Source organism: Emys orbicularis, chromosome 2 (assembly GCF_028017835.1).
Source record: "Emys orbicularis isolate rEmyOrb1 chromosome 2, rEmyOrb1.hap1, whole genome shotgun sequence".
Taxonomy (NCBI): Eukaryota; Metazoa; Chordata; order Testudines; family Emydidae; genus Emys; species Emys orbicularis.
In genome coordinates, this window is record NC_088684.1 from 227,572,416 (window position 1) to 227,694,427 (window position 122,012).

The window sequence follows — 122,012 nt, forward strand, 5'->3', positions numbered from 1 at the left end:
CTCTTTGGTTTTTTGGTAGCCTTGTCTCAGCTCCTTGATTTTCACGCGGCACTGCGTTGCATCCCGGCTGTATCCTCTCTCTGCCATGGCTTTAGAGATCTTCTCGTAGATCTTTGCATTCCGTCTTTTGGAGCGCAGCTCTGAAAGCACGGACTCATCGCCCCACACAGCGATGAGATCCAAGACTTCCCGATCAGTCCATGCTGGGGCCCTCCTTCTATTAGATTGCACGGCCATCTCTGCTGGAGAGCTCTGCATCGTTGCCAGTGCTGCTGAGCTCGCCACGCTGTCCAAACAGGGAATGAGATTCAAACTGCCCAGACAGGAAAAGGAATTCAAATTTTCCCGGGGCTTTTCCTGTGTGGCTGATCAGAGCATCCGAGCTCGGACTGCTGTCCAGAGCGTCAACAGAGTGGTGCACTGTGGGATAGCTCCCGGAGCTATTAGCGTCGATTTCCATCCACACCTAGCCTAATTCGATATGGCCATTTCGAATTTAGCGCTACTCCTCTCGTTGGGGAGGAGTACAGAAGTCGAATTTAAGAGAGCTCTATGTCGAACTAAATAGCTTCGTGGTGTGGACGGGTGTAGGGTTAATTCGATGTAACGGCGCTAAATTCGACATAAAAGCCTAGTGTAGACCAGGCCTTACTTAATTGGCCTCTTAGAGTTGGTAAGACAACTCCCACCTGTTCATGCTCTCTGTATGTGTGTATATATATCTCCTCAATATATGTTTCACTCTATATGCATCCGAAGAAGTGGGTTGTAGCCCACGAAAGCTTATGCTCTAATAAATTTGTTAGTCTCTAAGGTGCCACAAGTACTCCTGTTCTTTTTGCGGATACAGACTAACACGGCTGCTACTCTGAAACCTGCTTTCCCAAAGTGAGACCTAAACCAATACGGTTCTGAAAACCTATATATTTAAACGGAAGATAAACACTGTAGGCTTTTTAAACCAGTCAAGAGCACGGATATAATTTTCTTAAGTGGTTTTAAAGCTGATTTTTTAAAACCTATCAAACAGGCAAACACTCTAGGGTTTTCCACAAGGGCCCCCCTCCCTGGCTGCTACTTCCACTTTCATTTCTGGAGGATGGGAGAAGCTAAAACATGAAACTTTAAAAACATGCATTGACTTTTTCAAAATATGTACACATGGCACCCAGTTATGTATGCCTAGTTTGGGGCTTTGCTCAGCTTAGGCTGCCCAAATCAGTGTTCAGCCACCAAAACACCCACTAGGTTCCTAAGTAGATGCTAATTAGAGCATCCAATTTGAAGATAGGCACCCTAATTTAGGCATCTAAAGCCTGGTCTACACTAGAAAATTAGGTCTGTTTAATTACAGCGGTCAGAGATATGACAAATCCATACCTCAAAACAGTGCTGTTAAGCCAACCCAGGTCCCATGTAGTGAGCACTAGGTCGACAGAAGGATTTCTTCCATCAACCTAGCTTCTGCCTCTTGGGCAGGTGGATTACCTACGCCAACAGGAGACTCCCTCTCATCGGCATAGGTAGAATCTACACTGAAATGCTACACTGGCACAGCTGTGCTGCTGTAGTATTTTAAGTATAGACAAACGCTTAGTTTCAAAATTATGTTCTGACTATTAGCACTTCAACCTATCAGTGCCACTGCAGAGAACCACCATTCTCTTCACGTGCTCGACTGATTTAAATTCTGGGAATACTTTTAGTCACTGGAAAATGGATTTGTTTGATTAATTTGTGCATATGTGTGTGTGTTCTCCTGTGAACTATTCAAGTGTTGAGTTTAATTGAGCTACAGCTGGTGCTAACTGCATATGCAGAGAGTAGGGATTTACTGACTGATTGACTGTCTCTACCTTTTAACCTGGATGAAGATGTGTGAAGTAAGAGGTGACATTTGCTGATGATACAAAACCATGGGGAGGGCAGAATGAAGGAGGAGGGTAATAAATTGAATAGATTTAAAAGCATGAGAAATCAGGTGGCTTACGTAGAATGAAGAAAGCTAGGCACACTAGTTAGATTGTATTAAATCAAAGATTTTATCCATAAATCTCCAATTCAAGTTGAACAGAGTGAAAGAAACAGAACAAACAAGCATTAATATTCCAATGACAATGCAAGCCTTCTTTGGAGAGCAGAATAAATGAAAGCCTCTCACTTTTAAGGCCCTCCAGCTGACAAGAACTTAGTTCCATTGTCACCATACCCAGTCACAGCTGTTCAAGTGACAGCAGACAGGGAGGGGTGGGAGCAAATGGGAATGGGAAATGTTTATAAAAAAGAAAAGGGTTAAAAAACAGAGTACAGAAGGAAGCAGGAAAATGGTTTTGATCTTTCAAAAAAATTGGAAAGGATTAAAAAGTGTTCCGTTGGATCCCTTTCCTCCGGCTTATCCTCATGCCCCCGCCCTATCTGAAGAGGTTGTCAATACTGGCATGGAGCAGTGGTCTGCTGCCCAGACACAGGGTCAAATTCTTCTCCCCTTACTCATGCTGAGCAGTTATTGCCCGAGTGACCATTCAGGAAATAAAGCATTGCTTAACATGAGCAAGGAGGACAGGATCAAGCCCACAATGTGGCAGGCCCTATGCAGGGGAGAAAGAGCAAAAGGAAGTAGAAGGCTCTTCAATTTAGCAGACAAAGAAATAACAAAGTCCAGTGGCTGGAAGCTGAAGCAAGAGAAATCCATACTAGAAATAAGGTGTCCATTTTTAACAGTGAGAATAGTTAACCATTGGAATCATTACCTATAAATATGGAGGATTCTCCATCACTGGTTGTCTTTAAATGAAGATTGGATACCTTTTTAAGAGAGATGCTCAAACAGAAGTTACACTGCATCAAGTTTAGTTACTTGGTGAAAACTCAGTGGCCTTCGTTATGCAAGAGGTCAGATTATTAGATGATTACAATGGTCCCTTTTGGCCTTAAAATACATGAATCTATAAAGCAGCGAGTTTCCGTGGTCCTGCTCGCTTCCTTATGGGAAGCACAGGACCAGTGGCAGTCAGGCCCTAAATGAGGAGTGCTCAAAGTCTACTAAAAACCATGCACACATGCACACGCGCACACACACACACACACACTCTAAAGTGGAAGGCATCTACTCATGCCCACTCACTTCTGCTCCAGGGCCTCCCCTTCTGGCCTTTCCCCCTGGCTTGGAGAAAGGCTAGGTAAGAGACCAGAGATTAAAAGTTATCAGGGAATATACATACTCAATGGGCGTATCCTACCATACACCAAGAATGGAGGATCAAGGTGGTAGTGGGAGATAAAATTTCTCTCACCCCTTCATCACAGTGAATACAGTATGTAGGATAAACAACCAAAGGCAGCAATAGGACTGTGGCTGCTCCACCTCCAGCTGCTTGCCCCCTAACAAGCAAGAAAGGTGCCATAATTTTCCCTCAGCCAGGTATAGATCAATCCAAACAAACCTTCTGTGCATCCAAGAATGCCCCATTTCAGGGCCTCATTTATTAACAGAAATTAACGCAAACATAAGCAAGACCTTACTCGGGTAACTCCCAGGTCATCTGCAGTCCAGGATAAGTAAAACTAGCTTTATAGAATTACCTCTGGCTTTTTTCTTCAGAACTCTGGTTCCCTTCCCCTGGATCTTCTCTCAGAATAGTTTTCTTCTCCCAAAAACAGTCACAGCTCCCTTCCCTTGAGGGTACTCCTGCTCCCTTCACTTGAGGAACAGTGTCTGTGTTTCTCCCTCAATTCCTTCCCTTGGTCTACTCCTGTTTGCTCCCAGGGTACTCTCTCCCTCTCAAGTTGCCTTCTTCTCACAAGCCTCTTCATCTCACAGGCACCTTCCTTCTGACAGCACTCTCTGTGACTGAGCCTCAGCAGCCTTTGAATAGGGTGCTGGTGCTCCTCTACTAATTGACCATTACCAGCCACCTGGCACAACCAGTTACTCCTAGGTTAGCCTTCAGAAAGCTGTTATAAGTTTGGCTCTCCTTAAAGGGCCAATTGACCTCTGACAATGCCCTAGTAGTGGTATTAATTTTTTAAAGGAAATGAACAAGTATTTAGAGAGAGAAACATATTTGTCAGGGCACAATTCATAGAATAGAATCATAGACTATTAGGTTGGAGGAGACCTCAAGAGGTCATCTAGTCCAATCCCCTGCTCAAAGCAGGACCAACACCAACTAAATCATCCCAGCCAGGGCTTTGTCAAGCCGGGCTTTAAAAACCTCTAAGGATGGAGATTCCACCACCTCCCTAGGTAACCCATTCCAGTGCTTCACCACCCTCCTAGTGAAATAGTGTTTCCTAATATCCAACCTCGACCTCCCCCACTGCAACTTGAGACCATTGCTTCTTGTTCTGTCATCTGCTACCACTGAGAACAGCCTAGCCTCTTTGGAATCCCCCCTCACACTTCTCTTCTGCCGATGAAATAACCCCAGTTCCCTCAGCCTCTCTTCATAAGTACTGTGCCCCAGCCCCCTAATCATTTTTGTTGCCCTCCGCTGGACTCTCTCCAATTTGTCCACATCCCTTCTGTAGTGGGGGGACCAAAACTGGACACAATACTCCAGGTGTGGCCTCACCAGTGCCGAATAGAGGGGAATAATCACTTCTCGATCTGCTGGCAATGCTCCTACTAATACAGCCCAATATGCTGTTGGCCTTCTTGGCAATAAGGGCACACTGCTGACTCATATCCAACTTCTTGTCCACTGCAATCCCCAGGTCCTTTTCTGCAGAACTGCTGCTTAGTCAGTCAGTCCCCAGCCTGTAGCGGTTCATGGGATTCTTCCTTCCTAAGTGCAGAACTCTGCACTTGTCCTTGTTGAATCTCATCAGATTTCTTTTGGCCCAATCCTCCAATTTGTCTAGGTCACTCTGGACCCTAGCCCTACCTATCCCAATTGCTAACTCCAGAAGGGTACAGAGGGGTTGTCAGTAGGATGCTCTGTGTTCCTAAACTGGAAGTAAACAGAGGGACTTTCTTGATTTTGTGCAGAATATTTAGAGAAGTGGATGCAGAAGGATGGTAAAAAACCTCCATAAACAAGGCATTTCAGCAATAGATTTCCACATGCAAAACAAATGTTTTTTTAAAAATCACATACAATATGTTTTAGTAACAACTGAATTTTAAAAATCAGGACTTAATTCAATTTTACTGCCGGAAAAAATGTGACATGTAAAATTTGCTCTATACAATTTTGCACCCAAGTTGCTGAAATCTCAGCTCTCTCAGCTAGCAGAAGATAACCTTTGCCCTCAACGGACAAGGCTTTTACTTCTACAGTGGTAGAGTAATTAAAACCAGGGCTATAAAAACTCTGATTCCCCAAAGGATTTGCTAAAATCCCCTAATTCCTTGTATTTTTTCCCCTATGTACTATTTATAAACTCTCCTTTGAGGCCTTTTAAGCAAGCATCTCTTAAAGTGCATTCGATTTGTAGAGTAATCTAGCTCCACCAAGTGACAATTTCTTGCGGTTGCCATTCTGTAAGTGAACTTGAAATAACATGAACGTGTACTGCAAGCTAAACCAGTCCAATAAAATTATTTTCTTTGTTGTGCAGGCTCTGAGTCAAACAGTTCATGCCAGTAAAATGGCTTCTTTTCATTCTGATTATATCGCCATGAAACACTAAACAGTTGGAATGAAACTCTTATTTTCCCAACCATTACTGGTTAATGCTAAACATTTGTTTCACAAACGTGTTCAAAGAATTAGCAGCAATTTACAGTAATATCTATTGAACTAATATACAGGGGAGACAGATTAATTGACTGAGTTCTGCTGGCTTCCAGATGCAAAAGCTAGATTGTAGGCCCACAGCTATGGAAGGCATGACTGTGGGCACAGAGATACAAACCACCTACAGTCTCTACCTACAGGGGCATGAAAGACCAGGCAGTGGGAAGGCTCAAAGCAAAGTGGAGATGCTTGCTGACAGACTGTCCCCAGCATGGGTAACATAATATCTACCTATCGTATTCTGCATAACATTTGTGAAAGCAAGGGTAAGGAGTTTAAAATGCCAAGGAGCGAGGAGGCTGCGGGCCTTGCAGCACAACCAAACAGGGAAGCTGTACCACTAGAATCTATGACTGTTGTGAACGCTTCCTGGGCCAGGCCTGTGAACCAATTCAGAGACTCTTTAGCCCGGATCTGCAAAGGTATTTAGGATTTCAGTGGGAATTAGGCACCTAAATACTTTTGAGGATCTGGGCCTTTATGCTCATACTTTACAGATACAGAGGGGCATGTGGGGATGGATCTTGCTGAAGCCTAAAACTAGCACAATCAAATGTTAGCATTTGATGTTCTTGAATAGAATTGTTTTCCTAGTTGGTTGTGGGGTTTACGTCATATAATTTTATTTTTATCCTAATATCTTTTATCTTATTATAATATTCTTTTGATCATCATTTGCATTTATAGCATTTTGGATGAGGACAGTTATGGAATTGTTAAGCAGCGTTGTCTTACTTTAATTTAGAGTACTTTTCATGAGCAATAAGCAGAGATAGAAATGCTGCTAATCAACTTTGTTTACCAACGAATATGCAGGTCAGCTGCAATATCTAGGGCAACCCCCCTCCTCTCACACAATATGGATTCTGGACTATGCAGAGATAAAATTAATGTCCTAGGGATTCCAGTTTTCTCTGTCACACTCACTGGAAGGGGTGGAGTGCCCTGGGAATGCATGGGAGGGAGAACATGAGTATGGGCAGTTCCGTAAGAGCTGCTGCTGTCCTGTATCATGGCATTATACTGAGGAACATACTGAGGCCCGTAACTAGGATAATAGTGCAAGTCACCTTTGGCCCTGTATGTACTCCCTCATATGTTCATAGTAGAATGCTTTCTCTTGCAGCTGCATTTCTGTTTGGCTTCTTTGTCCTCTTATCTAAATCTGTCTTGTTTCTGAAAAAAAAGAAGAAAAAGATTATGTTTTTCCTCCTTTAACTTAAAATTTTTGTCCCCATGGAGACAAAAAACAGATTTTCTCTTGTTTTCTGGTTTCTCCTGCTGCATTTAGTCCAGAACTCTGCTCTCTGTGTTCCCAGCTATCTGCTCACTCTCAGTTATGGCCATATGGCAGAAATGGTCTCTATACTGGGAAATAAGGAGAAGAGTTATTTATGGCAGATAACCCTTGGAATGCAATAAAAGTGACAACAGTTCACTTTCATATTCTAAAACCTTATAAAAAGGCACTCTGTCCTAGGATTAAAAATCCAAATTCTCCCCAATTTTAAACAAACTATTGGGGGGGGCCAGATGAGTTAATGGAAGAAGGAGAGCAATGTGCATGGAGGGACAAGGAGGGGCAGGTAGAGTACAAAGCAACTATACAAGGATTACTTGTTGGATGCTAACAGATACCATGAAAGAATCAGGACTGAAGGGTCCGTCAACGGACAGGAATAGCTCATTCAAGCAAGTTGGAGCAAAGCTGATAAATCTGCATTCACATTATTCTAATGATGGACAACGGAAAATGTACTTCAGGACTCGGGCGGCAAAGTAAATTTCTGTGGGGACACGAAGAAATTAAACATTAAACCAGTAATGTGATTGCCACACTAGAGCACTAAAGATTCTTTAAGGTTACTCAGAGATTATGGCTTGAGTCTAGTAACCGCCCATGACTCAGCCACAGCTGTGCACAAGTTACTTTGTATTTCCACACTCATTTGGAACAATAGCCAGTGGAGGGGTCATAGGGAGAGGAAATCATGAAAGGGGCTGCCAGATCTGGAGGTGTCCAGCGGAGCTAAACTAGAAGGGAAAGGGTCAGGCAGCTGCTGCTTATTAGCACCGCATCAGAACTGGAAGGCAGGTGAACTTCTGTTCTCATGTGTGTCTGCATCTGCCCTTTTCTAAAACACTAATAACAGCAACCAAGAAGGGTAGGACAGTGGCAGTGGGCAGAGCTGGCATGAGGAAAGGAACAGAAACTTGATTCTAAGTATTATGCTCATCTAATAAATAAAGGAAGAGAAACAATGCTGGGTAACCTTTGGAATGAGTACAATCAAAACCAACTGTGTCTCAAATTTTGACTACTGAATATTCAGAATTAACAGCCCACAAACTCTCCAAACGCCAAGAATTATTCATATAAATTATTTGGCAGGCAATTTCAAATAAATACATTTGAGAAAATCACAAGCTGCTTATGGACAGTTCACAAACAGAAAAAGAGTCAATCTTTGCTCAATAAATTAATAATAAATTGCTCAGCTCTACTAGAAATCCCTCTGTCCTGCAGAAACTACCATCTACATATAACACCTCTCTGCCCGACTGTTTCTCCTCACTGTACTGCACTTATTTGTGCCTTTAGAATACAAACTTCTTGGAGCAGGAGCTCATGTTCTTTGGTGAATCTATTTTGCACATTCTAAAGCACAATTTGCTGCTATGCTGCTGTGTAAATAATATATCTAATAAGCCAAGTCCAGAGAGACACTTCAGGCTTCTCCCCCAGCTGGCCAATGGGTGCCAGAGAATTCCAGGTGGAGGAACTACCTATTGTCACTTGGCGGTGTCCAGGGCCGGCTCCAGGCACCAGCCGAGCAAGCTGGTGCTTGGGGCGGCAGCTTGTAGGAGGCGGCATTCTGCCCAATCCTAGGGCGGCACGGCCGCTTTTTTTTTTTTTTGGTGGTGTTCCGCTCCGGCCGCCCTGTAGGGGGTGGAGGACGGGAGCGCCCTGCAGCAAGCCCAGCAGGGCAGCCCGCGTCCTTCCCTCCCAGCCGACCGGAGCAGTGCAGAGCCCCCCCTTCTCTCTCTCTCCCCCTCACTCCCTTCCCCTCCCCCCGCTAGCTGGGGCACATCTGCAGCGCAGGGGGTCCCCCTGCACCCTAGCAGGTTTTGTTTGTTTGGTTTTTCTGCTTTGCCATTCTGGCCGCCCCGGTTTTTTTTTTTTTTTGCTTGGGGCAGCCAAAAAGCCAGAGCCAGCCCTGGCGGTGTCTCCCTTCCTTGCTACTGGGACTGCATCAAGTTCCCATACCTGTTGGTGTGTGTGTATGTCATATATTTCACTAACGTCAAAATAAGATATTTCAGAATATTTTGTTTCACAAAAATCTCCAACATTTCTTCTTTACGTTCCGGTTCAGGACAAAACAAAATTTCAAAATCTTGGAATTTCCCATGGGACAGAAATTCCATTTTCCTACCAGCTCTATTCTGATACTCGTCCTTAATCTGACATTTTTGATCTCTAGCACATACTGCATTGTGTCTACAATATCTTCATATCATAATGTCATTTTATTCAATGTTTATATCTTATAATCCGAATCATGACTTTTGTGATAAACCTTTGATTAGGAATGAGGAAGAGTATTTCGAAGCGACAGCTAGAAAGGTTGATGACTTTGCAGGGGAAAATGAGTTGGTACAACTTGGACAATACAATATGGTTGGAAGCTAAGATAACAGAATGATAAAAGGTAGAATTTTTTTTAAAGATTATGAAAAGAGACTATAGAGAGAGACAAGTACAAAGATAACATGGGGATGGCAGAATTCTGCCACTGTTGAGTTTTTCTGTCAATCAAAAATATTGTTATGTTTGAACTTGACACCAGCTACAGTTCAGTTACGGCTTTCATTATCTCTTTACCAGCTGCCACACTGCTTAGAACTTTCAGTATTGATGGATTTGCTTCAAATGTTCAAATATAAATCATAATGTCGGCAGTGGGTTACACTAAAAATATCTCCAACATCCCACTTGGAACATGGAAATGACATCTTGGCCTTATAGTTTTCATTCGTGCTCCCTCTCATTTGAGAATGCTTTCAAACCTTTATTTACAACTCAAGAAGTTAGGCCCCTAATATGAGTTCAGGTATATTGTCAAGTAGAAAGCTCTCAATGAGGGCTCCATTACATGAGTGGGAGCACACTTGGACTATTAGTGGATTTCAGCCTCTGCTCTCAGACTGACAATACTCACAAACATATATTGTACACTTGGAAGAGGTTTGAATGGACTTCTGTTGGGTGGTGGTTGCTTCTCTTTTTTTCCTTTGTACATCCTTAATTATAAATAAGGCTAAGATTTAGTCACAGAAGTCACGGAATCAGTAACTTCCAGCAAAAAACGGTTACTCACCTTTCTGTAACTGTTGTTCTTCGAGCTGTGTTGCTCATATCTATTCCAGTTAGGTGTGTGCACACGCTGCGTGCACGGATGTTGGAAACTTTTTCCCTAGCAGCTACCCGTCGGGCCGGCTGGGGAGCCCCCTGGAGTGGCACAGATATAGCGCTCTATATAAGACCCCGCCGGCCTGACCCCCCTTCAGTTCCTTCTTGCCAGCTACTCCAACAGAGGGGAAGGTGGGGGGGAATGGAATAGATATGAGCAACACATCTCGAAGAACAACAGTTACAGAAAGGTGAGTAACTGTTTTTTCTTCTTCGAGTGCTTGCTCATATCAATTCCCAAGTCTTACCTCGGAGGTGAGGTTGGAGTCAAGGAACCGCAGACTGAAGAATTGCTCTGCCAAAGGCCGCATCATCACGAGAGTGCTAGACGATGGCGTAGTGGGACATGAAGGTGTGCACCGAGGCCCACGTGGCAGCCCTGCAGATTTCCTGGAGGGAAACGTTTGCTAGAAAGGCTACTGACAATGCAGGTGGCTTCGTTGGAGGATGGATTTTTTTCAATATATGCCGCACGACCGGGTGTGCAAACACCGAGCACCTGGCCGCTCCTAGGTAGAACGCAGAAATGGCTGCGAGGTGAACCTTAAGGGATCCAGAAGCTAGGTGCTGGTCCTTCAAGAACATCAGGTAGTCCAGGATGCACGGGATTGAAGCCTGGAGCGGGGGCATCTGCCGCTGAGTGCACCAGCTGGAAAATCTTTTCTATTTAGCTTCGTAAGTAAGTCTAGTTGAAGGCTTGAGACTTTCCAGGAGCACCCGCCTTACCAAGTCCGAACAGGCACGCTCAGCCTGGTTCAACCACGGATCCTCCAGGCCGTGAGATGGAGCAACTGAAGGTCCGGGTGTAGGAGACAACCGTGGTTCTGCGAGATGAGGTTGGGGCTGAGAGGTAGGCGTAGGGGAGCTTGAATTGACAGGTCCAGCAGGATAGGATACCAACACTGGCGTGGCTAGGCAGGGGCCACCAGTGATGTCTGCCTTGTCCCAGTGGATCTTGAGGCGCACCTTGTGGACCAGCGGAAATGGCGGGAAGGCGTAAAGCAGTTGGTCCGACCACGTGATCAGCCCGGGCTGTGGAAGGAGCAGAAGGTTGGGCACTTCCTGTTGGTCCGCGAAGCGAACAAGTCGATTCGGGGAAACCCCGAGATGTGGAAAACAGAGTGAATGATGTCCGGGCGAATCGACCATTCGTGCGTGAGAAAACGCCTGCTTAAGCTATCCGCCAGTACGTTCTGGACACCCAGCAGGTATGAGGCTTGAAGGGTGATGGAGTGGGCTAAACAGAATTCCCACAGAAGAAGGACTTCTTGGCAGAGCGGCGATGACCTCTGCCTTGTTTGTTCAGATAGAACATGGCCGTGGTGTTGTCTGTTAGGACTGCTACACAACGGTCTTGTAAGCGGGGAAGGAACGCTTGGCACGCAAGGCGAATTGCCCTGAGCTCCTTGATATTGATGTGCAGGGACAGCTCATTTTTGTGCCATAAACCCTGCGTTGTCAGGCTCCTGAGGTGCACCCCCATCCCAGGGCAGATGCGTTTGTAACCAGGGTCAGGGTGGGTTGAGGGGGATGGAATGGGACCCCGGCACCCACCATACGGGGATCCAGCCACCAACGTAGGGAGTCGAGTGTGCATATTGGGACCATGAACACCATATCTAGACTGTCGCGGCCTGGTTGATATACCGACGCTAGCCACGTCTGGAGAGGCCTGAGTCTTAGTCTGCACATAGGTGCAGGATGCCATGTGACCCAGCAGCCTGAGATACTGCCTCGCTGTGGTGGTGGGAAACCTGCAAAGGTTGGTGATTATGTTTGCTAGAGCCAGGCGCCGGGCCTCCAGGAGGAAAGCCCGTGCTTGGTTTGCGTCCAGGACTGCCCCAATGAACTCTATTGTCTGGGTAGGGGAGAGGACAGATTTGCTGACGTTCAACATGATGCCCAAGTGACTAAACGTGTCCATGACCAGTTGTACTTGAGACCGGACTTGTTGGTGAGATCGGCCCCGTATAAGCCAGTCGTTGAGGTACGGGAAGACGTGCACGTGGTGTCGGTGAAGAAAAGCTGCCACAACCACCATGCACTTGGTGAAGACGTGAGGGGCTGTGCACAAGCCGAATGGGAGGGCTGTGAACTGAGAGTGCATCTTATTCACCACGAAACGGAGAAAACGTCTGTGGGGCGGGGTAATTGAAATGTGAAAGTAAGCGTCTTTCATATCGAGGGCGGCATACCAGTCTCCCAGATCCAGTGAGGGAATAACTGTGGCCAAGGAGACCATGCGGAACTTCAGGTTGATGATGTGCTTGTTGAGCTCCCTGAGGTCCAAGATGGGCCTTAGGCCTCCTTTTGCCTTGGGGACAAGAAAGTAGTGGGTGTAGAAGCCCTTGCCCCTGAGCTCTCGAGGCACTTCCTCCACTGCCCCTAGGGCAAGGAGGGATTGTACCTCCTGGATGAGGAGTTGCTCGTGAGAAGGGTCCCTGAAGAGGGACGGGGAAGGGGGGTGGGAGGGCGGGGTGAAACGGAAATGGATAGAATATCCCGCCTCTACCGTGCGGAGGACCCAATGGTCTGATGTAATAAGGGGCCAGGCATGGTAGAAACGGATAGGCGGTTCAGAAAGGGATAATTGTCCGGGATGTGAGCTGGTAGTCTGTCCTCGAGCGTACCTTCAAAATGGACACTTAGGGCCCGGAGGTGGCTTGGATTGCCCTTGACCCTGCCCAGGGGGGCGTGATGGTCTATGTCAAGGGTACCTGCTTCTCCGACGGGAGAAGTCCTGCCTGGGTCTTTGTTGTTGGGTGATCTGGGGCTTAAAGGGCTTCCTTTGAGTAACCGGGGTATGCATGCCCAAGGATTTAATAGTATTTCTTGTATCCTTCAGGGTATGCAGGTGGGAATCTGTTTGGTCTGCAAACAGGCCCTGGACATCAAAGGGGAGATCTTGTATGGTGTGTTGCACCTCAGGCGGAAGACCCGATGACTGGAGCCAGGCGTTTCAATGCATGGCGATGCCGGATGCCAGAGTGTGTGCAGCTGCATCTGCAGCATCGAGGGAACCCTGAAGGGAGGTTCGAGCTACCAACTTGCCCTCCTCGGCAATGGCCCCCAGTTCCGTATGAGCCTCCGCTGGAAGAAAGTCTTGGAACTTAAGGACCGCAGACCACAAGTTGAAATTGTATCTACTGAGGATCACAAGCTGGTTTGCAATCCGTAGCGAAAGGCCATCAGTAGAATAAACTTTTCTTCCGAAAAGGTCCAGCCGCTTGGCATCCTTTGATTTGGGGGTGTTCTCTTTTGCGTTCACCGCGTCTACCACAAGCGAACATGGGGCGGGGTGGGTAAAAAGGTATCTACTAAGATAAGAGAAAGCTAGGGATTAGTGGAACACTTGATAAACAAGAGACCACTGTTCCAATAACCGTCATGGGCGGTAAGAAGGAACTAAAGGGGGGTCAGGCCGGCAGGGTCTTATATAGAGCGCAATATTGGTGCCACTCCAGGGGGCTCACCAGCTGGTCCGACGGGTAGCTGCTAGGGAAAAAGTTTCCGACATCCGTGCATGCAGCGCGCGCACACACCTAACTGGAATTGATATGAGCAATCACTCGAAGAAGAACCTCCGTGACTTCAGCTTCCAGGGTCCCCTGCTATCCACAGGGGCAGGGAGTTGCGGGGTACCCTCGCCACCCCTGGCGGCCCCCAGAGCTTCAAGCTTTCAGTAAGGCATTTGATACGGTTCCACATGGGGAATTATTAACTAAATTGGAAAAGATGGGGATCAATATGAAAATTTAAAGATGGATAAGGAACTGGTTAAAGGGGAGACTACAACGGGTCATACTGAAAGGTGAACTATCAGGCTGAAGGGAGGTTACTAGTGGAGTTCCTCAGGGATCGGTTTTGGGACCAATCTTATTTAATCTTTTTATTACTGACCTTGGCACAAAAAGTGGGAGTGTGCTAATAAAGTTTGCGGATGACACAAAGCTGGGAGGTATTGCCAATACAGAGAAGGACCGGGATATCATACAGGAAGATCTGGATGACCTTGTAAACTGGAGTAATAGTAATAGGATGACATTTAATAGTGAAAAGTGCAAGGTCATGAATTTAGGGATTAATAACAAGAATAATGCATCAGTTGGAAGTAAAAGAGGAGGAGAAGGACCTTGGAGTATTGGTTGATCACAGGATGACTATGAGCCGCCAATGTGATGTGGCCGTGAAAAAAGCTAATGCGGTCTTGGGATGCATCAGGCAAGGTATTTCCAGTAGAGATAAGGAGGTGTTAGTACCGTTATACAAAGCACTGGTGAGACCTCATCTGGAATACTGTGTGCAGTTCTGGTCTCCCAAATTTAAGAAGGATGAATTCAAACTGGAACAGGTACAGAGAAGGGCTACTAGGATGATCCAAGGAATGGAAAACCAGTCTTATGAAAGGAGACTCAAAGAGCTTGGCTTGTTTAGCCTAACCAAAAGAAGGCTGAAGGGAGATATGATTGCTCTCTAGAAATATATCAGAGGGATACCAGGGAGGGAGAGGAATGATTTAAGCTCAGTACCAATGTGGACACAAGAACAAATGGATATAAACTGGGCACCAGGAAGTTTAGACTTGAAATTAGATGAAGGTTTCTAACCATCAGAGGAGTGAAGTTCTGGGATAGCCTTCCAAGGGGAGCAGTGGGGGCAAAAGACATATCTGGCTTCAAGACTAAGGTTGATAAGTTTATGGAGGGGATGGTATGATGGGATAGTCTAATTTGGGCAATTAATTGAGCTTTGACTATTAGCGGTAAATATGCTCAATGGTCTGTGATGGGATGTTAGATGGGGTGGGATCTGAGTTACTACAGATAATTCTTTCCTGGGTGTCTGCCTCATGAGTCTTGCCCACATGCTCAGGGTTTAGCTGATCGCCATATTAGAGGTCGGGAAGGAATTTTCCTCCAGGGCAGATTGGCAGAGGCCCTGGGGTTTTTTCGCCTTCCTCTGCAGCCTGGGGCACGGGTCACTGCTGGAGGATTCTCTGCATCTTCAAGTCTTTAAACCATGATTTGAGTACTTCAATAGCTCAGACATAGGCTAGGGGTTTGATACAGAAGTATGTGGGTGAGATTCTGTGGCCTGCGTTGTGCAGGTGGTCAGTCTAGACGATCATAATGGTCCCTTCTGACCTTAAAGTCTATGATTCTATGATTCTATGTGGCGGGATACCCCACAGCTCCCAGAGGCCGTGGGCTGTGGGGGCCCCTGGCGCTGCCGGTGGCAGGGGAACCCCGCAGCTCCTGGCCACTGTGGGTGATGGATAACCCCCAGGGCTTCCAGCTGCCATGGGCAGCAGGGGAACCCCACAGCTCCTGGCCCCCACCAGCAGTTGGGGGGACCCCTGGAGCTGCAGGCAGCAGGGGTACCCCGCAGCTCCCAACTGCTGCAGGTAGCTCTTAGCCCCTGCGCAGTTGCCCCACTTCACTTGAGTCACGGCTTCAGTGAATTTTTCTTTTTTGCCCATGACCTACCCGTGACTTTTACTAAAAATATCTGTGACAAAATCTTAGCCTTAATTATAAATTATTCTTTATGCCTGCTCTCTACTTTTCTCCTTGTTGAATGGAAGTCATTAAAAAGTGTTTGCAATGAACCCCTATTGTGAACAAAGAAAGTGTCAGTCCCTGTCAATTTCTTCTGACTTTGAATAGTGACTGTTGAGATCAGCTATTTGAATGTCAATCTGCTGTGCTCCAGACTGTCTGGTGCTGAGTACAGCAATACAGCCACACCATGAAAGAAAACTGCCATTCCTCACTACATTAAAATCTGATTGATCCAAACATTCTGGGCTAGCAGTGAATTTGAATAGCCTAGCCTTTTTTTTCTCACCTGATATGTATATGCACAATAGATGGCTATTATTAATTCTTATTCTTTTTCCTTCTTTATTTATTACAGGCCTTGAAGCCCTGACTGAGACTGGGGCCCCACATAATAACAGACAATGTAGCCTGTGATACAGTACATATGTATGACGTATCCATATTTGGAGAGTAAAATAAAATTAAAGAATTCAGTTCTGGCTCTTGGCTTCATCTGTGTAAATCTGGAGTAATTCCAGTGATGCCAAAATGTATGTACAGGAGATACATGAGAGCAGAAAACTGTTGGGACGTGTTTTTCTGATCCAAGATTTCCTTGCATGTATTATGTTCAATATTCTGCTCACAGATCCTAATGACAGATCTTGACTATGATATTCTGCTCTCTGTACAAAAGAGCTTGTTTTTATCAAGTAGAATATCATAGTCAAGATCTTCCATGCAGATCTGAGAATAGCCTTTTGCCCTTAGGTACCATTATTCTACTAGATTCTTTGGGCTATTTGTTAATCAGAAAAAAATGGGAGAGAATTAGAGCATAGCCAGGTACCTAAGAGCCAACAACATTGGTATTTTTGTAATCAAATATACTGTGCAATAGTTATTACAGAAACTAATATTAATAACACCTCAGTTATTCCCTTGCTGCAAGCTGTCTTAGAAACTGAGAACAGTGGGAATTTGTTTCAAAAGTGTAGGGTTTTTGCTTCTGGCTTCATGCTTAACTGCTGGGGTCTAGTCAACTAACAGATGGTTTCATGAAGTTTAAGATATATACTCAATAGAAAAATTAACAAGATTAAGGTGAAGCACTGATATACATTTTATTGATTTATGGTTCCCCCTTCACTTATTTTATCTGTACAATATCGAGATTACAGAGTAACAGTTGAATTATTTTAGTGCCATTGGATTAAGACAGTCTTCTGGGATTCTAAATCTTGTGTGTGATTAAACTAAATGATTTTTGTAGTAGATTAGTCCTATATATGTTAAAGTGTTAATAACAAATTGTACCGGTGGTAAAAGGGATAGCAGTATTTGACCCATATGATCACTGCATGTTTTCTTATCTGGAATTTTTCCCGTATGTATCTGGATACTTATTAATCCTTTATCTACTTATTCATAATAAATTAACAAATAATTGAAAATATATCAGAGATTATATATACACATACGAAAAAAATATTGACACAAATACTGTAGCTCTGATGATTTATTGCATATTAATTAGGGCTGTCAAGCGATTAAAATAATTAATCGCAATTAATCATGCTATTAAACAATAACAGAATACCATTTATTTAAATATTTTTGGATGTTTTCTACATTTTCAAATATATTGATTTCAGTTACAACACAGAATACAAAGTGTACAGTGCTCACTTTATTGATTACAAATATTTGCACTGTAAAAAACAAAATATTGTTCAGTTCACCTAATACAAGTACTGTAGTGTAATCTCTTTATCATGAAAGTGAAATCTATATATATACTAATATATATGAAAATGTAGAAAATCATCCAAAATATTTAATACATTTCAATTGGAATTCTATTATTTAACAGTGTGATTAAAACTGTAATTAATTGTGATTAATTTTTTAATCGCAATTAATTTTTTAGTTAATCTCTTGAGTTAACTGTGATTAATCAACAGCCCTAATATTAATTACATTTGAATGAGACATATGTTGTCTTATGTGTCACTTAACTCATGTCTGTTTTAATCTTACTGTATATTTGTTATTTTAGCTGTAAATATAACAAAGAGGTTTTTTTTAAAGTAAATAAATATCAAAAGCCCACTGGAAGGCAGCTACAAAACCCTTGGAAAACCATAAAAAATGCACTACCAACAATTTATTCCAATTCACAGGTTGTTTGAGTTATTATTGTAATTAAGGGGCCAGTCTGGCAAAGCCCCACATTATATGAGAGAAATAGTATATATGGGAATACAGATATACCCAGTCCGTATCCCCAGCAGAAGTATGTGGGCAAACTGCTCTGCCATGATGAGCTCACCACCTTGACTCCAGTCCAAATCTCCAACTTTAACCAACTCCAGCAGAGGTCTCTTAAATTCTGGGTGACCATGTGGTGCTGGGCTCCCCGGGGATATTTCTCCCAATGGAAAATTTATTGCAAGGCCTCCTCTGTGATATCAAAGTAGTTGAGCATAGCAGCTTTCACTTGGGCATGGTCTTGAGCAGACGCTACATCCAGCCCTCAGTATACAGCCTGTGTTGGCCCTGTCAGGTAAGAAGTCAACAGGATGGCCCAATGGTCAGGTGCCATCGCCACTCAGTCAAACATTACCAGGAAAGTCTCTGGGTCATCCTCAGGGCCCATCTTTTGAGTTTCACTGGCACAGGCTGGACCACCAGGCCAGGTCTACAGTCCCTGGAAAGGAAACCCTGGGGAGACCCTGAGACCATCAGAGCCTTTACTGTTGTTCCTGTTGTTGTGCCCTAAATCCCAGACTAGCAGTTGCTGCTGGACAGCTGTTTTCCTCGTGAGTTGCTGCTGCTGGGCTGCCTATTGCTGCTGGTGGTCATGCCCTACTGAAAAACAACACTTATGAGATCAGAAGGAAAATTTTAAAATTCCATCTGACTTCTCAAATTTAATCACATCATAGAGTCATAGACTTTAAGGTCAGAAGGGACCATTATGATCGTCTAGTCTGACCTCCTGCACAACGCAGGCCACAGAATCTCACCACCCACTCCTGTAATAAACCCCTATGTCTAAGCTATTGGAGTCCTCAAATCATGGTTTAAAGACTTCAAGGTGCAGAGAATCCTCCAGCAAGTGACCTGTGCCCCACGCTGCAGAGGAAGGCGAAAAACCCCAAGGGCCACTGCCAATCTGCCCTGGAGGAAAATTCCTTCCCGACCCCAAATATGGCGATCAGCTAAACCCTGAGCATGTGGGCAAGACTCACCAGCCAGACACACAGGAAAGAATTCTCTGTAGTAACTCAGATCCCACCCGATCTAACATCCCATCAAAGGCCATTGGGCATGTTTATCGCTAATAGTCAAAGATCAATTAATTGCCAAAATTAGGCTATCCCATCATACTGTAAGCAGAGTCAGGATGAGCTCTACCCTGACATCTGGTGGTGAATTACGGCGAGTGTGAAAAAGAACTCCAGGGGCTGATCTTGTTTGCATAGGCACACCCACCCGCCTAGCCTGGGACAACAACAACTGAAAGTGGTTACTTTGGCTGGTGTGGGATCCCCAGTTTCTCTGTTATTGGGGCAGGAAGAATAAAGTTTTGTTACCCTGATTCTGTGAATCAAGGCCAGTGGAACTGTTGTATGACAGAAGGACTCACCATTACCTAAGTAGCACTTGCTTGACAAGGGGCATGGGTTACAAAAACCTAGTGAATGGAGAGAGGTTGGGGGTAGGTATTTGTACCTGGTGGTATGGGCCCCTTTTGTGAGCCTGAAACACCAATTACACCTCCTTCTCCTCTCTCCACTGTTGAATGTCAGCGCTAACTTTGATTCCATTAGGAGTTTAGTTACAGGCTGCTGAGCTGAATTCACTTCGGGCCAATAGTGCACCAGCACTGGGGCTCCCCTACTACTAGCTGAAATCACTAAGAGCTGAAATCACAAAAGAGCTAAAGTTACTAAGAGCTGAGATCACTGAGGCTGTGTTAACTAGTGGGGGAGCCTGAAGCTATATTGCTAAGCGGCTGGCGGAGCAGTTTGCGGGGATGGCTGGAGGAGCAGCTAGCAGAGCGGAGCCTCGCAGGGACGGTTGGAGTGGAGCCGAGCGGCTCACAGGTCGGTGAGCGGAGCGGCTGGAGGAGCAGCTAGCAGAGCGGAGCCTTGCGGGGACAGTTGGAGCGGCCCAAGGGACGGTTGGAGTGGAGCGGAGCCGAGTAACTCACAGGTCGGTGAGCAGAGCGGAGCAGCTGGCAGAGCAGTTCGTGGGACGGCAGGAGCGGCTCATGGTGAAGGCTGCGGCGGAACCCCACGGAGAGGCGGCCGGTCGGCCTCGGATCACGTAAGGTGCCCCTTAACACCCTGCACGCCCCCCCCCCTTTGAACTCTGGGGCTGCACTGACCAGGGACAGAGACTCTGGGGGGTTGTTGGACTTTTGGGACTTTGGTGATTCTTGGGTTGTTGGTTTCAAGAACCAACGGGAAAGGACACGGCCCAATTTGCTGGGGTGGGTCTTCGCTCATGGTTTGGTCTATGAACTCTAGTTGTGGTGTTTTCCCAATTTAATGCTGTCATTTACCTCATGTTATTAAACATTTTCTGCTACACCAAGGCTCTGTGCTTGCGAGAGGGGAAGTATTGCCTCTTCGAGGCGCCCAGGGGTGTGTGTAAGATTTTCCCAGGTCACTGGGTGGGGGCTCGAGCTGGTTTTGTGTCACGCTGTTGGGAGGGGACCCCTATGTACTGCACCCGGCCTTTGCTGCTATCAACTTGGCCTGGCAGAAGGGTTACAATACCATCCCCTCCATAAACTTATCAACCTTAGTCTTGAAGCCAGATATGTCTTTTGCCCCCACTGCTCCCCTTGGAAGGCTATCCCAGAACTTCACTCCTCTGATGGTTAGAAACCTTTGTCTAATTTCAAGTCTAAACTTCCTTGTGCCCAGTTTATATCCATTTGTTCTTGTGTCCACATTGGTACTGAGCTTAAATCATTCCTCTCCCTCCCTGGTATTTATTCTTCTAATATATTTATAGAGAGCAATCATATCTTCCCTCAGCCTTCTTTTGGTTAGGCTAAACAGGCCAAGCTCTTTGAGTCTCCTTTCATAAGACAGGTTTTCCATTCCTTGGATCATCCTAGTAGCCCTTCTCTGTACCTGTTCCAGTTTGAATTCCTCCTCCTTAAACGTGGGAGACCAGAACTGCACACCGTATTCCAGATGTCTCACCAGTGCCTTGTATAACGGTACTAACACCTCCTTATCTCTACTGGAAATACCTCACCTCATGCATCCCAATACCGCATTAGCTTTTTTCACAGCCATATCACATTGACGGCTCATAGTCATCCTGTGATCAACCAATACTCCAAGGTCCTTCTCCTCCTCTGTTACTTCCAATTGATGCGTTATTCTTGTTATTAATCCCTAAATGCATGACCTTGCACTTTTCACTATTAAATGTCATCCTATTACTATTACTCCAGTTTACAAGGTCATCCAGATCTTCCTGTATAATATCCCGGTCCTTCTCTGTATTGGCAATACCTTCCAGCTTTGTGTCATCCACAAACTTTATTAGCACACTCCCACTTTTTGTGCCAAGGTCAGTAATAAAAAGATTTAAAAAGATTGGTCCCAAAACCGATCCCTGAGGAACTCCACTAGTAACCTCCCTCCAGCCTGACAGGTCACCTTTCAGTATGACCTGTTGTAGTCTCCCTTTAACCAGTTCCTTATCCACCTTTCATTTTTCATATTGATCCCCCTCTTTTCCAATTTAACTAATAATTCCCCATGTGGAACCGTATCAAATGCCTTAGTGAAATCGAGGTAAATTAGATCCACTGTTTCCTTTGTCTAAAAAATCTGTTACCTTCTCAAAGAAGGAGATCAGGTTGGTTTGGCACGATCTACCTTTTGTAAAACCATGTTGTATTTTGTCCCAATTACCATTGACCTCAATGTCCTTATCTACTTTCTCCTTCAAAAATTTTTCTAAGACCTTGATTAATACAGATGTCAAACTAACAGGCCTGTAGTTACCCGGATCACTTTTTTTCCCCCTTTCTTAAAAATAGGAACTGTGTTAGCAATTCTCCAGTCATACGGTACAACCCCTGAGTTTACAGATTCATTAAAAATTCTTGCTAATGGGCTTGCAATTTCGTATGCCAGTTCCTTTAATATTCTTGGATGAAGATTATCTTGGCCCCGCGATTTAGTCCCATTAAGCTGTTTGAGTTTGGCTTCTACCTCGGATGTGGTAATATCTACCTCCATATCCTCATTCCCATTTGTCAGCCCGCCATTATCCCTAAGCTCCTCATTAAAGACTAAGGCAAAGTATTTGTTTAGATATTGGGCCATGCCTAGAGTATCCTTAACCTCCACTCCATCCTCAGTGTTTGGCAGTCCCACTTCTTGTTTCTTTGTTTTCTTCTTATTTATATGGCTATAGAACCTTTTACTGTTGGTTTTAATTCCCTTTGCAAGGTCCAACTCTACATGGCTTTTTGCCTTTCTCACTTTATCCCTACACGTTCTGACCTCAATAAGGTAGCTTTCCTTGCTGATCCCTCCCATCTTCCACTCCTTGTAGACTTTCTCCTTTTTTCTTAATCACCTCTGTGAGATGCTTGCTCATCGAGCTTGGTCTACAACTCCTGCCTATGAATTTTTTCCCCTTTCTTGGGACGCAGGCTTCTGATAGTTTCTGCAACTATGACTTGAAGTAATTCCAGGCCTCCTCCGCCTTTAGATCCACAAGTTCTTCAGTTCAATCCACTTCCCATCTTTAGAAAGGAAAAATAATAAATGTGTTGACTAATAAGTACTTTACTTGGACTGGGCTTAGAATTTGTCTTGGTAATAGCACTATACTAAGCTTAAATTGGAATTCCACTGAGAAGTATTTAGAACGTTTACAGGCTCATGGTTACGGATACTGGTATTATCTTTTCTCGTCTTTTTTCTTTTCATTTATGTAATGGTTTTAGTTGTCTCTGGTATTGATTTTTAAGTTAGTGAGAAATGAAACTATTAATATAATTGTGCTGTATGATACACTGTGAGCTATCACGCCTCTTTAAAATCTAATAAAAAGACTTTAAAAAATGCAAACAACCAGAAAATGTGCTCTGAGAAAGACTTGATATTGCAAAAACTCTCCTCATTATTTTCCAAAAACCTATTAGAAGAGAATATCTAACTGGTCATAGAGGTATCACTTTTTAAACTCCAAGGTGAACCTCATTACATTTTTTTAAAAGGCTATTATTTTAGGAATCGTTTAGGCATAATCCAACTCTCATTAAAGTCAGTCTTTCTATGTTTTTTAACAGAAGTGGGATCAAGCCCAGGTAAGGGTGTACATCTATTAGTGCCCTTCCAACTCTGATCATTTCAACAACTGTTTTGTCATGTTAGTGCATATAGTAGCAAAAAACTAATCCAGGTCACTCCAGACACATAAGATAGCATCAGTCTCCATAGAGAAAAATATAAAATTGCTTACAGCAAAGAGAATTATTTGAGCTAGAAAGATTCACTGCTTAAGGATCAAATGTTATAAATAGCACAAAATAATATAGCAGATGTAGCCTACAACAATCTAATCATGTAGTAACAAAAAGATATACATGTCTCAAGATGATGAGTGATAAAGAAATGTGCACAACTTAGTCATCGTTAAAAGGAATAAAAGATTATCAGAACATAGAATTTAGATGTTTAAAAACAAAGGGAGATCTAGAATAATTCCCCAAACTCTTTACAGTTATGTCAGAAATGATTTGGTGGATATCATCAAAAGCAGAGCAAGTAGAAAGAGACAAGAAATTATTATGCCTTTGCAGTATTCTCTGAAAAAACAGTAAGTCACTGATAGTGAAGCAGTTGGTTAGGAATGAGAAAAGACTTCCTTTTCAATTGAAGGTTTCAGAGTAGCAGCCGTGTTAGTCTGTATCTGCAAAAAGAACAGGAGTACTTGTGGCATTTGTTAGTCTCTAAAGTGCCACAAGTACTCCTGTTCTTTTTTCAATTGAAGCACAACTTCAATGCCAGACTGTTTTTCTATGCCAAACTAGTAATAGACAGAACTCAGGGATACAAGAACCCCCTGTGACGGGTCCCTCCCAGGGTGCCACCTGGAACTGAGGTACAGCTGAGCCCTCTGTCTCACCAATCTGGGTTCCCTCTTGCACTGTGATGTTGTGACAAGCTGCAAATCCCTCCAAGCAAGCACCCACCACACCAACATCCAGAGGCAGAGACCACACCCAGCTGTGTTCATGAATGCTCTGGCCAGCCACTCGTGAACCCACAATAGAGAAGCTACAGCCAAAATACTCCCAGCTCCCCAGCCTAACACCCCAGAGCTGTACCATCCTGTCCTGGTCAAAACCCGACCAGTATGAATTTATTACCCAGTCTGCCACTTCTACAAAGGAAAGTGAACGTGCACCAACTCTGGTTCAGGAGCTGAGATTTATCTCCTTTGTACTTCCAACAACACACAGTGTTTTAGGTAAAATGTAAAATAGATTTATTAACAACAGAAAGATAGCTTTTAAGTGATTATAAGTGGTGGCAAACAAATCAAAGTACATTGCCTAGTAAATAAACAAAACTGCAAACTAAGCCTAAGATACTAGAAAGACTGGATATGAATTAGCAATTTCTCACCCTGGCTGATGATACAAGCAGTCCACCAAGTTTCCATACATAGGCTAGAAATCAGTTTAGCCTGGGACCAGCACTCCCCGCACACCCCTGCCCACCCAGTTAAGTCTTTTTCCTCCGGTACTTTCAGGTGTGTTGTTGTAGAGAGAGTGAGGTGTAGTCATGATGTCATTTCTCCCTTTTATATCTTCTTCCAACTTGCTGGAAAGCTCTTTTGCTGTGATCTGGGTCAAACAGCATTGTTTGGTGCTATCTCTGAGAGGTTTCTATTGTATACAGTTCCTGGGGTAATCCTTGTGCTTGTGTGAATTCCCTCAATAAGCCAATAACATTGTTTGAACTTTTTATTGTTGTACCTGAAAGGCTGCTTGTGGGTGTTCTCAACCTCACAACATGTTTTAGTAGCACATACATAGCCAAACTTCATAACTTCACATACAATGATAGCACATACAGTTCAACAAGATATTAAAGTCTAGCAGATCAAGAATTTTAGAATGATACCTCACAAGGCATACTTTCTACAAAACATATCATAATTATATGACAGTGGTGAATATAGGAGAGCCGGGGGTCACAACCCCATTACCTTCATTGCTAGAAAACATGAACTGCTGATTGGCCAAAAGCAAAATATTTGTGTCAGCCCTAAGTGGCAGAGTTCTAGAGATTCTAATCTTTAAAGGCAGAATACTTGTGGTACCATTAGAAAAGACAAAATACATGCATTTGGGACACTGGGAGTAGAAAATTGTAAGCATAAGGCCAGAGTTCTGTTGTTTTGGCCTTGTGTGAATTCACAAATTGAAAAAGAAGCACTAACTAGCATGTCCAATTGGCTAACAGTATTGCATGTCAAACTCTAAAAAGCTCATGATCCTTCATAATATGCCATTTCATCTCTGAGGTCATTTTCATACTAGATCATAAAAACTATATGCTCAAAGTGAGCTAGTCAATTTTCTACTGAAATCAGTGGTGTTACAATAGCGACAACCTGTGTAAGCAATAGCACAATCAGGCCTACTATTATGAAATGGAGAGACTAAGAAACAAAAACTTCCATGTAATAGGTAAGCAATAATGGGTAATTCAACATGGAATATATGAGAAGCTGATATCCAACAATACACAATTCACAAAAATTCCAACAGTTTGAATACAGTGGTGATTTTCTGTCACACAATTTATAGTTCCTGTATCTACAATCAAATGGGCAAACAGAAAAACACAGTCATTGTGCATCTGACGAAGTGAGTATTCACCCACGAAAGCTTATGCTCCAATATATCTGTTAGTCTATAAGGTGCCACAGGACTCTTTGTCGCTTTTTACAGTCATTGTAAAACACCTTCTAGAAAAAAATCAAGTGGAGCAGACTCAGACTTCTCTTTGGCTGAGTGCAACAATACACTTATTACCAGGATGGGATCACCTGCTCCATTACTAATGTGTTATCATTCATTTGTATTACATTTTGCATTTCATAGGTCAGAAGTTACTAGTCCTCTACAGCCCAAGAAACAGCTTAAAGCTAAATAGGTCAGCTAGTCCAGATCTCACAAAAGGATGTAATCAAAGACATTATCTCATTTTGCAGGAATGGACTGTGGAGTGTGATGAAAGTTAAATAACAATGATTATTTGTTCCATTAGTCTTCATAACTGAAAGTCTACCCGTCAGCAGGGGCTGACCCACAAAATTTTTATTCTTCAGAGATACTCACTGAGAACTGCCCTCTTTCAAAATGGGTACTATCTCCCATTTTTTCTCAAAGGCACTAAGGTTATAGGCAAGAGCTGGGCAAACTTTTTGGCCCGAGGGCCACTTCGGGGTTGCGAAACAGTATGGAGGGCCGGGTAGGGAAGGCTGTGCCTCCCCAAATAGCCTGGTCCCCACCTCCTATCGGCCCCCTCCCACTTTCCACCCCGACTGCCCTCCTCAGAGCCCCCCAACCCATCCAACCCCCTCTGCTCCTTGTCCCCTGACCACCTCCTCCCGGGACCACCCCCATCCAATCCCTCCCCCCCACTCCCTGTCTCCTGACTGCCCGACCCCTATCTACACCCCCGCCCCCTGACAGGCCCCCGGGACTCCCATGCCTATCCAACCCCCCCGTTCCTTGTCCCCTGACCGCCCCCCCAGAACCTCCACCCCATCCTGCCCCCTGCTCCCTGACTGCCCCCCAGGACCCCTTATCCAACCCCACCGCTCCCCACCCTCTTACTATGCCGCTCAGAGCGGCAGTACTGGCTTATTGGAAAGCCTGGGAGGTGGGTGGGTGCAAGCCACGCAGCCCAGCAGGAGCGGCATGCCAGAGTGCTCCCTGCGCGGCAGCGTGACTGCGGGGGAAGGGGGACAGCGGGGGAGGGGCCAGGGGCTAGCCTCCCCAGCCCGGAATTCAGGGGCCGGGCAGGACGGTCCCGCTGGCAGGATGTGGCTCGCGGGCGGTAGTTTGCCCACCTCTGTTATAGGCTATTCTTAGAAAAGATGGCCACTTCCTCCCACTGTTCCCAGTAAGCTGCCCTGAGAGAAGTAGGTGGCCTCCTATGCTGCAAGGAGCAGAGGGGTACCGTGACAAGCAGTATATATGTATAAGTATATATAGGGGGGTGGTAGATGATTCCTGCACAGGTGTGCACAGGGCCAGGGGGAAGCTGGAGGTTGCTGGTGTGTGTATGGTGTACAGCCACAGGATGGGGAATATGGAAGGGGAGGGGGTGCAGGTCAAAGGGGAAAGATAGCAGTGTGGGTTAAAAGGTAAAAGGCAAGGGTATGTGTGCAGGGCAGAGGGGAACTGGAGAGGGTCTGAGTGGGCAGGACAGGGATACATACTGGTGTGTGTGCAGGGGAAGGTTGAATTGGAGCGGATGTGTGAATGTGCAGACGGTGCAGGAAGGATCTGGAGGGTACCTGTGTTTAGAGTAAGGTGGGGAGATCTGGAGTGGGGGTGTGTGTGAGCGTTCAGGGCAGGGAGGATCAGGAGAGTGTATGAATTCATGGGGCAGGGCGGATCTGCTGGGGGTGTGTAGGGCATGGCTGGTACTGGTGTTGGTCGGTGGGAGTGAGGGTGCAGTGCAGGGAGGACATGGAGGGGTGTAGGGCTGAGCTGGAGGCAGGGCAGGGAAGGTCTGGCGGGGTGCAGGGTAGGACTGGGGACAGGGCAGAGAGGGTCAGGAGGGATACAGGGCAGGGCTGGGTACGGAGGCTGCAGGGCAAGGAGGATCTGGAACCGCGCAGACCAGGGCTGGGTACTGTGGGGGCAGGGCAGAGAGGATTTGGAGAGAGAACGGGGCAGGACAGGGAGGGTCTGGAGGAGTGCAGGGCAGACCAGGGCTGGGTACTGAGGGTGCAGGGCAGGGAGGATCTGGAAGGGTGCAGACCAGGGCTGGGTACTGTGGGGGCAGGGCAGAGAGGATTTGGAGAGAGAGCAGGACAGGGAGGGTCTGGAGGTGTGCAGACCAGGGCTGGGTACTGTGGGGGCAGGGAGGATTTGGAGAGAGCGTAGGGGGGACAGGGAGGGTCTGGAGAGGTGCAGGGCAGGGCACTGTGGGGGCAGGGCAGGGACGATTTGGAGAGAGAGCAGGGCAGGAAGGGTCTGAAGGGGGGCACGCAGGGCAGGGCTAAGTACTGAGGGGGCAGGACAGGGAGGGTATGGAGGGGGGCACGCAGGGCAGGGCTAGGTACTGAGGGGACAGGGCAGGAGCTAGTGAGCCACGTGCGGGCTAGGCTCTGTGAGTAGCTGCTGGTGCCAGGGCCTTGATGCAGGGGCAGCCACCTTGAACCGCCGACCACACCCGCGCCGGGATTCCAAGGTATCACGTGCGTAGCTGTGGCCGCGAGGCTCTTGGGAGCGCCGAGGAGGCCGTACTCAACAATGGGGAGGAACACCAAGAGGCGACGGTAGCCGAGCAGAAGAACCCGGATGATAACAGCAACATTGGCACGTTCGCCGCACCCGGTTGCGCGATGACGTCACGCATCGCTTGTCGCGGGATGTCCAGCCAATGGGCGGAGGAAGCGGAGAATTTCGAACTAGGAAGATTCCGGAAGCGAAGAAGGAGCCAACGGTCTAAGCGCCGGAGTCCGTTGAGGTCAGATTCGGAGATAAACAGGAGCGCGCGCGCGTGTGAGCAAGAAGCGGCGGCCGCTGCCACACGGGTGCGGGCCGGGGTCAGTGGCGCTGCTGCTGCGCGGGCCGAGCGGGCGGGGGTGCCCGGTATGCGGGGGAAGGGCCGGTGGATGGGGCCTGATGGGGGAGGGCCGGCGGCCTGGGGATTCGCTTCCTGTAACCCCACGGGCAGGCCGAAGCTCTAGTCTCTGCCCGGGCCCGTGGGGGAAGCGGGTTGGCGGAGCGGGTTAAACTCGGCCCGGGCGCGGAGACGTAGCGTGTCCCGCCCTAACGCGTCCCGCCCTAACGCCTGGCCCCGGGAGCGCTGGGAAGTCGGGGCGCAGCCGGGACAGGCCGTGACGGGCGCTCACGGCTTCGCTTGCGGCGTGCGCCAGTTGTCCAGCGTTTGGTCTCGTCCAGAGCTGCCCCGAGAAGGGAGGGGCCCTGCGCTCCGAGCCCCTCTTAGATACACGGGGGCTGCTTCACGGGGACTCCAGGCTCCTCTCTAGCTTTGGGGGTGGATATCCGGCGCTGCGCACTGAGCCCGGCTCCCACTAGCCCAAGCCCCCTCCTTCCACACAAATCAGGCTGACCTGGGGTCTTAGCACTCTACTGGGGAGGAGGGGCAAAGCCTGAGTGCCCCTGCGTGACTCAGATCCAAGCCCTGTCATTTTACAGCGTGTGGTGGCAGGTCTAGCTGCAGCCCGGAGTGAGAAGGTCTGTGTAATGCGGGATGGATGCATTAGCATGGTTGTGAGACCCAGGTCCAGCAATCGTGAACCCAGGTGTACAGTGCAATGTGGACACTCAAGCTTGGGCTTGGAAACAAACTCTGCAAGCCTGGGCCCCACAGACGGGGTTTAGGATGCAGTGTTGGAGAAAATCAACCAAAGCTGGCAGCTGCTCCTCTGACCTCCTTCCCCACTGCATGTTGCGCTCTCATGCATAAAGAGGCACTGTCAATGCATTTTAATTGACTAATTTTTAAAAAAATTAATTCTTATCATGCACTTGAACTAGTTTGCCCTCATTTTTAAATAAGAAATTAAAGGTTTTCTTCCTCTCTCCCAAGACCACCACCAAATATGCTCAGCTTCACTGATCATAAGCACACTCCTCCTTTCAGTGCACAGAGCCATATGCTGCTTTTTCAGTTTTACTCTACCACTCTCTTTTAGTACATCTACACTGGAAGAAAAAAAAATAAAAATTAAAAAAAACCTTGCCACAGCAGAGAGTCTAGAGCCCAGGTCAACAGGCTTGGGTTTGCACTCTGCGCTAAGAATAGCAATGTTGTTGTTCCAGCTCCGGCCTCAGACCCATTCACTTTGCTGGGTTTTGGAGGCCAAGCAGGAACGTCTACACTGCTATTTTTAGTGCCATAGCCTAAGCCAAAGTCCGTAGACCCAGTGTCTGAAGCTGACAGCCAGTGGGTTTTTTCCAATATAGATGTACCCCCAGGGTACCCGTGTGGGGGGAGGGTCTCAGTCCTTAACATTTACACTGCAGTTAAACAACCCCTTAGCCCAATGGTCTCCAAACTTTTTACACTGTGCTCCCCCCTTACCTGTAATGTGATCTGTCTGCATCCCCCACCCCCAGGAGCTGCAGTCAGGAGCCAGGGCTGACAGCAGGGCTGCAACCTGAGGCTGGGGCCGGGAGTGAAGCTGCACTCAGGGCTGGAGGCTGAGGTTGGGACTGTGGCTGGCAGCAGTGACGCAGTCGGGTGCAGAGCCTAAGCCTGGAGCCAGAGGCTGGGGGCGAGGCCAGGAGTGGAACTATGGCCAGGAGCTGGGGGCAGAGCGGGGCTGAGAGGTGCCCCCTCCCCACCCCCTGTGCGGGCTGGCCTGGGCTCCCCTGGCCCTCTCCCTCTCTCCCCCGAATGTTCCTCTGTGCCCCACAGTTTGGGGACCACTGCCTTAGCCTGAGCCCCACAAACCTGAATTTAGCTGACCTGGACCAGCTGCAGGTGTTTAATTGCGGCGAAGACAGGATACTGGGCTAGATGGACCTTGGGTCTGACCCAGTATGGCCATTCTTATTGCTGTCAAATGCAAAAAGTGTAAAACAAACAAACAAAAAACATCTCTCTATTATTTGTAGCAATAGTAGGCACAACATTTTTCAGATGGAAAGTTCCAGTTCAATCAAGCAACTGATAGTGAAGCTAAAAGTCACTGTTTTTCAAGTATCTCCTAAAGTCTGCTAACTATATTTAGATCTTAATAAGAGTGCTAAATCTCACATCTTATAAATATAGCTGTGTCTGTGGTGAGGAATCTATTATCTGAACTCATTTGTAAAACTGATTCAGCTAGAATGGATTTTTTCGTAGTGCAGGACATCATAAACCGCTGCTTGCAAGTACATATTCTGAAATATTGTAATCAGTTCTTTGCACGTACCTTTCCTTAGGTAGAAGATGGGTGGAGAAAAATGCTTGAAAAGGTCCTTTAAGGACAGTCTGGACAATATAAAAGAACGAATGAAAGAGAAAAGAAATCAAAAATGGGCAAAGTTGGGTAAAACAAACCAGGTCTTGCCTATAACATGCAAAATAGCAAGTAAGATGCTTTACTATTTTGTTTCACAATTTTTCCATAAGCTTGGTTTTTATCATTTCTAAGTATTGTTTATTTTCTTACAGCCAACAGTTCGGTGCAACTGAAAAGCTTGCAAGCAAACAATCGCGCACTAGCTCTAGCTTTGCAAGAGGAAAAAGCCAAAATGAAAGAAGCCCAAGATATCATTCTGCATTTAAAGAAAGAGTATCAGTCTCTGAAGTTTCAGATATTTGTTTTACAAAGAAAACTTAGCTCACAGCAAGCGAAAGAATCTGTTGAGGTATTTTCATTGCAATGATATCTTTATTCTAGTAAGAAATAGGTTGAACTTTGAAAGGCTGAAGTGTGCCCACTGTGAAGGACTCCAGTTAAAATCAGTTGGAACCACATTTATTTATTAGATAGAATCTGGCTCCAAAGTGTGTACATCTGTGAAAGGATTTCAAAAACTAAAGGTCAGGATTTTCAAAAATAGGTGCCTGAAATTAGGCTCATAAATCCTTATTTAGGCACCTATATAAATGGCCCGACTTTTTCAGAAGTGCTTAGCACCCTGCAACTCCAATTAAAGGTAACCCATCCTTTTCATATTTCTCTCTCATCTCTTTCCACACTTTGATACGTTGTTTATCACCACCTGTTTGAAAGTTAGCCAAGTCACCATAATCTATGAGATGGTTTTACACATCTAACTCAATTTGAATGAGTTATCAAAAACTATTGTTAAGGTTAAGATTTTGTCTCAATTATTTTTAGTAAAAGTCATGGACAGGTTGCGGGCAATAATCAAAAATTCATGGACGCTTGTGACCTTCCGTGACTTTTACTAAAAATAACCCGTGGGGGCTGACAGCTCCAGCCACAGCAGCTGGTGGCCATAGCAGGGGCTGAAATCGAAGAAGTCACGGAGGTGAATCTGTGACCTCTGTGACTAAATTGTATCCTTAGCCATTGTTGTTAGAAAACTTCTGACAAAACAGTTCAATTGGAAAACACCGATTCCTTGAACACAAAAGGTTTGCAAATATGGTACAGTTTCAGTGAACTTCCATCAAATCACAGGCAGAGTTCCAATGGAACCCAGCTTAGCGGGATGCGGTCTGTGGCAGTCCTGTCATGTGAACTGCCCCTGGGTTTCTAGAGGATCCACAGCTCCAGGTCAGCCTTGCCATGCAGACTGTCCAAGGGTCATGGACCTAACGACTTCCAGGATCTGTGGCTCCAAGGGAGCCCCACCAATGTGGGCTGCCCCACAGTTGGGGATCTCAAGTTTCCAGGGTCCAAAGCTCCAGGGCAGCATGCCATGCCAGGATTTCAAGGCTATCTGTGATGGAGCTTGGAAGTCCTGGGACTAGCTTCCATGGTCCACAGCTCTGGGACTGCTGTGGCATGTGGACTGCTCTGGCCAGGCAACCCCACCGCTTCCAAATTCTCTAGCTGGCCCAGGAATCTGGAAACCCTGGACTCCATGGTAGGGCTACCCCAGATCAGCAGAGTCTGGGAGATGTTGACTGAAACTGTTCTTGTTAGTTTTACCAGCAAGGTGAAAACAACAAGAATCATGTCAATTTCAGGCAGCAGGCCCTGGGTTCCAGGAACATACTCTGTTTCAGAACCACCATATGTATTGGTGTTTCTAAAATGAAATGTTTTTTTAAATTTCTAGTTTGTGGACATTTCAAAAAGAAAATTTTGTTCCAAAGAAAACCAGAAAAAAACAATTAAAAATGTCTACATTTCTCCCAAACCAGAAATTCACTTTCAGCCAGCTCTAATTGTTATAATGGTTTCAGGTATTTCCTAGCTGTCTAAATATCTTTACTTTTCTGTTTTCCCCACCCCTTTTAATACTATTCAACTTCATACATATTTATAAAAGTCTTTTTTACTTACCTTAGCACCAGCATTAATAGAGCAAGTCAGGACATTTTTTTTCCCCCTGTGAAAAAATTTGGGTTTTCAGTGAAAATACTGTGAAACTAATTTTTTTGCATGAAAAAAATGTACTCTTCTTCTGCAAGCTGTAACTGATTCTCTTCAGTTTGGTTATTTTCTCTTTTCTTTGTTTAGCATAGAACACGTGGTACACTTAAAAAAGAGAGAAGTAACCTAATAGTACAAGAGAGAGTGCTACATTGCTTATTTTGAATGAATTAGAGTGAAATTGTTTGCTCTTCTCCTTCCATTAGACCAGATTGTCGATCTTGAGCAAGATTGTTTCAAAAGTTGCTAAAAACCTACTCGATACAGCTGATCTTCTTGGTCCAGCTCAGGATTTGTGTTCCACTGATCTTGTAAGTCCAGCCTGTATTTTTCTTAGATTTGCATGTATTTTTGTGCATTGTAGTTTTTTGGTTCTTGGATAGGTTTTTTAAAAGTGACTTTGCATAAGTCCCATTAGCTTTCAGGGGGACCTGTGTTCCTAAGTCACTTTTGGTGCTTACACAAATCCCACCCCTTATTATTAATTCAACACCCACAGGATGTTAGGTGTTTTTTAGACAGATGAGCTAGACAGTCATTGTCCTGCGACGCGTACAGTGTAATTGTAGATATGAGGCAGAACTTATCATAAGAACGGCCGTACTGGGTCAGACCAAAGGTCCATCTAGCCCAGTATCCTGTCTACCGACAGTGGCCAATGCCAGGTGCCCCAGAGGGAGTGAACCTAACAGGCAATGATCAAGTGATCTCTCTCCTGCCATCCATCTCCATCCTTTGACAAACAGAGGCTAGGGACGCCATTCCTTACCCATCCTGGCTAATAGCCATTAATGGACTTAACCACCATGAATTTATCCAGTTCTCTTTTAAATGCTGTTATAGTCTACAAACAAAATACACCTCTACCCCGATATAACGCGACCCAATATAACACGAATTCGGATATAACACGGTAAAGCAGTGCTCCGGGGGGGCAGGGCTGCGCACTCTGGCGGATCAAAGCAAATTCAATATAACACGGTTTCACCTATAACGCGATAAGATTTTTTGGCTCCTGAGGACAGCGTTATATTGGGGTAGAGGTGTAATAATTCTTAACTCTTTATCAGTCCTTTTCACTTGTAGATCTCAAAATCCTTTGCAAAGAGAAACAGTGCAGAGGATAAGGTGATATGGAAGTACAGTAAATAAAGATATGCAATTACTTAAGACTGTTATATGCATATTTTAATACATATTCAGTGTGTTTTTCTCCCTTTAGCCCATTTTAAGAGAGATTTTGCCAAAAACTTAAAACCTATTATCCAAGAGGATACGAACCACTATTAAAAATGGATGGCAATCTGTTATGACTATTTTTTACAAGTTTATAGAACTACAAACTATTACAATAACATAGCAGTCAAGATCTTACTCCCACGTTTTCAGTTTGACATTTCTAAAATTGGTATGTGGAGGGATACTGCACATCTCTTTGGATTCTAGGTTTTTCTAAATCTTCATTCTCAGAAAATTTTCTCTTGTTAGGTAAATTTTAAACTTTCAGTTAAATTTTCCAAGTGAGATGCAGCATGTATGCTACAAAACCTTGGTTTTATACGTGAATGCATAGATATTTATCTGATTTCCAGTTTCAGAAAAAGTATATAGGCACAGACTATATGCACACTATTTTTTTTCCCCTCACGGGTGCCTGTCACCAACTTTGAAAACTTGCCCATCTGAATTCGCAATTTTTGACAGTTTAGTTTCTTTTTTATGACAAATTCTTCATCACTTTCCCTCCACAAACATCCTAAAGGCATGATCTGTTTAAAAAATCTAGTGCCACATTTGGCCCATCATGTTTGTAGCTTTCCTGTTGTCCAAAAGCTGGAAGGAAAAGCATTGAAATCAGTCATCATTTGTTCTAATTACTTGATTACTAAAATACCATTTAACATTAAGCTATTTGTTGTTTAAAAATATACACTTCTAGGCTGACAGCTTGTATAACAAGCTTTAACAAAGGCGGTTTGTAAAAGATGGCACAGTATTAAACCAAATTTATAACCAAAAAGAAAATTCTGTCTTAAAAGAACACAAACATAATTTTTTCAGAATTAATTTTGATATTCTAGTATCTTTTAAATCATGTATCCTAATTTTTTTTTAAGTTCTTATAAAAAAATTAAAGGCTTCTCTGTTTGAAGTCTGAGTTTTTTTCAACAAGAGAGAAACAGTGAAACTAATCATCCACAAGAAGCTGTCAAATCCTTGTCAAATGTGCAAAGCAAAGAAACTGGGAATTCTATGCACATGTCTATGAATTATAGTAATGTGTGTTACATGTAACTATATGTACAACATTTTCAGGCAGAAATGTGATTTTTTCAAGGTCGAGGTGTTCCTTTAACTCATAGGTCTGCTAGAGTTTTGTAACAATCTATATATTACCACTTCATCACAGTATGATTTGTTCTGTCTACAGAACAAGAGGATGTGTCCCTCAGTTCTTGAAGATGACGACTCCAGTATTTTAAGACAAGCTGGTTCTCTGTAAGTGCTTTTTTTTAATGCATTAATTTTTCTTTGTAACGCCTACTATAGTAACTACTTATCAGCATCCTTCTGTTTGCTCATGAAATAATAATGAGGGATAAGCAGTGATGTTTGACAAAATGTATCTGTACATTGCCATTAATGCCTGTTTTGAAGCAAAATCTTGGTTTTTGGAGTCCTGTTTATATGTTTGGCCAATGAAAATGTCACTTTCTTGTGGAGGTGGGGAGTCTTTCCAGGATGCTCAGTGGATTTTCTCTCCAAAAACCATCTGCCAAATTTTCCCATTCCCACCCCCAAAAATCCAGATCTGAGGAAAACTACTCTTGGAACATCTAGAAGCATTTGCTCTGCTCAACACTTAGCTCTTGGGAGAAGGTCTACTGCTTCTAAATGTACTCAATATCTGTTATCCCAGGGCACGACATGAGCTCAGAAACTCTACCTGAATCCCTACATAGCAACATAACGTACTACTAGACCAGTTCATAATTACATCTTTATTATATTTCAACACATCTCCTTTCTCCTTCATCCACAAAAAAATAGTTTCAATTTAAGAAATTGTTCAGTAGACATAGTAGTGTGCAAAGATGCAGCAGTCAGGTTTTCAAGAGCAATCTGAAATGTTTACAAATAGACTTTAGAATGATGTTACCCACAATCCTGTACATATTACCAAGTTAGCACTCGAACTCCAGTTACCACTCTTCCAGAAGCATTTTCTAGAGATAAAGATACATTTTGCCAGTGTTAGTCATTGTAAAAAAATTCATCACTTTTATAAGTAGATAAATTCTCATATTGGTAGCAGAATACGATGGTAGAAATGGACTTAAAACTTTCAAGTTAAAGAATGTGCAAGAGTTTAATTTTAAATTCAAAGACATACCTCCTTGATGTAGTTCTCAAATTAGAGGTTGGTGTTTCATACAGAATTGCAGTGGGAAATACTTTTTCAGATTGTTACAAAATATCTTTGTAGTAGGAATTAAGGGGAGGAAGCTGCTAAAATAATCAAATAAAATTAATTATCTTAAAATGTATGATTAATACATAAACTCCAACTCTTGTTCCTAGGGGACTTCCTACACGTGTTCTTGTTGCAGATGCTAGCCTAGAAGGCGAAATGCTTGGACATGAAATAGAGAATAATACTGATACAAACAATGCATCTTATTCTATGTCAGATTCCTGGCAGACCTTTAAAAATACCACTTCAGTTAAGAAAATGGCAACAAACACAGGTAACTAAACCTAGGTTTAACTAGCGATGGTTCGTCCTCCTAAAATTGAAGTAGCAGATGAAAGTAACTTTCAAAACATAATTAAGGATTTTGAAAGTGATTCCTTAAACCATCATCTTTCTTTTCCTGCTTCTGATTTTCTCTTGCAAAATTCTGACCCTGATTGGGTACAGTTAAACTGGTATGCTGCTCAGGCCATATACAGTAACTCCTCGCTTAACGTTGTAGTTATGTTCCTGAAAAATGCTACTTTAAGCAAAACAATGTTAAATGAATCCATTTTCCCCATAAGAATTAATGTAAATGGGGGGGGTTAGGTTCCAGGGAAACTTTTTTCACCAGACAAAAGGCATTATATACATATAGAGTATAAGTTTTAAACAATTTTAAACAAACAATTTAATACTGTACACAGCAGTGATGATTGTGAAGCTTGGTTGAGGTGGTGGAGTAAGAGGGTGGGTTATTTCTCAGGGAATGCCTTCCTGCTAAATGATGAACTAGCACTCGGCTGAGCCCTCAAGGGTTAACATGTTGTTGTTAATGTAGCCTCTCACACTCTACAAGGCAGCAAGTGGGAGGAAACGTAATAGATGCACGGCAGTGGCTGCAAACACTTCCCTGCAGAAACTGAATGTGGTGATGAACTCACACTATACCACTGGAGCGCACCACTCCCTCTTCCGGACGGCACGTGCACAGCTGCACAGGCGCTGACTTTCCATAGTGGTGTGTGTGTGTGTGTGTGAGAGAGAGAGAGTGACAGAGACACACACCCTGTGTGTGTGTGTGACAGAGACGCGTGTTGCCCCTTTAAGTATGCTGCCCTTTAAAGTAGCTCAGCAAGTTCAGACACAGCAGCAGCTTCCAGCAAGCTCCTTCCATCCTGAGCCCTGTCCTGTATCTCTCCCTTCTCCCTCCCCCTCCTCCTCCCCCCGTGCTCTGTGGAGATGGGGTACAAGAGCGGGAGGAGGGGGACACCCTGACATCAGCACCCCTCTCCCCCACCCTCTGCACAGCAAGCAGGAGGCTCCCGGGAGCAGCTCCAAGGCAGAGGGCAGGAGCAGCACACAGCAGTGGGGGGAGGGACACCTGAACTGTGGCAATTGATAGCTTGCTGGGCGGAAGCCCAGCCGCACACCTACTTACAGGGAACTTAGGGGAGCTGATGGGGTGGCTGCTGGCCCACCCTGGTTCCAAGTCCCCATGAGGACGGGCTGCTCTTCAGGAGACTCCTGCAAGCCATGGACAAAGCAGGCGGCCGAATGACTTATAAGGGAGCATTGCGCAACTTTGAACGAGCCTGTTCTCTAATAGATCATCAATGTAACAATGAAACAACATTAACCAGGACGACGTTAAGTGAGGAGTTACTGTATATGGCAGGTTGGCAATTTTAAATAAAGTAAGATAATTAGTTTTCAGTTGTCTGATCAACATTTTAAAATTCCTGCAACTAGACAGTAAAAAGCAGCAAATCACCAAAGGATTTTCCAAATTACCTTTTAAAAAATTCTTTCTGAGGTGGTGACCATCCCAATTTACAGCGTGTGCCTCCATGGGAGGGTCTTACCACACATATTGAAGCAAAGGATATAACTTTTCTGTATGCAGTCTTAAACTAGAGCTTTCTCTCTTCCTCCATCACAAACGCATATGTTAGATCTACACAAATGCAGCATATTTTCTGAAGGTAAGAAGGGAAGCAACTACTTATTTAAATACCTTCAATGTAGGATTCTGACTTCTAAAAGATATGCTAAAATATCAACCCTAAAGGTTTTTTTCTGCTCGTACGAGCAGTTATAGCATTTTGGAGTATGAGCCAACCTAGCCCAGCAGTAGTGGTTATGTGTCCTTGGACCTCTAACTATGAACCATTGAACGTTCCAGTCAGTTCGTGATTGGCTTAACCCTGCCCAGTCATCAAACATTTGATTGAAAAATATTATACTCAAAAGGAGCATCAAGAAACTTAACATGCAGATATAGTACCACCGGCAAAATGAAAGGCCACCAAACTCAGAGGTTCTGTGATAATCTTACAAGATGTTCTCAGAGAAGCAGAATAGCAGGTTAAGTATTCTCCCTTCTTTCAAGATTCCATATGTACAAAATTCTCATTCGTGGAGAGTGTGTAGCATCAGGGATGTCCTAATGTAAAAACCTAGTGATAACTGGTGAAAAGGGCCTCAAAATGAAGGTAAATGCCAGGAAAGGACAATTCTTTTAAACAAAAGGGGATGGATCAGAAGGCAGCATCTCTTAAACTGGGGTGTTCTGAGACACTAACTTTCACTACCTACTGAATGATTTGAAAGAATAAACTAACTAGGCATACAGACTAAGGGTTTTTTCGTTAGTATATAAACATAATTGTTAAAATGCAAACATTAAAAAAACAACCCTGACCTGACAAACAGGCATGAGCTGCTCCAAAAGCCCTTGGGAGGCAAAGTGCTGAGTGTAAGCTATTTGTATCTTCCAAGACAAAACTAATTTTTCCTCACATGCTTGGAAAAAATCTCAGTAAGTCCAAGTCCAGCTATGAATTACTTTTTTGAGGCTGTGTTCAAGGGATTACTTTGGTTGTCCTTATGTCATGTTTCATACTTGCTTGTAGAAAATTCTAAGATTGCTCATCTTTGTTAAAAGCCTAAAATTGCCAACAAATTAAACACCTCCACGTCCAATAACATGTAATTTGACATGTATTATCTTCTTTATTCAGAAGGACAAAGATCTGATTTTCATCTTCATGTGCAGGAAGACAACCTAGAGGCCAACCTGGAAAATACTCTTTTAGATGAAGAGGATAGGCAAGTTGGTAATATCTTACCAAAAACTGTATCTACCAGGCATCACTGTTCAAACAGGAAAATTCAAGTGCATAATCTAGACCATTCAGAAAGGGCTTATTTGACCAGAGAATTTTGTAAACAGGATGAAACTAGACTTGAGGGAAGTCTAGAGAAAGGTAATATAGAAAATATAGAGCCAAATCTTTCTCAACTGAATGAAAATAAGATAAACATGAAGCCAATGTTGGATCAGGCAGATACATTGACTGAATTGAACTGCTCAGTTGCAGAACCTAAACTTAAACAAATTCAGCTTAAAAGCAGAGAAAACTCTCAAACAAGAAGAGAGAAAGTACAAAAAGGAAAATTGGAAGGAAGTAAAAAGACTTCCAGAACAAGATCAAAAAGACAGAGAAGCCAGGCAGAACAAACTTCCAAAGCGAAACTGGATTTATCAGTTGGCTCCAATAAAGCTTATGATTTTCAGTTTGAGGAGAATGTCCATATCACACCTTTCCGACAAAACAAGGTGGATGATTGTGACCGTGACGTGGATGAAAGAAAGGATACATCTGAATCCAAAACACACAGCAGTGAAGCAAGTGATTCAGAAGAGAATTCTGATGACAGCCTGTATGTGCCTTACAGGAGTAAATCAAAATACAGGAAGAGTTCACAGTGCAAAAATGATGGAAGTCCAGTCCATACAAGACCACGATCTAAAAGATCTGTGGTGTACCAGCAACAGAAAACCAGTAATGAAAAAGAGACTAAGAATACTACATCAAATGAAAAATCTATCAGTAAGTGACCTTTCTGGAAAGCATTTTGCAATTTTTTTTTTCTATTTAGTAGTGGTTTAGTCAATTAAACAAGCTAAATTTTTAAAAGCATTTAAAACTATTAAGTTATTGAAATAAATTTCATATGATGCATTTTTGTAAATGTCAACATTTCTCCCATGGGATAAGTTGTAGTTTTAACGTGCACTTTCTTAATTTCCTTTTAAACTGAGTTAATGCATTTCTTGGTGGCACTTAATTTTCCCCAAATCAAATGTATTTGAAGGCGTTTTGGGGATGAGGGAAATCAGGAAGCAATATTTTTTTTATAGAAAATTAAGACCTTAACAGGATACCATCAGCTTATAAAAAAATCACACTTCTTTCTTTACCTACTATTGTTACTATAATAGAGTAATTACAGTATCTTTCAATTACAGGAGAGCAGTAGCTCTGGTTTCACTTAAATGTGCATGTTGTTTTCTGTTTAAAAGAGGACTCTACTAAATGCTAAAATCCACTTACTTACTTGGATTCTCTTGAAATTTACTCTGCCTCATTTGGGTGCAGGGTAGGGTTAATGGTCCAAATTTGAAGTCATTTGAGCAAGGGGTTCCTGAGATACAGGACCCCCCCCCCCCCTTTTTAAAGCATTTTTAAAAATCACCCTGGTTCTAATATTTTTTGCACACACATAGGGCTCCTCAAACTATGGCTCTAATCATCCCCAAACTGAGTTTAGCCACTCAGGATTTATCTCAGTTATTGCATGGCACGCAGTGTCCTTCGGGTGGGTTATACTGAAGTTATTCAAAATTAAGCTAGGAATTCTGAGTTCGAGTGTGATTAGCTCGAAACAAAGAGAATAAAACATGCATGTGCAGGAAGTGCTATACCCAAGCACTGAGAGCTCTACCCTTGGCAGCCTTTAGAGAATGTGGGTTGTGTATGTTCCTTGCTCACTGCCTCATTCTGCAGGGGCTCCTTTTGGAAATTTTGCCATGAGACCAAAATTTCTGGTTTGAGTGATATTTTAAAGTGCTCTAAAAGCCACATGTGGACTGTGATTTTACTTTAGAAGTATTGTCAAGGAAATTAGCATTAATTAAATTGAGGTAATATGAAAGATTACAATAAGCAGTTAGCGTAATGTAATCATCATGGCCAATGGAACTGAGTGTGATCAAAGGAAAGCAGCTGCAGGGTTGCTTGGTAAAGAGGTTCCTTATACACAGCTCCTCTAATATGAACAGCTCATAACATTTCCAGATTCTCATAACTTTTTTGGTGCAGGTCTAGAGAATATAGGGGGGTTCTGGAGTAAGGAAGAACACGTTGAAGGGGAAGTGGAGCGGGGCTGTGGCATTAAGGGAAGATGGGATAAGTGGGAATGGATGGTAGGGAAGGGGATTAAGAGGTTGGTCTTGGGCTGGAACAAGGGGGATACAAAGGATTGTGTTGTTGGCATGTTGGGGCATCTGTCAGGGACAGCAGAGTTAGGGTTACGTTTCAGGGGTGGCATTTACTTTAACTTTGTATTTCCTTGCTTTCAGAGTGTAGATGACTTGAGGTTTGGGACAGGCACAGGGCGCTACTAAGCAATCTTTGACTTCATTAAGGAAATTTTTGGGCACTTAAAGTAAAAAAAAAAAAAAAAAAAAAAAATTGTTTGACAGTATTGTCAAACTCAAATTAACAGGGAGATTCCAAAGTAGGGTATAATAGCTGAAATTCCTTTTTAAAAATTGACTACACTAAATTTAGTGTCCCCTTTTACTCATTGCAGCTTCCCTTATAACAGTTAATCTAAATGCATGAAAAATTGTATTCTAATTTTATACATAAACAATGTAATATTTTACATACTTTACTGATGTAGGGGCAATATGTGTACTGTCAAATTTTCCATATAAAAAACCGATAAAGTGCACAACCCAGTGGTGGTTCTAAAAATCTGTTTAAAATTGCAGGCACTGTTGAAAATACTCCAGTGGATAGTACCTCCATGATCAGGAAAATCAACATTCAGACAAGCACTGTGATGAAATTAGATGAAGTAAAATCACATTCTCTTCTATGTGCTATGGATACAGTAACAAAAGTAGATAAGAATTCTTCCTCTGGAAATATATATTGCGATTTTGCTAAAGGTACTTTTGTTTGTTTGGGTTTTATTTTTTTGTTGCTTACTTCTTGCCATCTCTGACTAGTTTATGTCACTGTAGCACCTATGAGCTCTGGTCACTGACTCCATTGTGTTAGGTGCTGTACAACCACAAAACAAAAATCCCTGGAGTTCCATTATTCTTTTTTAAAGGTAATGCTCTTGAACGCCCCCACATCAGTTAGTAGTTGGTGCTGTATGATCAACTTCAACAGGATACTTGAGATCAAACTGAAGTTCTAAAACCCCCGATGTTGATTTTTAACAAATCCTTGCTTACTGTGGAAGTGCCAGAGAAACAGGCAAACGTGTCAATATTTAAAAAGAATTAAAGGGATGACCTGGGTAGGTTAACCTGACATTGATCCTGGGCAAAGTCATGGAAAGGCTAATATGGAATGCAATTAGTAAAGAATGGTAACATAAATAATGCCAAGCAACATTGTGTGACAGGGCCTGTTTTCCATAAAACAAACTTGATATTTTCAATGAGTTTACAAGCTTGTTGATAAAGTTATCTTTGATATAATATACTTAAGACTTCTGTAAGCCATTTTATGTAGTCCTGTGTGACATTCTGATTAAAAATTAGTACTATATACAAAATCAGGTAATCTATATTAACTGCTAGGTCTCAAAATGTAATTGTAACTGGCGAATCATCATCCAAAGGGAGCATTGCTAATAGTTTTCCATGGCAATCTGTTATTGGCCCACTGTCGTTCAATGTCTGTATGGATGATCTGAAAGAAGAATAAGATCATTGGTGGTAAAATTTGCAGATGACACAAGTTGGTGAAGTGGTAAATAATAAGGGGGACGGGTCAATTATGCAGAGTGATCGCGATTGCTTGGTAAGGTGGGCTCATTTGAACATGTGTTAATACCACCAACTGCAAGGTTATCCATCTAGGAAAAAAGACTAGGTCACACTTATGATGGGAAACTATATCCTAGAATGCAGTGACTCTGATAAGCATTAAGGGGTCATGTGATAGCCAGAAGAACATGAGCTTCCAGTGCAATGCTGTAGTTAAGAAGGCTACTGTGATCTTTGGTTGTTCAAGCAGGGACATATCAAGTAGAATGAGAGAAAGGTAGTATTATTTCTGAATATGGAATTAATGAGACCAGCATTGGAATCCTGAGTTCAATTTTGGTGTCCACACTTCCAAAATGACGTTTAAAAACTGGAAAGGATTGAGAAAAGAGCTAAAAATTATTAGAGGTCTGGAAAACATGACTTACACCGAAAGACTTTAAGCTTTATCTATTTAATATATCCAACAGAAGGTTGAAGTGACTTGTTCACTGTCTACCTACCAACTGGGGGGAAGAAGTTTCAGATAGATTAAAGAACCACCTATCTGAAGAAGGCATAACAAGAGCCTATGGTTGGAAGCTGCAGCTACACAAATTCAAATTAGAAATAAGGGGTGAAGTTTTAATAGGATAACTGAATTGGAACAGTTTAACAAGGGGCATGGTGATAATTAGGGCCCTACCAAATTCATGGCCATGAAAAAACATGTCACAGACCATGAAATCAAGCTATTAGAGGGGAGCCAGCCAGGAGCGCCTACTGTTCACTGGGCTCCAGCTGCTAGTCTGCCGGGCTGGGGAGGGACAGGACGACTTCTTCCCCTGCACAGCTGCTCTCTTGGGGGAGATCAGACCCACCTCTGGGTATCTCCCCCAGCTGCAAGAAGCTCTGTGGCTGCTGCCAGCTATGAAGGTTCCCAGCAGCACGGGGGAGATCAGACCCACCTACACCTCCAGAAATCTCCCTGGCTGCAGGAAGCTCCGTGGCTGCTGCCTTCAGAGCTAGACTCTGAAAGCAGCACAGCCCTGAAACTTGTGCAGCCAGGGGAGGTACCCAAAGGTGGGTCTGATCTTTCCCCACCCACCCCCCGAGAGTGGCCGTGCAGGGGAAGAGGAAGTCCTGTCTCTCCCCAGCTCGGCTGGGACTAGCAGCTAGGAGCCACCAGCAGGGGTGCTCCCAGCAGCACAGGGAAGATCAGACTCACCCCACCTCCGGGAATTTCCCCCGGCTGCAGGAAGCTCCGCGGCTGCTGCCTTCAAAGCCCAACAGCACAGAAGTGAGGGTGGTAATACCATGACCCCCCCTACATCAGCTTTGTGACCCCTTTTGGATTGGGAATCCCACAATTACAACACTGAAATTTCAAATGAAACATCTGAAAATGTGAAATTGGCCGATTTTAAAACCCGCAGACCATGAAATGGATCAAATTGGACTGTGAATTTGGTAGAGCCCTAGTGATAATGGTGGATGCTTTATACTTATGGGTTTTAAAGCAAGACTGGATACATTTTTAAAAGATATGGCATACCTCTTTATAAAGCAAAATTTCTAGTTTAACAAATATAAAGGTAACAAAGTGGGGTTTTAAAAATAAATGGCTATAAAGCTTGCATTATCAGTGAGGACCATGTACCTGCATATATTTGCACAGGGTTGGAGAAGCCTGTGGCACTTGTAAACTCCAGACACGTCTTAATTTTTGGTTGTCTTTTTTTATAAAAATCTCTTCTGTGGAATTCTTTAGCTTTTCATAATTTGCCAAAGGCTGCATTCTGTGACAAGAATACACGTAACTGCTATACATAAATCACTCCTAGTTTTAGTCCGATGCCTGGCAATATCAATCACAGAACACTGGATCCTTTACTTTTCTAGGACAGTGATTAAAATGCAGCTCAGGTCAGTTGTGACCAAAAGTCATAGCTTCAGATGACTCTTGGAAGCTTGTGACATAAATGGGTGTTGTCGGTTCAGTTTAGTGCAGCGTTTCTCAAACTGGAGTCTGTGGACCCCTGGGCCCTGCTGATCAACTTCTCCCCCTCCCTCCCAGCGCCTCCTGCACACTAAAAGTCCAGCAGCGCAGCGGGGCTAAGGCAGGCTTCCTACCTGCCCTGGCTCCCTGCTGCTCCCGGAAGGAGCCAGCATGTCCTTGCAGCCCCAGGGGGAGAGGTGGTCTCTGCTTGCTGCCCCCGCCCCGAGCGCTGACTTCACAGTTCCCATTGGCCGGAAATTGTGGCCAATGGGAGCTGCAGGAGCGGTGCCTGCAGGCAGGGGCAGCACATGGAGACTCTCTGGCCCCACCCCTGCCTAGGAGCCGCTGCCAGAGGGATGTGCCGGTTGCTTTCAGGAGCCTCCTGAGGTAAACGCTGCCTGGCTGGAGCCTGCATCCCAACCCCCTTCCCCAGCCTGCACCTAAGCTCCCTCCCAGAGCCTTCACCCCTCCTGCACCCAGACTCCCTCTCAGAGCCCACACTCCCTCCCATACCCAAACTCCTTCCCAGAGCCTGCACTTCAACCCCTGCCGCAGCCTGGTGAAAGTGAGTGAGGGTGGGAGAGAACGAGCGATGGAAGGAGAGGGGATGGAGTGAGTAGGGGTGGGGCCTCAGGAAAGAGGGCAGGGAAGGGGTGAGCGAGGAGGCTTGGGGGTCCCTGAAAATTTTTACATCAAAATGGGGGTCCTGGGGTTGCTAAAGTTTAAGAATCATTGGTTTAATTGATAGATGTCCCCAGAACTAACATGGTTTACTAGCAGTTAAGGCTAAGGTTTGAATGGGTATGGAAATGAAATTGCTCTCTGTTTTCCTTTAGAGGTACACCTCTACCCCGATATAACGCTGTCCTCGGGAGCCAAAAAATCTTACCGCGTTATAGGTGAAACTGCGTTATATCGAACTTGCTTTGATCCGTCGGAGCGCGCAGCCCCGCCCCCCTGGAGCGCTGCTTTACCACGTTATATCCGACTTTGTGTTATATCGGGTCGCGTTATATTGGGGTAGAGGTGTAGTTCATCCTGGACAAGGTTTGAAGCACTTTGTGATGTTGGCAAGTTGGAACTTTGCTTTGCTGCTCTCAAAGCAGTAGTTTTTCTTGAGAACAGAGGAATTTGGTCTGCCCCACACTCATTCTGATTTAGGGAATAGATTCCTTTATTAGACAAAACTACATTGATTTTTTTTCCCCCGGGGAAAACTTTTGATCCTTGTCTCAATAAGTACTGTGTAACAAATAACGGGTAGCATAGCAATGCAAAAAAGTATCCATTCAATTCTTTCAGCAGGGAAACCTGAGGCTTCTCAGACATCTCGTCTTCATCTCTGTGATGTCACCAACATCTCTTCATCGTCTGGTACAAAAAGTAGAATCTCTCATCCATTTTTAAGTATTGATGAAAAACCAGGAATTCCCAGCCACAAACGCAGATGTACTATTAATGTGAATTACAAGGAACCAAGTATCAGCGGGTTAGTATCTTATTTTATTGTCCAGTTTAATGTACTAAAAATTTTTTTACAAGAAGGTAGATTTAGGATTTAGGATTTTATTTGATTGGAAATAAAGGCTTTGGTGAGAACTTTAATAATTTGAATTGCTCAAGTAAGATTGTTAAATGTAACTTTTTAGCTGAAAACTACATTGTGTTACATCTAAAGCTGTGCAAGAATAACTTTTCTAAATTATTTTGACAGGAAGCTCAGAAGAGGAGATCCGTTTACAGATATGTGTTTTCTGAACTCTCCAATTTTCAAGCAGAAAAAAGATCCTAAACACAGTTCTGTTAAAAAGGAATCTCTGTCCAAATACAATGAGGCATTTGTTGGATGTCGTTGAGAAGCCCTTTTGCACCCCCTTGTGGAGTTCTGAGGCAAAGAACATTTGGTTAACAAATTTGCTATGTAATTTGACACTTGTCAAAATTTCACATTATCGTTATGCCATAAGAATAATGTCTTGCTCAGTCTCTGTCCTGTGTACCAGGGAAATCTAACTGTATATTTGGGTAGGCAGTGATAACTATAGACTATTTTAAATTTAGATTCCATGGGCGTTTCAATAGGGCTCAGATGAATACATCTAAAACACTTTAAGATCATGAATTTAATAGAGTAAGGAGTAACTGTTATTGTGCTTGTTCGTTATAAAAGCAGTCTTGCTACCCAGCAATAGTTTCTATTTAAACTCTTCGATTCCTGAACTCCACTGTGAAGTCCATTATCTGAAGGCATGTTGAGAATCTCTGGTGTAAAAAGATAAGCACTATGTGAATTATTTGACTGATTACTAGATTTGTCAGTCTCTGCTTATTGTAACCCCTCACTTGATAGAGCTGAATTATAGTAAACCTTGGGATTAGATTACAATTTTAAGTGAGCAAGTTTGTACAGCTGTCTTGTTACTTATACAAAGCTGTAGTCTACTAATGTTGAAATGTATAATAAAACTTTTAGATTTTATAAAGTCTTGTAGAGAATTTACATTCTAACTGCAATGGTTTCAGTCTAAGGGCAGGTCTACACTATGGGGAAAAGTCAGATTAAGCTACGCAATTTGAGTTACGTTAGTAGCGTAACTCAGGTAATCATAGCTTAGATCTACTTATTGCAGGGTCGACGAGAGAAACTCTCCCATTGACTCCACTTACTCTTCTCATTCTGGTGGAGTACTAGAGTAGATGGGAGAGTGATCAGCTGTCGATTTAAATCGACCCCAGGTGGATCGATCACCACAACGTCGAACCCAACGGTAGTGGAGACAAACCCTTAGGCCTGGTCTACACTAGTCTGTTATTTCAGAATTAGCCGAGTTAATTCGAAAAAAAAAAAATGATTTCATCCACACGACCAAACTGTTTTTTTCGATTTAAAGGGCTCTTAAATCTGATTTCTGTACTCCACCTCAGCAAATCGAGATTACAATCCTGGGTTAAAGGTACTGTGGACGCAATTCGACGTTATTGGCTTCCGGGAGCTATCCCAGAATGCTCCCTTGTGACTGTTCTGGACAACACTCTCAACTCCGACGCACTAGCCAGATGGGCAGGAAAAGCCCCGGGAACTTTTGAATTTCATTTCCTGTTTGGTCACCATCACAGGCGACCATGCAGAGTCCACCATCACAGGAGATCACACAGTCCCGGATTCGCAGACGAGCTCCAGCATGGTCTGAACAGGAGGTACTGGATCTCATCGCATGTTGGGGAGACGAGTCTGTTATGGCAGAACTACATTCCAAAAAAAGGAATGCAAATATGTACACTAAAGTCTCCAGTGCTATGACAGAAAGAGGCTACTCCAGGGACACATAGCAGTGTCGTACAAAAATCAAGGAGCTCAGGCAAGCGTACTGTGACAAAGTTCCTCCTCTATCTTGGTGGGTCCTGCGCTTATTGGCGGATTTTCTTGCCTCAGAGATTCACCATGTGGGTTGGGGAACAGCCCAGAGACCTTCCCCTCTGGAAGAACCCACAGTCCAGGTCAATTGGGAGGTTTTGGGGGGAACCCAGGCCCGCCCTCTACTCCAGGTTCCAGCCCAGGGCCCTGTGGACTGCAGCTGTCTATAATGCCTCCTGTAACAGCTGCATGACAGCTACAACTCCCTGGGCTACTTCCTCATGGCCTCCTCTAAACACCTTCCTTATTCTCACCACAGGACCTTCCTCCTGGTGTCTGATAACGCTTGTGTTCCTCAGTCCTCCAGCAGCACACCCTCTCACTCTCAACTCCTTGTGCCTCTTGCTCCCAGCTCCTCACACTCGCACCACAAACTGAAGTGAGCTCCTTTTAAAACCCAGGTGCCCTGATTAGCCTGCCTTAATTGATTCTAGCAGCAGCTTCTTAATTGGCTCCAGGTGTCCTAATTAGCCTGCCTGCCTTAACTGGTTCTAGCAGGTTCCTGATTACTCTAGTGCAGCCCCTGCTCTGGTCACTCAGGGAACAGAAAACTACTCATCCAGTGACCAGTATATTTGCCCTCTACCAGACTCCTGTACCCCACTGGTCTGGGTCTGTCACAGTACCAAAAAGCCAGGGAGGCGAACGGGCGCTCTGGGTCACAGCCCCATACATTCTGCTTCTACCATGAGCTGCATGCAATTATGGGAGGTGACGCCACCACTACCCCACCACTGTCCGTGGACACCTGCAAGGGGGGAGTTGCACGGAGTGAGGAGGAGGACCGTGCACAGGCGGCAAGTGGGGAATCCGTTTTCCCCCCTAGCCAGGAACTATTCTTAACGCTGGAGCCAATAGCCTCCCCCCACTCCCAAGGCAGACTCCCGGACCATGACCCTGGAGAAGGTACTTCTGGTGAGTGAAAGCCTGATTGGAGCCATGCGGTGGGGAAACCCCGCTGTGCTGGGCTGTTCGCGTTTAGTTTAAAGGGCTCATCCCTGCTCAGAGCCTCATCGGAGCCGTGCGCAGGGGAGGGAAGGGTGGGGATGTTGTGTGAAGCGATCATCCCAGAGAGCCCGCAGGCCCTCCTTTTATATGGCAAACCCACCAGGCATTGCTTGCTAGGGGAAAGGGGGCCCATCAATTTGAAAACATTGAAATGAATGTAGAAGAAGCAGAACCTGCGTGCCCCTAGGCTGCCTGCAAGCTGAATTCTGTTGCCCGGCCGTGTGTGATGGCTTACTCACACCAAAGTGTCCCCTTTGTTCTCTGAAATGTATCTTTTAAAATACTACCCTCCCTTTTTCTCCTCCTGCAGGTGCAAATGTTTCAACGTGGCCCCTATCTACTCTGTCCCAGAGGCTGGTCCAGATTAGAAGGCGGAAAAAATGAACTCGGGACGACATGTTCGCCAAGCTCATGCAGTCCTCCTGCACTGATAGGGCCCAACTGAATGCGTGGAGGCAAACAATTGCGGAGTCCCGTAAAGCATTATAGGAACATGAAGAGAGAAGGTACGCGCGCGATGAGAGCAGGCAGGATGCTATGATCAAGCTCATGGGGGAGCAAACTGACATGCTGTGCTGTATGGTGGAGCTAATGCGGGAAAGGCAGCAAGACCACAGACTGCCACTGCAGCCCCTGTATAACCGCCCTCCCTCCTTCCCAAGTTCCATAGCCTCCTCACCCAGACGCCCAAGAACACAAGGGGGGAGGCTACGGGGACCCACACACTCAACCCCAGAGGATCACCCAAGCAGCAGAAAGCTGGCATATGCGAACTTTTGATTTGGTTCCTGTACTTATCCTTCCCTCCTCCTCCTCCACCCCCCTAACCCAAAACCCCGCCCTCCCCTCTCAATGTGTTGTGCAACAAATAATAAAGAACAGTTTTTAAACAATTTAGACTTTATTTCCTTTCATATATATATATATAGGGGGCGGGTAACTTCAAGAGAAACAAACACAACTGTCACACCGTACCCTGGCCAGTCATGAAACTGGCTTTCAAAGCTTCTCTGATGTACAGCGCACCCTGCTGCGCTCTTCTAATTGCCCTGGTGTCTGGCTGTGCGAAATTGGCCGCCAGGCAAGTTGCCTCAACCTCCCACCCCGCCATAAACGTCTCCTCCCACCCCGCCATAAACGTCTCCTACTTACTCTCACAGATATTGTGGAGCACACAACAAGCAGCAATTACAATTGGAATACTGGTTGTGCTGAGATCTAACCGAGTCAGTAAACTGCGCCAGCGTGCTTTCAAACGTCCAAAAGCACATTCTACCATCATTCTGCACTTGCTCAGCCTATAGTTGAACTGTTCCTTATTACTGTCCAGGGTGCCTGTGTATGGCTTCATGAGCCATGGCATTAAGGGATAGGCTGGGTGTCCCTGAGGATACCTATAGGCATTTCAACATCCCCAACAGTAATTTTCTGGTCTGGGAAGTAAGTCCCTTCCTGCAGCTATTCAAACAGACCAGAGTTCCTGAAGATGCGAGCGTCATGCACCTTTCCCGGCCATCGCACGTTGATGTTGGTGAAACGTCCCTTGTGATCCACCAGTGCTTGCAGCAGCATTGAAAAAGTACCCCTTTCGGTTTATGTACTCGCTGGCTTGGTGCTCCAGTGCCAAGATAGACAGAACCCATATCCCTATCACCCCACCACAGTTAGGGAATCCCATTTCAACAAAGCCATCCACTATGACCTGCACAGTTCCCAGAGTCACTACCCTTGATATCAGCAGCTCTTTGATTGCGTTGGCTACTTGGATCACAGCAGCCCCCACAGTAGATTTGCCCACTCCAAATTGATGCCCGACTGACCGGTAGCTGTCTGGCGTTGCAAGCTTCTACAGGGCTATCGCTACTCGCTTCTCAACTGTGAGGGCTGCTCTCATTTTGGTGTCTTTGCGCTTCAGGGCAGGGGACAGCAAGTCACAAAGTTCCAAGAAAGTGGCCCTACGCATACGAAAGTTTTGCAGCCACTAGGAATCATCCCAGACCTACAACACTATGCGGTCCCACCAGTCTGTGCTTGTTTCCCGAGCCCAGAATCAGCGTTCCATGGCATGAACCTAACCCGATACCACCATGATCTCCCAATCGCCATATGCCATGCTTCTAGGAATGTCTGTGTCCATGTCCTCATCAGTATAGTAATCGCACTGTTGTCGCTTCCTTGCCCGGTTTTGCAGGTACTGCACATACTGCTGGATAATGCGTGAGGTATTTATAATGGTCAAAACTGCAGCGGAGATCTGAGCAGGCTCCATACTTGCCGCGCTATGGCGCCTGCACAGGTAATCCTGAAAAAAGGGCGTGAAACGTAGGAGAGCTGTTCGGTTCAAGATGGCTGATAAAGGCGGTAAATGGTTGTCTTCTGTAGCTTTCTTGGATTCGGGAAGCTTGCTAGAGCTGCAAGAGCAGGAGAGCAGAGTTTGCAGCGGAAGCGTGAGTAGAGTTTGCGGCAGAAGCTGTGCGGTTCAATTCATGATGGCTGAAAAATGGCGGGGAATTGTTGCCTTCTGTAGCTTCCACGCGAGCCCAGGACAGACAACATGGAAAAATTAGCTAGCGATGCAAGAGCGGGAGAGCAGAGTTTGCGGCTGAAGCTGTGCTGCTCGGTTCACGGTAGCTGAAAAAAGGCGGGAAATGGTTAGATAAAAGAGTAGATAGAAAGACAAGAGGACATGCAAAGTGGATTCATAGTACCAGGAGACAGGCGGTGCACTGTACTGCACCATCTGCTGGCAGTATGGCGTCTGCCGTAGCTTTCACGGAGGGAGGAGCGAGTGACAGCACACACGCAGAAACACCCACGAGAATGTTTTTGCCCCATCATGCATTGGGAGCTTAACCCACTATTCCAATGGGCGGCGGGAACTGTGGGATAGCTTCCCACAGTGCACCGCTCCGACAGTCGATGCTAGCCTTGTTACTGTGGATGCACTCCGGCGAATTCACACATTTTAGTGGGGGGACACAACACCAAATGTATAAAATGGCTTCCGAAAATTCGAATAGAATAAGTTCGAATTAATTTCATACAGCAGACATACCCTAAGTAAGGTTATGTCTGCACTACAGCTTATGGCAGCATAACTTACATTGCTCAGGGGGGTGAATAAATACCTCCCGGAACGACATAACTTACACTGACATAGCGCTGTACACATCGGCGCTTATGTCAGTGGGAGAGCTTCTCCCGCTGACGTAGCTTCTGCCACTTGTGGGGGCTGGAGAAGTTAAGCTGATGGGACAGCTTTCTCCCGTTGGCTGAGAGAAGCTATATTAGAGAGCTTACAGAGGCGCAGCTGCATCGCTGTAAATTCTCTACTGTAGCCAAGCCCTGGCTCAGAGGTGGTAAAGAAAATGTTAAAAAGCTTCTTGCCATGACTCCAGCTGTTGGCATTTTAAATTCCATGTGAAAGAAGTAGTTAGTATACAGCTAAACTGTGCAAGTCAAACCAAAAATACTGGATAAGGTATATGAGTAACAATGTATCACAAAGCAGTCTTCAGATGCATTTTTTCCCCAATATTAAGCTCTATTTACATAGTCAAAATAACAGTAAGAGAATGGGTATGAAAGTTGATTGGTAACACATGATTTTTAACCAGGCTGGTAACACAGTTCAGCACAACTTACACAGATGGGAGTAAACTGTAGTAGTCCACTTTGGCAGCTGCCATTGGTTAATTCTGACTTTTGTGTATTGGTGGGAGCTAAAAGGAGGTTCCTTGCTTAGGAGGAACTTTTTTTTTTTTTTTAAATGAAGATGTAGAATGTGCAAAGCTTTTCTCATTATGCAACTCCTGGATTACCTATTGTTTTTTTTTCCTGCAAAAGTTGCTATTTTCCTTTTAACAGGGTTTTACAGAAAAATCTAGCCAAACAGAAACGTACTTTCCTACCTGCTCATTTCACTTTACTAAAAATTTGCAGCTGCCACTTTCTCCCAATACAGCTGTAGTTGCAAAGCTGCCACTAGCCAGGCAGAGGATGGTCTTCCTCATCATGGAATTCTGATACCATAGGGGTGGGGTATTCACTTTTAAAAAGTTTGTCTGCCAAATCCACCAAGGAGGATGGGGCTAGCAGAACTTGAGAAGTCTCACATTAAGTGGGCAAAGTATACACCAAGTATTAATTTTTAATGCAGAACTATGTGTATGTGAAAGCAATAGCTACTGAATTAAAACATCTATTCTAAGATATCTTTTGAATATAGGACCAGCTCTTGTAAATTTCCATTACTGGAGTAAGAAGCCCAGTTCTGCCCACACTTAAGATTGCCACTGTTTCTCTATAGGATTGTAGGGAGTTAAACAGAATATGCTCATAGCCCCTACAGACGGATTTTTTATTTGTAAAAGGGATGCCTTTAGTTGGAGAAGATACAGTAAATGTAGACTTAGTAACTAAACAGCCAGCTTTTGGAGAGGCTTCTGGGTTCAATAGACATTACAATTTATAATCTAGCATCTTAGTGAGAAGCGACCCAAATAATGAAAAACTGTCACCCAGCATCTCCAACAATTCTTGACATAGCCATAGGACTTCCCATTTCTTAGAGGAATAGTTCTGATTGTCCACAGACAAGTCAGTCAGGGAAATAGTGAGCCAGGGATACTTCCTCAAGCTGCCATCTCCACCCCATCTTTTTCATCAAGTCATCCAGTTCCAATAACCCCATAAAACAATCTGATACAAACAGAAATCTCTCATCTTCTGAATAGGGGAGTGATAAAATTCTGTCAGAAGAAAGGTTTTCAGGGCTCTCCTCCATCTTCATTGTACAGAAGTGCATGGGGGTTGGGGATATCAGAGCCATTTTTGACCCCAATAGTCTCAATAAATGGATGAAGAATATGAAGCATAGCTGAAGCCCCTGACCTCTACCATGCCATCCCCTGTACTAGAACTTCTCGACCTCAGCGGACGTATATTCTCAGCTGATAGTACCACCTTAGACTTATGAGAATCACCTACAGCAGGAAACTTTATCACTACTGAACATTCCCATTTAGCCTGTCCTTGGCCCCCAGGATTTTTACAGAGATGGTGGTGGTGGTGGTAATAGCAAGACTAGGTTCCAGGGAATTACCGGTAACCTGAACCCCTTCCTGGATGATATCCTGATCAGAGCTCAATCGCAGTCAATGGCACACAGGGCCACATATCTCCTCCAGGCTCAGCTTCATCATGAGTGCGAAGAAAAGTTCTCTGGTTCCATCCAGTAATTTATTTTTTTTCTCCAGAACTGTAGGAACCATACCATAGTCCTATATCTACAACTGCTAGGACTCCTGGTGTCATGCACTAGGATCATTCATGAGTATAATCACACATCACAGTCTTCAAGGCTTCGTACCAAAGGTGTGGGACCACTCCCCAGAACACATGAAAGATCAAGTACGGGTTCCAACACAGATGTTCAACTCTTTACAATGGCTGTCAGCCTACGACAATGTCACAAAGGCATGGCCATCTGCCGTCAAGATTCTATAGTCCAATTTCTCGCAATGAACATCAGCCTGGAGGGCAGCACAGACCCAAACAGCCCAGGGCCTCGGGAACAAGGAAGAAAGGGTTCACAGCATAAACCTCCCAGAGCTGAGTTTTCAAAGCAGGCCTGCAAAGGTTCCAGCCCACCTTAAGGGGGAACCACATGCTGGTTCAAGCAGACAAGATGACTGCAGTCACATTTACACAGCCAAGGGGAACAAGAAGTCACACGCAGAAGCAACGGCCATAATGAGGTGGGCAGAACAGTTCCTCCTTTCCCCACTGAGCAATCCATATTATAGCAGAACTGAACCAAAAGCAGACTGGCTCAACAGACACAGGGTCAACAACTCAGAGTGGTGCCTCAAGGAGGAGGTTTTCAAGCTCATTGTTCAGACATTCGGTCTTCCTTCAACCAACCTATTTGGGAATCGTATGAACACTAAGAGGCCAAAATACTTCACAAGGGCAGCAGACTCCAGCTGCATGGTGACAGATGCCATATTGCACAGTTGGCTGCAGAGCCTACTTTACAAGTTTCCACCCTTTCCCGTACTGTGGAAGGTGGTTGAGAAAACAAAATGAGGACGGGCGATAGTGATACTGATAACTCCCCATTGGTCGAGGAGACTGGCTCTCAGAATGGATAGAGCTGATATTGGAGCCCCACTGGAAACAGGACATCCTCTCTCAAGGTCCTTTTCATCTAGACCCAAAGCGGCTTCAGCTAAGCTTGCATATTGAGAGGGAACCACTAGTGACTAGAAGGTCTTAGTCTGTCCTTCATAGTCATTAAGATATTGCTTTCGTCTAGGAGAATATAGATACTAAAAGTGTATTCCTCTGTCTGGTCCAGATTCAACAACTGGTGCCAAGAGCACAGTGCAAATCCCAGAAGTCTGTAATTCCAACCATTCTGGATTTTCTTCAAGAAGGCTTAGACAGATGCCTTCAGCCCAGTACCATTATTTGTCAGGTGTCTGTTAGTAGTGTGCAATTGCAGGATCCTCTGGCTCCCTGGCAGACAATCCACATCTAGCCAGATTCCTTCAAGCAGTACAAAGCTAGATCATCAGTCAGACCACTCTTCCCAAAATGGGACCTTCCACTAGTTTTAAAGGTTCTGACAAGTCATCTCTTTGAGCCTCTGACTTCAGTGTTGGCCTATTTATCCATTAAGATTTGTTTCTTAGTAGCTGTTATGTCCACCAAGCAAGTGTCTGAGCTGGCAGCCTTATCTAGACAGGAGCCTTACTGCATGATCCATGAGGACAAGGTGGTGCTCAGGACACCAGAATCCTTTCTTCCGAAGACATATACTTCCTTCGTTCTATCCAAAACCATAACATCCAACTGAAAAGGAGTGGCATACCTTAGAGGTCAGAAGAGTGTTGACACACTCTCTCAGGTGTACAGAAGCCACAAGATCAGGCTCCCTGGTTGTATTCTTTCACCTGAAATGCCAGGGAATCAGAACTTCCAAGTTCTCTGTTGCTAGGTGGACTATATATTGTGGAAGCCTACAGATCATTAGAGGTTCCTGTCCCAGAAGGGATGAAGGTATGCTCCAGGACATTCTGAGCAACCTCATAGTTGGAACAAGCAAGTGTGTCACCAGTGAAAATTTGCAAAGTGGCCACTTGGTCTACAGCTAACACCTTCTTTAAGCACAAGATCGATCTTCTGTCTTCAGAGGACCTGCAGGAAGGTGCTGCAGTTGCTGGCCCAGAGATAAGCGAGCTCACAGAAAAAGTGGAGTGTTTCTTTTCTGACAAACTTTTGCTTCATAACCCTCCCTAAATCTGTTCGCTCACTTGTACCAGATACCCAGAATTGCGGGAGATGCTGGGCTGCAGAATGGAAAATTTCTTTTCTTTTCTGCTAGCAGTCTCTCCCACAATTCTATCCTCCCTGGATGGCTCATGAGTCAGGTATTAAGTGGAATTGTTATCATGTGACTGTCTTCCTTGGTCTAATGTATATAGTCATTATCATCATCTCTGGAATATTTGTTAAAGATGTTATGCAAATTTTACAGCTTGATAACTCATCTGGCTAAAAGCAGGAGTGGGGTGGAGGGGGTGACCAGACAATGCCATGCCAAAACACTGATTTGTCTCTGTGAGCTACAGAGAGGGGAAAGCAACCCAGATGTCCAGAATTGAGGGAGATGCTGCTAGCAGAAAGGAAATTATGTATAAGTTTTCCATTCCTATGCATGGAGCAGGTAGGATTCACTGCAGGCAAGAGTCTCAACCTGACCCTACCCTTTGCTCTGTTGCATCATTTCCAAAATTACCCAGATGATTGGCTAGGCTGGTCCTGAAAGGCACCTGCTTGCTCACTGGCTAATTTACTAAGTTAAGTGCAGTGTAGATGTTTGGGCTGGAGCTCAAGTTCTGGGACCCAGCCTGAATGTCTACACCACCATTAAACACACCCTTAGCCTAAGCTCCATGAGCCTGAGTCAGCTGGCATGGGCCAGCTGTGGGTTTTTAAGGGCAGTATAGGTATAACCTAAAGGGCTGACAGAGCTACAACTTACACACAGTGGCAGACTAAGTGTCACATAGGGGCAAGGCTAATTATTTCCAGCTCTCAACAGTGGGATTGTTTCGTTTTCACACTCTTTTGGAAGTTATGCCTGTGTTTGAGTTTGGACTAGTGCAGTGCTGCACTTTATCTAGGACTGCCTAAGAAAGTTATCCATAATCTGCAGCTTGCACAGAGCACAGCAGAAGGATTGTACCTACCACCATCTGCTGCTTCACAGGTGGTGTCCAAGTGGAAGAGAATTAAAATCCAAAAACTAGGTACTCTAGTATCTAGACAAGGGAATTAACTGGACACACATCAAAAGCCAGGAGCTAATGAAAACAGCAAATGGCTCTTGCGAGGGCAAAAATACCATGAACCACACAAGAGCAGATACCCAAGTAAAAATAATATAGACTGTCAACTTTACTGAACAGCTAAAGCCAATAAAGATTTATTCAAACCATTACAGGCACTTGTAGCATGAATGTTTCAGCTTGAATAGTGCATATACTGTATTTGCAGACTTATTGGAATTTTCATTGCTCTTCATGAAGAAGGGCCCAACTCTGCAGAGTTTACACTTCAAATGAACTCATTAGCCTGCAGTGTTAACTTTAGAGCAGCTACCCACAGTGCAACTTGGTAGATAAACGAATTGCATAGCTGGGCCTTGCAAATCTCTGTTCAATACAAGAAAATATAAACCGCTTCAGTGTGTTTTTTTAAATGTGAGAACTAATAAAATATTGTCTTCAGAGCAGTCATCTATTGAAATAAGAGACCAAAATAATTAGGTTTTATATATATATGTATATATATATATATCTATATATAATTTAAAACTATTCTGTACCAGTACAATATATTAATTTTACAAATGTAAAATTTATCAGCTGTTAAAGCATTTGCAAAACCACACATCCTACTGTAGCTTTATTGCACAATATCTATGAAAATATTAATTTTTAAATTAGAAAACAAATGCTTTCAATATAGAAGAGACAATCTGATTGAAAGACAGTAAGAAAATCTACTCAGAAAATAACAAACTTTCACAGGATACCAAGCTCAACAGATGCCTCTGTAGGCCCAGTTTACAATACAGTTTATAGTCAGTACTGGATGCTTTAATACAATTCTAGTATTGTACCTTTATAGTTACAAATCTAAATGTAATTCAGACTGGTTTCAGATATTAAGCATTGAGGCAATTCTAATGTTAACATTTTGAATACCTTTAGTACCACAATAGCTACTTCCAACTAATTTCTGGCATCTACTTGTCGAATAGAATTGTGATTTAACACTGCACAGGTATTTTGCAAGAATATGTTTCGTCACAACTCAGTTATTTTCAACCTGATAACTACTGCACTTTACCATGTAACATCTGTACATATAAAAACACCAAGTTAAAGTTGAGGCTTCACAAAACCAGTTTATAAATTTCAATTATAAAATTAATGTCAAGTGACAATTTCTTTTTTGGCCTGTATTAATCTCTCTATTAGAAAGGTAAGAGTACCTCCTATATGTAGTGTAAGCAGTAGTACACAGAAGTGCTTGATTTGATACTTAATGATGTATTAACATGAGCTGTGTAACTTTTTAAATATACTCCTGGGTCTAAATATCATTATAATTAATAAAATGTTTACAGTAGAACTTGGTAGAAAATCCAGTTTACCACATAGGCAAATACATAAACTAGAGGCTGTGATATGGTAACATTTTTGTATGTACTTAAGCAACTGTCTTCATGATCTGTGTCTGAAACTCTAAAGAATGTATCAATTAAACGACCAGGAAATGGAATGGTTCACTGAAGTACATCAAAAACATATCCCTACTAAAGTAAAGTATGTGACTATAGTATATGCCTACTACAATTTTTGAGTTATTTGGGGAACTTATGTCCTGCATAAGCAAAGTCAATATGATTTTTTTTAAATAGTGGTTATGAAATCACAAGTTATTTGCAGGTAGATATTTATCAAAAACCAAATCCATAGAAAAGTTTGCATCTATATAGGATTTTTTCCTAAAGATTCAAAGCAGTTCCTTTCCAGAATAAGTTGCTTTTCTCTCATAGTGTCTCAACTAGCTGACTGTTTCTTTTAAAAAATAATATATATAAAGGACTCTACAATGAAACGTAGAGACAAAACATATTTCAGTGCCTCTTAAATTGTAATTTTCCCTTAATGTTTTGTTTTTACTGGAAAAAAATAAAACTTCTTCAAATATATACTGCATTAGATAAGCTAAAACATTCATTGTATGGGAATTTCTGATTCCAAATCCCCAAACATGTGCAAATTCCCATATGAAAGTTTTGGGGATATCCAATAAAAAGCCTATTCTTGACCATACTGCAAATATGTATGCAAAAGACGTTTTAAAGTAATGTTAAATACATTATAAAGCTTCATTTTAATAAAATAAACATTTTCTGTAACTTCAGTATAATACATGTTTGCAAAACTAAAAGGGTTTTTAAAAGTGCTAGTTAAAATACACAGAGGTTTTTTTGAACATATATGTATTAAGTCCCAAATCTACATGAAGGTGAATAGCATACTGTGCCTATAAATTAGGCACACTGATTGGTTGAAAGAAACAACGGTCACTTGTCAATTAATCCAGCTTCTTTAATTTTCGTGTAGAAGAATTTCTCCAATATATTGGCACATTTGTAGTATTCACTCTCAGGGGGGTTGTACTCTCTGCAATTTGTAAAGACCCGCTGCAAGTCTGCCATGAATAATTTCTTAGACACGTAGTACCTATTCTTGAGTCGTTCACTCATGGTTTTCAGATCTGTACAGGAAAAAAAAGATTAGCAATCTGATTCCTATAATACTAAAGACATATACAGTGCTTGGGATACACAATCTTTGTCATCAGCTCATTTTTTTTAATGGAAAATTACTTATTCTTAATTACTTTTATTCCCTTAGGGCCTGATCCTGCTCTCATTGAAGTCAATAGCAAAACTGAATAGTAGTGAAGGATCAAGCCCTATGTCACATAAGCATCTTTGCCACTAACAATGAATGCAATTCTGCAGCACCTAAAATGTCTCAATTTAAAGATTAAGGCATACTTGCTGTTCTCCTGATACTCGTTTGTCTCTGTAAGGCCCTGATCCTATAAGGCGTTGAGTCTCCTCAACCTCAGAAGTTGAGCTCACCACCTTGAAGGATGAGGCCCTAGAGTATGTGAATAAAAAGTTCAAACTGCCATGTAATTTCTAGCTATCTGCATTAACAAAAACAGCATCAGGTTAATCAACATAGGCCATTCAGTTTGAATACAGCAAAGAATGCACATCTCTCTATTACATATGGCAAGTAAAAGTGCATAGAAGTAATATACTATGCACAGAGTAAATCACTAACGCTATTTTATATTTTAATGAAGAGGAAAACCAAGTAAAATATACAGGGTTTTTATGAAACAAGATTTCTGTTTTTCAGCAATCTAAGCAAGTGTATTTTACCATCTACTGTTCAGCAGCTTTGAAACAAAGTGACGAAAGTCCTCCACTATTTTTGCTCACAATACACATCAATGAACTCAACACACATCTAGACCTTGCAATCCATAGTTCTACACTAGGTCTTGTTAAAACCTTGTTTCTATTTTGGAGGTGCTAGTACTGGATATAAAAATTCTGAGGTAGTGACATGCTTTCTGTGTGCATTGGCATAACCAGATGGCCAGAATGCTTTTCCAGTTCACAGCTATATCATAGCAGTGCTGGAGCCCAGGCTCTAGAAACATGAAAGAGAAAAAAAAATTTTTAATAAAATATCTAATCAGTGCACCAGAAAAAAAATCTTACTCATTGCCAAGGACCACACAATCCACTGCTCACAGTGGAGATCCTGGCACGTTCACTGTAAAGCCATGAGATCCCTAAAGAAGAATGCACAGCTCCAAAAATGACATTCGTGTCTCCGTTACAGTGGAGTGATAGTATCAGACCCCGCAGAAATAAAGATACTATGAGCTTTTTTCACCCATCCTTCTGCCATTGATCTGCAAAAAAGATGACTCTCCAAACAAGAGACAAGCCCTACATAAATTACGACTAACGTGAAATTCTTTCAGAAAAGAAGAATAGGTATGCTGAGTACCCACAAATAGCCATTCTGCCATTTGCTAGTTTTGTTGCACAGCATTCTACAAAAGAAACAGCTAACAGACACTCATGCTTCCACCTATGAATAGCAATGAGGCAAAAAACTCAGTAACAGCTACTATAAAGGAAAAGGCTTATCCACTTCCTGTCATGTTGTACCTCCAACAACCTGGAACACTCTGCATTTATCTAGCACCTAACAACTGTGGGCTTTCTGTCCTGTGCTCATTTTGGGGGCTAATTCTTGAGATCCTGACTCAGTTCTCACAAAGGCAAGCTCCTACTGACTTTAGCAGAATGTAAATCAACCATACAGGTAAGCAAACTATTTAATTGTCTCTCTGACAGTAATCCAGCAACACTTTCATCTCCATTTTTACCATTGTTTTCTTCATTAAATGAGTAAATCTGACCAAATATCAGTAATTAATGGACATCTTCTTCCATATATTAAAAATGAGTGAAGTCATTAAAACACTGGTTCTTTATCTGAGTATACAGTCAACATTTTCATCCCAATTCCTCGCAGGTTTTTTCCCTCCCAATTAGGTATAACAATATTTGTACAGTCTGCATGTAACAAACACAAAGCAACCATTGAGCTATGATTTCGTGTCTCTTTTTCTGGAGCAATCCACAAATAACTAAAGCACACATCAGTTTAGGGAGAAGTTTACAAATCAAGTTTAGCAACATTTTGAAAGTCCTTGATTTGTATGTTTTATTTAGTTGAATATAATGAAATATCCACCTAAATAAAACATACAAATCAAGGAGAAAAGAGAGAGAGGAATAAAAATTGCTGACACAGACTTCCTGGCTGCGAAAGAATCTCTGCTGAATCTCTATTTTAATTTTTATGAAATGCATTATTTAATCAATGGCACAAACATGTATTTAGATTGTAGAAAAAATTAATGCAGACACACGTGAATACACACACACACCCCTACACAAATTAGGTGTACCTTTCAGATTTCTGTCAAATTGCTATTTGGGCCACAGTTCTGCCTATGTCAAAACAGAGCTGCATAGCATTTTTAAGTTCCAGATAGATCCCCAAAGGCCCTTAAATCTAGTTTGTGAAGGAAGACCATGAATGTTATTGGCAGTGGGGAAAATACCAGTAGGATGATGTCAGACCTCAGCTTTCTACTACTGGAAAGAAATTCACATAATGAAAAACCACTTTCTTAGTGGCAAATGTACTGTAAGAAAAAAGAGAAAAACAGCCACTAGAATGTGTAAGTCATTGACTCTAGAAGCCAAAGCCACTGTCAAAAGTAATAAAACACTGACGAAGTGGGTATTCACCCACGAAAGCTTATGCTCCAATACATCTGTTAGTCTTAAAGGTGCCACAGGACCCTCTGTTGCTTTTTACAGATCCAGATTAACACGGCTACCCCCGATACAAAACATTTTATGTAAGTCAATTCTACCAGTGACCCCAAATTTACAAGCAGATACTGTGCACAATAAGTAGGAATATGCAAAAATGTAACACAAAAGTATGCCACTATGTTCGTTACACCAAACTGAGGACATTTCAGCATGTAAACGGGTAAGTGAGTGTGGGAAGGGAACTGAAGCATGAAAGCAATGTGTTACCACCACAGGAGTTTGGAGCAGCGTTAGGGCTCTTTTCTGGGCCTTGAGTATACGTATTTGGAGAAATGAAGGGAACACTATGTTTCTTACATGGAATACTGGCAGCACTGAACCTTGAGTTCACAAAAACTAGGAATCGTGTAGTATACGCCAGCTGCATACAAGTCAAGCCCTTCCCACTCTGGAGACTCAGACCTTGTCAGACAAAAGTTGAACTGATTTATCAGTAAATGTGTTTAGAAACAGATTTAGTTAGATTAATGTAATCCCCTTCTGAGGGCACTCTTAAATCAGATTAAGAGTATTTTGTATCGATTTAGCTAAAGTTGATTGCTTGCTGACATTAGCTTAGGTTATGTCTACACTTAAACCATTACAGAGGAACAGCTGCAGCACTGCTGTGTAGCCACTCACATCAGCAAACGGTGGGGTTCTCCTGTCACTGTTGTTAATTCACCTTCCCGAGAGTGGCAGCTGGGTGAACGAAAGAATTCTTCAGCTGACCTAGCACAGTCTACACTGGGAGTTAGGTGGGCTTAACTACATTGCTCAGGGGTGTGGATTTTTCACACCCGAGTGACGTAGTTGGGTCGACTTAACTTTTTAGTGTGGACCTGGCCTAAGACTACATATGACACTCTTAAACCAATTTAAGAGGGTCTAACACACGGCCTTGCACTGATGTAGCTAAATCTGTCTAAACTGATTTAGTTAAATCAGCGCAACTTGTGTGTGCAGGCCTGGCCATAGCACAGTGAAATGTAGGCCTCAAGCTAATTTCATGCTCTGCTCACATGGGGATGATTTGTACCTTTAGGATTCAGACTGATTTGGGGGAAAACATAAATGGTATTAATTCTACAAAGGATGCATATAGAAAAAGATTAACAGGTTGTACTAGTTTAACCATAACACTCTTTTGTTTTATGGAATCAAACAGTATAATCTAGCTCCAACAGTTGGGTAGATTCTTCCCATTCATCTGACAGGAACGTTATCCTCAAAGCCTAGCTATGGCCAGCAAAACTAGACGTGTCTTCCATTTAGTCATGCACCCTGGACTACCACAGGTGAAAAGAAAAAAAATTAAATGAAATAAGAAGGCACCATTTAGAAACGATAAAGTTTAGAAAAATAAGTAGCTGCAAAAGCACTCGGAATATCAGTGGAAACCCAGATAAACCCGGGCAAGTTATCCATCTTTGGGACTACTTTCGGAGAAAACCTGCCTTTGGATGTAGTCAGAAAACCTATGGCTATACACCCATAAAATGTGTTGCAATTTAGGCTGCATGGGAACTTTTTAAAAATAAAACATTATTATGGGTGTTTTATGTTTGATAACGCAAGGATGTAGAAATCTGGCAAAACACATTCATCCCACACAAGAAAAACACAAAGCTGAGGGCTGTTTATCTTTTATCATTGTTGATATGTTCAATCACATGAAGATTTTTTTAAAGTGTCAGTATATTGGCAGTCAGGAGGACAGTACAATGTGCAGGCTCACAAATCAAAAACTCTGAGCTTTCAGTTGTTTGGTGTTGGATGATCTAGTTGAGACGATAAACTTATCTTCACCTTAAAATGAAGGCTGACAGAGATTGTTTGTTTATTTTATCCACAGCACGGAACATTTAAAAAAATGAAGGATAATATTTATCCAATCCAGGCAGTAAGTGTTCTTTATAGTCTTTATAATCACCACTTACTGTTCTGAGTAAATGGTGGCCTAAACTCTGTGCACAAAGCAGGTTCATAATATTCAGCCATATGGCAATATGGCATTCATTTTCTTCACTGAGAAGAGAAAATGAAATACCTTTGCTTTAAGAGGATACTGCAAGGTGATTATTATTTTATACAAATACATATACTTCCTATATGGCAAGGATTAGTTATGTACAATAATCATTAAGGCAGAATGGTGGGTATGTTCCTAGTAACTAATCGAGGACTCCACAGAAAAGCTATGTATTGCATCTCTACTCTTTAGAATGACCGCACCACACCTTAAGCGTGTGGTGGCAGGGGCACTGTCTGGCTTGTTGGGGGAAGCACTATACCTCTTTAAGGGCGTTGCTGCAGATTCAGAGCATGTTAGCCTGGGCACGCTGACTCATCCCCCGCAGGTGACCAGAATGGGGGGAGAGTACATAGATGTAAGCCAAGCAGGAAAAGCTCTCTTATCTGGACCAGGCAGAGCAGCACCCACCCTCCCAGCCATAAAAGTGGTGAAATACCAAGTTTGGTTAGGATCTTTTGTGGGCACGGGGTGGCGGGAGGGCTGGGAAAGAATTTTTCCCTCACCACCAGATTGGTCAAGACAGAGTGGTGGGGGGGTTCACTTTCCCCACAGCACGTTCTTGGGGGGGGGGGGGACTTAGTTGAAGCAAGAATAGAACAGGAGTTAGGCTGTGATGTCACAACTCATTCTGTAAGCCTGGGGCGAACGTCCAGTGCACGTACTCTGCAGGGAAGGAATACAGTGATCAGATCTATGGTTTGGTAAAGGATTTGAAGGAGGTGTTTGTTAAAGGAGTGGAAACGGGGGTGCAGCAGAAGGGGAGGCGCCTATGACTGGCACGACAGGGAGCCAACCACTCCCCCCCTTGATAGCCCACTTTTACTCTCTGACTGGCATAGCAGGGAGCCAACACCCCCACCCCTTAGAGCCCACTTTAACCCTCATTCGTGGTGGGAGGATGGTAAGGACCCAGCAGCCAGTTGAAAGATGAAAGGGGGGGGGTGGCTGACAGAAGCCCCCCCACACACACCCTATGTAGATATTGAAATAGTCATAGAGTTACCTGCACTGTACACTTTTATCTGCTGGGTGCACCCAGCCAGTTAATAATAAAGTTGCAGCCTAAATTAAACCACATCCAGTGTTTCTTGTCCTTTCGGTGTAGCCGAACAGAGGGCTTTCTATGCCCTACAGACTGATTCACAGAGATACCGACAGTGGCCTCAATGAAGTTGTGTTTGTTCTCCGATCACAAGAGAAAATACCATGACTGGAAGCAGTAAGAGAGGGAGGAATGATTTGTAAGGCAATGAATGCAGAGTTTGATTCAGTTTTAGTTCTGTGGTGCCAGAAAGCAAATAAGCACTTGTTTAGAACAGGATGGAATCACTATATATAATTGTACAGCATAGCAAAGGCAAAGTAAAAATTCATTTTTTTCCCTCATTAGCAGTTGTGTTGCAATAGAAGCATGAACAATAGCTGGGCCATAGAAAACACACACAGTGATTTTCAAGATCTCAAAATAAAAATGTTGTAAGACTGGTTATGATAATTAGCACATGTGCTGAGCTTAAACTGAAACAAGCACTTGATTTAAATTTAAATTACAAGTTAAATGAGTGAGGAGGAGGGACGGACAGGAGGGCAGGGCATAGCTGGGGCCAAGTCAAGAGACCATCACTCTGTTGCCCTTCCTGCTGACCAGAAAAGTGGGGTAGAGGTGGGGGGGGGTGGGAGGAGGAGGAGGTATTTATACCCAGCCAGTTGCAGAGAAGCCCTCTTTTATGGTGGGTTGTTTTTTTTTGCCTTCCCCACAGCAGGTCTGGGACCCAGTGGGGCACAGGGGGTAGGTTATAATGTTGCAACCTGGTACATAAAACTTGCAGCAGATGCAGGAGTGCCGCCAGTCCCGCCCCGAAATGCCGCCCCCCCACAGAGGCGGTGGAAGGTCCCGCCGCCAAAATACCGCCGCGGTCGCCGCCCCCCAAATCGCAGCACCCTAGGCGACCGCCTAGGTTGCCTAATGGGTTGCGCCGGCCCTGAGCAGATGTCCAGTGCAGGTAATCAGTATGGAAGGGACACAGTTACTGGATAAATTGGACTAGAAGAGGGTTTGAAGGAAAGCATCCCTTAAGGGAGCTGAGGAAGGGGGTTTGAGGCTCCTTTGTCTTGCATATCTTGACCTCCCTCCTTTCATAACTCCCCTTCACCTCAGGTGAGGGGAGAGTGGAGAGGTCCCAGCAGCATGATGCCTGGGTATTATGTGGAAATGACTAAGGAAAGAATGAGTGCACTGTACAATTTACTGCCGGGTACTCCCAGATATTTCAAATGAACGAAGTTTTGGCCTAATGGAACCACACCCATTGCCTCCTGTCTTTCTTCCTGCACAGCCGGACAATAGGACCTAGCCTTCTGAGTCACTTAGGTGAGTCTGGAAATTTTGTCTCTGGGTTTTTTAACAAGTTAGATAAAAATATACAACAAAATATGCAATGGCAAATTACCCTTCATGTGAGATCATATCTTCACAGGTCTCTTAACCCATATAGTCAGCTAAAAGGTGCTGGGATAGACCCGGTTAAGAGGTTGCTGGGATCCTCTCAGGTACTGTAATATTTTGTGTTTTCTTACAGGAGTGCATAATATAGATGCTTCACTGAGGTTACAAGCTATTCATACATTTCAACTGATAGCAATATATTTTTGCCACTGCTGAGTTGCAAACTATCGCACTGCAAGCAATACATTAGAAAATGTTTGTAACAATAAATCTTGATGATTATACTTGTCTCACATGTCTCCAGCTAGAGAGATCTTTAAGTTTATACTTTAAAAATGTTAATGGCATTACCCATGGGAAACCTTATAACTTCATAATATCCAGGAGCTTCTGTTCTCTTCACAGGTTCCATGAAGGGCCAAGCGCTTTGATGGCTCTTTGGTAAAGAAAAAAGTAAGGTATCTAATATGGAAACTCCATATTGGAAATCATTTCAAAATCTTTAAAGTAGGTAAACTAAAACTAATACCCACCTTCACCTGCTGCAGGATGGTTTTTAATGTGCTGTAAAGCTGATCTGGATCTTTGGGTTCTTTACTTGAAAGAAAATATTAACAAAGAAGATAAGCTTTATCTCTTATGTTCATTTTCTACAATGCTACACCTTACATAAGAGCAACTCACAAATTTAAAACATTTTATCATTAATGGAAAAATAAGACCCAAGAGCTATTCTATAGCAGATTCCTTATCTCCGTTTTGTGATAGATGAAAAGAAATATTTCAAAGTTACTCAGTTTAGAGACGTTTGTTCTCAAAGGATTCCCAAACTGCTTCATCATTATCCTTTGTCCAAGCAGTACTTACCCTCTCTCTTTTCCACTTGGTTTCCAGCCAGTCTCTCCTGCACACCAACAAAATTAAACATTACATGAGAACTACTTCAGGTTGAAATTAATATGAATCTAAAATGTTAATAAAATTACAGTACTCCCTCAATAAAAAGCTTTCTAAAGACTAATCCTAATAAAACTACAGCACTCTAGCTCCCACCCAATCTAATTTCCTACATACCACACTCAAGTATGCTGTAACATGCTCTACAAGGAATGCACTGTTTTTTAAAAATTCTTTACCATCTTTTATCATTACATCCAGCCTCTTCTATGTAAAGAAAATAGATGTAAAAATGATTCAACACAATAATTTCCTATGGACATAAAATATATTACACAGACAACTGAAAAAATAATTGGTTGTAGCATTGTTGTGCACTGATTCAAATAAGTATCTATTTAATACAGAACTGTATTGCGGTCTAGGATTGTAAACGTAAGATGAACTCAGAGGGAAAATGCCGATTGCACTGTGAAGCAAAACAAAGGGGGCAGAATTAAATAAATGTATGTAGAGAAGCACTACACTAGAATACCTTAGGGAAGTCTCTAAGCCAGAAGTGAATAATGGTACTAGAAACAGATCCAGCCGGTCTTATATCAGATTAACAAACCTAGATAATTGAATCCTATTAAAAAGACAATACTTGGCAAATTCAAATTTCTCTAATCTTGGGCCTTGGCTGTTTTGATGTAGATCCGCATTTATAAAGGGAGGTTGGTACATACTAATTCCAGGAATGCTTTCTATAGGAATCTGTCGTACTCCATCTTTGAAGCAGGAAAGGCCAGGATAGACTTTTCGAATCTGCGCTTGTTTCCTTTCGATCAGCTTTTTAATGATCTGTAATAATATTGCAGAGAAGGCGGGGGAGACCGTTTTAGTTTTGAAAGTCAAGGAAAGTAGTTGACTGGCTCAAAGGCAAAGTGGTAGGACATTAAAGAAAACTGTGGCAGTGAGAAACATAACAGGACCCTGATCTCACAGAGTCCCATTAAAATCAGTGAGCATTTTGGGTGCATAAAGAACGCAGGATTGACCCCGTCAACAAATGTTTTACTAAATGAGAATACTGTTTATACTCCAGATTTTAGAAAAACCTGTTCCATTTCAAAATCTCAAACTGTGGAAGGTGCTTCTACGTTAATGAGAGCTGCCATTTTAGTCATGTCCCCCCCCCCCCCCCCAGGAAGTCCAGATTGATTATATGGATTGAGATACAAATTCAGTTCAAAATCTGAATGCATAAAAAGTCAGGAAACTTCCCCAATTGGAAGATAAATTCTATTTTATTTTTTTCCCTTTGGTTACCTCAGTTCAAAGTAATTTGGTTTTCTGCTCTTGATGTACATTAAAATGCTTAGCTATGCTTTTTCTCTCAAACATGTCATGGTCAAGATGACTGCTTCTTGTTTAATTGTTCTTTTATACATTTAGGACACTTAATATTGGTTATTTACTTATCTTTTTAATTAGTTGGAAATCACAATATCTTTTACATTACAATAGTTTTCCTTTAATAATGGGGGGAGAGAATTTTCTTCAAAAACAAAACCACCAGCACCACCCTCCCTCCCCCTGGGATTTCTAAAGACTCATCCTTTACCATTTTTCTCTCAAAAAAATTCAGATTTTTGACACACCTGATAAAATGCCAAAGAACTACAGTACGGGCTACACCAGAGGCTTAGTCCACCAGCATGTTGCAAAAGCCAAGTTAGAAGGAAGTGGTGATATCCTCACACTCCACCCACAATCCCAGAATTACTGGATGTTACAGAAGAAATGAATGGTGGAATAGTTAATATTGACATTTAAGCATGTTAATTAGACTTCAAAGACAACGAGTCATCAAGGTGATTTGGGATTTTTCATACCTCCCAGAACTATTGTTTTTTCTTTATTTACAGACTATGCCAGACAGCAGTGTGTTGGTTCACATTCAGAACCTTCTTCTTTGCAGCCACAGGAGTACAACCCAATTCTTTAAATGGAAGCTTAAATTCTGTACAAGCTGATAGAACTAGAAAAATCAGGATATGGAGCATTTCAAACTATTTCAAACTGAAACACTTCAACTTCCTTTGAAACATTTTAAACAAAGGTGACTAGTGAAAAACACATAAAATAACTAAGCAACCAGACCTGGGGTAAAATTTTCAGAAGCACCTAAATGACTTAAGTGTCTAAGTCACCTTTGAAAATAGGCTTAAGGGTGATTAACGGCTTGTCTACACACAAAAGTTGTATACTTTAACAATACTGGTATAGATAAAGTAGTACAACTCCTGTAGTATGGCTACAATTATACCGGTATGAAGGTGCTTATACCAGAATAGTTTATCCCCATGTAGGAAGGGGAATAAGCTATTCTGGCATATGGCATCTTTATACCATTATAACTGAACCCACACCAGAGATGTTCAAGCATAACTACTCTGGGGGGAAAAAGATCACACCTCTAACAGAAATCAGTACAAAATCTGTGTGCAGATCAGGTCACTTTTGAAAATGGTATTTAGGAGCTTTTGAAAATTTTATCCTTGGGCTCAATTTTCTGAGGGGAGAAAAAAAGCATATAGCCTACAGACACCTACACTGAGAAGAAATCTGAAATTTCATCTGGCTGCCTGATTAGCTCAAAAATATGTTTTGCAAGATACAGCATATGTGTCAAATTCAAGCTGCCCTGAGATGCTGAAAGTTAGCTACTGCGGAGAAGAACTTTTTGCTCAGAAGGGCAAAACGTGAGAGAAATCTAAATAGATACAGGTAGTTCAATGTCACGAAATATACTACCACAATCAGATGGGATGACTATAGTTATTCACATTATCTTTCCTTATACTTAAATACACACATAAAGGAAGAAACAACGGTAAGGAAAAAACTATGATGTTTTCATGATTTAGATCTTAAATTTCCATTCATTTTGATCTATTATAGATATATTACAAGCGTTAGTACTTGAAGGATCCCCAAATTAGCTATTAAGTACACATTCAACTTTGGTTTCTAAATGATGTCCAGGAACCTAATGTGCTCAGAAAGACTGAATTTTTTACAAAAAGTTGTTTTACTTGGCATCAACTGTAGAAAGTAAAAGGAAGTGAGACAGAATGTGTGTGAGATTTAACACACACAGGCATCAGGAGAGATTTTTTAAAAAATGAAGGCCAGAATCAGTTGTTTTGACTCTCTGTTCTCTAAGAGCAGACTGCATTTTCCATTCATCTTTTAAAATAATTCTGCCTTTGAGGTAATGCAATTAATAGCAACTGGAACTTGGAAGGCTAATATGGGAAACAGCTTCTGTCAAACAGAGCAGGCTGTTGTTCAGTCAGGATGTTCTCCTGTTAAAAGGAAATGGCTGCTTGACACAAACGCTATTTTACAAAATAAAACTGAAATCACAAGATCTGACTCCATCACAGAAGGACCCAGTAGCCTTGTGCTTTTTAAAGAAACGTATTTGTGAACATTTCTGTTTCATCGGCTACCCAGCTGGACCACATTTCAGAAAAGTATTTAAGCATGTGCTTAACTGTCACTTTAATGCTAAAATGTTTTGCTGGACCAGGATCTTTGTGTGAAAAAATTGTGAACTAGAGTTAAAGGATATAAATAAGAACTTTCCACTCAAAGTTACCATTAATGAATGCTGCAATAATGATTATGTAAATCAAATACTTTAAAAAAACCATTTGAAAAATAATTAAAAGCAACCTCACAACATTTCACACACCTGCTCACCCAGAATGAGTAATTTCATTTTGTGACATCAGTAATACATCGATAATTTCTTCAATGTTAACTGTAGGAAAGGAGAATTTATGCCTGAGAGATGGTAAATTTATGATAATTTTAAGGCCAGAATAAAATATAGGTTTTAATTAATTTTAAAAATGGCTTGTGTGAGATTTTGAATACCAGATATGGGCATGAAAGGGGATAGATGTCTGAGTGCTGACTAAAGTGTTCTAGAAATATTTATATAAGCCATTTTAAATGTGTAGGGTTTTTTAAAACAGTGTTAATATTAAACAACATCTTATTTCATTATTTACCTCTTTTTGTTTTTTAATGATGACAGAAAATTCAGTGTAGGGAATCCTTGGATTTAATTCACATCCCATTAGAGTGGCTCCTTCATAATCCTTGATATAGCCAACATATTTTGCTTTTGGTACTTTAATATCTTTGGAGAAACCCTAAGAAATGATAAACTCAAATTGATACAATGCAATTTTCTTTTTACATTCACATTACTTGAAAAACCAATTATGAATTACAATCAGATTCATTACACTGTCAAAACACCAAAAATATAAAGAAAGAGCTACAGACCATGGCCCTAGTTAGAAGATAAGTAGCTTTACACACAAGTAGTCAGTTACTCGCATGCAGGATCATGGCCCATATCAGGAGTAGAAACTAAACTCCAAAATGTAACTAGTTATGTTGTGGGGGAGGCGGGGAGAGACACAGTTTTTTATTCAAAGTAAGATGTTTATAGATGAGTATGAAGGCAACTTTCAACTCTATTTCAACATTACATTAAAGGGTCTCAATCCTGCAGTCACTAGTCAGGCCAGGCTTCAGCTGAAGTCAATGAAAGTTTTCCCTAAGTAAGGCTGCTGCATTGTGCCCCAAAAGAACAAAACCAAATCTGCCAACCCCTCCCCCCATAAAAATCAAGTGCAAAAAATAAAAAACAAAATATAAAACCAAAGAAAGTTCCAGAGGTTACAGCATACAGATCTCATAAAATCTGCAGGTACTGGGGACAGAACACCCCACCACACCCACACATACTAATAGGAGGGCAACCCCCACAATTCTCTGATGAAACAACGAGGGGGGAAGTTTTTCTCCCCTTTGGCCACTTCCTTATGGATTTTCTTAGACTAGCGGAATCTGATTTATTTTGTTTTTGTTTAAATTTGCCAATATAGAGCGCCAATTCTGCATTTGGGTCTGTGATGACATGGATTCATACTCACATGGATTCACACTGAAGTTAACAGAACTGTGTATGGGTCCATGGTAGCAGACCCAAAACAGGACTGGTGCTTCAGTGCTGAACTGACTTCTTATTTAGTATGTATTTTAAAGAAGGATCAAAGTAAGATTAAAACACAAAGTCACCATACACTAGACTAAAATTTTCTGCTGGCATAACTCACTGTGATTATGTGATTTGTGAGCACAAAAGAGATACAAGATAAGGCGCTAAATCTATTTCTGTTCAGTGTGGTAAGAATACTGTATTCCCACATACATCTGTCCTACCTCAAACTCCTTCCAAAAATAGTGATTTATTAAGAGCATGCAACTAGTAACAGCTTTTTAACATACAATTAGGAAATCAGAAAGTCTGAATTTATCTTAACCAAGTTCAGCTGTGACTTTTTTAACACTTAATTGAGAGTATTATGTAATCTGCAAATATATTCACATTTTTCCTTCAAAATACACTGTTCTATAAAGATAGTACCTTAACTTTGGCTAACACAGAACATATTTTGTACATTAAAATAAAAAGACACTACACATTTTACACAGCTGCTAATACATTTTACTTAGGCCATACCTATACTAGCACTTATGTTGGCAAAATTTTTGTTACTCAGGGGGTGCAAAAAAAACACCCCCGAGTGCCACAAGTTTTGCCACCATAAGTGCTCGTGTCCACGGGGTTATGTCAGCAGGAGAAGCTCTCCCGCCAACACAGCTACCACCACTTGTTGAGCTGGTTTTATGATGTCAATGGGAGAGCTCTCTGCCGCCAGCATAACGCAGCTATACAAATCCTCTTACAGCTGTGCTGTTGTAAGCTTGTAACTGTAGACACGGCCATAGTATTTCTACATTTCAATGTCTTAAACTGGCTGAAGACTTTTCTTGGGCTGACTTACTTGTTTCTTGAAGTAGCCAATTGCATATTCGTCTGCATACGTGAGGAAGTTGAGAATGTTATGTTTGATGTGATACTCTTTCAGATGATTCATTAGGTGAGTTCCATAACCCTATGTGGAAATAGTTAAGGAAATTCATCTCATGAGGAAAACCTTTTTGATGTTACATGTATTAGAAGCTATGGAGGGAGGGCTGTTCTTTGAAGGGAGTATTTCTCCAGAGCTGTACTCAAGGACCTCAGGTTCATAATTTAGAGAGGATTAAAGACTGAACTATTTAAAATACGTGGAAGGTCACATTTGTGACCCAATGGAGGACACAGAATGTCATAGCTTCTAGTTATTGATTCACTTTTGATCTAAAAGAAACAACCTCAATTCTCTTGGGGAGTAGAGTGTTGATCTAGAGGTAATTTTTTCAGGTAGTTGTAATTCAAGCTGAATATAGCTATATATACACTTGATATTTAACTTAAATACAACATATAGAGTCACAACCTTGGGGACTAACAAAGCTAAAGGTGTTCAGATGCTACAATGATGTATCTGAGAAACAGATTCTTCCTTAAGACTTACTTTGGTCATGTCACTTACAAAACACTTTGTAATGGCTAGGCAGTTGATGTACTAAGAATGCTGTTTATTATGGTAATCATGATTGTTTCATTGCTACCTTGTCCTCTTACCCTTCTGCTTGTTCGTTTTACCCACCTGTTGTTTTTCATCACATGCTAAGATCGTAGGCTCTTTGGGGCAGGTGCCATCTTTTTATTATATGTGCAAAGCACCGAGCCCAGTGGAGGCCTGATCTCTGATTGGGGTCTCTAGGCACTACCACGATATAAATTAATAAACAATGAATAAAGATGTCCTCTGACTCCAAATAAAACAATTCCCAATCTCATTCAGAAATAGAATTATGCAATAATGTAGCTAAAAGTGAATAATCCTACAGAAAATAAATATGCTATTTACATTTCTAAACTGTCCTATTCTTTTTCTCTTGTGATGAAAAAGAACTGATACACACTAAACCCACTAATGAGACAGAGTATTTTATGCTAACTGCGCACAATGTAACTGAATTAATCATTCCTGCTTATGTTGCAATTATTGAGGCAATGGATACAAAACTGGAGTCTTTTAAAAATGTCTGGGAAACATATCTGGGGTCTCCTTATTTCATTGGAAGGTTGGGAGACTTCTTATGCTTTGACACGAGATAGAGCAATAAATTACAAAATGGAAAGTACAACATTCACTATCTTTAATAGCCTCTGGAAAACGGCAACAAAATTATATCAGGAATAAATAAATATTGGAAATTGAATACAGAATACTTAATAATGACACATGCTTGAAAAGCCTGTCACTGTGGGGTATAATACCTGTGCATCAACTTATTCTCAGTGGCTACCCTTTAAAAGTTTGGGGCCCTTTTACAGATTTCACATTTCAAATTACAACCCCAGATTATGTCCTAAATTGCATATTTCTGAAATTTAAGTAAGCTACTAAGATACTTGTTTCACCCTTCCAAGAGTACGACAGGTATCAAATACGTGATTTGACAACTGACGGACTGTTGAGGGGTCCCAAAAGTTCTTTAGAATTCTACGATGTGCTCACCATAAAGGGATTTTCAGTGTTCAAATTCTAAATTCACAAGGGTTTAATTTAAATAGGAGAAACCATGATAAAAATGTAATGAAAAATCATTTTTACCTAAAACTAGAGATGTAAGTGCTAGTCAAGCTTATTTCTCTGTAGCAGAACAATCCAAACAGTAAGTTAGAGACTATGGGTCTGTCTACACTGAAATTAGCCCCCCGCAGCTGGCCCATGCCAGCTGACTCTGGTTTGCAAGGCTCAGGCTAAGGGGTTGTTTAACCACAGTGTAGACATTCAGACTCTGTCTGCAGCCTAAGCTCTGGGACCCTCTCACCTTGCTGGGTCCTAGAGCCCAGGCTGAAGCCTGAGCCCGAACATCTACACCACAACTAAACAGCCCCTTCGCCCAAGCCAGCTGGCATGGGCCAGCCACGGGTTTTTAAATGCAGTATAGACATACACTATGACATTTTCAGTGCCCATCATTCTCTGGTCACAAGTTTAGTGACCCATTGGAAGAGTTCTAAATTATTTTGTCTGCCAGCCAACCCAATGTCACATCTGAGGCTTTAAGGAATTTTTTTTAAAGTAATTCTGATAATGACGGTGGCAATTACATATACCTGGAATATTTTGTCCTAAAGGTGATTTTTAATTTAGCTATCTTATTTTATGTAAATTTATTTTTTCATTTATTCAAATTGTATTCATTCTCACAAAAACTTCTGCAGCTGAATATTCATACAGAGAAATTAAGACATGCAAGCTACAATGCACATTTTGTACATAGATGTCACATGCAGCTACTTCAAAACTGTTTCAACTTTCAAAAGCTAAATTTAAAAAAAAAAATTGTCCTCCATTTTACTTAGTCCAGCTATCTGAAAGTTCATAAAGATTGCCTCTTCTTGCTGAAAAACACTTCCTAAGATCCATTTGTAAACATTTTCTGAGTGAGCTGCTGGCGCTGGCCACCTTCCACAGAAAGGAACACGGGAAGCCCAGTTTTCAGATGTAGTTATCTCAAATATATATGTATGTTAACAGGCACCCAAGAGTGTAAAATTGATAATTGTGCACCAAAGTGCTCATGCATGTATTGTTTAAGCAGCTACTTTTGACAGTTGGCCTTTTTGTTTGTTTTTTGAAAGGCTACCCCAGCAGAACTGTTACACAAAGTGTGTCAGCACAACTTCGTACTAAAACAGCAAAAGCCATGACACACATTTTTCTATTTATTTAGTCTTAGAAATATACATGTCTGGACTGTTATATTTTATTGTTCAAATCTTCTGAAATGCTGGATGAATGCCCTTGTGACAGACCGCCAGCTAAGAGAGTGAGTGAATCTCTCTCTCTAAATCGGGAGTTTAGTGAATCCAAGACCGAGGGAAGATACTTAAGGCTGTAAAAGCATTCAACTCCCACTCTGCTATTCCTCCACCCTGGCCTCTTTGTTTCCAAGAGCCTGCATGTAGCACATAACTTCTGCCAACTCTGTGATGTGAACTCCAAATTAGTTTCATTCTCATCTATAAACACAGTTGACTGAATATACAGCTACAGCACCATCTAAAGGCAAGAGGTTGAAATCGAACAGCCATAATTTTGATTCACCTGAAATCCTCTGTTAAAAGGAAATCTGGTTCTGTACTTTTACACTCTTCATTCTTTAAGCAGAGAGGTTCATTCTTCAGGCAATTTAGGTCAATATAGCTTCGGCACTCGGGGGCATCAAAAAATCCACGCTCCTGAGCTCCATAGCTGTGTTGACCTAACCCCATGGTACAGACATAACAGAAGAATGCTTCCATCAATCTAGCTACCGTCACTTGGGGAGGTGGAGTGTCTACGGCAATGGAAACTCCCCTTCTGTCACTCTAGGACGCGTCTACACTATGGGTGCCACAGCAGCATAGTTACGGCATCCTAGCTGTGCCACTATAATGCCCATAGTGTAGACATGGCCTAACATTTAAATACCCTTCAAGTACACACTGGTAGAGTTATACAGCATGCCAGATGCAAGAATGTGCCCACTTTTTAAAAATGGTATTGTTAATTTAAGTGATTTAAGGCTGTGGTCCATAGCATTACTGCCTCACAAGCAGAATGCCCATTTTCATTCAACTGTGAATGTTAAAATAAGCTGATATAAGGCCAGTCAGTGAAGACTACAGAGTAAAGAGCCCAATAACGGGAGCCAACAGATTAGTGTGTTGATGGAAGATGTTTTTAATTATTCTGAAGGGGGTGGTCCTCAGACCTATAACATTTTTAGGCAGTTGAATTGCTTTGTGTGTTAAATATATCGCCAAGTATTCCTGAACAGGAAAGGGAAGTGAGAAGATGATTCTAAAATTATGACTATGATCCATTAGTGAGTTCTGGCCCCGCAGAACTCAAATAGACTTAATCAACTGTATAATAAATCCACTTCTAATATTGTCTTTACCTTGACTTGTTCATTAGAAGTCACAGCACAGAAAACAATCTCCGTAAATCCTTGAGATGGGAACATCCGGAAACAGATACCACCAATCACACGACCATCTTTTATTAATGCAAGGGTCTTGTGTTTTCTGAATGCATAAAATAATGACAGCCTTAGTTCATGGGCATAGCACAGGTGCCATCTTTCCCTCAGAAATTTATTCTTTGCTTTCCAAAAGCAATTACAAATGTCTAAACCAATTGCTTGTATCTATAGAACAGTTGCTGATTTAACTAACATCATGTTCTGCATCTACTGTAAAAAGCCTCAAAGAGTTTTCTTGCCTTTGTCACTATAAGTTATACAGTTATGTTGCATTTCTTATCATGACTTTACCCTGGCTAAATAAGAGATTAACAGACCTTCAGGACATCCAGCCTTTACTACCAGATGCCTGATTCCCTGTGTGCATTCTACATAGCTTAAGTGATCAATTTCCAGCATAGGTGATCAGGCAGTCAATTATTATAGGTATTGCTAAGCACCTATTCTCAAAAGTATGCAAAAACCAGAAGAAATATCCATTTCAGCAGCACTTACACCATGTGCTAGCAGTTAAAAGGACAAGACTGCCATCAGTAAACCCTTCATAACTGTTTATGGCAAGGTTCAAGAATTTTATTGCAAACTTCAAGGTCTGGAAAATTTGCACTGCATCCATTCCCTGCACTAGCCAATAACCAGTGCTATTAATCTTTAACTTTTATAACAGCAAAAATAAAGATTATTTCCAGATTTCTCACACCTTCTGATGGTATCTATATTCAGTAAATTTGGAAAGTAGCAACCCGATACATTTGCCAGGCTCAATCTCTGTTTGAAATAATAAAGCAAGCATAGAACAGACATGCTTTCTGTCCTTTTTGTCCTGTAAATTGATCCTTTCCTGTCTATCTACTGCACATTACAGACTCTCATACATCAGAAAGAAGATACTAACGGATCAAAAACCAGGCGTGTAATGTACTCCTTTGGCATTCTGGGTAGCTGATGGGAGAATACATTCTGTAAGCCAACTAGCCACATCATAATCTTTTTGTTTGGCTTCTGGTTCAGGGAATTTCCAACTACGTGAAATTCAATCACTCCCCGACGCTCCTCTAGTCTTGCTGCTTCATCCCGGGCTGAATGTGCTGACAGAAAGTTAGTCTGTGTCGTGCAAGAGGGGAACAAAAATACATTTGAGAGAGTCTGAGGAGATATTGTCTTAATTTCACATCTATCAACAGGACAATCAAGAAATGTTCCAAGTCTCCCATTCATCCTTTTACAAACAGAGCTGCCTCTGTGTATTAAATAAAAAGTAACTCTGCCAATAAGCCTGACAGAGTTTTGATTTTATTACTTTCCATGATTACACAACTATCTTAAGAATTTGAAAACATTTCATTTCCTTCTAATTTTGCTTCTAAAATCTGGCAATTGTGTGTCTATATCTGAATAGAGTGGAAATTAATACAGCCAATTTGTTTAGCAACTTCTACTTGTATAACACCTTACCATGCCCAAACCTTTTTGCTTTTACATTGGCATCTACTGAGGAAGTCTGAAAATAGTATCTGTTAATTGCTACTCTAGCAATACTGGAAAAAATACTTTTTGTGGGTCCTATTAAAATTGTGGCTATATTTTGTTTTAAATTTTTAGCTTTATCATGGTGAATTAACTGAACAGGTAATGAAAGCTCATCATAGTTACTCATAGTAAACAAGCCTGAAGTACTCCCAACCACCTATCCTTTAGAATGTGATAAAAAGAAAAGAAAAGAAAAGTTAAAGATAGTTTTTGAATACTAAAATATTTCTAATGCTGTCTGGGAAAACCCACATACTTATTTGCATAGTTGGAACTAACACACTACAGACATAGGATTGTCACCAATTACAGTTGTGCCCACAGTAACTTTTATTTTGCACTCGACCAGACTTCCATGCATTGTTTGCTTTCCAGAGCAAAGTTTAGCTGCTGAGCATCCAGTCACTGCCAGGCCCTGCGTCCTGATTGTCCCAACATTCACAATGAACATACCCATCAATCAGATTACAAAATTTGGGTAAGAACCTTGTAAAAGCTCCAAATCTTCCGCAGCCTCTGGCTGAAACTTGGCCAATATGAAAGACTGGCAAAACATAATCAGGAGGAGAGTGAGGAGAAGGAAGAGCCGGCAATGCAAACCAAAAATGTGTGCAATGTTGTGGTGTGTATGCTAATGTAGAAAATGGGTAGAATGCAATTCAGTCTCCCGGGTCCCCCCTCAGTTAAGGAAAAAGCTATAGGAGAAAAAGCAAAGAAGTTGTTTCATTTTTGAGCCTCAGCACATCTACATATTCACTAAAGAAAAATCGGCCCTGCTGTGATTGGCAGAAGTTTCAAATCTGAATCTAATATTCTGCTACAAGATTTGTACCAACTTCACCCATGTCTTAAAGTAACAAGAGAAAATATGAAACATCTGCAATTAATAATGAAGTATTATAGAACTGCTCTGTAGTAAAAGTACCTTGTAAAACAAGCTGTGAGCAATCTGAGTTGCTGAAGCATTTCTTTGCTACCACTGGTATCAGTGTCTTTGTAAGCGGTACATATTATAACAGATTTTTTTTGACTCTCTATTTATTGTTCTGTCAAACAATGCCTTTCATTTGAGAAACAGACCAAATATTTTCCTTCATTTTAAGTAAAGAGAAACAAGGCATGATAATTATAATGGATCCTTAAATTCTAGTAGTTTATATTATCCTATTTGTGTTGTAATGGTTACAAAAGTGAACCATCAATACTGCCAGGTCTACATTTCTCACCTCTGGCCCCAGCATCGCAGCTGGATCGGTAATTGTTGACATCACTTCATTGATCAATTCAATAGGAATATCTCCTACAACTCTGGGCCTTTTTGAATCTTCCTGAGAATAAGGTTCAGTGTTCTTTCTCTTCTCTCCTACACAATCAAATCAGAACAAAAAGAAAGGATAATTTAAAGGCCAAACAGGTTGCCACAGACACAGAACATATTCCATTTATAAGACAAAAGCAGCAAGAAATTAGCCTAGTGAACGCTGCAGTGGATCAAAGCAAGCACAAGCCGGCAGTTAATCACTTTCCTAATGTAATTGATTTCTGTAAATGAACTAAGATTTGAGGTGCTTTTTCAGCAATGCCAGAAGTCAATTTTACAATTCACAGTACTGACGTGATAAATTTTATGTTAATAAGTCTGTACTAGGCATGAATCCATTACTCAGAGCCCTAGGAAATCACTACAAGTCTTGCTAAGAAACCACACTATACACTTAAGTTGCATCTGAGCTACCACTGAACTAATGCAGGCAGCTCATGTTCCCAAGAGCCACCTAATTAAAAAAAAAAAAAAAAAAAGACAAAGAAGTTGGTTAGAGGGGGGTACCTGAGAAAAGAAACATTTATTTATTAAAAGCTGAAAAGTTTAGGATGAAAGAAAGTTCTAAAAATGCAGAAAAATTAGCAACAGAGATAGCACAGCAATGTACTGCCAAGGTGCAGGTCAGAGTTTGAATCTCAGACTCTATTCCTTGTTCACTATGGATGGGGCACACTACAGGTACCATTACCCTGGTGCTCCTGGCTCTGCTGCTGGCAGCCAGAGAGCAGGGCAGAGCAGGCTGCCGGGCAGCCAACCAGCACCTTGGCACCCACACCGCAGAGAGCCAGGAGCCTGAACGGGCCGGGCAGCTTCCACCACAGGCTCGTGGCAGGATCCAGCGTCCGATCCACTAGCTCCTGGAAGGAGCCAACGGTTTTCAAACTGGGCATGCTCCACAGTTTGAAAACCTGTGTGTTAAATGGATGGCAGAAATCTGGGGGGGGGGGGGGAGGGGGTTGCACATGATCCCATATGCTCCCTCACGCATCACCACGAGGGGCCGCAAATATGCTTGCTCACCCCAGGCGCTAAAATGCCTAGTTATGGCTCTGAGCAACACTCACCTCAGGAAGCCACTTTTACAAATAAAAGCACACAGCCCTGAAAACAATTCTCTCTCCACAAACCTGTCCCATAATGATTAAATCTCTTCCCACTGCTATTTAACATGTAGTTATGGTATGAGGAGTGACTAAAAATGGCACCTTCTCTAACTCAACCTAGCTGCTCACTGCATGGCTTTACTGACCAAAACAAATTTTCACTCTGCACTAGAGACAATATAGCTATTTAAGACAGAGCTGGATTCTTTTCTCACTCATGTACCATCCACAAATCTGGCAGCTAAATTCCAGCTGCATAATCTATTACTTGTGTAACAGACAGGAAGAAAAGAGCTTAGCTTTCAGGTCCCATGCTGAATTTGCAAGGCTGGCATTTAAAAAATAAACATATTTTGATTTGCAGTATTAACTGCTTAAATATGAAAGTCCTTGAGAGGATACCCCAATGATGTCAGTTTAATAATTGCTTGTTTGCCTTTATCTGCACTTTAATCTTCTCCTATTGTTGCTGGCAGCATGTTGTGTCTCTAAGCACTATGGGACTAGGTTATGAATCATCAACTTAGACCATGTTCTTGCTTTAGTTGGTTTGCATTCTAACATTAGTCCTAGATTCTGGTGCTTGTATATAATTTCAATTTTTTTTAAAACCAAGAAATAGAAAGAAATGTCACTGGTATGTTTGTTTATATCAAATTATCAGATATAAACATCATCAGTGCAACATTGCCTTTATGCTGGAATGTCAGCACTGACTTGAGGACATACATACATTTGCTTGCACTATTTTATCTCCATAAATTCACATTAAAACCATTTTGCCTCTCATCATCACAATATCCTCTTCAGAGATTTGTATTGCCATCATCTTGAAATCACATCAACCTCACAGACTTGCACTAACACTGTTATGTGCATTTGGGGATGACAAGAAACCCCAATAAAGTGAATGGTGAATTAGCACAATCACAGAAAAGTTCTGAAAAGCTGCCCACGCTCAGGAGCCAATAGTTAGGGCCCTACCAAATTCATGGCCATGAAAAACGCATCATGGACCGTGAAATCTGGTCTCCCCCCCATGAAATCTGGTGTTTTCTGTGCTTTTACCCTATACTGTACAGATTTCACAGGGGAGACCAGCATTTCTCAAATTGGGAGTACTGACCCAAAAGGGAGTTGCAGGGGGTCAGAAGGTTATTTTTGGGGGGGTCATAGTATTGCCACCCTTACTTCTGCGCTGCCTTCAGAGCTGGGCGGCCAGAGAGCAGCGGCTGTTGGCCGTGTGCCCAGGTCTGAAGGCAGCGCCCCGCAAGCAGCAGCACAGAAGTAAGGGTGGCAATGCCATACCATGTCATCCTTACTTCTGCACTGCTGCCTGCAGAGCTGGGCAGCCAGAGAGTGGCAGATGCTGACTGAGGGCCCAGCTCTGCACGCAGCAGTGCAGTAGTAAGGGTGGCAATACCATACCATGCTATCCTTACTTCTGCGCTGCTGCTGGCAGCAGCTCTGCCTTCAGGGCTGGGCTCCTGGCCAGTAGCCGCCGCTCTCCAGCTGCCCATCTCTGTGCAGAAGTAAGGGTAGCAGTAACACAACCATCCCTACAATAACCTTGTGACACCCCCCCCCCCAAACTCCTTTTTGGATCAGGACCCCTACAATTACAACACTGTGAAATTTCAGATTTAAATAGCTGAAATCATGACATTTATGATTTTTAAAATCCTATGACCGTGAAATTGACCAAAATGGATTGTGACTTTGGTAGGGCCCTACCAATAGTATATATTTTTGCCATTTTCTTCAAAACAACAAAAGTTTACTAAATCCACTTCCCTTTAAAAAATTAACTCAAGTAATTTTATCCAAAACTTGATATAAAAGTGAAGCCAGTTATGTCTTACATGTTGTGATATCTTAGAACTAAATATCCACTATTGATGTTTTTTAACTCATTGTGGGAACAAAAGTGCAGCTGGTCTGACAGTATAAATATATATATATATATATTTATATATTTCAACCATATGTAACTTTACGAAACCAAGATATTAAACCCCCCAATCAAAATACAATAGAAACAACACTGGTGTTAATTATAGACTGAGATGCAATGTAGTAAAGGCAGACTGAAGACTGTTTTTAAAATGAGTTAAATGCTGAATCTCCCAAATAGCATGGGGCAGAGATTTTCCATTATATGGCTAATTGTAAATTTATCTTTTATTTGTGTTAGGTCACAGTTCTCTGGCTTCCACTCTGCTATGATGCCCCAATAAGCATCACACTGAGATGTTACAGCTTTCAAGTAAACACTCTGGAGCACAGAGACAACATATGAAGGGAAGGGGTCTGGGTTAAGATTTTTTTTATTGCGTTGCAAATATTTTTGGTTGTTGCTTTTTTAATTGTCTCATTTTGTAACCCAAATAGCTTATGCTGATACATGTTGGAGCACAGCAGTGGAATGGAAGCTGGTAACATGACTTCAAAGGACTTTAAACTACAAGAAAAAAGCAAGTTCATAAACAGTTATGTGCTGATATCCCTCTGCTTCCTACTACTTGGAACATTACGCATGTGACCCTAAAATTGCCTCATTTTTCAAAAAAGATTTTTGGGTCACCTTTGATTTTTTTCTTCTGGATTAACATGGGAGTTTTAAATCATATCTGTAAACAAAACAATGGTCTAGTAAATAACTGAGAGCTTGAACTAAACTGGGCATCATTTTGCTTTCCATTAGAGTGGCTATATGCCCCAGAGTTCAATATGTGGTGAATGCTATGCTATAATTTGTCTACATTAGAAAGGACACCGATTCTTTAAAGTTGACTTGTTTTCTCCCATCCCCCAAGGAACAAGATCTGGAGATTTCAGCTATGCCACAGCTATTAAAAACAAAGAAAACTATAGGCTTGACACAACATAAAACCATGTTGTGATAATTAGGCTGAACAGAAGACAAGATCAACTTCCTTTCAAGTTACCTAGAGCTGGATCATGGCAAGAAGAAACTTTGCAAGCAGGACTCATACTTCCGCTGTTGGGTTGTTCTAGAGATGAAGGACTTGCACTATATGAAACAGACCTTGCCACAGGGGGAGGACTGATAACTGCAACAATATAAAAGAGAAAGAATGTTCAAGACGTTAGAATTCACCACAACACTGACTGGAAGAACAAACAAACAACTTCAAAGAGTTACACTGGTAGCGAGTATCCAGTGGGTTTTCAACAGCACTCCATGTTATGTAGTGCAATCAAAAAACCAGGGTAAAGAATGCTATTGTATATATTTTTAGAAGAGGTTTTTTATTCTGATTTCTTTTATTGTATTTTAAAATTTGATACTGCACAGCAAGCCACATTCCGTGGTGAGCAGGTGGGGATTTATGAACTATATTTTCTAAAAGCTTCCAGGTAACAAATATAGCTCTAACACCTTTCCATTGTATTACAGAGTTAATTTTACTCCACTGCCAATGTCAGGCTTTATTCCTCTGCAGTGTTGTGCAAATGCTAGTAAAAATGGGCTTCCTCAACATACCTACCTCGCTAGCTGGCAGGAATCGTCAAGAAATGATTAGCAGCTAGTTCTCAAGGGTCTTCTAAGAAAAGATGTACAATTTCACTAAAGTGCACTCCCTTATTCTACTTGGTCTTGCCTCAGCGCATGGGGCTGGACTTGATGACTTGTTGACATCCCTTCCAGCCCTACATTGCTATGATTCTATGAACACGCTATCCAAACCAAATCCAATGAAAATTACTCTGGTGGCACCACTTAAAGCTATACCATTATTTTTCAAAATAACCCCCCCACACTTCTCCACCCCTACTAAAATATATTTAATGCCACATGCTCAGATTTGTTTAGTGCCACTCATCATTTTCTGACAAGGAGGTTCCTTGGAAACTGGACACATGCAGTCTCTCTCTTTGTAAACCCTTACTGTTATGTCCTCAAAAGCAACAGGCACCCTTTTAATTGTTTTCTGAAGCATTCACATGGGAAGAACCTGGCTACTTTGACACCGGAGTATAGGTCAAAATTTGAAGTTTACTGAAGATTAGCTGATGAAATGGCCTCTATAACCAAGATACATTTAATGCTCTCTTATACCGTTCATAAATAGGATGGATTAGGTGGAGGTGGGGGACAGCTTAGTCTAATTTCACTTGGCCCTTTAACAATTTACCTATTTTTATAGATATATTTTTCAACATGGGTCTTCCACCCCAACCTCGCAATGCCCATATACGATTGGATACTAGTTAGAAACTAGGAATTACTCAAAGTTACATGCCTGTCCCAATAGAAGGGTCCCTAATATGTGGTAAGAGCCCCATTATCAGACACACACAATGCTTCCCCAGTTGACAGTCAGGAAAAGCTACATCAGATGCTTCAATATCCCCAACCCTAACTTCGGTAGTCTAGTAGATAGACAGACTACTGAGCAGTATGAATGGATTTTAAATATTCTACAAACAGATATAAATTTCCGGGGAAATCTGGAAAAGATGTAAGTGCTGCTTCTGTGATACAGCCATGAGTAGACTTCTGGGGAGCGGTGACTCGGAGAAAGCATTCCTCTGAACTGAGCTGATGAACAGCTGGTATAGGGCAGGATGTGTCAATGGACACCAGGCAATGCTTGAGGGAGCTCTAAAAAAACAAGACAGCTAAAGTACGTATTACAGCAACAAGATATAAAATGTTCTGAGATAAGACACCAGTTGTATGCCTTTGCAGAGGAGAGTATTTCATCATTCCACGAGGAACCAGAGAGACTGCTTCCTGTGTACATCTGGACATGGACTGATATTCAGGCTACCAGTTTCAGCAGAAGCTGCCATATAAATCTGCATTTCCAGTACTGCCTGCTTACAATTACACCATTTTCTCTCAGTGGAAGATTTTGCAGATTTATTGTGTTCTTTATACAGTCTCTCCCTGACCCTGTCCTAAATGCAAATTACCTGTTTGGATTCCTAGCTGGCCAGTTCGAGAAGAGGACACCATGAAATCCTGATCCCAAATAGGAGAATTCTGACTATACACCTCTTCCTCTAGCATGGATAGAAACCTAGATGTAGAAATATAGAGGCAATATTAAACACCAAAGAATTACTACTACCCAAAGGAAGATAGGCCTTCCTTCAGAATAATCATTTAAAACTTTCATTAAAATCTTTTGAATACAGAATGAAGAAACTGGAGAAGCTGGTGATTCTACAACTGAACATTGCTGGATGGTTTTTTTAAAATATTTTTTTAATAAAATACCCATGATAAACATGTAAAACCTGAGGTTATACACCTTAACTAGAGATGCAAATGTTTCCTCTACTGAAACTTTTTTCGATCACAGGTGGCATACTACATTTACATAGCACAAGTGAGGGCATTAATAGGAGAGCTGTGTGTTGACAAGCAAGAGTGTGTTGGTCTTATGCAACTGCAAGAAATTTATTTCCTATTAATTCTGAAAAATCTAGTATTTAGCATGAGTTTGCATTCTTACTTTCATGTTCATGTACAAAAATCCCAATAGCACTAGCCATTTACATCGGTCTTATGAAAACACTTCCATGTAAGTGTGTAATTGCACCTAGTGCTTATATGACATGTAAAAAATTTGTGTGTATGTTTAGAAAAAATGAACTTACTTTACACTCTTTTATGGAATGTCTCACAAGCATAACACTCAGTGTTACACATCAGAACATCCAGCATGCCTTCATAGGACCACTACATCAATTCCCTTTCATATCTCAGACAGCTGCACACCCTCTGGATAGGTCTACACTGAAGCTGGGCCGTGTAATTCCTAGCTCTGTTACACATACATGCACAAGTTTTGACTGAACTAGCGTGCTAAAAATAGCAGCGAGACGACAATGGCACAGGCTAGACACCAGATTATGCAGCAAGGATCTCAGACAGCACTGTACTCAGGTGACTGGCTTGAGCTGCTACCCATGCCTCCATGGCCATATTGTGACTTTTAGTGTGTTAGCTTGGTTGGTGCGTGCGTGCATGTGTGCGTCTGTCTGTCTGTCCGTCCCCATCCTGGGAACAACGCCCCCTGCAGTGCAGTCATATCTTGTGGAACACGGAAGGGTTTTTAGAGGCCAGAAGCTTGACACCACACTCTCTAGACAAATCCTTATTTATGTGAATTGTCCAACTGAAATCAAATGTGATCATTTGAGTGAGAAATCAGTGAAACTGACTCAGGATCCAGGGGTGAATTTCCCTGAGGCTTTAAAGGTCAAACCAGTAACCTAGGCAGTTTCAAAAGAGGATTAAAAGTAGTTGCAGGTGCTGTCCCAAGGTCCCCCTACCACATTTTGTGGTTTTACCACCTCATTTTTTGTTTGTAAATGTTTTTCTCTGCCATATCCCGGTGTAAGAGACCTCACAAAACAACAGGGAAACTGACTTTGCAGGAGATTCAGTGATACTGACTATGTAAAGTGCTGCCAAGGGCACTAAGAAAAAAGGCTGAAGATGCGATTGTTAGTCCATGTCCTTCCTTCTTCAACCTCAACTACTCATCTCCAGTGTCCCCTATAACCACAGCAAGTACAAGATTTCAGAAGGACTTTGGGAGTAAATGCAGCTGGACTGTTGATAGGTTTTAATGCTGGAAGACCATCTGATTGTATTAGTTTAAAACCCAAACCACCTTCCCCATCCACACACACACATATAGATATGCACATGTACACAGTCCCAGACAGTAGGCAGTGGACACAGACACCACTCAGTTCCCAAGTGATATCTCACTGAAATAAGAACCTAGATCATCATGGCTAATTCAGTTCCCAGCTCTGCTTTCCCACCTCCTTTCCCATATCTGTGGCTCAGTTTCCCCACTGTAAAATAGGCACCTTTGCACAGTGCTTTGCAAGTTCCAGATCAATAGCTGCTATAGAAGCACTGAATATTAAAGGCTACCCATCCCTCCTGAAACCTCAGTCCAGTTTTAACCCTTATTATGGTCCTTCCTTTTTTCAGTAATAATAACAAACATTATATATATATATAATGTATAATTATTATTTGTATTACATTAGCATCTAGAGGCCCCAAGTGATATCCGGATCCACTGCGCTAGGTGCTGCACATACACACAATTAGAAACAGTCCCTGCTCCCAAGAGTTTATAAGCTAAATAGACAAGAGAGAGAAAGCGCGGGGGGGGGGGGGGGAGAGAAGAAACAGAGGCCCAGAGAGGGAAAGTGACTGGCCCAAGATCACACAGCAAGTCAGGGGCAGAGCCAGAAAAAGAACCCAGGACTTCTGGTAAGAAGATTGAGAAGTGACTTGATCGTGGTGTTTTAATGACTGGATTGGGTTTAAATAGCAGGTACATAAGGCTCTTTAGCACAAAAAGAACCAATGGCTGGACGCTGAAGCCAGACAAAATCCCATTAGAAATAAGGCCCACATTTTTAACAATGTGGGTGAATAACCATTGAAACAAAGCCCCAAGAGCTGTGATGGATTCACCATCTCTTGATGTCTTCAAATCCAGACTGGATGCCTTTCCGGACAATGTGCTTTGGTCAAACACGAATTATGGGGTTCAATCTAAGGATAACTGGGAGAAATTTAATGGCCTGTGTTATACAGGAGGGCAGGGTAGACGATCTAACGAGCGCTTCCGGCTTTAAAAAAACAAACAAAAAACAAAGTGATGAATCTATGAGTAAGGACTGCTCAATAAGGGTTTGGAGGACTGAGTCCCAGGATTGTATTTTATACATAGTACATTTATACACATATACGGCACATGGGGAGTCAGCTGATATCCACTATAATTGAAAATGGCTATATAACGTTTTAAGCGGTTGAGACCCCCCCCCCCAACCATTTTCAGTCACACTGACAGTGAGCATAACCACAAGTTAAAGTCTAGTCTAGGCTGTTTATAGGTGTCAGAAATATTGTATGTACCTGCCCAGTACACAATGGTCCTTGTACTCCCCTCATTGCCTAGATGCCCACAGATATAACATGTGTATACTTACATTGTGTCATTGTGTCAAAAGGACTTTAAACTTGTACTTCAGAAAATACTTCTGAATTAACCCTCCTAATTTTTTTTTTAATATTACAATATTATCTTGGTTAAGAAAACAATAACCTCTGGGTACGTCTACACTGCAATAAGAAACCCATGGCGCTGAGTCTCAGAGCCTGAGTCAGCAGACTCTTGCTCGTGGGGCTCAGGCTGCAGAGCTAAAAATAGCAGCGTAGACATTTGGGCTGGGGACCAAGGCTTTGAGACCCACCCCCTCACAGGGTCTCAGAGCCTGGACTTCAGCCCAAGCCTGAATGTCTACACTGCCATTTTATAGCCCCACAGCCCAAGCCCTGCAAGCCTGAGTCAGCTGACCTGGGCCAGCAGCAGCTGTGCCACAGGTCTTTTATTGCTGTGTAAATGTACCCAGGGGTTGTTCTCACAAGAATTTTTTTGGTGGCCTAGAGTGCAACTATTGCCGGTGGCCGTTCTGACAATTTTTCCTAAAATACTTAATTAAGTTTAGGAAAAACAAATAAATATGCACAGATACATGTCCAAATCATTGTAATTTATTTATGTAGGGCTTTTTCGCAGACAATAATAAAAGTAATGTACAGTTTTCTCTGTTCTTTATTGGACCTAACCAGAATAGAAACAAATAATGTGTTTTGCGTGTTCTTGTCCCTTTTTGTTGCGGTTTCTTTTGCTTTTTTTGGTTGATTATTTTTTTAAGACTTGCTAGCTAGTAAGTCTGTTTGTGTGAAAAGTGATATTTGTATTTTGTTAATATCACTTTTCACAGCAGCAGACTTGCTAGCTAGCAGGGAGGCAGTGAAAAGTGATATTAACAAACATACAAATATCATTTTTCACAACAGACTTACTCAGCCCTGGCAAGCTGGGGGACAAATTAAGACCTGGATAGGGAGGAGGGTAGGGAGGCAGCTTGGGGCCAGGGATGATATGGGGTGAGCCCGGGGACCAGAGCCCTGCAGCTGCACAGCCCAAAGAGTCCAGGGCCGGAGGACGCAGTGGGGGCCAGGGGCGACGTGTGGGGGTGGTGAGCTTGGGGCCGGCAGTCACTGCCACATGCCTGGGGGCCGGGGCTGGACTGCGTGGCACCATGGGTGGAGTCCAAAACCCTGCGGCTGGGGGTCAGAGCACATGGCCAGAGCCCGGGGCCAGAGGAGGCAACAGGTTGGGGTGGGGGGCTGAGCATGGGGCCAGGGTGAGGGCTCAAAGCCCGGGGCCAGGGGATGGAGCCCGCTGCCACACGGCAGGAGCCTGCCACCCCAGATCTGAAGCCCGAGCCCCACCGCCTGCCTGTTCCTCCAGCATTTGTGGCTCCAGAGGGGGACAGGGCCCAACCCCTACTGGCAGCCCTGGGAGGGGCCACTGCTTTGCCCCTCCCCCCATCACCACCCAGGAGGCTGTGGTCACACGAAAAGCCCCTGGTGGCCACATTTGAGAAACGTTGCTCTAGAACACTTATGTTATAATTATAACTAAATCACATTACAAATCCCTCAAAGATCGCTTTTAAGGCACACGTGCTTACCCACCACATGTGGAGACATTGTTGAACAAAGTACAAGTGGACCATACAGGGTTTGACTGTTGAGAACGTCGCTTTGAAAATAAGAATTAGCTCAGTATTCTAAACTGTAGCTTGCAGAATGAACTAAGTCTAAGTAGCAGAGGGAGATAGAGTAGAAAAATAATTCAGAGCAGGAGTATAGTGTATAAAAGGTTTACTATTCCATTCATACTTCTCACACACCTTTTGTACATGCTTTTCTTAGAAAAATCAAGAAGTTGCAGAGATAAAAGTGCTTTTCAAATTAAATTTCCACCAAGCCTAGTACAGTTTGGGTTAGAACCATAACTATGTAAACATGGCACCTTCTTGATCCAGAGATCTGCTCCCTATTTAGTATAATACCATCTTACTTTAGGAGCCAGATTGTGATCCCCTTTCCCTTCCTGAGAAATACCTTAACTCCACAAGCAGTTCCACTGACTTCAATGTAATGAAAGGTAATATTCAATATGAGTAAGAGGTATCACAATCTGGCCCTTACTAACCAAGGAGGGTTTATATTGCTCTTTACTCCTGTTAGTGTTAATCCATGCTAGCATTTGACAGTTCTTTGCTGAGAGAGACAAGGTAGATGAGCCAATACCTTTTATTTGACCAACTTCTGTCTGAGAGAGCATAGAAAGATGCGGAGCTAAACAAACTAATAGAGAACGAATCTATTGTACTACTTAGGGCTGGTCTACACTACCGCTTAAGTCAATGTAACTTATATCGCTCAGGGTTATGAAAACGACACCCCCTTGAGCAACGCAAGTTACATCGACTTAAAGTGCTGTCGACACCACGCTATGTCAGTGGGAGATGCTCTCCCGCCAACATAACTTCCAGCTCACACGGAGGTAGAGTAATTATGCCGACAGGGGAGCACTCTCCCATTGCCATAGCACATCTTCACCAGACACGATGCAGCTGCGCCAACATAGCGCAGTAGTGTAGACTTGCCCTTAGATACTTATGTGGTCTAAAGAAAAGGAAAAAGAAACAGAAACAGTGTCCAATCATAAATTCCAGTATAAAGTGAGAGCAACCCCTCTGGCAACAAAAACAGCCCCACGTATAAAACAAAACTCCATCTCAAAGAGATACAGCCACTGTATTAAATATAACTAGAAGGTATGAATGTACTAAATGACTACATGTAGTGCAAGTGACAGCAGAGGGCTGGTGTAACATCTATGTGTCATTGAACATCGGAGTAAATAGTCTTTCTGTTGCAGATGTAACCAGTTAGTTGTTCTAACAAGCATTTTTGCATCTCAAGACAAAATTGCATATTGCTAGTTAACAATCTTAAAGGAAGATGAGCAGTTACTCCTTACTTTGGAAAATGGGTGAGGATTAGTGTTCGTTTCTCTTGAGGAAGCTTGTCTTTTTCTTGTCTAGCCTGCTCCAGGAGTTGCCGTCTCATAACAGTAAAGACAGAGCGTAGCAGAGTTCTCCCAAAGACCTGTGTGGTTTCGTATCGAGGTAGACTGTCACAGAACTGGGGAACATTGCAGTAACACAGCCACCTGCAGCAAAAAAGCCAGATAATTACCTCTACCTGGGAATAACCTGATGTGTTAAAACCACTAGCAACAAAAGAAGATTAAATGACTATACAAATCCAGGTTAGGTCCCCTGCACATATAGCAAAGTAGCACTTGCATGGTCTGCCATTTCTCTGAAAAATGGGTAACTCCTTTCATGATCTTCCCAAACTCTCTCTAACCTTCAGACCCTGTAAAACACTCTTGCTGCTGAATGAGGGAGCATATCAGACATACCCTATCATAGCACATGTGCAGGGGGAATGTCACTTTTGTATTAGGACTGACCAAATCTATCTAAACTTTCCATCCCTCCCTTTCTCCAAGTCACTTTCTCTCACTAAATCTCATCCTAATATTCTCCTTTTTTCCACTAATTTACAAGTGACTCATTCCATAAAGGATTTTGTTATACTCTATTAGCAGACCAATATAAAAATACAGCATTTTGTGTTACATCTCTCCACGGGATGGATTGTGGCACTGAAGGGGTTAAGCAGCAGTAAAGTTGACTATGTAGAGCAGCATAACAGTTAATTTTATAATCAAGATTTAAGTTTGATGTGGTATCATACTCCCTCATTTATACACGCTAATGTGTGTCATCACAGATGGGGGAATAAGGACTACCAATACGGTGGTCTATTATGGTATCAATGATTCTTATTTACTTAGGAGCATTCATTTTTTATCTGAACACTTTTTGCCTTTCCTCTTTAATACAGCTGATGGAATTGAAGTTTTGTAAAAGTGATAAAATTAAGATTATCAGTGTAAGGATGGAGAGCTCTGTTGATCTTGAACTGCAGTCCTTTCTAACCCCCTCCTTAGAGCATTTGTTATTATAGAAGACTAAGTAGCACCTCTGCTGTTAATCCAAAAAGCAACTATACTACTTTTTAAGAAATATAAGTTTACATAAATTAAAATATATTAGTTTTTTCCAATAAGTCATTCCTTAGAATTCTGATGGAAGTAGTGAAAATGTACATATGAATTTTCATTTTAAGGAATCTAATAATGCCAGGTAACCAGTTGGCTCTCAAATCTTTAAAGATGGTATTAATTTGCACATTTCTCATACTTTAGTTTGAAACAGAGGCTTTGAGATTTCTAAATTTTTAAAAAAGATTTTTAAACAACAAGCTTCATGAACTTATAGTGCATGAAATGAAGCCTGACATTCCACTAAGCATCCAACCAGATTAAGAGTAATTATTAAATACAGCCCCAATTCTGTAAATAGAAGTGACAGCATGGGCCTCTTATGACAGCATGGAACTTCATTGAAGCCAGTAGGTCTACAGGTAAAGACAATGGTTGTAAGAAATCTCTGTTGGTGCATCTAGCTACAGAATCAGGGCCTATATTCTGAAAGGGAAAACTGAAGCGAAACATAGTTACCTTGTATAGTTCACTTTATAGCCAGCAATGTCATCATTAGGAGATCTCAATCTTCGCTGCAAAGGTGTCTCCAGATGCCAGTAATTGATGCGGTTTAGAAACATTTTAGCCAGTTCAACTATCGTTTGCCTTTCCTTTGATGGTAGGTGGCTAAATTTGTACTGTACAAAATTATTCACTCCCTTAAAACAGAGGGTGAAAGTGATGATTATTTAACAATTTAGGCATAACCTTCTTTCCTGTGAGCACTACTAACTTTTTTTTATATATAACAGAACTTGTATTACAACACAGAGAAAATACACATTGGGTCGTTTGAAATATTTGCTCCTGCCAGAGGTATAACTAAAGTATTGGTTCTGCTAAATAGAAAGTCATGCCTGCTCAAGTGTGTGTGATTCTATTTCCCTCTAGCGACTGGCCTATAATAAGGGGTATAAACAGCTACATAAATCTCTTACTTCACATGATATAGAACTTTTACTGGGGAAAGGTCATGCGCTTTTTCTTGGATGCCCCACATGTGCAGTTTTGTTGATGACCATGCTGTACTCTTTGTAAACTGACATTCACTTGTTAAAAATTAACTGCTCTGAGATTTAGGCATGGGACTGAGAAAAGCATGTAACATACTAGCTAGAGTATTGCCATCTGAGAAGGACTAGCCAGCTGACCAATTGTGATTACTGTTACTGACTGGCCAGAACTGCATGCAAACTTAGCAGAATGTTTTGGCACAATCTGTCTGCTACTGAGTTGTCCACTCTCAGCCCACTTACTGTTTGCTTCACCGACCTAGAGATACAGATTGTAAATTCTTTGAGGCAAGGGCTATCATTATATGTTTGTACTGCACCTAGCACAATGGAGCCTTGCCCTGGCTCAGGCCTCTAGGGGTTATCACAATATAAATGTCAAATAATAGTAGTATGTATGTGTAACACTGTTTTCTGCTGGAAGGAATTCAGATCTGATTAAATATTTGTGGTTGTGTCACTATCTTCTGGCATTAGCCGGAAAAGAGTATATACATCAACGTGTTAGCTGATGTGGTGGCAGTCTGCATTTCAGAAACAAAGTCTCTGGATTGTATCCCCCAATACTGTATGTGTGCCATGTAGTCGTGGATTCATTAAACTCACAGGGTCAGACCAACCCAATCATTGGTGAGTCATACCAACACTTTCCTGTTTCTGCAAAATTTAAGTTTTCACTTAAGAAAAAAAGTTTCTATTCCTTATGATTGAAAAGACATCCTTTTACGGCAATCCATTTCAGTTCTGCATTCTGGTGTCAGCAGACAGACTAAAGCAATAGCTCTAGGAGAGATGTAAGCTTCCTGCAATCATCCCCATGACAGAACAATGCCAAAATGGTTTCAGGAGATCAAAAGAGGGCAGAAACAACCCTTCCTTCCTTCTCCCCATCTCTGCAGGAGAGAGCCAAACAAGGGGTCTGTCCTCATCCCAATCATCCAATGGCAGCAGGGGAGGGTGGGACAGGCTCAGAATTCACACACTGTTTGAGCCAAGCCACTCCCCTTGCCCCCAAGAGGGAAAAGAGGCACCAGTGGGAGCCTAAGTTCCCCCGTTCCCCTCCTCCTCCTCACCCACACGGAGGGGAAAAGAGTGGCATGCATGTCCTCATCACTCCCAGACCCACCAATGACACACCTCACTAGCAGTGCCGATGGGCATTAGTGCTGAAGACTACAGATGAAGATTTAAGGAGAGAGATCGTTAATAATATTTAATTCCTGATCATGTAAGCAAAAACTTCCAGCTACTTTTGAATTGTGGGTGGAGCTTGGAGTACTTCTATCTTACTCCTGTTTATACAGTGTGTTATTTCTTCATGAATTGCCCATACTGCGTATGCACATCACTTCACTGCACTCTTTATATTACCCTTTTAATAAACACTCAGTTAAAGATAATTAAAATGTGTCATTAAAATAAACTGCCACAATTCATACTCTTACAAACAAAAAATAGCACTGCTGCCTTAGCAAATTTAATGTGTGACTTAGATTCTTTTATTTTATAGCAATCCAGAATTTACCAGAAAATATTGTTCATTTGACATGAAATCGTTTCCGAATAAACTGTAAAGAGAATTACCCCCTCATATCAACCTGTAGAGATTTCTTAACCCAATTAACCAAAAGGAAAACTTAAAATGCTTTACTACTAAAAAAAGAAGTTCTGTACAAAATGTATATTTTAGGGATTAGGAGTATATAACATTACGTACACTAATTATTTTTTGAAATAAGAAATTTAGTACATAACATTACGTATACTCTAATTATTCCTAAAAAAACAAGGAATGCCACTGTGAAGAGTGTTATTTTACTGAGTTATGATAAGCTAAACTCAAAGAAACATTTACACAGTGTGCCAGTTTAAAATAGGCTATTTAATAAAAGAGTATACTTCCCATTAAGCCACAGATTGCTTGAAAGATATTCAGGCCCTGATTCAGTACAGTATTCAAGCACGTGAGCAGTCTCATTGAAGTTAACAGAACTGCTCCTGTGTTTGAGGATAAGCACATGCTTATGTATCTTGCTGAATCAAAATCTCAGTTTCTGTGTATGTTCTCTATCCACCTATGTATTCATAAAGGCACCAACTACTGTTGGTTTTCTTTCAGTTGTTTCTGCTTTGTAATGCTGGGGTGAAATCCTGGCCCCACTGAAGTCGATGGCAAAACTCCCACTGATCTCAATAGCACAAGGATTTCACCCCGGTGCTATATTCCTCAACTTCAAATGCCAAGTATACCAAAATAAACAAAGATTAGACCTGACATACATGAAAAAGGTACTTTAAGAGAGTCTACTATTTAAACCACAGCTGCTGACTTTAATTTTTCTTGGTGGGTGCTCCACCATTGCTTCACCCTGAACAGGGCCGGCTCCAGGCACCAGGCAACCAAGCTGGTGCTTGGGGCGGCACCTGGAGGGGGGCGGCGCGGCGCTCGGGCCGCCGGGGAGAGCGGGGCCACAGCCGGGCTCGCCGCCCTCCCCCCGGCGCTCTGGCCCCGGTGCTCTGGCCGCCAGGGGGAGAGCCGAGCCCCCGCCGGGGCTCGCCGCCCTGCCCCCCCCGGCGCCCTGCCCCCGGCCGCCGGGGGGAGAGCGGAGCCCCCGCCGGGGCTCGCCGCCCTCCCCCCGGCGCTCTGGCCCCGGTGCTCTGGCCGCCGGGGGGAGAGCGGAGCCCCCGCCGGGGCTCGCCGCCCTGCCCCCCCCGCGCCCTGCCCCCGGCCGCCGGGGGGAGAGCGGAGCCCCCGCCGGGGCTCGCCACCCTCGCCCCGGGGCTCCGGCCGCCCTCCCCCCGGCGCCGCCCCCCCCCCGGGCTCTGCCCCCCCCGCGGGGGGGGGCGGCCAGAGGCTTTTTTGCCTGTGGCGGCAAAAAAGCCAGAGCCGGCCCTGACCCTAAAGCCCTGCCACTACTCTGCCCCTTCCCCCAAGGCCTCAACCTCACTCCACCTCTTGCCACCCCTGCTCCACCCCTTCCCCAAGGCCATGCCCTCACTCCACCTCACCCGACCCATCCACTCCCAGTCTTTATTCAGGCCTAATTTTATGGTGTCTAGTTTGCAAATTCATAAAGACTGGGAGTGGATGGGTCACTACAAAAAGTAATTTTCCCTCTGCTGATACTCACACCTTCTTGTCAACTGTTGGAAATGGCCGACATCCACCTTGATTGCATCGGCCTCCTTAGCACCACAAAACTAATTTTCCCTCTTTTGATATTCATCCCTTCTTGTCAACTGTTGAGAATAGGCCACTTCCACCTTAATTGAACTGGCCTCATTAGCAATGACCCCCCACTTGGTAAGGCAACTCCCATCTTTTCATGTGCTGTATATATATACACTGCTTATTGTATTTTTCACTCCATGCATCTGATGAAGTGGGTCTTAGCCCACGAAAGCTTATACCCAAATACATTTGTTAGTCTTTAAGGTGCCACAAGAACTCCTCGCTGTTTTCGCTGATACAGACTAACACGGCTACCACTCTGGAAAATAATTCAATAACTGAACCACAGTGCCCTTCCCAAGGGCTGGAGAGGAAATCATCTTCATGCAAACCTCAGATTCACCTTTGTTCAAAATGATACAGGGAACTAATATTCACACATTGCCCAAATCCACTCATGTGGACTGCAGCAGGGTCATTGTTCACAGAAATTATCATGTTCTGTTTTACCTGTTCAATACTGGGCTTCTCAAAGGGGGGGCTTTCCAAAGACCCTTCTACCACAGGTTTTCCCATCTGCAAGATGCATTTCCTCAAAAGCTATCAAAAAACAAACAATTTTATTTTTAAATGGTTAACATCTTTATATAAACATTTGACAGTCAGTGAAATTTGTACTGGTACAACATATTTATTATTATTATTAAAATATTTGCTAGTACATGTAATAAATTAAATTTGCAGCTAAATTAACTTCAGAGTTAATTGCTTCGCCCTCTGAAATGCACCAAGAAAGGCTGTTCTGACCATGAGTATACAGCTAAAGTAGCTTCATTGTCAACTGGCTCTTCTTCTGACTTGTAATTAAGGAAGATGCTGCTGATGGCTGGAAAGAAAATACATACCAAATGGGTGCTGACTTGGGACCAGACTCTGAAATCACTGGGAAGACTTCAGAAGTTAGGTACTGTGCAACATAAGGGTAGCAGAATCTAGTCCAAAATTAAAAACCTTATTACTATCTTGGAAAAAGGAGAGCTTATCCTACAAATTGTCTAAGTCAATACAAATATAATGGTCCATTAGGACAATAAAATTAATGTAAGTACAAAAGAATGTACTTACATATGACAAGATGCTACATGTGTATCTAAAGTTGCAGAAATACAATTGTATGATGTTGCATTTTGAGAAACATCTTCATCTTACCTTGAACAGGTAGAAGTAAACTTGTTTTGTATCTGCATCTTCTTCTTTGTGGACACAGGTGAAGAGATATTCCACATCCAACACTATCCCCAACAGCCTATTCATTTCTTCTTCAGACACATTCTCCAGGTGAGAAACATGAGCAGCTAAACAAAATAAAAATCCAAAAATTGTGAAAAAAAACTAGCTGGTAGGATGGCATTCTATGGCCAATAAGACATAATTTCAAAGACAACACAAAGGACGAACCTTGCAACCACGACCACCATGACCACTTAAACAGCACCTTTCATCAGAAGTACCTCAAGGCACAGGCTCCACATGGACAATTTTTATAACAGTTTACAGATGATACACTACGGCACAGAGATAAGTGACTTGTACAAACTCACACAAGTCTGTGGCCATGCTGAGAACAGAACCCACAAATCCTGTCTGCTACTGCCTTACTCTACCAGCAGATTGTGCTTCCACTATTTATGTCACCCACACTAACACAGCTTAGTGCTCTTACTCTCTTTAGTGTCTAGGTTATGTAAAGAGATGAGTATGCTACTGCCTCCAACCTAATGGATCTGGTCCTAGAGCCAAGTAGTAGTGGCTCATGATTTTTAACCCAGAGATCCCAGGTTCGATCCCCACAGTGGCAATTTACAAGTAGCAATTTAACCAGCAATGAGAGAAAAATTCCTGCTCACAAATGAAAATCTCTTGCTTTAAACTAGGCACTGGTAAGTATGTTTCATGACTACTTATATAGTATCAAGTTCCAAGGATTCACAGTGTGGGTCACATTTGCAGTGCTCCTCCTGCTGCATGTTCTACATGCCCTTCCAAGCAGAAGCTTTAGGGAAGTGTTTTTCAAATACAGGGCCAGATTTACAAAAGCCAGCCTTTCCTTTTAGCACCTGCAAAATGCAAGCTTAATTTTGCACTTGCGATTTTTTTGAGGCTGCAGTTTTGTAGGTGCAAAGAGGGAAATCCACTGAAAGGTGGTCTCAAAACTTGGCCTCAAAAGTACCTCCAGGAAGACAGAAAAGTTAAACCTGAAGAAAAAACATTTTTGGTTCACAAAAAATGGTAAGTGGTCTTAACTGGCTCTAAGCCAAGAGTCCCTCCTCATCCCTCCCTACAACTAGCACAATGTCTTCTACAGGTCTCTCCTAGCCCCTAGAAACTGGCTAGGGTCTTCAGGGTTATATCCATGATAAGGATTTGAAAGATGCATTTTCAATGAACAAAGACAAAACAATGATAAGCATGATAAAAGCCAGTAGCTTCCATTCCATTAAATTAGTAAAAGTAATCCAGGAAGACTGAAGAGATTTAAATTACTAAAGTTTCAAGTGGCCTATCCCTCAAATCTTCTCACCTATTTCTAGACACATGATGAATGAAAGCTCAAAAACAGCCCAGTGACTTCTGGACTGGACTGGACCCCCAGTATTTAATGATTTCCCTTCCCCCTTTATCAAGAATGATGTCTTTTGACAAAGCATGAAGTGAACAGACTCCTGAAACATGCCAAACTGTCTGCATAACTACTACTGCCTTTGTAGTCATCTCCTCAAAGGAGACTGTTCACGTATTATATAATTCTAAATATTCAGTTTGCCCTTCATCTGTAATGTTAATTCTGGACTTTTATTTTTGTGAAAAAAGGAAATGTACTATTTGTTAAGGCATGACAATGTGACTGGCATTGTACTAGTCAAAGGAAATTGCAGTCCCTGCCCTGAGGAGCTTACAACTTAAGAGCCCAATACTGCAAAAACTTAAGCACCTCAGTAATTCTACTCACTGAAGTAGTCCCACTGAACTCCATGGCATAACCCACATGCATAAGCATTTGCAGGATCAGGACCATTTGCACCTCTTCCTATGCAATGCTTTACCATAGTATTCTTTAGAAGTGGAAAAAAACAGCTTTAAAAGTTTTAACAAAATAAATGTTAAACCTCTTAACATGAAGAAACGTGCTGTAAAATTATTCATCTTATCCTAGGAGTGAAATATGGTTAGGACTGAGAAGGTATTTCCATCATACACTCCCGTTCTCAAGCACTTATGATTTCAAAGGAGGAAATGCCCTTTGAGTTGAAATTCCTTATTTTTTGTCAGCTCAGAGGTGATGTTTTGTTTTGGAAAGTTTAATCAGTTCTTTGCAAATCCATTGACTTCAGTGGACTTGTACAGATGCAACTGAAAGCAGACTTTGGTGCAAGATATTTAACAGTGCATCCACTCCTTTCTCCTTAAAGGAGTGTTTGCAATATGATCTCTTATGTCCCTAACATTCTCCAGCTGAAAGTGAGACAGTCATCATAAGCTATCTTCTTTAATTTAAAATATTTTGAGTTCCAGGCAGAGTAAAATGATTCCAATTTTGTCCTCCAACAAGATATGAAAGTTTAATACTTCCAGCTGTCAGTTCTGATTTTGCTAAAGTAATGAATTTTCACTTCTAGATCAGCAGCACATTAAAAATTGATAGCATTGTAAAAAACACATACGCACACGCACCTTGGATTCAACCAACAACTAGAGCGTATCAGCATTACAAGCCAGCTACATCCACTTCCTGTACAACTGCTATCAGCATCGTATATATTATCTTGACTTGTGTGTGGTCATATGTCAACACAGAGTCGAACTAACCGCCATGTGGTGAACCCAACAGTAAATTGCTTCAAACGTATTAACAGTTTGTGTTTACCACAAATTGTCATTTCTGTATTATTGGTGTGAATACTTTTTAAAATCATCATATCAGTCTAGTGGACTGTTTAAAATTACGTTTTGGTCGCCCACCTCTAAAGGGCAAATACTAAAGCCCATCTATACAGAAATGCTTCCTTCCCTCCACTGGTACCAAATACGGAGTAACTCTGACCCAGAGCTGTGTAATCCCCATCAGTTGCACTATCCAATCCGTACCAGCAAGAAGGCAATTCTCCACAAGAGCGTCACTGCTTACATCCTTCTGCAGCAGCCAGTGCTGACTAACTCACAAACATCAGTTGCCATAAAGGAGAGAGTCGACCAGCCAAGCAATATGCATCAGGGAACTGTGGCTATCCCCACGTAGTAAAAAGATAACACTCATGCACAATACAGTAATTTGGTTCACAAGTGGCTAGATCAAAAGACTGAGTTGAGGACCCCGATGGAGAAATCCAAATTATTCCAGATTCGGTGTGTTCTTAATTAAAAACAACTGCAGCTGTTCTGATGCCGCAGACAGTCTGTTTTGTAAGGAATATACCATAGTAGAATTTAGAAAAAGTGCCTTGCATAACATAAGCACTCTTTATCTACAGCCTCAGACTGTTGTATTTAATAGAGGTTTCAGTATTATTAATTATTATTATTACTGAGAAAACAGAACAAACAAATGAATTGTCTAACTAGGATCCCAATTTGTTATTCTTGGGTATATTAAAAGGATAGAGAGTAAATCACAGGCACTCGCACACAATAAAATATCAGGGCCGCCCGGGGGGGGGCAAGTGGGGCAATTTGCCCCAGGCCTCGCAGGGGGCCCCACGAGAATGTCGGAGGCTCCCCCCCGCCCCGCCTCCGCCTTCCCCCATCCCCCAGCGCCTCAGTGTGCCGCGTCCAGGAGCAGCCCTGGACAGCACTGCAGCGGCGTGGCTCGGGTGGGGCCTGAGGTCCTCCCGCTTGGAGCCGTGTGGTAAGGGGGCGGGGCTGTGAGCCCCGGTGGGCCGAGCGGCAAGAGCTCCTGGACGTGGCTTGCTGAGGCTCTGGGAGAGGGGGTAAGCAGCATGGTAAGCCCCTCTGAGCCGGGCACCCACCGACCCAGAGCTCAGCTCCACACCCAGCCCTGGGCAAGAGTAGCGCCACCCCCAGGTAGCGACAGTCCATTGGCACCAACCATCACCATCCCCCAGCGACAGCCCGAAGGGATCGGGGGGTGTCCGGCTCAGAGGGGCTGGGCTCGGAGCTGGGGGGGGATGGGGTCGGGGGGTGCCCAGCTCAGAGGGGCTGGGCTCAGAGCTGGGGGTCGGGATGGGGGGGGATGGGTCGGGGGGTGCCCGGCTCAGAGAGGCTTACCATGCCACTTACCCCCTCTCCCAGAGCCTCAGCAAGCCGCGTCCAGGAGCTCCTGCCGCTCGGCCTGCCGGGGCTTACAGCCCCGCCCCCTTACCAAGCAGCTCCGAGTGGGAGGACCTCAGGCCCCGCCCAAGCCACATCGCTGCAGTGCTGTCCAGGGCTGCTCCTGGACGCGGCACGCTGAGGCGCTGGGGGATGGGGGAAGTTGGAGCCGGGGGGGAGCCTCCGACATTCTCGTGGGGGCCCCTGTGGGGCCTGGGGCAAATTGCCCCACTTGCCCCCCCCCAGGGCGGCCCTGCAGCAGCCATGATAGTGAAGCTCACTCCAATAGCCGTCTGTTTTTCTCATTTCCGCCCCCCCCCCCCCAAAGTCTCTTTCTTTAAGGATCCACAAAGAGAGAGAGGGGTGAAATAGCCCATCCCCTCTTTATTTTATCCACCAATTAGGCCCAATATCCAGCACACCAATCTTCTCTGGTTTTACATCTTCTGTTTTTACCAAGCATGATTTTAATACAGTTCTTGAACCATATCAATAGGCCCTTTTGTTTAGACTAATTTAGTCTGTTTGGTTCTATTGCACCTGTTTATAACATTCACTATCATAGGCGCCGACTTCCCCTCCGCCCGGTGGGTGCTCAAACCCCCCACCCACCCCTGGCCCGCCTCTTCCCACCCCTGCACTGCCCTCGCCCCACTCCCATTCCACCCTTTCCCCAAAGTCCCTGTCCACCCCGCCTTTTCCCACCTCGGCCCCGCCCCCTTCCCGCCCCCATTCCACCTCCTTACCCAAGTCCCCGACCCTGCCCTGCCTCTTCTCCGCCTCCTCCCCTGAGCACGCCGCATCCCCGCTCCTCCCCCGCATCCCCGCTCCTCCCCCGCCCTCTCGGAAAGTCCTAAGCGCCGCCAAACAGCTGTTAAGCAGCGGGGGAGGGAGTGCGGGAAGCGCTGGGAGATGCGGGGATGGGGCGTGCTGGGGGGGGAGGGGAGGAGGCGGCAAGGAGGGGGGAGCTTGGCTGCCAGTGGGTGAGGAGCACCCACTAATTTTTCCCTGTGGGTGCTTCAGCCCCAGAGCACCCACGGAGTTGGCGCCTATGTTCACTATTGAAAGTGACTTCACCTACTTTCCATCAGCATTTGTTATTATAGGTTATCGTAACATCTTAAGAACTTTCATATACTTTTTACAACTGAGTGTTTAATTAGGGTAAATTTGTAGGCCCAATTATCACAACACGACACTCTTAGTTCAGATTATGCTAAATCCATTTAAGGAACAATCTAAAATAAGAAGATCCACACATGGACTTTCACCAAAATAACAAAAAGTGTGAATTTATGTCACTTTAGTTATTTCTGTGAAAGTGCATGTAGACAAACCCATAAAATAAACAGAAATAAGACTAATTTAAGATGATATAAGCATCCAGTCTTTTGCATCTGATTAACTAAACCTTTAATTAAGCCAGTGAAACTGAATATAGACAAGCCCTGAGTGGGGAAGAGCTACTGTGCATTGATGCCTGGGCAACATTGCTGAAAAAATATAAGCACAAAAAGCCAACACCACATTTCCTAGAACAGTAGAGAAATTTCTGCATACAGAAGCTCCCCGACTTACGCAAGCATTCTGTTCCGGAACGCCTTGCATAAGTCAAATTTTGTGTAAGTCGGGAACGTATCTCCAACAATTACGCAAAAAAAAAAAAAAAACCTTACGGAACTTTTTCCGTAAATCCGGATTTCCGTAAATCGGGTTTGTGTAACCTAGGGAGCGTCTGTGGTTATGTTTCAGAACTCACTTAGAAAGAGAGACTATAGTGCTGGGGAAGCAGCTGAAATAGGGATACCTCATGACCTTTCAGGTTTTAAAAGAATTCAAGAGGGAAACATGCTGATCAGGGTGAAAATAATAGGAAAAATGTCTTGAGAAATATTTCTGAACAATGTTCACTTTTCCACATTAGGTACAACCGAGTGGTAGGTGGCACTCGTTATTCCAAACAAAGCATCATCCTCGTTAGTTGCAGCTGGGAAGATGACAGGGCTTCATCTTTCTTCACTGTGGCAGTAATGAAATAGAAACACTGCACCAGATTTGGTCCATAATGTTTATTCAAAATAACAATATACTGCTATTCCTGATTCCCAAGTTAATGAGTGACCAAAGATTTTCACCAAGAGTCAGATCCTCAGAAGCGCTGAGCTCTTCTGAAAGGAGGTGAGCACCTTCAAATCCTACCGAAGATGCGGCGTTAAGGGCTCAGCACCTAACAGGATTAGGCAGCAGTGAAGAAATGCCTTCAGTATCCCAAGGGCACGGTGTGAAAGGGTTTCATAACATAAATTAATCTAACTGCATATCCCAGAGGCAGCGAAAATATGCTACACGTTGAGAAGTTAAATGAATTGCCTCGCTAAACATACTGAACTCATGTGCTGCTATACATTTGTTATTCCTCTCTTGCATGAAAGAAGAGATTTTGAACATAAATGATAGCAATGAATAAAGAAAAGCCCAGAAATAGGTTAAACAACAACAGAACACACAAAAAGGAGAGCAGAGAGGTAAACAAAGCTTCTACAGAAATACTGTAGTGAATAATCCCTCAAATGGTACACTGTTTACTTTTTTAAAAATCACCTATTGTGATGATTTTACATAATTTAACAAAATTGCTGATTTTACTGAGTTGTAATTTCAGGCCATATCTATACAACCAAAGCAAGTTTCATTTTAAACAGTTCTGAAATTTGTTGTGGCCCAACTATTATTAGCACAGTTTCTTCTTGACTTCATGGTTAGAAAAACTATGCTATAACCATGTTAAGTAATCATGTTTTAGCTTAGGTAGCCGCAAAGTTTAAAACTGTCCCTGACACATGGTGGTTTTTTTCTGGCCACACTGGTAAGGAATCATTATGTTGTAATCTGGCTGTGATACAACCATGTTTCACAATGGACTTAAACAGTCCTTTCTGTAGCACAGAGGTTGTTTATATAATAACTTTAACCATACAGGAAGACTGGTTCCAACACAGTTTCGCACAACATGGTACAAGCATAGTTCCATTTTGTAGTGTACATGGACTCTTACCTTTAGCACTGTCCAGAGTGTAATCTATACTACAAAAATAACCATGTTGTGAGACGACCATGCTGTGACTAGGTCACTTGACAGAGGTGAAACTGTAGCATTGACAGACCCCAAATGAGGCTGTAGTTTCAGAAGAACCACAACACAGATATCAGCCACAATATTGACAATGGGGGATGGAGGAGGCAGGGTCTAAATCTGTCCTTAAAAATCTAATCTAGGACTACAAATACTAAAATGCCTTAATCTTAATCATACGATTATTGCATAGTCTCACTATAAATCATCAGTGAAGGTAGACTACCGAAGATATGGTGCACCACAAAAGTCATTAGCCTCCTAAAGCCTGAAAGGACCCAAGTCAAGCATCAAGCTATTGTCCCATGTCATTACTGTCGGTGTGCTTCAAGGCACTGGAGCGCTTGGTCCTACAGTGCATATTACCCAACATGGAGAGAATTTTGAGCCCTAACCAAGCCGGCTTTCGCCAAGGCTGTAGCACATGCGACCAAGTGCTCGTGCTGACCACATTTGTTGAAAATGGCTTCCAGAGAAACTTGAAAACAGGCACTGTTTTCATTGCTCTAACAGCGGCGTATGATACGGTGTGGCACACTGACATGCTCGTGAAGGTATCATGGGTCCTGCTACTTTGGGTCACAGGCATCGTTGAACTGTTCCTCCGCAATAGGCAGTTCAGAATCCATATGGGGGAGGAGACGAGCGCTTGGAGACGACAGAGCAATGGGTTACCCCAGGGCTCTGTGCTTTCACCAACCCTGTTCAACCTTTACATCAATGACCTGCCAACAACGGAGTCATGAAAGTTCATTTACGCAGACGACATCTGTTGTGGTACCAAGGCCCGGACGTTTCACGAGCTTGATGCCACCTTAAACCGGGACACGATAAAGTTAGCTGACTACTGTAAGACTTGGCACCTCCAGCCAAGGGTCATAAAAACAGTCTCCAGTTTGTTCCATCTTCATCATGCCAGCGCAACCCGAGAACTGAATGTTTATCTGAATGGTCAGAAGGTGAAGCATGAAGTAGAACCGGTTTATCTAGGTGTGACCTTAGACCGCAGACTGAGTTATCATGCCCACCTGAAGAAGACAGCAGCTAAAGTTAAGATGCACAACATTCTTCTTAGCAAACTGGCAGGTTCGTCATGGGCTGCTCGTGCTCCAACTTTGCGGACGTCAGCTCTTGCCACCTCATATTTGGTGGCGGAGTCCTGCACATCAGTTTGGAGTCTATCGTCACACACCAAACTGGTGGATATGCAGTTACATGCCACCATGCGTATCATCTTCGGCACCCTGCATCCAACTCCACCCCATGGCTTCCAGTTCTGAGCAATATTGCTCCTCCTCATATCAGACAAGAGGTTGCCACTGGCAAGTTACTGGAGAAAGTATGCGCCAACTCAAGCCTGCCGCTGCACAATGACCTTTTTAAGCCACCAGCTGTACTTTTACCGTCACATCGCCCATTATGGTCTTATCCGCCATGCCAGGATGTTAGGGCGGAAACACTCTGGCAAGAGGAATGGTATCTATTATAATCCCCAACGAGTCCCTCGTCGCCGATCCCACAATCTGCCTGCCTGGTTTTGACCTGCCCCATCGCCAATGGTCCCTGTTGAACAGGTTCCGGATCAGGCAAGGTCTCTGTGCAGCCAACCAGTATTCCTGGGGCCTTCGTGACAGCCCTTTGTGCAGCTGCGGCACAACACAGACGATGACGTACATTGTCGATGAATGCCTGCTGACTAGGTTCAGCGGTGGCCTACAAGAACTGCATCACGCCACTAAAGATGTCATCGCTTGGCTAGACAACTATGCAAACACTAAATAAATAACTATATGGCAGAGTTAAAGTTGTTTGGTGAACTAATTGTGCATTTCCATACCTTAAAATATCTGGATTTCTTTTAAGTTTAACCTTTATTCTGGATTTCCTGGATTGTAGCACTTGTTTTTAAGATTACTTCAACATCTCTATCGTATTTTACTCTAAATTCCGGATGCATACACCCAACCATAACTCCATCTTAACATAGTTTTTGTCTGGGAATAAAAGAATATGTCATATTATTACCTAGGGTCTAAGAACATGGATTGCAAATCCAGGAGAAGCTAAATACTTACCCAGTGCATGACTACAGCTGCGACATGGTTCAGTAAGACTGACAATTGTCTGCTGCAAATCTGCCCTGGGAGGAGTAGGAGGTGGGTTAGGGTTTTTCCAGCCATTACATTTGCAAGATTCCTCAGCCTGAAATAAAAATAGACAGTTAATATATCTACCACACAACAAATGTATTTCATGTTTTCTAGAAATGTACAGAAATAAAATAACACTCATTACTTAAAAGCAGAGAATTCACAATGATATGTGGCAGCCCATAACTACTACCGGCTGGTCAGAAGATACCAGCTGAGAAAACAGACAAGCACTCCAAACCACAGACTAACTTCTCTACAGCAGGTCCTCTCTCCAACTTTTGTGCAAAAGCAGCATTCATCTATTTGATGTGCTGGCTCCTATTGCTATATCATCTACACACTTTTACAATTAAAACAATAACATAAATAGGTCGCACATCCGGTAGCATCAGCATCACTGCCTTGTCTTCTATACTTCTGACTAGGAACCATACAACACACCACCATACAACAGACATGTGAAGCAAAACAAAATAAACAATACATCACGCAATAGAGGCGTCAAAACCACAGGTTTGAGCAAACCACCAAAACGAGGAAATTCCAGAAGCACTGGCATTTACGAAGGAAATGATGGCAAAAGATGCCTAGTAAATCTTAACTAACAGGACTGGTAACATAATAAGGTAAGCCGTGGGGCCTCCGGTAGCCAGATTCCAGACATTATGGGGTTGAAGTGGCAATGTTCCACTGGAATGCTAGCACTTCAGAAGCAAAGTACTTGGTACAAGAGCATCACTGAAGGTATTTTTTTTCTTCTGAGTACCAGCATCAAAGCAATTAAAGACCTTCTGGATTTTCCTAACTGAAGTCATATTCCAATCTGAAGACCTACCTACAAGAAAAGCATCTCCTCTCTGCTCTATATTTAGAAATATTTCTGTACTTCACTGTAACAAGATACACAATAATTTGCTGTTCCAGGTTCTTAGTAATGAAATTACTGCAAAATGCTGCACAATACTTGACAGTAACTTAAAAATAAGTGTAGTACCTCAATTTGTGGTGTTAATGTCTATCTTGTGTGTGTCATTATGTTCAGAAAAGATATGAAAAATAAATATTTAATGTAGCTTATTCCACAAAAAATTCATTGTCTTTTGTTTTGAATTGCCTTATACCTAAGGTACCAGTGCCCAACAGAGGCAATAGAGACTGCGGCTTTTCAGGTACCAGAACTGAAAATATTAGTCAACTGTGTTGAAGTAGTTCTTCAACTCCATCATTTCAAATTATGCAACCTGGGCACTAAGCATTGCAATGCCAGATGCTGCCTCTTTGCTGGACAACATATAACATGTTTACTCTCCATAACGTTTGAGCAATTACCATTCACTGGATATATTTGGAAGGGCTCGTGGCACCACCAGTCTATCCCTGTGATACCATATGCATGCCATAGTTTGCACCCGATGACTGCACCCGATGTAGTCAAGCACATTAGAAAGGATGCAAAAGGTCCATGCAGCAGCTGAAGTCAACAGGCTGACTTAGAATTGCCCCCTAGAGATTCCCAGGAAGCACATACCAGCACACCACTCTTGGAAAGAGGAAGTGTGCTTCTCCCTCCCCTTCCACACACACATGCTACTGTCTGGGCATGAAATGGTTGGCAGAAATGTGAGCAGCTATCTGCAGCTGAGAGGTGTATTCAGGTAGGGGAGGGAGCCACTAAGCTCCCAGGTAGGGTTGCCAGGAGTCCAGTCGAAAAGGGGACCTGGCAGGGGTGCCGGAACGGGGGGCCAAGGGGTCATGGTCCCATCACTTAAAAGCATAGCCCTCCCACTTTTTACCAGCCATAAGGGTGAGCAAAAGTGGGGAAGGAGTGGAGAGGAGCGAGCGGGGGGGGTGCGGCCTTGGAGGAAGGGGCGACATGGGGGTGCGGCCTCACGGGAAGGGGCAGCACGGGGGCCAGGCCACAGTTTGGGCACCAGTGGCCCCTCCAATTTTAGGGAACTTCCGCCGCTTCTGGACCTGGCAATGTCCAGTCAGTACTGCTGACCAGACATTAAAAGTCCAGTTATTGGAGTAACCGCAATCAGCCTCCCTGCTGAGAGGGCAGGACAAGCAGCATCTGCTGCCTGGAGGAGCTTCCCAGCTGCTGATGGAGAGAACTGGCTCCCGAATCCACAGCTCAAGCCTTCGGTGGAGAGGTAGATACCGGCACCGCTGCCCAGGGGGGATCCTATTCATCCCACCAGCCTGTGCCCCGATTGCACCTGCCTCATCCCCTTGCTCTGGGGACCAACACCCCCTCCTGCCCCACTGTGCCCCTATTGCCCCCGTCCCAGCCCCTCACTCCTTTTCTGAGCCAAAACCTGACCGCTGTGCCCCGATTGGGCAGGCTCCGCGTCCGCTCCTCCCAGCCTGGCTCTGTAGATGGCAGATGAGTCCCGGGGGAGGGGGAAGCGAGAATAGAGGGAGAGTGGGAGAGAAGTGAGCAGGGGCAGGGTCTCGGGGGAAAGAGGAGGGGCCGGGGCAGGGCCTTAGGAGAAGAGGCAGGGCAGGGGATGGGGCAGGAGTGTCCGGTTTTCAGCTATTAGAAAGTTGGCAACCCTACTCCCAGGAGATGAGTCTGTATGTGGCAAAAAGGAGGGTCAGTTTTGGAGATGGGGAGCTATGGGAGGGACTTATAGGAACAATTTTTTCCAAGAATTTTTTTTTTTCAAATAAGCAGAGGTCTGGAGGGATTTATGTTAATTCTAGTGAATTTTAGGCTATACTTCACTAGACCCGCTAAATCAACCACCAATGCATCAATCACCGCACTTCGAACCCCCCGTAAGTGTAGACAAGGCCTAAGAAAAATACCCGAATATACACCAGTATCTGGAAGACCACAGATATCCAGCTTATCTGGAGAAGCACTCATATTTTTCACATACTGACAAGCATGGGTCCTACTTTTGTTTTAGTCACTGAATGGCTGTGGAACCTGTTTATGTTTAGTTACTAGGAAGAAAAGGCAGAGGTTTGAGTGATGCCTGTGAACCAAGGATACTCTCTGTTGTAAACCTTTCCAGGGTTTACAACAAAGAGTATCTTTTGGAGTATGTCTACACTACAACACCAAGTCTTAGAGCGCGGATCAGGTGACTCAGACTCTCTGGGTTTGGGCTATAAAATTGCAGTGTAGACATTTGGGCTCAAACTGGGCCTCGGGCTCTGAGATCCTCCCCCCTTGCGGAGTCTCTGAGGCTGGGCCACAGCCTGAGCCCAAACGCCTAGACTGCAATTGTACAGCCCCGCAGTCCAACTCAGCTGACCTGGGCCAGCCACGGCTGGGCCACGAATCTTTTATTGCAGTGTAGACATACCCTTTGAGATTGTTTGATACCATATTTTTTCTTAGGATGCAGAGAAAGACAAAACCTGATGCCACCCAGATTGCCCATACATGCTTTGTGGAAAAGTCAGCGTTGCCATGAAACTGCTAATTTTTGCAATTCCTAATTTATAACTGTAAATGTGGAACCTTGGCATTGCACTAATGCAAGTTATTTGTGAGAGAAAGAAAGAACAGCCTGGAATATAACAAAGCATCGTTAAGGAAAATTCAGAAGTAATAAAGAAGCTCTGAAAAACAGAAACCAGAATATTTTTTTAAAAGGGACTTGGATTTGATCCAACCATTTTATCCCTCTGTGTCTGTCAGAACTGGGTTTTTTTCCACTCAGACCCAAGCATGTCTCTAACAAAAGGCAATGTTTAATGCTATAAAAAAGCCACTCAAATATTAAGCTTGTAGCTATGTCAATCATATCTAATAAAAATAGTAAGAAAAGCTGGGCTAAAGAATTCTAAGACAATTTCCTATGAGCATCAGTGAACATTTCACATAAGCACACAACACAATGTTTACGCCAAATCCTCAAATCCATAAACAGCGAGTAACTACACAAACTTTAGTATCACACAATAATTAACACCAAAGATGCAAACAAACAGATGTATGAATAGTGATAACAGCTCAGTTAAACTGCCAGATTTAAATATCAACCCTCCCACAGAACATAAAATGTGTTCAGTGGCAGATTTTTTTCTGCCCTCAGTTGTACTTCCTAACCTAGCCAGATCTTTTGAAACAGATGTTCAATTCTTTTGTTTTAATATTCCAGAGATATCTCTCTCAAACAAACATTAACATTTAAAAACTCAGCATAAAGCACCAGATACAGCATAAAAGCTCGGTCACAACACAGCAGCACAACCTGAACAAGGTTCTCTTGATAACTAAGCCTTCATTATGGACCCTGACAGTGCAAATATTTTACATTGAATACTCAGTGTGCATTCCTTAGTGGCTTAAATTACATCCCGTTGAGTTGTTTTGAGTCTTCCACCGTGTTTTGTTCACTCATTTCTTTCTCTGGCCCTCTCATGATGTTTTTTCTTTTTACACATCTGCTTTTTGTTAGAAAGGAAACTACAAAATTACCTCCTCAAAAACTTAATTTAGCTTCAAAAGCAGTCTTGGGGGGGGGAGTTGTCTGGGGGCAATATCTGATCTAGTACAACCAGTTCTTGTATTGATTTTTCTAGGCCATCTGCAGGGCTCTAATAAAGGACACTTAAGATACTTTCATTTTCCCCTGCCTTACCACAGCCTTCAAGAACTTTGGTTTTGAGCCTCATCCTTCCAACCCAGGGGACATTAACACTGTTCCTTAAATGGCCACAATAGGTGATTGTGTATGCTATCTCAGAAGCATCCCCAACCCAAAGATCTGGATTAGTACAAAACTTAGCAATTACAATGCACTTTACTTGTTAAAAGCAATGTAAAAAATATGAACATTTGAATCCTCATGATACCTCTACATTATGTGTAATTAAAGTATTAAGCCTAGGAAAGTATGTTGTCCAGGAACCAAGAATAACCAAAAACAACTTTAGACATTTAATATTATTTGCTGTCCAACAGACAAATGGCTGACCTGCACTTTAGAACCTTGTACACTGACACTACATCCAAAATGAGTCTGAAAATAGCATGCTTCAGGTACTCTATTAATAGCTCCATGGTTGTTTGTTTTAACTGTGGAATTACAATGTTAAGATTACAAAATGAAGCATTCAAAAGTCAGGAAATGACAAACTTAAGGTTGCACATGCAACTTCTCATCTAAGGTTCTAAAAATGCTTAAAGAAGATTAATGAGTGATGTTTCACAATACCTCACATGCTGAGAAATAGTATCCCCATTTTAAAGATGGTGAAATAAGCACAGATAGGTACAAATTCTGAGCTAGATTAGCTGTAAATTAAAAGACCCTAGGACTCTTAGAATTAGCTCTTTGAGCTAGGCATTGTACTTGGCTCTTTGAAGAGGACTGGCCTATTTAGTAATTAAAGGGGAAGTAGGATGTAATAGGTTTATTGTGAAATTCCAGGGGGCAGAACAAAAACCTTACACAACACTATCCTTCCCTCAGATTTAGAAAGAAAAGTTATACAAGTCTGTTTAGGGTGTCTAAATTTAGCTGTCAGCTCTCCCCAGCAAGCAGTAACCTCAAATCGATGATAAACTCTTACACAAGAAGCTTCATGCGGACGAAAACAAAAATGTTGATAACTTTGCGAAAGTTATTCCTAATTGTTCCTATTCGAATTTAGAGTATCCTCCATGAAAATATATAACATTGAGAAGAATCACACAGATATTAAGAGGGGAATAGAACCATTTGTCAAAAGTATTCTGTAGAGCCCTTAGATTTCTGAGGACAAATTTTAGAATCTGATTTATTCCTATTTTGCTGTTACTTTTATAGTAGCTGTAGGCTAATATGGACCTGTTTTCCTCCCTCCCCCAATGCACATTTAAGTCAGTGGCTGGTTTTTTTAATTTACTTTAATGGAAGTTAGATTGGGCTCAAGAAACCTTGTTAGATGGGTTTGCACCAGCTTTTAAACTGATATTGAGAAAGCATTAAACATCTGAGCCTATGGAACTATACATAGTCCAGAGAACTCTAACCCTTTTTCACCCACTAATTTATCATTCAGACAAGCTTTCAAAAGTTATACTTCCAGACTACAAAGCTAAGCAAAAGGTAGGACAGTCAAGGGTCATCTCAATCAGTCCTATAAAGCAGGTAACATTAACCAAGACAGAAATATTACACTAAATAGATATGTCATTAGCTCCTATTTTCACATGAAATGGGACTCCATCTGAGCACAGGTGTCCACCCTCACTGAGCTCACCGCAGGATCTGAACATTACAGAAGTATCAGAGGGGTAGCCGTGTTAGTCTGAATCTGTAAAAAGCAACAGAGGGTCCTGTGGCACCTTTAAGACTAACAGAAGTATTGGGAGCATAAGCTATCGTGGGTAAGAACCTCACTTCTTCTTGCATCTGAAGAAGTGAGGTTCTTACCCACGATAGCTTATGCTCCCAATACTTCTGTTAGTCTTAAAGGTGCCACAGGACCCTCTGTTGCTTATTACAGAAGTAGTGCACAACTAGAACCTGATGAGAAGCAATGTGGTCCAGCGGATAGAGCACGGAGCTGGGACTCAGGGGAGCTGGGTTCTACTCTAGCTCTAATTTTCTTGTGACACACTTCATCTCTTCAGTCCCCCTCCCACCTTTTGTCTGTCTCAATTATTTAGACTAAGCTCTTCAGGGCAGGGACTGTTTCCTACTATGGCCTGGTCTGCACTTAAAATTTAGGGTGACATATCTACGACACTCAGGGATGTGAAAAATGTTTTTGTCGAGCTAGCTACTGTCACTTTAGAAGGTGGTGTTCTTACAGCAATAGAAAAACCCTTTCTGTCTCTACAGGCTGCATTTACACTAACGTGCTGCTTTAATACCCACAGTACATACATTGTCTAAGTGTTTGTACAGTGCCAAACTCCATGGGCTCCAGTCGCAGTTGTGACCTCTAGGCATTACTGTACTATATATAAATAAGAATAAAAAATAATCCTGTTTTAATATATAGAAAATGTATGTAATATTTTTGTACTCTTACTTAAAGACATTTATAGAGCTCCCAATGAGACTTGGTTTACATCACATGAAGGAACATGTATAAAAAGCCAATGATTTTTCCTCCTACAATCTTCACTAAATGCATTTATGAGTGTAAGTCACACAGTGCTATTTTCATACCAATGATTGCCAAGCTTGCATTCAAATGATCAAATCGCATGCTGGGCAAAATAAATATTTATGAATTTATTCATATTTATAATAGTGTCCATTTCAATGCACTACAAAGCATACCAATGTAAAGGGGGCTTTTAATTCATTTTAATTGTGTACTATTTTGCCTTTCTAAAGTAAATTGTGCACTTTAACTTGAGATTTTAGAGCAGAGGTGGGCAAACAACGGCCCGCAAGCCACATCCAGCTCACGGGACCCTCCTGCCCGGCCCCTCAGCTCCTGGCCCGGGAGGCTAGCCCCCTCCCCCGCAGCCTCAGCTCAGTGCGCCGCCGGTACAATGCTCTGGGCGGTGGCCTGCGAGTTCTTGCCAGGCAGCGCAGCTGCAGAGCCGCGGCCTGACCCGGTGCTCTGTGCTGCGCGGTGGCATGGCTGGCTCCAGCAGGGCAGCATGGCTGCCTGCCCTGGTGCTCTGGGCGGCACGGCTGTAGCGCCGCCAGCCACCGGTGCTCCAGACAGCGCGGTAAAGGGGCAGGGAACGGGGGGGTTGGATAGAGGGCAGGGGAGTTCGGGGTGGTGGTCAGGGGGCAGGGGTGGTCAGAGGGCAGGGAACAGGGGGGTTGAATGGGGGCAGGAGTCCCAGGGGAGCAGTCAGGAAGGAGGGGGGTTGGATGGGGCGGCAGGGGGCAGTCAGGGGCACAGGTTCCGGGGGATGGTCAGAGAGAAGGGGTGGTTGGATGGGGCAGGGGTCCCGGGGGGGCAGTCAGGAATGAGAGGAGGGGTTGGATGGGGCGGTGGGGGGCAGTCAGGGGTAGGAGGTCCGGGGGCGGTCAGGGGACAGGGAGGGGTGGATGGGGCAGGAGTCCCGGGGGGGCTGTTAGGCAGTGAGAAGCAGGGGGGTCAGATAGGGAGCGGGGGCCGAGCCATGCCTGGCTGTTTGGGGAGGCACAGCCTCCCCTAACCGGCCCTCAATACAATTTCGGAAACCCGATGTGGCCCTCAGGCCAAAAAGTTTGCCCGCTTTTTTGAAAAGTACACCACATAGAAAGTATATTAAAATTAATGAAGACAGTTTTTGTAAAAACATTTGTAGTCCTGAGTATATGGTTATTTTTATCATCTTGTTTTCTAGTAAAAGTGCTTTGTCTTTCCCATGCCCTGCCTCTCCTTTGTATCCTCCTTAAGGGATAGTCCGATCTTTCCTTTTTTCTCTCCACCAAAAGCCCTGCACACCGCATCATAGACACTCTCCCTGCAGAGTTTGCCAGTGCCTCTCAAAGATGAGCCAGAGGGCATCATTAGAGAGCAATAGCAGTAAGGTATGAACAGCCTGCTTCCAGAGAAGCAAAGAGTGGAAATAGAGCATTGTGGAAGTCTTATCTCCTGCAAAGCAACATTTGCTACCAGACAGGCCCATGCTCTAGTCTTCCTCCATTCAATGTTCTCACTATCTCTGATCCTTCCTGTGTTATCACGTCTCTTTAGACCTAATCAATGTTCTCTCTTCCTTTGCTACTTACAGCACCTCAAAGGTTAAGATTCTAATAAATTCCATCTTGCTGACTGCTGTGATGCACACTGGAGTGGGAGAGGAGAAATATACAAGGACTAGAGAATGCCAAACATGCTGAGTGACAGGCACATTCCCTGCGCTCTTTAAGGTGAACTATACATAGATTTACTCTTTTGTTACAGGATTCACATATGCTTACTGCATGAATGAGAACACTAATTACATACTTCAGTGATCTGAGAGCTTGTGAAATCAAACACAAAAATGAATCAAAAGTTGAGACAAAGCATGAAAATTCAAAGTTGACCTCTTCACTGTTGCAACCTCCTGCAAATACTATTTCTTTTATAGCCCCATCACTATGGTACCTGAACACCTGCCAAATATTTAGAAATAGCAATCTCTCCCTTTCTTCCTTCCCTCCCAGCCTAAAGGAGAAAAAGCTTAATTCGTTCATAGGAAACATATTATTTGTTTGCTTGCTTGTGTTTGTGGGTAGGAGGAGTGTTGTGTCAACAAATTGTTCAGGGAGAGCTAAATCAAAGCAATTCATTTCACATTTAATTCTGAAAGTGGTCATTCTCTGTTCATTCTTATGAGAGTGAGTTCCATCATCAATTTCAGCCCTCATGAAGGTTCCAGCTCCTGCATTCAGAAGCCTCTTGCTCCTACTACCAGTCAACAGTTTCACTGTGCTGGTGAAACGCAGATGTTATGAACGGCCATGGCTATAGAAGAAACAATCTCTCAGGTAACTAGAGCCAATCTCACTGAGGCTTTGACTACACATGCTGCTCTTTTAAATTCTACTTGACCCTTGCAATAAGGCCGTCTGCTTTATAACTGCTCTACATTTTCTCAGTTTTCTTTTTCATGTTCACCTCAATACTTCTAGTAATGATTTCAGTACTGTAAATAATTTACATGAGCTAAGTGCTCATCGGAGGTGCTGGATTAATGACCCCAGAGACTAATGTAGCCTATTTCCCCATAGAAGCAAAGGCAATGGCAGCGTCAACTTCTCCAATATGCCTAAATCACGACCAGTAGGGATAAGCTTGTGCGAGTTAAGAGGCTGCACTCACTCGTTTACTTCTCTGCCAAGACTGCGGAGGAGAGTGCCAATTCTAGCAGAGACTTTTGTGATGCCAACAGCTCCCCACTGGGAACCAAGCTAAAACCATCAAACAGCCATCACTGCTCCCTGGGTAACAAGTGTTTTAAAAAGATTAATAAAATCAAGAGCTTCAAGACCCAGTCTCTAACCGTGTTTGAATGAATGTGCATAGCCTGGCCTCTTTTCTCTAGGAGAGGAGAGGAACTTTAGGATGAGCCCTAGGAAAGCTCCTCTACCACTGGCTGCTGGGCTCTGACCTCCTCACATTACTGATAATCCAGTAATACAATGTTTTTGTCAGCCAGAGGCCGCAGAAGCAACAAGGCGAAGTCCCCGCCTCCTTCAGCTGTCATCCTGTCAAAACAAAGGCGCTGCTGCCAAGCTCAGGGCCCCGGCGGCCCAGGAGTGCAGCTGCAGATCCCAACACCCACCCTGGCCCTGCATCCGTCTCCTCCGTGCAGGGGCCACTGCAGGCATCGGGATCTGCCAGGGCAGCATGTCTTGCAAACACAGGGGGAGGGGGGGGGGCTTAAAATAACAAGGCAACAGCGTTCAAAGCTGGGGCTTGTCCCGCTGCCAAATCCTGTGTTTACAAGGCAAGCAGCTGCAGCAGCATTTCACCAAACAAATAATACAGTAATGACAGGGGATGGTGTGTGCTGCTGGCCTAAATCGCCTTCCCGTCAGACACGTGCACCGTCTTCCGCACACATACCTTTAGACACCCCCACCCCATCAGCCTCTATTTCTTCAGAAACGGGCAATATTCTCCCATGTCCCGCCCCCACTTTCCTACGGCCAAGTTCCCTCTTCCTGCTGTTCAGGAGAAAGGGAGGGGCTCTCCTCTCGGTCTGATCTTCCATGCAAATATCACAACAACCACCCACAAAGTGCAAGGGGCACTGGGGAGGGGGGTCTGCAAAGAGGGGGTCGCATGGGGGCTCTTCCAGGGGGTGAAGGTGGCAAAGGGGGGGGGTGCACGGGATTGTTGCAGGGGGTGAAGATGGCCAGGAGGTGGAGAGGGGTATAGTGCAGGGAAGAGATTGCACAGAGGCAAAAGGGGCTCGTTGCAGGGGGGTGCAGTGGCTGGGAGGGAGTTGCACAGGGGAGAAGTGGGCAGGACGGAGATGGCAGGCGGGGGGTTCCAAGGTTGATGCAGGGGGTGAAGGTGACGGGGGGAGGTGGCAGGACGGGGTGGGTTGTCGCGGGGGTGCACACGGGAGAGGGTAGCTGGCCGGTGGGTGTTGGGGGGTGGCAGGCTGGGAGAGGGGGGCCCGGAGGCACTGCGGGGGGGGGGAGCTGCTCACTCCCACATACATCATTCCCCAGCTCCATTTTAGGGGCCTCCCTTTTTGCGCCTGGTTTCAAACCAAAGACAAACAATCAGGGCGCAGCCGCTTCCGCGCTCCCCAGGCGGCAGGGGCCGGAGCCCGGGGCCGCCCCCAGGCCAGGGACTGGGACTGGAGCTGCCCCCCCCCGGCTCCCCGCAGCCCGGCTCGGTACCTTGCAGGCAGAGTAGACGCCCAGCTTCTCCAGCTTCTTGGCCCGGGGAGCGGAGCGGAGCTGCGCCTTCTTCCCCGCGCCGCGGGCCGAGCCGGGCTCCCCGCCGCCCCCGGGGCTCTCAGCGGCGGCGGCAGCGCGGGCCGGTCCGCAGGCAGCCAGCCCCCCCGCGGCCGGGGAGCCCTGTTGCAGCCCTCCAGCCCCGCCGCCTCCTGCCGCCCCGGCCCCGCCAGCCTCGGACATGCCGCCGCCGTCTCCGGCCCGGAACCCGGCAGGAGCCGCCCGTCCGGCAGCTCCCTCCGCGCCCGGCTCGGTGCGCCGAGCTCTAGACCCTCCCCTTCCCTGCTCCGCCGCCGGCTGCTCCCCCGGGGGGAGGGACTGGCCGCGCCGCGGGCGGCCCCTCTGGAGCCGGCAGGCGGGGAGCAGCGGTAGCCCGGTATCGCCGGGAGGGCCGCCCCTTGTGCTCCCGGGCCCGCACCTCCCAGCGCACGGGGCTCCCCCAGCTCAAAGAGGGAGGCACCGACCTGCTAGCGGGGGGGGGGGGGCACTTGCCCTGCCCGCCGGGAGCATCGCCAGCCGCTCAGTCCAGCTATCTGCGGCAGCCCAGCGCTCCCAGCCCCCGTCCTTCAGGCACAAGCAGGGTGCGTGCAATATCGGCTTTGTTGTGTTCCCTCCCCCAGAAAAAACAATAAAGCCCAAACCCGGACTGAGTGGAGACTTAAGATTGCTGCTGCAGTGTTTTTCTTGCATGGCAAAAAGTATAAAGGAAGGGAAGCAATTCCCACATACACACCACACCGTCCACGCACGAGCTACTGGTGCCAGCAGCCACACTCCTGCTCTCAAGCGCTCCCTTCCAATTCACCAACACCCTACCTGCACGGGACAGTCCGCCGCCTCAAACTACACTCTCACCCCAACTCCTAAAGCGACACGTAAGAATTTATGCCCTCCAGCGAAAGAAGGCAATATTTATTAGAGTCAACGTTTCTTACCCTTCCACAGTGGTTTTAAACCTGGGGTCCGCAGACCATAGGGGTCTGCAGACTATGTCTAAGATTTCTAAAGGGGTTTGCACCTCCATCTGAAATGTTTTAGGGGGTCTGCAAAAGCAAAATGGTTGAAAACC

At 43.3% G+C, this 122,012-nt stretch overlaps 2 protein-coding genes across 2 annotated transcripts; one reads left to right on the top strand and one right to left on the bottom strand.

The window, feature by feature from the left end:
* Positions 1 to 28,587: 28,587 nt before the first annotated feature.
* On the top strand, positions 28,588 to 47,242 carry SGO1 (shugoshin 1). The gene is made up of 10 exons (XM_065399633.1): positions 28,588 to 28,607; positions 30,961 to 31,109; positions 31,193 to 31,389; positions 33,299 to 33,403; positions 35,524 to 35,591; positions 36,675 to 36,841; positions 39,573 to 40,445; positions 42,395 to 42,574; positions 46,689 to 46,875; positions 47,101 to 47,242. The coding sequence occupies exons 2-10, from the start codon at positions 30,968 to 30,970 to the stop codon at positions 47,240 to 47,242; spliced, it is 2,061 nt and encodes a 686-aa protein (XP_065255705.1). The 5' UTR covers positions 28,588 to 28,607; positions 30,961 to 30,967.
* A 12,097-nt stretch (positions 47,243 to 59,339) lies between these two features.
* KAT2B (lysine acetyltransferase 2B) lies at positions 59,340 to 121,126 on the bottom strand. Its single transcript, XM_065398809.1, has 18 exons — positions 120,887 to 121,126; positions 109,560 to 109,686; positions 100,236 to 100,381; positions 99,537 to 99,626; positions 95,319 to 95,500; positions 93,705 to 93,896; positions 87,730 to 87,836; positions 85,734 to 85,859; positions 81,585 to 81,721; positions 79,724 to 79,932; positions 78,745 to 78,871; positions 74,679 to 74,789; positions 72,828 to 72,971; positions 69,489 to 69,603; positions 68,731 to 68,767; positions 68,397 to 68,460; positions 68,215 to 68,299; positions 59,340 to 60,672 (listed from the first exon to the last, which is right to left on the bottom strand). Exons 1-18 carry the CDS (start codon positions 121,124 to 121,126, stop codon positions 60,479 to 60,481), a joined length of 2,433 nt encoding a protein of 810 aa, XP_065254881.1. The 3' UTR covers positions 59,340 to 60,478.
* Between the last annotated feature and the right edge of the window lie 886 nt (positions 121,127 to 122,012).

Excerpts from the sequence above, each read along its gene's own strand:
- SGO1 (XM_065399633.1), top strand. The coding sequence starts at position 30,968 with ATGGGTGGAGAAAAATGCTTGAAAAGGTCCTTTAAGGACAGTCTGGAC. Across the intron at positions 40,446-42,394 it reads ATCAAATGAAAAATCTATCA|GCACTGTTGAAAATACTCCA; the intron begins GTAAGTGACCTT and ends TTAAAATTGCAG. Across the intron at positions 42,575-46,688 it reads ATATTGCGATTTTGCTAAAG|CAGGGAAACCTGAGGCTTCT; the intron begins GTACTTTTGTTT and ends CAATTCTTTCAG.
- KAT2B (XM_065398809.1), bottom strand. The coding sequence starts at position 121,126 with ATGTCCGAGGCTGGCGGGGCCGGGGCGGCAGGAGGCGGCGGGGCTGGA. Across the intron at positions 100,382-109,559 it reads CAGCTGTAGTCATGCACTGG|CTGCTCATGTTTCTCACCTG; the intron begins GTAAGTATTTAG and ends TATTTTGTTTAG. Across the intron at positions 99,627-100,235 it reads TTTACTTCTACCTGTTCAAG|CTTTTGAGGAAATGCATCTT; the intron begins GTAAGATGAAGA and ends GTTTTTTGATAG.